The sequence below is a fragment of the Parambassis ranga genome, chromosome 14 (assembly GCF_900634625.1).
Source record: "Parambassis ranga chromosome 14, fParRan2.1, whole genome shotgun sequence".
In the NCBI taxonomy this organism is placed as follows: Eukaryota; Metazoa; Chordata; class Actinopteri; family Ambassidae; genus Parambassis; species Parambassis ranga.
In genome coordinates, this window is record NC_041034.1 from 9,288,783 (window position 1) to 9,415,851 (window position 127,069).

Below are 127,069 nucleotides of genomic sequence, written 5' to 3' on the forward strand. Positions count from 1 at the left end.
TGGTTAATTCACTGTAAAGATCATCTGTTCATGTGAAAGCAGCAGACAGTGTCAGTGACCTCCCACACTCCTGACTGGTGAACCTTAGCTGGTGAACTGTCTTTCCTCGCTGTCATTGTTTCCATAGATACCACTCGGCACCTCACTCCCACATGCTTACATAACCCTGTGTTTTTGCCAGATACACACAAATCTAGTCATATACAGCAGAGGCATCACCACACACACACACTTACATTCCTTACAGTCACCCTCCTGGCCTTACTTCAGTTGCTGTGCTAGTCTCCTGGATATTGTGTAGAGAATTCTCTGTTGACATAAAGATTAATTGTTATAGTGCTTAATTAATTTGATCTTATGTGTGTTAAGACTTCAAGTAGTGTGTTGTTTACTGCTGTTAGATTGGATTGAGCTCGGAGGCTGTTTGGTGATTCAGTTGTCTGCATGTTAGAGACCCCAGAGATAATGTTACATAACACAGCTCTGTATGTATGAAATGGCCAATGGGCATACTGTACTGTGAGTGTTTGCATGTACACATCAATGGCTAAAATTTGTGCATGAATGAAGGAATGTGATGACATACTTCTTTTCTTTGACTTTAAGTGACATAGTTTTAATGTGCTGGTGAGATCTTTCAGCTAAAGTCATTCAGTTTGTGTTTTATCTTTTCTGAGCTGTGTGCAGATTTTTTTCAAGGAACCTCTTAACACAAACAAAACTGAGCTCAGGCCCTTAGTGCTTCACATAGCATATTCAGAAGGGGGCGCTATTGCCGAGCTAGTGTGTGACCTTCTTGATAAGAGTTGTAAAACACCATTTGGGATTCTCTGACTGAACATCGCACATCTGCTATAGTAAATGATATGTTTTTATAATATCAGGTGGTTATTTCTAATGATGAGCACACAGCTTTAAATGGAGGTCAAATCTTTTACTTGTGGCCATTCATTTCTACATCACAATGTTGATACTTTCACTTAAATGAATGGTCTTCAAAATATTTAAACAGTAGCCTTGAAAAGTGAAAGAAAAGTGCAAAGGGAACATTTACTCTGAAGTTACCCTTATTGTACTGTCAATATAAATATGCAATAAAACTAAACTTATAAGAGTTACTGTGCCTGTTCAAATCAATTTTAGGAAGACATCCCAAACCAGCTTTATAAAGTGCAGTGTACCAAAGTACGAGTTACAGTTTTGATGGCTGACCTTCATATTTGAACCAGTATAGAAGTTCATCATACTTTGCTCTATGTCCATGCTCTCTGCTGTCATTGCTTTTGTTATATAAGCACTTACGGTTGTGAACACACAAAAACCCCACAGTGTTTTAATGTGCTTGATAGAATTATGGTTAAAAGTTGTGTAGCCTGTGGTGGCTGAAGCTTGTAAAAAGTGTGAACTATATTAACCAAAATGGTGAATAAAAGCAGCAGTTATTTCCAACATTAACTCATCTAAAGCATATAAATACTGAAGCTGTAGAGGTGGACATGTTCGTTAATGTGATTGCTGCCAAAAATGAATTCTTCATTTTTTCTTTTAACAATCTATCATGATTGGAGGATGTTAATTAAAATACTACCACTAACCAAGAAAGCCACAAAATGTTCTTCTAAAAGTAACACTATAAAATATGCACTTGATTATCCAGTATGTTCTTTAAACGTCAGCGTTGTATACGTCTGTTGCAGAGCTGCATTGTTTCTCACAAAGAGACTGATTGTTTTGGTGAGGCTCTGCTATCATTAATTTTATTTTTCATCCCAGTGAACCCCTGAACTGTAGTCCTGCCTCAGTGCATAAGCCAAAAGCAAACTTGTTTATCCCCTTAGTCCTCCTGTTAGACCGGGTTGTTGAGCGTCCGAGGCGGTCTGAGCAACTGTTAACTCGACAACATATTTGAGTGACAGGAGAAATAAACGGGTATCCTTTGTACAGAGGTCTCAGAGGGGGCAGTTTAAATGATCAGTGGAAGGCAGGATAATTAGAGATGAATTTGAGACACAAAGCAAAATAACCATAACCATTTTGATTGGAATTAATCCTGTCAACACAGACTAACAGATACTAGGTAATAACTTGGAAGTGTAAGGTCAATCAAGCAGAAAAGATGAAACAAGGAAGTAAAGAAGCTAAAGCAGATTATTAATGATTAAAAAAACAAAACTAAAAACAAAAGTGATCATGGCACATTCTTTGTGGCTTTGTTTGACCAAAACCATTTTTTCAAAGAAGAGAGGAGAGGAAATAGTTTTATATTTCACTCTGTATGTGAGACTGGATGGCACTTAGTCATAACAACTTGCAAGAACACACTTCTTTGTCAGGAACGTGACATGTGGTGACAAGTGATGGGGTAGGAGAGAAAAAGGACAAAATAAAATATAACTGACCGCAGAAGGGGTTCTGAGGCAGAGGGGAGGCCCATCAGGACACGCTGTAGTTGCTGTTTACTCTACATTTCAGGATTAAAACAGGCCGTCACCCTGTGGTTTGTGTGTGCATGTCTGTTTGGGTGTGTTTGGTTGTCCCAGCCAACCAAAGCATGTCTGTACAGTGGATAGAATGTGGTGCTTAGCTCATAATTCATTTTCAGTCAGATTTATATCTGCTCACCAACTCAGAGTTAAGATAATGCATAATTATAATCAGTGAGGAATGCGAATATGTATTTATGCAAGAGAAGGAATTTACAAGGGGTAGCTTCCTTTGTTTGTTAGAATGTGTATTTGATTTGTAGATGTCTACTAAACTGGTGTAAATCAAAGCAACTGATTTACATTCGAAGAGAGGAATATGAAAAGTGAGATTGGCTGTGTTTGACCTACTGAGTTTAACCTGACTAATCAGGTCAAGCGAACAAAAGAGTGCCACACCTGAGTAGCTTGTCAGAGAGTCACAGTGGAGTTCTATATCACCCATCAGCCACTGTGGAACAGTGAGTGTATCTAAAATATGACATTTCCTGCTACATGTAGATGTAAACACAACAAGCGTACCTTCTATTGCTGAACATGAGCCCTATGTTTTCTGGGATTGGATGGCCAGAGTGAATGAAAGGACAAAAACACTCTGTGTGTGTGCCTGTGTGTGTGTAAGAGTGAATGAGTCTGTCTTAACACTCGGCTGTTGTACTCCCCCAAGGATGACACGCCTCTTTAACTGACTTTGGCACTGTGCCTAATGTGCTTGTTTGTCAACCATAACCATTTCCTTGCCAGATGGATGATGATAAAACACATTAAACCAAATATCCTGTTAAACATTGCATATCTTAAAAGGCAGGTTTTAATAAAAAGTTTCGTTTTAGTGTGCAGAACTTGCCTTTTGAAGATGTGCAATTCATGTAGGAGTAACATTAGTAAAAGTGATCACTAGAGGTGTACAAATATGGAGAATATATAGGACATTACAGGTGATGAGTCAGAGTGCAGTGCTCATCATGCAATGTAGGTGTGAGACTAGAGAAAAGTGTCATATACTCTAACTCCTTATGAATTCCTTTTATTTAAAGAATGTTCAATCTTTAGTCCCTTTTAAAGAATACCAGCTATGATTGTGTTGTATTCTCGTCATAGTGGATGAGTTGTTTTTTACACCTACACACACAGGCTCTCGGGCGAGGCACTCATTGGAGCTGATGTCATGACAATAGTGGTGTAAACAGCAGCAGGAAGTCACCACAGGGTAGGTATCTCCTGGGAGATACTAACACCCCTACAGTACCTGTACCTGTCAAATACAGGGTGCACAAAGGTGATCCTGATGTTAAAGGACAATTATCTTGTACTGCCTGTTTGCTGAGTAAAATAGTTTCTCAAGTGCTCAGAGACACGTTTAGTTCAGTTCAGATTACATCATTACAGGAACACATGTAATTAAGGCTAGACCATGAACTTCCTGAGTGAGTGAGTTTGTGTTTTTTGTTGATAAGGGGTTGGAGGGTGATTTACATTTTGATTTCTGATCCCCCTTTCAGGATTATGCCCCTGATATCTAAAGCCACTTTAACCTTTTTAGAGCATTTCTGGACATACATTTGTCCTTCCTTTAAACCGTTGAGAAATAGATTTAAAAACTTTACTTGTTTACCTGTTTTCTTTTTTAATCTCTGAAAGGCATCTACTAATCAAAACTAACAGCTGACTTTCACAAATATTTTTTTTCTTTTCCCTGTGTTCATGATTCTTCCTGTTTGTGTTTGACTTTGTTTCCCCCTTCTGTAGATGGGTGTGTCTACTCTCAGTAATCCTACACCATTAACACATTGAGGTTATTGTAACTGGCTAAACAGCCTCGACCAGTGAGTACAGTGTCTCTGACTCTTACTCACAACCACATGGCACATATAGGCTGTCCTGACTACAGGCACATGCCTGCCATTCTGTGCTGCTTTACTTCTATATAACACAGAAAGGTTTAAATCATTTTCTCATTGCGAATCTGTCTGTGGTGAAGGGAGGAGGGGATAAGGAGACATTGCAAAAAAAAAAACATAATGAGAAAGAGAGGATAACACAACCACCCAAACCTCCCAAACCAACCAATCGAGCTCCAGTCTGGGAACTGGATCCCTCCCTCATTCACCACCTGAGAGCGAAGAAACACAGCTGTGGCTCAGAGGCTCGGAGGACTGAGAACAACAGAGAAAGAAAGAGCCAAAGAACAGGTGAGAGCAAAAGGCAGTGCTTGTAAAGTGAAGGCAGAGTAACTTCTACTGAAGACAAAATTGCCTCGCAACCAAAAGAAGACACTGAGACCGGTATTTTTCTACTTTAAACAACAGAAGCGAGAAAGAACTCAAGAGAGAACCTGAAATCTCAGGAGAGCAGAGTATCTGTAACAACAAAGCAATGAGCTCACTGTCTCTGGATTGAATGAACTCAACATAAAGAAGACAAACCCTGAGAGGAAACTGGATCCCAAAATGTGTACAAAAAGAAGAAAATGTTAAAAGGGATTTTTGGAGCTTGCGCTGCACAACTGTTCGTTTTTTATTTCTTATCTTTTTGAAGTTTTTAGTTGTTTTGGGTTTTTTTTTCGTGGACTAATGTTTTTTTACTGCTAAGTCTACAGTTAAATCAGCATGTAGCTTGAGTCTACAGTTAAATCAGCATGTAGCTTCGTCCAACTAGCGATGAGGAGGGCCACATTTTGACAACAAACTACCAGGAGTGGACTGAGCTCCTGCAGCTTGTGGGGGCTGATAGTGAAGACATGTCTCTAGAAGATGTAACTAGCACTGCCAGCGTTGGGGCTGAGAGCACCGATTCTGAAAAATCTAATGGCCACTGTCTAAGCCAAGGTCAGGACCAGGATCTGGAGAACCAGAGCCAAGGCCAGGATGGGATTGTTCTGGACCGTATTGCCTCCATTTCTTTGGACATGTTTGACCCCAGTGACTTCACTGGGAGGTTTACAAAGTTCCAGTCTAAGTCCAGAAAGAGGACACGGATCATCAGAGGTAGGTGGAGACATGTTGGGGATTTTTAGAAAACTGTCAATGCTAATTTGTTGTTTTTGACGCTAGGAATGGTTGAGTTGCTGGTTGGACATCAAGCTTTGAAATACTCTATACTACTGGAATGTGGATGTGCTGGGATTTTTATCCAGACTGCTATTTGAGAAAGCTCTCTTACTACCTGTTTAGACCCCCTTCTGTCTCTCCATGTATGCCCACAACAAGACTCTTCTTTGCTGTGACTTGAGCTCCTGGTTTGACAAGTGTCTTTGTTGTGGCTTTTGTAGACCCTGTGAAAAGTGATAGCTCCATGTGTCATGAGAAAACAGCACAAGATTACTCCACTAATCCTTATTGTAGAGAATTGGGAAAAGGGCATGCCTATGTGGGTTCTGGCCTCACTTGTTCTTTCTCAGCTTACCTTAACTTCTGGGAATTTCATGTCCAAACACTTCCAGCTGTGGGAGAATGCCAAGACCTTAAGTTGACAGTCAGTGCATAATAGAACTGGGAATATGGTAGAATAGAGTAGTAACATCACTGAGTTTACATTTTATCAGGTTTGCTGTTTAGTAAAGTGCTTGAATGTGGTGACAGTTTGATTGGAGAGAAGTGGAGAGTCACAGCCAGCTCATCTCTACCTAAACATGGTACTGCTGCCACTGCAGGCTGAAGTGTTTATCTGTTTGACTTGCCCTCAGTCCTTGTCTGTTAACAATTACAATAGTATCTGCTGATCTCTATAAGAACAGAGATCCAGCAGTGTCTGATTATTCTTGAAGAGTCATAATCAGGTCGTACACCCAAAGGCAAAGAGTAAACTTTAGAGTAAACTTGCAACATTAAAAGTATCATGTGAGAGAGGTGTGTAAGGAGAATGTAATTTGAAGATAGTGGCATTAAGTACAGCAGGAAGTTATGTCATGTGACTATACATTTTTTTTTCCATGGGATTCAGCTGAACTTCACAAGAAGAGACAGTGGTAGGTGTGCAGTGAGGATTGAAGGGGAAATCTGGGGTGAGGTAGTGCCTGTGTAATAAAGTGGCACCTGCACAAACATGTCTTTTAGGGGAAATAAACAGAACCTTCCCAATAAGTTAAAGTGCAGGTCACATTTTTCTAAGAAATGTCATGAAATTAAATGACTTCTCTGCTGTGATGATGTGCACAATTAGGCCTTTGATATTAGAGAGACAGGTATGCCTGGCATGAGAGTCACTGACACACACTCTCACACACACATTCTTCACAATAATCATCTATTTGATTAACCCAGCTGTGTCAAGGATACACTTCTGTGTGAACCCAGCACCTCAAACAGTCCCTCTGTGGTGTTGTGTAGTTGTTTATTTACAGAGCGTTTATATGTGTTGTGTGTGAGTTAACAGCCGCAAGCACTCATCAAATGGACACACCGAGAAAGACAGATGAGTGAGTCACGTTAGAAGTGCTTTTTACCGAATGATGCTTGTGATTGAGTCTGCAAAAGTTTGAGTTGGAACAACTACTAAATCCATGGATTATTGGACTAACAGAAATGCAATTAGTTTAATAATTGATTGCCTCTCCAAAATAGGGATTAGCAGCATTTTTGTTTGTCCCATGTGTGAATAAACTGACTCATTAGGGGTTTAGGATCAGCTGTCACTCGATGACATCACACTGAATTTTACAAAATTATGATAAGCACTTGATTAATCAATCAAATATGTAGTCAAATTTGCCTTATGTGTTTATTTATAAAGATGCCTTAGAACTGAGATTTGTGCATTTATGTGTTTTTTAAACATGTGCAAACCTGCTAAAAATGACAACTACTTTTAACATTGACAGGTTGTCCTTTTGTTTGAATGAACAATAGCCACAAGCTGCATGGAAAACTCACAAAAATTGACAAACTAGATCAGAAAAGAAAATCGGTAATTAGTTTGACACCTGCATGGCCACTTGACCCAGGAATGGGTAACATCTTTTCCTGTTGCAGACAAAAAGAATAATACCTGTGAGCATTTTGTCTGAGGCAAAGATTTAAAGCAAATGTTAACCACATCTTTAATTTGAGGTTAAATGGAAGGCAGTATGTATTAGTAGCTCATTTGTCAGCGTGCACAGACATATGTGCGTACGTGAGCATGTGTGTTTGCCTGTGTCTGTGTGGAGGAGTCACATTCCAACAGCTGGCATGCCCAGGCCCCTGCTCAGAATGTGAGGAATCCCAGCAGTTCCATAAGGGTGTGTGTGTGCTTTTATAGAAATTATTTCTTACTTGGAAGCTAAATTTTTGTGTGTCACTATTAATAGATATGCCTGTTTTCAAATTGAAGGTCATTAATTTGAATACATTTTCATAATTTGGACATGTGCTGCCCTCCCACCTTCCTCACACTCGCACTGTTCTCTGTCCAGTAGAACAGCTGCTCCCTCTTCTTAGAGAGAGCCTCTGATTTACATCCGGCAAAGCACATTATTTGCCAAAGAGACAAACTGCAGCTTGAAATGTTTTTATTAAAGTTTTTTTTCCTCATATGTTTAAGAATCTCTACCTCAGCTACAATCCTGTTGTTTTGTTTGCCCATAAATAACAACTATTGCTTTTCAAAGTTCCATAGCTGGCACATTTCCACACTCTCTAATGAAGCACTGACCAATGTCTTGCACAGGATGTCACAGAAATTGACTGGCTGAATTGTCATGTTAACACAGAGGCAGAACTTGCTGTTACTATCTGGCTCTGGACTGACATGGGAGTAAGCAGAAGTTGCGGACAGGAATAGGTTTTCAGTGCTTCCCTGTTATATTTCTGCTCCTTTGAGATTTGACTGTAATTGTCTTTTAATGTGAACCAGGCCATCCAGTGCTCAGTAGCTCTCCTGTGAGCTGCAGCGTTGCATGATACCATCATATCAAATGCACTTTCTACTCTCTCCCTCAACCGTTCACATGTCCTGTGGCACTTCCGTAGTTCACACAGGGAATTACATGATCACTCTAATTATCCACTTGTACCTCCACTTATACAATGTTCACCCAAGCATAGCATCATTGCCATACGTTCCTGCTTAAATAGACATTTTTCAGGGCAGCTGAGGGACAGTAAGTCTCTTTCAGGTTTAACCAAATTATAGATAGGAGGTATATATTAGCCTCAAGTTAACTGTGAGGGAATGTTGTTGGAGGAAGTTTTAGAGAAAGAAAGAAAACTCATTATACCCAATGATGTTAATGACTTTGAATAGATTTTCATAGCTGGACATGAGCTGCTTCCTCTTCCTTGAGAGAACATCTACATGTTTCTGCTATTGGCATAAATGTATACACAGGTTTAGAGGCAGATTGATACATTATTCAGGCTGATATTTTTCCTAGCAAGAGCTTGTACCATATAATTATTAGTAATATGTTGACAGATAATTATTTAATAATGAAATTATTATTATTAATTAATTATTACATTAAGGAATTGTGTCATATAACTTTGTCCACCAGAGACCACTAACAGGTTGAGTTTCCAGTGCTTTATATTGCTGCCTTGATTCCTGAAACTGCAGCTTCCAAAATGTTAACAAAAAAAACAGTAGTAACTGCTTTTTGTAATGTGTTTTATGACTATTATCAAATTACTACTTAGAAATCAATATACCGGCAGTATTATCTAACTAACTGATGGTGTGGACAGGTTGATCGTGCGTATTTGCTGACGCAGTCTGCCTGTCACTGCCTTTCTTGGCGCTCATTGGTCAGGGCATGCTCAGTCAGCATATTGCAAAAAAGAACAACATTGATCATGAAACATTACTGTTATTTGTCCTTCCATCTTATCCATCTCTTTTTCTCCTGCCTCTCAGTGGTCCCTCACTCAGTTTCCCCCATTACCTCCCTCTGTTTTAAATGACCCCCCCAATGCAGTATTTCCAGCGATATCTCTCTCTCTCTTTCTCTCTCTCTCTCTCTCTCTCCCTCTCTCCCTTTATCTTTCTTTCCTCTAAGAGGATTGGCTGCTTGCGTCTACCAACATCTGTGTATCACTGTCCTGAGAGAGCAAAACAGAGAGGGGATGGGGGGGTTGGGGGGTGTTTGCTAGCAAGATAGCGACACAGTGCTCACACACGCTGAGTGCAGCGCTCTCTCTCTCTCCGTCTCTCTCTCTCTTTCTCTGACACACACTCCTTCTTGCGCATGCACCCAAGCAAACATACATACATTCAGCAGCAGACAGCTGCAACATCCGCATCGTTCCCTGTCCTCTTGCACCCTTGTCTCCCCTCTCTTTCTCTCTCGCAGCCTTTCTATCTCTCTCTGAGCGCTCTCCTTTTTCTCTTACTTGCTCTGACCGCAACGCAACCTGCCGTCCTGTCCCCCCTCTGCTGTCTGTCACCGTGGCGACATAGCCTCTGCAGCCATGGCGACTAGCCAGCAGGATTCAGGCTTCTTTGACATCAGCATCAAGTCTCTACTCAAGTCCTTAGGAGGCAGTGAGTACAGCTAACATTGCTGTTGTTATTGCCGGTATGCCAAACAAATAGACGCTACAGTCTCATAACAGACTGACTAGTCTTTAATAGATCCTGCAGTGTACTGATGGAAAGTGGACAAGATGCGGGATACAGCCTGATCCACGCTGTCAATATTTTGCAATATTACGTAATGCCATCATGAAAGACAAGTAGTTGAGCAAGAGATAACTGCATCAGGGGTTGAGGGTAAATCTGGCTCGTCAGCAGTGTTCTGATTTAATTATACAACACATTACCCAGCAGGAGAACAAGTCGGTCTTTGTTATTATTTTTGTAAGTAGTTCTGCCTAAAAACACTCAAGCTTAAACAAAAAATAAGTAAATACAAAAAATATATGTTTACATGTGTTATCATGTCATGAAAGACTCAGACGTGTGTGTGTTTTTCGGTCAGTGTTTACCAAACAGAATGTAAAGCTACTGTACTGTGCTGTCACGCTGAGGCAGTCTGTGATGAATCCCCAGAAGCAAGATGCCCCAACTGTCTCCAGCTGGACGTACTGTACTTTTAGGAGCAGGCTCATGAATCTGAGACTTCACAGTAAGCAGAAAGAACCGCTGTCTCATTGCCCCACTGGGACTCAAGACCTTGCAGCCTGCAGTTTAGTGTTACATTACTTGCTTTCTCTTTGATAAAGAGGACACCAATGTTCTGTTGTTGTGCTGCAGGGATGTTTAGAATTGACTTTCATTGTGTGTGTGTGAATGTACATGTATTAGGTGGAGGCACGTTTCTTTAGGGAGTCATCAGATTTTCTGGCCTTTGTTGTGGTTTTTAAGGCAGCTGTATGGAGCGTGTGTTTTGAAGGTTACGGTCAGTAGGGGCTTATGTTATTGTAAAGATTGCAGCAGAGTCTCATGTGATTTGATGATGGCCGCCCCTCAGCCATTTATGATGATGTAATAAAAACAAAACACTGCGTCCAAGATGAGAGATGATTCCTTTTGTAGCTGGTTTCAGCTATAGCACCCAATTCAGACATGACGGTTTGTCTCCTCCAAGGTCAAGATATTTATGGCAGTCCTAAGACTTGAAAGCCAAGAAACAGTGTTTTTTCAAGACCAAGTTAGGCTAACATAACTGACTTATCGGGTGCTATTTATCGCTAGATAAATAGCTGACCTCATCAAGCCGAACTTGTTCCATCTCATGACACCCATTTGATGTAATCATGTGGAGGCTTGTACCAACACATGGTTACACTCTCACAAAGTTTAAATACATTCCATCTAAATCTAAGTTATATTTTTCTGGCGGTTTAAAGGTCATATGGATGCAGCAGGACAATATTTTGCATTTAATTAGCTGAAATATACCTTTTTAGCTACGTATATAACTACAAGTAGGCACATTCACTCTTTTTAGATGATAAAGTGTGACTGCTACAACTGCAGCCATAACAATGCCAGTATTTTTATTGTACACAACAGCCTGTCATCTGCCTCCTCTGACAAAGTACGGGCTGGGCTCTGTTGTTCAGGGCAATCAGGTGTGACTCATCACAGTACATTTCACAGTGCCAACACTGTCCTACCATGTACAGCATAAATTATATAAAAACCCAAATAAACTTTGCGCCCTCGGTTTCAATCTTAGTACGAGAATTTTATGTTGGATAGCCTCTCTCTCAGTGCGTCAGGGTGTGTGCTGTCAATGTCTCACTGAGCTCATGATTCATCACTTGAGTATGCTTTTCGGCTTGTATGACATGATGGATGAAAGTAAACTTGAATACAGATGTGAAATCTCTTTGTGACTATGATTAACGTTACGTTAATCCGCTGAATGTTTCATACATTGATTAATAGCTTTGTCTTTAAAATGCGTGAAAAATTACATTTTTATACCATCGCCAATGGGAAAAGGGTAGAACCTGCCATCGCGTCTGGATCAAAAGACATGCGGTAAACAGTCGCTCCAGCTCATCCACGCAGACATCACAGCATTCTTAAGGCTGAAGGGACTGAAGTACAGGATGTAAAAAAGTAATCACCGCCACATAGACACTAGAAGTCAGCAGAAAGCAATCATGCATAATACACATCTTCTTTGGCATCTTTTTTTTCTCGTTTACACTGTATGTTAAATAAGCTTTCACTTGTATTGACGAGATGGATTTCTGCTGAATCATCTCCTTAAAATGCTGACTCATGCAGAAAGGAACAGGAAGTGTTCTTCTGCTGTATTGGACATCGTTAACATCTTCATACTCTCTCTTACTCTCTCTTTGGTTGTCTTCTCCTCAATGAACTGCAAATGCATGCTTATACACATACACAGACACACAGTCACACAATCACTTTAAATTCATGTCACTTAAATGCTATAATAGATTGTGTCTCTTTAGAGTCAGCCTTGTATTGGCTGAATCTGATTAGTGGCATTTACTTTGTAGTTTAACTTCATTACTGAGTTTTCCTGCCGTCATGTGTGTGTGTGTGTGAGTGTACATGTATGCGCACTTGTGTATGAGTAGGGGTCAGTGGGAGTGGTGGGTATGTAAGAGAGTGACCGACAGTGGTCTATATATAGCGCCTCCCTCCTCCCCTTGGCTCTCTCTCAGAGCAGTGTTGAAATTCCAACCCAACTCTTCTGGTCAGATCTACACAAGGAGCAGACTTTACTTAACTGCTACTGACAACTTCAGGACAGCCACAGAACCACTTTCGAAGAAGCACTTCATTTCAGTGCTACTTTCCAATGGGCTTCAAGGATTCCAAGGTCACGGGAACTGCTGTACAGAGAAGTGATGGCAGGTCCGAGGCGGAGCAGAAGCTAAAGTAGAAACTGATAGTTGGCCTGCAGGCTCATATACCTCTCAAGCATGGGGCCCTACGCTGCCTCTGATCTATCCAAACTTCTGCTGGAGCAGGACAGTGGAATATTTCTCGAACCTTGTTGGTAGAGTTTACCCACGACTCTTCTGTTATTTTGAGAAAACACTTTAACACCATCTCTTCCTCTGTGATTGCAGCGCTCTCAGCTCTGAGGCGTCAAGTTGTCTACACTTGGGCAGTTTTCCTCTGGCTATGGCGGTTCCAGTCTGTGGAAATAGCATATCTACCTGTTTCATTTGGATTAAATGTGGGAAACAGCTCTAATACTGCTGTCATGACAGCTTTCTTTCTTGCCTCAGGCCTGTCAGTCATTTTCTGAGGGATGGAGCTTCACACTTTTAGATTCGGTTAAAACGGCCCAGTGCCAAAGACAGACTTTACTGTGACGTCTGTAGTTTCTGACATGGAGGAAGTGGAATAATTGGATTATAAAGACAAACTCCTCTGTGCCTCCAACCTCTTGCAAGGAATTAGTTTTATTTGTACATCATGGGAGCAGCATTTTACACCCTGTAAGATACCATTCCTCCTGCAGCCCACTATTTCTCCCCATTTTCCTCACTACATCTGTGTCTCTGTCTGGCTGTCTGCACTATGGAAGTGCCAACTAAATGGAGTAGGGCTAGTGTCATCAGCTTCATCAAGGGCCTTGGTAAGCGTGTTGCTTATTCACATGCACGCACGTTTGCATCGTATGCATGTGCTCAGGTTTCACAAAAATAGATAGCTGTGTATGAGGTAGAGGGGCCTGTCCTCTTCGGTAGTTAGTATGGACATGAAGTGAGCCTTGGTCTCGTGATCATTAAAGGTCAGTTTGAGCTGATGTTGTTTAACCACACACACACACACACACTAGACAAATCTGGAACAAGTTGTTTGCTTGTTTTATTAGGAAAGATGTGTTTACCTTGGTGTTCCCAGCATGACATGGCATCACACAAGCCTCTTTTGCTGACTAACAATCTGTTGGTAGTGGTGTGTGATTGGTGCGCATTTTTATAAAGTAATGGAAATGTTGTTTGTCTCTATGTCTCCATGTGACATTCGCTTGAGAAGTGCTTGCCAACATTCTTAGAGATGCATTACAAGTGCCCTCGCCCTGTACATCTGTCTGTCCATTTGTTGTCTGTCTCTTATTCATACCCCTCCTACACTACTTCTCTTTCTCTGTCAGTTTATCATTATCAGAATGCCCAGTCTCCCTAATGTTGTAATCAGGAGGGAGACATTAAAAACATTGACCTCCTCAGTAGAGTGTGCCTGGAGAGAGTTATCTGTCAAATTTAGACAACGTAATTTAGTGATGGCTTGGGAGGTTTAGCTTTGAGGAAATGGAATGACTTTAACATGTTTATCTATTATTTCCTTGAAAAACAAGAGCTTGACAAGTGAGCCTGAGGTCTGCATCTCCACTAACCCATGACTTGAAGATTATGTCTGATGAATAAATTAAGAAATTCACTCCCTCGATTTTTGCAAATCAGGTCCTGAGAATCATATTGTTTTCAGTAACTAACTTAGTGAAAGTGTACTGTTTCCTTGGTATCCCTGCAAATAAAAAGAGGCACTCGAGTTGTAGCAACATGGCTTGGTTTACTTGTTTACATTTCGTATACTCCCAGAAAGTTGTAGTTCTAAAAACATTTGATATATCACCACAAACTGTGTGGGGTATTAGGACAGAGTGTTCTCAGATTTTTCCACTGTCTTTAGACTAACTGGTCTGTGTTATCCCTTGCCAGCCTCTCCAGTGGGTCTGAAGCCACCCAACCCTCCAGTCAGTGGTACCCTGGGAGAGAGGAAGGGTCCCGTCGTCATGGCGCCCGTCAACGTAGACCCCGAGAGCAAGCCGGGCGAGTTCGTCCTTAAGAGCCTGTTTGCCAACTTCACCTTGCTCTCCGAGCGAAAGATCCGCATCATCATGGCTGAGCCACTGGTGAATGACTTTGCATTGATTTTTCTTATTGTGTTGTCTGTTTTTCTTATCCCCTTTCTCTCAGGTTACAACATCATTTGATAGTGTTCTTCAGAGTGACTTTTTATGAAAGTATATGCTGACTAATTGTTTGACTTGCAGAAAGCAACGTGTGTAGTGCAAACCTCAGCATTCTATATTTATTTATAATGTACAGAATAATTTAACTGAGCAAATTTGGAACAGCATTCACACCCAGTAGGATTTTACCTGAACCTATATTTTAACTCACAGAAATTTAGCAAAAATAAAAACATGATTCTGAAAGAAGCATATTTACACAGCACGTGTACAATCCAGTCTCATTACGTCACAGTTATGCACAACTATGCACCTAAACTAGACGGATGGATGGTGCACAGTGTGGGCATGATGGACTCACATGGGTGCATTTTTTCCGCCTGCACGAGTAACGTAATATGTCTGATGTGCCGTAACCTAACCATTAAGCCATACTTACAGCATTATCTTTTGACAAAGTAAACTGTCTCTTTGGGGTTAGAAGTTAAATCATGGCTTATTTGGTTCTACAAATAAGTCCAATCCATAATATATGGGTGGGTTTAAGAGATTTTGTGTTTTTGGCATTAAAGTATAATCTAACAAATTAAATCTTTTTGTTTTTCTGTATATTTGTTCATTGTGCTTAAATAAATCACCCTTTTATGTTACCTGTTTAGCAAATTCAGACAATGACGTCATTGGTTGCTTCGAAGTTGTGAGGAATTTAAAAACGTTTGCCTCTCTCTTCTGACATTAATGGTCTTCCTTCTGTCCGTTCCTGCCTCACAGGAGAAGCCGCTTAACAAGTCTCTGCAGAGAGGAGAAGACCCGCAGTTTGATCAGGTGTGTGGCCTATACATGGACACACCATGGACATCTTTTATTTGCTCTAATATCCAAATATTAAGATTAATGTCTCATTCTCCCTCATTTTTCTTTTGCTTCACTTTACCTGCTTGTCTTCCTTACTTCTGTGCAGTTGATCAGCTCCATGAGTTCTCTGGCAGAGTACTGTCTGCCGTCCATCGTGAAGACTCTGTTTGACTGGTACAAGAGGCAGAATGGCCTGGAAGACGAGTCCCATGAATATCGACCCAGAGCAAACACCAAGTCAAAAAAGTGAGAAAACGTGCACTCAGTTTAGAGCTATAAGCAGTTAGATAGATTAGTATGAACACAATGCTGCACAAATGGACAGAATACTGTGACAAGTAACGCCTGTGTGTTTCTGTCTTTCTCAGTGATGAACAACAGAAGGACTACTTACTGGAGCGGAGGGATCTGGCAATAGACTTCATCTTTTCTCTAGTGCTCATAGAGGTTTTGAAGCAGGTGAGGCTTCATTTACTGCATGCTTCTGTTGCAGACCTTTCACAGATGACCACATAATACTGTGAAAAGATTCAACAGATGCAGTATTTTTTACCTCACTCATGTGTACAGGGCTGTAAATAACTGTAACACTAATGAGTGTTTGTCCCATATATTTTATTTCTCCCCATCTAGATCCCTCTTCATCCTCTGATGGACGGATTAATCCAAGAAGTTATAAACCTGGCCTTCAAGCACTTCAAATATAAGGAAGGGTAAGAAGAAAATGTCTCTTAAACACACATTGTGTTTTACATTGGTTAGTAATGTGTAATGTATTTACACACAAGGCTAAATGATGTTTGTGTTTACTTTTTCCAGGTATCTGGGGCCTAACACGGGCAACATGCACATAGTGGCTGACCTCTATGCTGAAGTAGTGGGAGTTGTTGCTCAGTCAAGGTACTGTGTGTAAAACATATTTGCTTAAAATACATCAGACTCTCATGAGGAGTGGGATGTGTTTACCTTGTAAAGCAGCTCATCTCATTATAATACGGTTATGCATCTTAGAGGCTTAAAGCTTTGCGCTTGTGTCCAAACAACAGTGGTTCAGACCAGTCTGCTTATTGCAAGGAATGACCATACAAACCTGTAAAGCGCTGTTTTAATGGGTCTTGTTTTAACGAGTCAAATTCTTTGTTCTGTTTAGTTTCAAATCGTATCCAGGTCATGTTGCAGCTGCTGGGCTTTTTTGTTAGTGTGGAAAACATAATGTGTGGCTGCAGTAGCTACCTGTCCTCCTCTTGACCCCATTTTCAGAATTATTACAAATTACAAATGTTGTCTCTCTGACTTCGGTACAAGTGAGAAAAGTCATGTAGTAATAACTGTCATTCACTGTGTTCTGTTAGTCTGGGTGTGTGTTGGTAAATACATGTGTGTATTATAATAATGACACTAAATGATGGTCCTCCAGCTGTGTAATGTTGTGTTCGATGAAAGATGAACCCTGTTTCTATTTTCCAGGAAGTTATTACTGTGAGGTCTAGGTTCACAGACAGCTCAGTAACTTCTGTCATACACACACAACGTAATTTAACACAGTCATCAATCTAGTAATGGATCAAAGTCAATACTTGGAGATCTAGTTCAGCAAATGTAGGCTGTCGTCTGTGTGGATGATGGGTTTTCCACTTGATTAAGCTTCTTACACCCCTTTCAGTGTTATTTATTTGCAGTGCATTATTTACACACAGGGATATGAAATGGCTGAGTGCACACACTTAAACAATATGAGCGCTATCTGCATGTTTTTCCTGCTTGGTTTATGGATCACAGTGTTTATGTGAGTCTTGGCACCAAACAAAAGGCTGATTACTCTTCCACTTACTTAACTGCTACGGTAACCCCTGCGAAACATGCACGTGTACGCACCCACACACATATGCATATTCCCTCCACATCACCCCTCCAGATGCCATTCTAAATATAGCCCTGCAAAGCGCTGTTGGTAAAATCTGTCTGGATGGCGAGTATGTACACAACCACACACATGCAAAAAAAATGCTTGTTGTAGAAATTCCAACTGTATCACCAGCTGAGACCTGAAACATTTACTTAAATCCAAGAGAATAGAACAGCTGTTCACATCTGGTTACCATTTCTTTGGCAGGTTCCCAGCAGTGAGGAAGAAGTTCATCTCTGAGCTCAAGGAGCTGAAACAAAAGGAGCAAAGTCCATACGTCATCCAGTCCACAATCAGCCTCATCATGGGACTCAAGTTTTTCCGCATCAAAATGTACCCGGTGGAAGACTTTGAAGCTTCCTTCCAGTTCATGCAGGTAGCTACAGTGTCCAACGTACTCCTTCACTGCATACATGCATGTCTGGAAGCTGTTTAGTGCTATCACAGAGCAATCAGGCGTTAAGTACCTGGTTTATTGTCCCATTTGCGGTCGTGCAAGTGTTTCCAATTTCCTCTCCTCATAAAGAAACAGGGACATAAACTGGTGACCTTGCATTCAGGGTATTGTTTTTAAATTCTCTCTCTTTCTCTCTTTCTATAGGAGTGTGCACAGTATTTCTTGGAAGTGAAGGATAAAGACATTAAGCACTCATTAGCAGGACTCTTTGTGGAAATACTTGTACCTGTAGCAGCCGTAAGTGCGCTTCATCTCACTGCTCAGCAACAAATACACATTAAGCCAGAGTTAAATTGAAGTCTGTCTGTTTTGCTGATGTTCATTATGCAGTATTTATATCTTAAGAGCAATATTAATCCAAAGTTTGTCAGTTAGTAGTGTTTATCAGCATCAAGTGAAAGAAAGATTGGATTCAAGAAAACTCTCCATCTTCCCTCAGACTGTGAAGAATGAGGTGAATGTACCGTGTCTACGGAATTTTGTAGAGAGTTTGTACGACACCACTCTGGACCTGTCCTCTAGAAAGAAACACTCTTTGGTAAGTTTTCCCCATATTCTGTTTCATCACCGCTCATCTCTCTTCATTTCCTCTCCATTACTAGCAATTGGTGAAAGCACTTACTGTAACTCTCCAACATGTGGGCTTTTATCTCTCCATGGGAAGGAGACAGGAGTGCAGCACAGGCTAGTATTTGAAGCCATGCCAGGTGGCCAATATTTTCCCACAGTGTGAAGGGAGGCAGGCAGGGAAATCAGCACATTAGATGAAGTACATCTCCCTTATTAACAGTGGCGTCACACCAAAAAGCATGTATTAAGAAGATTGCATTCTTTTTGCCAAAGAGTTTTAACCACAGGTGTTAAAGCATGATTACCAAGAGTTAGCTAAATTCTGTTCTTGTGAGATCCTTACTAATTCCTACATTTTGTTTGTGATTTTCTGATCATGTCTAATTGATGGATGGATTAAAAAAAGGAGCTCAGACAGAATCTAACTAGATTAGAAAGAGATGTTTCTCTTTCTTTTGCCACACCTTTGGGATGTATTCCAGCCATTTGATAGGCATATCTGATAACAAAGCATGTCATCTAGCTGCTGTATTGTACTGGTTGTCGTTGATGCGCTATTTGTGATATGCACAGTGCTTTCTCCTTCTTCGGCTGAGACTTGTGTCCTCGGGGCTGCAGACCTGCTGCTCTGCTGGCATGCATGTTTGACGGATTCTCCAAATACTCCCAGCCACCCATTCTGTTCAAGACTTAAGACGCCTCTTTTTTTCACAAGCATTTTTGTTGACTTTTTTCCAAATGAACAGCACACTGGCATGCATGCAAACAAACAGTAACCTGCCATATCAGTGAGAGCAGAATGGACAGACATGACAGGAATGACGGCGATGCAGTGCATTGCCATAATTGTTAATCTTTTGTATTCTGGGAGACAGACACATAACACTTTGACAATGGTGTACCTGGACTGACAGTGATCATTAGCGAAGCATTCCTCATGAAGAATAATCTGCTAACTCAAGCGCAACAACATGACATAACATAAGTTACTAGATACCAAGTTCACATTCCTGCACATGTACTTAATGTTTATAGATACATATATTTGCCCCTCCATAAACCTATAAACTTGCCACCTCTGCAAATGAATATCTGAAAAAGCTGGAATGTTAAATGGTGAAGAAAGGCTCAGGCTCAGGTGGATGGCGTGATACTTGTCATGATAATTGACTAATGACTTTTCCCTTCTCATCAGGCTCTGTATCCACTGGTGACCTGTCTACTGTGTGTCAGTCAGAAGCAGTTCTTCCTCAGCCGCTGGCACATTTTCCTAAACAACTGCCTTTCAAACCTCAAGGTCAGCTTTTTTTCCTATAGTATGCAAATGCATATTCAGTATTGTAGCGTAGGTTTTTTGTATCCCAAAAACTGTATAGCAATAAATATGTGCCTATGGGGAACAGTGAAAGTAGACCACGCTTGATATTCTGCAGTAACCTAACCTAACACCTCTGACTATAAAATCAGTGTGTGTTGCCTCAAGAGAAACACACACACTGTGACTGATGGGGGCTCATAAAGTACTTATGTACTGTAAGTCTGGAGATTCCTGTGTATGTTGTTTATACAGTAAATGACTATATGCCTGCAAGATACAGCTTGGTACAAAATTCAGAGTACTGTTGCATGTTTTTTTTTAGCTGAGCTCATTTCAATTTATTTTTGTCTGCTTGTGGTTGAATGCAGAATAAAGACCCCAAGATGGCCCGTGTGGCTCTAGAATCACTCTACCGCCTTCTATGGGTGTACATGATCCGGATAAAGTGCGAGAGCAACACTGGAACACAGAGGTAAAAGTCAAATAAAACAAATGTGTAAAGATTTTATCATTACCTGTCACTGGTCATGCCATTGTGATAAGTGGTTTTATAAAAAGTGATTGTTAGGTTAAGTAAAAATTCATGTGAAGAGACAATCTGATCTAATATTCACAACAGTGTACTCACTCATGCCTCATTTTTTTACAACTGATGTGGAAAAGGATTTATTGTAATCAATGGAATATATAAAACATGTAATGACCATACTGAGGTATTGAACCTATAACTCTTCGTCCTGCAGCCGGTTGACATCCATCACCACCACTTTGTTCCCTAAAGGGAGTCGCAGTGTTGTGCCCAGAGACATGCCCCTCAACATTTTTGTCAAAATTATCCAGTTTATTGCTCAGGTATGTATGACAAACTCACATAAAATTCTACATGTTGGCTTAAACTTTGTTCTTGGAGAAAGGATGAGAAGCATGCAGTTGTGTTTTGTGTTTTATTTCATGTGATTCTGCAATTACCGTTTAAATATAACCAAAAACTGGTCATATCCAACCGACCTGTTCAGAGTAATGAAAAAACGGGATGACCAAGAATGTAGGCCATGAGATATTTTTGACATTTCTCCAGGATCCATTATCAAAATTGATTATATTTCAGCTAATGGCTGAATTAGAGACTGAGGATTTTAAACACATCCACTCAGCCTTTAATGCTTTGTACTGTCAGCAGCTGAATAGAATCCAGTGTTTTTATGATTTTCACATATTTACAGTCAGATGCATAAGTCGAAAAACTCTTGTTTTTTTGTCATCATACCTAGTTATACAATGCAAAATGTCCCACTGGTGACAACAGGCACACCTGCCGCCTCACACCACATTAACTGTGAAATGCTGTAACACCAGAATGTTTGTCCTCTGTTCAGGAGAGACTGGATTTCGCCATGAAGGAGATCATATTTGACCTGTTGAGTGTCGGGAAGCCTGCCAAGGCCTTCAGTCTCAACCCAGAGGTAAAGAGAGCAGATGCCTTCATTCAGTCATGTGCACTCAGTCACACACAGATCAACAGTGTATCTCCTCTGGCCATGCTACAAGATTGAGCATTCCAAATTTTATTTGTAGTCAGCAAGGAAGGTAAAGAGTGGTATGCTCTGTGTTGGAACAGCAATGTTCACCTTTTCTGATGTAGAGAGGAGATGCACTTGGTGTTATGTAATACTGCATTGGGAACAATAATCTCAAGCTTTTGTAATGTATTGTAACCATTTTGTTGTATCTTTTAGCATGCAAATTTAGCTGTTACTAAACATTTACCCAATCCCTGCTACAAATTTGGCATTGCTCTCTTTTCCGTCTTCCAGCGTATGAACATAGGTCTGCGGGCCTTCCTGGTGATAGCAGATGCTCTGCAACAGAAGGACGGAGAGCCTCCCATGCCCAACACAGGAGCCACTCTGCCCTCTGGAAACTCTCTGAAGAAGAAGAAAACATATCTCAGCAAGACACTAACTGAGGAGGAAGCCAAACTAATAGGTCTGTATGTGTCCCTGCAGACATTCAGGCTGCAGCAATTTAAAGTGTCATCTCTAATTCAGTTTCCCGCCTCTTATCTGTTGTGCACAGGCATGTCCTTGTACTACTCCCAGGTGCGTAAGGCTCTGGACAACATCCTGAGACATTTGGACAAAGAGGTGGGCCGTTGCATGATGCTCACCAGCGTCCAGATGCTTAACAAAGAACCGGAGGACATGATCACGTAAGTCACTACATACGGCAACTTCACATATTTTAGGCGTTTTGCAGCCAAAACACAGCTATTCACCCTTTACTTTACCATTATAATGCCATAATGAATGCTAAAAATGAGATATTTTGACCAATGTACCTCTTCATCTGTAATAGCGGTGAAAGAAAGCCTAAAATCGACCTGTTCAGGACATGCGTGGCTGCCATTCCTCGTATCCTTCCTGATGGCATGTCCAAATCAGAGCTTATTGACCTGCTCTCGAGGTACGTTCTGTTAATAAGTCATACGTTTATTCATACCTATTAAAGTGTACTTGTATATATTTCATTTTTGTATCTGTTCCTCAGGCTTACAGTGCACATGGACGATGAACTTCGTCTCATTTCCCAGAACTCTCTTCAGAGCCTGCTACTTGATTTCTCAGACTGGAGGGAAGATGTCCTCTTTGGTTACACCCATTTCCTGTTACGCGAGGTATAGTGGAACATCACAGAAATGTACACAAAACCCCCATGCAACCTTAGTCTGTTTATTCTGCTGGATGCTTTTTTAATTTTCTTAAATGAGTGTATAATCATATTTAGAAAAACAGTCACTGGCAGACTTTATAAGTGTTCTTGCCAAACTCTTCTAGGTCCAAGACACCCATCAGGGTCTGCAGGATGCATCTGTGAAGCTCCTTCTCCAGCTGCTCACTCAGTGGAGATTAGCTCTGCAGCTCCAGGGGAAGATGCGAGGTGGAGTTGAGGTTTGTTGATTAATCCTGCTGCTAAAATGACACTGATGAGCTAAAAGGGGGATAGGGATGACATTTGTTAAGCGCCATGACATTGACAGTGGGGCTTCTTTATTTACCTTCCTCCCTGTTTGTTCTCCCTGCGTATCAGGCCAGCCCCAGACTGCCAGATCGAAGCCCTCACTGCTCTGTGCTCCATGCGGTCGAGGGCCTGGCTCTTCTGCTCCTCTGCTCATGTCAAATCAGCACAAGGAAGCTGGCAGTCGGTGTCTTAAGAGAAATACGCTGCCTCTTCACAGCTCTGGGCCATGCTGAGGTACAGTACAGAAAACAATCAACAAATAATATTAACTGGCATAATGTATAAATACATCTACATTATGCAGCTGGTTTACTTGTCATTAAAGATGGAGAGAGTATGTGGAAGGAGAGCGATCTGATGCTAATAAGAGATGCAGTGAAAGCAACCTGTGAATTCTTTCACATTGTGTGACGCCATTATAAAAATAGCTGATTCTATTAATGACTCTCCCTACAGGACGATGACAAACCCATGATAGAGGTCATGGACCAACTGAGCCCAGCTGTAATGGACAGCTTTGTTCACGTGGCTGTTTCTGACTCAGTGAGTACATTACAGTGGAAGAGTGATCAGTAACAAATTAGGTCAATTATTTATATCACAGCCTTCTGTCATTCTCCTCTCCTTTCTTTTCAGTCCACCTTGCCCCTCAGCCACCACGTTGACCTGCAGTGGCTGGTGGAGTGGACGGCTCGACTGGTGAGCAGTTCTTACGATGTGAAGAGCCCCAGCCATGTGTGGATCTTTGCCCAGTGTGTGAAGGACCCATGGGTGCTGTGTTTGCACATCTTCTTGCGACAGGAGCACCTGCCCAAACACTGCCCCACCGCCCTGGGATATGCTTGGCCCTACGCTTTCACACGGCTGCAGCTGCTACTGCCACTTGTTGACCCCAAGTATAAAAACATATATCAATTATGTTTCTCTTTAGGCATTTATCAACCAAAATAACACCTAATGCTGTTAGCACATGCACATCTTATGCCTTCTCTCCCCTGTCTTTCTGCAGCAGTCCAGTGAATGCTAAGAAGACTAGCACAGTAGGATCCAGCGACAGCTACATCTCACTCTGGCGCAATTATCTGATCCTTTGTCTAGGTGTAGCTAAGCCAAGCATCATGTCACCAGGACATCTCAGAGCTTCTACGCCAGAGATTACCGCCACCACACCTGATGGGAGCGTCACATACGATAACAAGGTATGCATTTGTGCCAGGCATCCTAATAGATCTGGGCATTTTAGAGATTATTTATGGAGAAAGTAAATTAAATGTGATGCTTTACTTATTGTGATTGAATAGGTCAGTTAATTAACCCTATAGTAGCAGATTTATTACTTGAACTGATAGGATGTATTCTCAGATATTAATTTGTATTAGTTTATTGTGTTCTTGATGCCTGATCCATATGTCTGTGTGCATTTCCTATATAGGTGATCGGTACTCCCTCTGTGGCCTGGCTTTTGAAACAGCTTGTCCCTCTAATGAGAGCTGAGAGTCTGGAGATCACAGAGTCCTTGGTGCTGGGGTTTGGATGCACAAATGCTCTGGTCTTCAGGTACTGGAACAGAAACCTGTTGCACCAATATACACAGTACACCTGCAGTAAAACAAAAAAAACTTCCATTACATCACAGAGTTGGGTCAATTGCTAAATGCTGATTATCTCGGTTGATTTATTTCACTAAAACAAAATGTTTGATTTAATACAGCAATGTTCAGAAATCTGTTGCTGTGTTCAATCTGCTGTCAGAACACAAAATCTAAAAAGAGAGGATAGATTAGGATTACAGTACAAAATGTACACAATGGATGATGTGCTAGCTTTGATTTTATCTCTGCATAAGAAAAACATGATTCATCAGTGTTTTTATGCTCCCTTCATGTTTCACTCGCTCCCACCTGTCTGTAAAGTTGTTGTCATACTTTGGATAACCTGCATTCCTCTCTGACATTCAGAGAAGAAAAAATGCATCACTGATGTATAAAAAGAATTCTTAGAGGGACAGAGATGTATCACATTTTTCACACACAGAGGTTCCTTTGTGAGAGGGAGGTATTTCATTTTAAAGGAGATCATCTATTTTTAACCCTGAATGTTTTCTGAAAAGGCGGCCCTTGTTATTAAAGAGATTACTATCTGCATGAACAGATTTGTCTGTCATTACTGTGTTTGAGGATTAGTAGTTTTAGGGCATGTGGCATTTGACTTGCAATGCACAAGGTAAATGTCAGTTAGAAATCACTCTCATACTCACTAAAGAGAAAAAAGATTTCAGCGAACAGGCTGATTTTATTCTTATCCTGTGTGTTTACAGGGAGCTAGTCGAAGAACTCCATCCATTAATGAAGGAAGCCCTAGAACGTAGGCCTGAGGTAACACACACACACACAGAAGCAGCAAAATTGTTAATAGATGTGTATGTGCTAGTTAAGTTTTGATCAAAGTCCATAGGGTAGCACAAACTGACAACCTGTCTGCTTCCAGAACAAGAAGCGCAGAGAGAGGAGGGATCTTCTCAGACTACAGCTGCTGAGGATTTTTGAACTGCTGGCTAATGCGGGTGTCATCAGTGACAGGTAGCGCGCTTGCATGTCATGTACTCAGTTAGTTTTATGCAAATTAACCCGCCTCCCATAGATTACCAAAGTCAAACACTTCCTTTTCCTTCTCTATAGCACCAATGGAGCTCTGGAGCGGGATTCTCTGGCACTTGGCGCTTTGTTCCTTGAGTATGTGGACCTAACCCGGATGCTTCTGGAAGCAGAGAATGAGAAAGAGCTGGACGTACTTAAAGACATCCGAGCCCATTTCAGCGGGATGGTGGCAAATCTCATCCAGTGTGTTCCTGGTAGGTGGCTTTATTTTTTTATTTTTTTTAGTATTACAGTATACCATGGATTGGTCTTTCAGTTGTGTCACACGTGGTGGCTGTATGAATGGTCATATACAGAAGTCTATCTCATTATCACCCTCTGTTTCTCGCTCTCTCTGTGTACAGTCCACCACCGCCGCTTCCTTTTCCCTCAGCAGTCTCTGCGACATCATCTCTTCATTCTCTTCAGCCAATGGGCTGGACCTTTCAGTGTTATGTTTACTCCCCTTGACCGCTACAGTGACCGCAACCACCAGATTACCCGCTACCAGTACTGTGCTCTGAAGGTAGGTAAAATCTCCCTCCTACACAGCCAGAATCATTCTCCTATTATTCCTGAGCACCATGAACTCACTGAACTTTTGTCTTCTAGGCCATGTCAGCTGTTCTGTGTTGTGGTCCAGTTTTTGACAACGTGGGTTTATCTACAGATGGCTATCTGTACAAATGGCTTGACAACATCTTAGCCTGTCATGACTTACGGGTATTCAGCTTTCTATGTTCATTCTTTTAGAAATATACTTTGATTATTGTACCTCAAGTAGTGAGTATCTACTAATAATACTCTTCAGCTGTTCACCAAGAAGTTTTTAATTTTTGTGCTTCTACATAACAATATGTTTCCCATCAGGTCCACCGTCTGGGATGTGAAGTGGTCATCCTGCTTTTAGAACTGAACCCAGACCAAATCAATCTGTTCAACTGGGCTGTGGACCGCTGCTTCACTGGATCCTACCAGCTGGCATCTGGCTGCTTCAAGGCCATCGCCACAGTCTGTGGTAACAGGTAGGAAAACAGGAATAATCTGCTTTTTCATTCTGTGAGGACACAAATGTGCATGTCATATCTTTTTAACATTCACCTGGCTAGTAATCATTGTTATAAAGAGCTTCTCTTATTTTCTGCTAGGAATTACCCATGTGACCTGGTGACGTTGCTCAATCTGGTGTTATTCAAGGCCTCCGACACCAGCAGAGAAATATATGAAATCTCCATGCAACTGATGCAGGTACATACACATGTACAGCATACAGATGACAAAGCTAAATATGTATAAGCTGCACAAAAAGAAGCATGTAGTGAAAGTGTTGCAATTGTAAAACATAAATATTGTTTGCAGGTCCTGGAGTCTAAGCTGTGTGCTTACTCTAAGCGGATGGTAGAACAGAAGCCTGGTAATATTTTGTATGGAACTCATGGCCCCCTGCCACCATTGTACAGCGTCAACTTATCACAGCTCTCTATGCAGCTGGCCAGCATGTACCCAGAGCTCACCCTGCCTCTCTTTTCGGGTAGGTTTTTATCCTAATATATACACAAATGCCTTTGTTGACACCCCTGTATGTCACAGGATACAGTGACCTGTTTCATCACAAAGCGTGGAAAAGAACCCAAAACTAGAACTCTGTTTTAACTATTTACTGAAGAATGGCACATCCAAATTGCAGTCACATGTCTTGAATACCTGTTAGTGTGTTGTGTCTGCCAGTATGTGTTCTTGTTATTGAACACCCTAAAAGAATTCTTAGCTGCCTTAAGGCACTACAGACTTATAATTCCTGACATTCCTTTACCCATGCAGAGGTGAGCCAACGTTTTCCAACCACCCACCCCAATGGCAGACAGATCATGTTGTCCTACCTGCTACCCTGGCTTAGTAACATTGAACTAGTGGACACTGGGCTCCTACCACCTGCATCAAGCCCCTGCACTCCAGAAGAAGAACCTCATGCTCAGGGACAGGCTCTGCCCCCAAGTCTGAGAGGTAATGGCTGGGGCTCCTTGCAGGCAACTTCACTGGTGCTCAACAACCTCATGTTCATGACTGCTAAGGTAGGAAGTCTAGTTTTTCTAGGTATTTGTGAGATTAGCTTCTTGCCCTGACTGGTTTTGTTCCTTGACATTTTCAGTATGGGGATGAAGTTCCTGGACCAGAGATTGAGAATGCCTGGAATGCTCTGGTGTCCAATGAGAGGTGGAGCAACAACCTGCGAATCACCCTGCAGTTCCTTATCAGCCTATGTGGAGTCAGCAGTGACACCACACTGCTGCCTTATGTAAGTGTAGTCACCAGACATGATGAAAAAGCCCCTTTTAACAAATATGTTAAGACAATTCAAAATATACTGAGCCTCTAATAATGCATGTATCTGTTATAGATCAAGAAGGTGGTGATCTACTTGTGTCGCAACAACACTATCCAGACTATGGAGGAGCTCCTGTTTGAGCTGCAGCAGACTGACCCAGTCAACCCTGTGGTTCTTCACTGTGACAATCCACCTTTCTATCGCTTTGCTGCCAGTAACAAAGCCTCCACCTCGCAGACGGGTGAGAGGGAATATTCCTGTCATAATCCTGTCAATGTTTTGTTTGTACTTAACAGCTTCTTATGTGAGTGCATTGTGTTTCTGATAACTATCTCTGAAATGTTTTGTATGTCGGTAGGCACCACTTCCAGCAGTAACACTGTTGTGGCTGGTCAGGAAATGTCTCTGGGAGACACAGATGAGAACAAGCTGGTCAGAGAGAGTGAAGAGCGGTTAGTATTAATACCTATTTTATGTACTTGTATTGGCCATATGCTGCCACACTCCATTCAGAAATTCAAGGCGTTTAAGCAAGCAGATATGTCAGCATCATATCAGTAACGCAGCAGTATCAACCCACAATCTTCAGGCATTTTAGTCACTGAATAAGTGCAAAGAGCATCTCTGAATTTCACTTTAAATGTCACATATCTGTTTCAGAAGAGCCAGGGCTCACAATAGACTGGAGTCGCGCTATAGCAACAGCTCTGGAGGCTCCTACGAGGATGAAAAGAGTAAGTTGTCTCGGTTCTCAAAAGAATGAATGCACAGACTTGCTGGGTTTGCACAATGTGTACTCGCTCACACACACACACAGCCCACGAGTTTTCACAGCTGACTGTCATCTGCAAAGACCTGTAGGACATAGATTTTTTTCTGTCAGTCCAAATGTCACCATGTTTACTTAAGACTTCAATCCTTGCTTCTAATTTCCTTCTTACATATAGTTTTATGATAGTGGTTGTCGTTATGTCATGTATATCACACATTATATGCAGACATAAAATATAAGGCCTACCACTCTCAACCTCTGCAGCAAGCATGTGTGTTGGCAGGCTTCAGTCTTCCATGTTTTCATATTTCAAACAAAGCCTGTGTTTGATACAGCTATTTTAAACAAACCAACCATGATAAGAAGTGTTCTTACGTTGTCAAGTAGTTTCAAATATGTGATTATTCTTAAAAACATTTTTGGAAATATTTTAGTGGCTGTCCTGTAACTAATTAATTATTGTATTGATTTGACGTGTTTTTTGTAGCTGACCCACTCCCGCCTTATGCTGGATGGCTTCTGGGTGTTCTGGAAACTAACCATCCCCAGCCACTACCGATGCCTGTAAACGGAGGTTGCTGGGCACCTCTGGTTGACTACCTTCCAGAAACCATCACACCCAGAGGGCCACTGCACAGGTATACACACACACACACACACTGGGTAAACAGCCATCATACACACATCATACAAATACAACAGGCTCACAGATTGTTTTTCACACATCCTCATAGATCGTCTGATACACTCCAGCACAGAATGAAACCAAGCTGGCTTGCTTTGTCTCTGCTATGAAAAGAATGCATTTAAATGCATTAGGGATTCACTACTTTATGTTCTCTGTCTCTCAACACCTCAAAAACAATTACTCAAAATGAACTGAATGATGACATGTCCCTTGTGTTTAGATTTATGATACATGTACAACAAAATACAGTTTATGTATGTTCAGTTTGCTACTTTATAAATTATCATTTATTAGAAAGAGAAGCAGTAAGACATACACAAGCATTACTTAGACTGAGACATTGAAATATGATACATGTGCCTAAAACTACTTCCTCAAAATTACCCCTTTTCTTGCACAAACTCAATAGTTTTAGTGTTTCGGTTTTTAATTTCATTTATGAAGAGAATTCTTTCCTTTTTAATAATGATACCAATATTTTAGATTTTATTATGCTCTAATGAAAGCTGTGTGTGTCGTCCTCAGGTGCAACATTGCAGTGATCTTCATGACTGAAATGGTGGTGGACCACAGTGTGAGAGAGGACTGGGCTTTACACCTGCCCTTGCTACTACATGCCCTTTTCTTGGGTAGGTGTACATAACAAACACATACCATACCCATACCTTACATTTGATTCGCTTTGGAGAGTTACAAGAACAACACGTTTTTTTTTTAACTGAAGGAAATAAGAAAAAATAAAAAACACACCTTGGAAAAAAACAAGACTAGCTGGATGCCCAGCCATTAAAAACTTTCCTGTGACAGCATGTGGGGTAGATTTGGAGGAACTGAAAAGATAAGATCAAGCATCACAATTCAAAGAGGGTGTTAACATTGCAGCATGAAAATAATCACTGTGTAGGTATTTTCTGTGACGTCCACAGTGCTCATAGCGTGACTAAAATATTTTATCTCCGCTCTCACACACACGCATGACAGGACAGACAATGTCAAGACACTTTCCCAAAGACATACCTGCAGTGCAGAAATTTATTTTTTATTATGATGTGCTCGTCAAACACTAAATTCAGTTGTCATCGTCTAATCTGTTGCATGAGGTTGTCAAAGAATCCATATTGTATTGTTTTGTTAATACTTTACTGACAGTGTAAACATTTTATTTTATAGTAATATGTCGTGAACATTAAAAAGAACTTGGCTGGTTGTTGTCATAGCAACCACAGTATCAGTTCCCTTATCTATTTTATCTGTTCAGGAAATTTTAAAGTAGCATTTACAGAAGGACAAGTACCGTATGTAGAAAAGTGCCAATATGGCACTTTTTTCTGCTTTTTGTTCATCTACTCCTGTTGGTGTCTGATTGGATATGAATCTATGTTTAGGTCTGGACCACTACAGACCAGAGGTGTATGAGCACAGCAAACGTCTCCTTCTCCACCTCCTCATTGTTTTGTCCTGCAACAACAACTTCCAGGTCCGAATGAGATGTTAATACTTTGTAAAGGAGCAGTGAACATTGTATTCTTGTATCTTGTGATTTTCATTGTGCCACTAAGAACTTTTAATTTCTTTGTTTCCAGGTAATAGCTTCAGTTCTGATGCTGACAAGAGAGATCCGTGACAACAAGACGCTCACCATTAAGTCAAGCTACCACACAGAGTACCAGCAGTCATGTGAGTTACACAGTTCTCTGTTTTTTCACATAGGAGAGTGGGCTTTTTATTCATTGTGTACTCTTGGCTCCCTTTAGATGCACCTGACTTCCTCCGAGAGTGGCAGGCATCTCCTGTGGTGGACTCTGGACTCAGTTCAACGTCCAACTCATCCTCTGCCAGTCTGGGTGGCGGCAGCACTGCAGGCAGTGTTGGAAATCTTCCCGTTGTAACACCTGATGACCTGGAGGATCTGGAAGATACGCCCAATGAGACAGATGAGAAGACAAACAAACTCATTGAGTTTCTCTCTACCAGGTACACACAACTCCGCTGATCTATTTCCAGAGGCACCACTGTTGCATTTTGGTGCACAAATGTCAGAGGGTGTATTTGGTGTTCATTAAAACAATGTGCACTTTGCACATATAATAAGTTCTTGTGTAACATGTATGCGGTGTTACTGGTGGTGGGTATACAGTGCCTGGAGTACTGTGTTGTCATTGCTCAGAGCGTTCGGGCCACTGTGGGTGCATGAGGACATCACACCGAAGAACCCCAACTCCAAGAGCACAGAACAGCTCTCCAACTTCCTACGGCACGTCATGTCTGTCTTCAAGGAATCCAAGTCAGGTGAGAAATGCCACATATCACTCAATAGTAAAAATTAGAACAAACATAGATCCAAAATTGACTCATGAAACATCTTTGAATGTACAGTTTTGTAATATTGAACCATATGTCTAAATAGATTTCCACCTGGAGCAGCAGCTTAGTGACGTGGCCTTACAGACAGCTCTGTGCAGCTCCTCACGACACTATGCTGGGCGCTCCTTCCAAATCTTCAGAGCCCTCAAACAGCCAATCAACAATCACGCCGTCTCTGACCTTGTCTCACGTCTGGTTGAGGTTGTGGGAGAACATGGAGACGAAGTGCAGGTAAGAGTGAGAATACAACAACATCCAGCTAGAGACATTCAGACTTCAGACCCCTTTATTGTTGATGATGGTGCCTGTATGTATTATTGAGACATCTTTGTTTCAGGGATATGTGATGGAGGTGCTGTTGACACTGGAGTCAGTGGTGGTGAATCTCGCAGAGTGCCTGAAAAACAGCGACCTTATGGCCGCTCTTACCAGGTATGCCTCTGCTCATTTGTATTCCATACTTGTCTTTAAAAACATATTTTGGTGGAAATAAAAATGTAGTTTTAAATTTTTTATTTAATTAGAATAAATATATCCATTTGTTGAGCTTTCATTTTTCATACAAGGACAACATATACAACACACTGAACAATATGCAATGATGTTTCATTTATAGGACATCCTCGCCAGATTTTGTGACAAGTGATAAATTGATGAACAGAAAGAGCACAGGTCAGCTGAACTTTCCGGGCCCAGGATTCGTTGGTTTGTCATCACAACGCCACCAGCGCTCCTACTCAGTTCCCAAGAAGTTTGGTGAATGTGGAAACCAGCTGAGTGACCCCCCTCGCAGTGCAACACTGGATCGGATACAGGTAGGAATTTAAGATGCTTGTTTAGTTCATCACTTGAAAGAGATTCGTTGAGCATAGAACATCTCTCCAATTTTCACTTTACAGGCCTGCAACAGTCATGGTCTCGCTCGAATAGGAAGAACCCCAGGTTCCCGCACATCATCAACCAATCGTATTGATCCCAGCGTTCTGTCTGATCCTGCACATGTTTCCCATCCCTCAACAATACTAGCAACAGTATTCTGGGTGGCTGTGTCACTCATGGAGTCAGACTTTGAATTTGAATATCAGATGTCACTTCGCCTTGTTCACAAGCTGCTGTCAAAGGTAAATAAGAAGAAAGTCAATCTTAAAGGGAAAGTTGCTTTACTGTAGTCTAATAAGAGTAAAATGCAAGGACAATAAGTCTAAATCCTGTACTTCTTCATGATTCATGTGGATTTATTTCCCACCCTTTTAAAAGAAAATGTATACCTAAAATGTCAAGTAGTAGGATTAGCACCAACTTTCAGCTTCCATTATGGTAACAATTGTCTTTTTCCCCAGGTACCTCTTGACCGAGCAGAGAATCGTGAGCGTCTGGAGAAGCTGCAGGCACAGCTGGGATGGAGTGCGTTCTCTGGCATCCAGCAGCTTTTATTGAAGGGTTTTACCTCTCAGGCCACTTTTGACCTCACCTTACAGCTCTTTTGCCAACTCACGCCAGTGTCCCGCGTGCCTGTTGTTGACAGCTCGCAGTCTATAGGTGGGTACAGCAGATCACAGTCATTTAAGGGTCCTTTGTCTGTTCTTATTTATTTGTCTGAGTTAAACTGTTCCTCCCTCCTTGCAGGTTTCCCTCTGAATGTGTTGTGTCTGCTGCCTCACCTGGTGCAGCACTTTGGCCACCCAACGCAGTTTTGCAAGGAGAGTGCTGAGAGGATTGCGCAGGTACAGTCATACTACAAATTCTGTATTATTTGGTTTTTCAGACAGCCAGAAAAGATTAAAAGTAAATACATGCTGTTTTTCTCCCTTTCCTTATCTTCAGGTGTGTTTGGTGGAGAAGAACACAAAGCTGTCCCATTTGGCACATGTTATGACTCTCTATAAGACACGTTCCTACACACGGGACCCTTTTTCCTGGGTCAGTGTGGTTTGCCGCTACCTCCATGAGGCTTTCTCTGACATTACACTGAACATGGTCACTTATATGGCTGAGGTAAGTTGACAAGTATGTGTTACATACCTTATCTCTAGGTTTAGATTCAAGGATAAGAGCTCATGTCGATAGTTTGCTAAAAGCTGAAGGACAGGACAGTCATTCACAGTGTAGTGTTTTTCCTTTGCTGCATTGCATATTTGTCATGTACCAAATGTCACCCTCCGTCTTTCAGCTGCTGGATAAGGGTCTTCCCAGCATGCAGCAGTCTCTACTCCAGATCATCTACTGTCTGCTCAGCCACATGGATCTGACTGCTGTACAAGTCAAACAGTTCAATGGTGATGTCTTGAAGACCATTGAGAAATTTGTCCAGGTGTGTGTCTGTGTTTTTTTGTCATTGTGTAATATAAAGTATCTTCTTTTGTGTTTCTTATATGGTTTGACTTGTTATTTTATAGACGATACACTGGAAGGATGCTTTAAACATCTTAAAGCTGGTAGTATCACGCTCTGCCAGCCTAGTCCATCCAGTGTACGGCCACTCTCAGGGCGATCTCTCCAACCTTGAAGTCAGCAGAGTGTGGGATGGTTCAGCCAAGGCTCTGCCTGGGAAAACATTGGACTTTACATTTGACATCTCAGAGGTGAGGAAAGTGACACAGAAAGGGGGCATAGTTTTTTGTGATAATAAAACAACCAAAACCCTGCATGTGGAACTCCCTTTCCCACAGACACCAGTAATAGGGCGTCGGTTTGATGAGCTTCAGGGGTCAGGGGGCAGAGAGGGGAAGGCCAGAGCCATGGCTGTAACCCGCAGCACTTCCTCCACCTCTTCAGGATCTAATTCCAACACCATCCTGGTGCCTGTCAGCTGGAGGCGTCCACAATCATCTCAAGTAGGTTAAGCTTATAAAATGAATTGGTCTGTCAGTGTTCATAAGTCTTATTTATGGTATGCAGCTCTATCCATCCTTGTCATGACATATCTATTACTGTTATGTTAACACAGCAAATCAAAACTGTCACTCCATGATACATCTAGTAACATACTGGCATCCACCCACCCTTTGTTTTGACATTCAAATCTCTGTTGGTTTAATAGCACAAACAAAAACTGTTGTAGTGTGTATACTGTACACACACTATACAGAGAAAATAGCTGTATTGTAATATGTAATATATGTCTAGTCCCTGTTTAATTAATGCTTTTATTTCTTTTTGCCTTTCTCCTACATACAGAAAAGAACCAGAGAGAAGCTGGTGAATGTCTTGTCTCTTTGTGGACAGGAAGTAGGACTCACAAAGAATCCATCGGTAAGATACTTACCATCCCCTGTTCCCAATTCAATTTGAAAAATTCTACAAAAACAGAAGAGCAATGCTTCATGCCACCACTTCTAAGAAAGTTGCTTAAGATATAAAGACTGTTTTCTGCTTTCCTTTTATCAGGTGATCTTCTCATCTTGTGGTGACTTGGACATGATGGAGGTGCGGGAGAGTGGTGTGTCGTCTGAGGAGGGTGGTACCAGAGAGGACACTCTAGATGACACTGCCAGCGAGCAGCAGTTCAGGGTTTTCCGTGACTTTGACTTCTTGGACGTGGAGCTAGAAGATGGAGAGGTTAGATCCGTATGCTCATTTTATTTACAATGTCAGTGTTGAATTGTCTCTTGCTGTCCCCTTTACCTTATCCATCTGTTTGTCTTTAACATCAATATATTTAAAATGTATTTCTGTCCCTCCTCATCTCTCTCTCTCTATCTCTGTGTGTGTCTCTCTCCCCCTCGCTGCCTAGGAGCTCCAGGTAAGGTCTCTCACACTAAGCACTTAACATTAACTTTCATCAGCACTATGGTGTTTGCTGGCGCTCTTGATTCCAACTGAAAAAAGCAATGATTATGCTTCATTTTGCTCTCAGCTTGGTTGCAGAAATACATTTCTTTTTTCCATAATAGAACTAATGGTATTATAATTTCTTCAAGGGATAATCATGCTGAATGTGAACAGCCTTTCCAGCATAAATTCATGCCATGCATAACAGTTCATTTTGCATCTTGTGCTTGTAACTAAAGCAGCTATTCATCATTTTGAAAGTTCATTTTATTGCTTCTATTGCCTTTGCCCCCATCCTCCAACCTTGTGTGTGTGTGTGTTTTATATCTAGGGCGAAACTGTCGATAACTTTAACTGGGGTGTGCGCCGGCGATCTTTGGACAGCACAGAGCTGGGTGATCTATTGGAGGAGAGCCAGCATTCGGGCAGCACGCCAAGTCTGGGTCACGAAGACCCTCATGATTCAGACGAGTCCTCAGAGGAAGAGGAGTCTTCAACCAGCCAGAGCCTCTCTCATTCTCAGCTTGTGTGTAGCCTTGATTGTTGGACACTAACATTTACTGAAGCTTATAAAACCATATCTGTTATTGCAGTGACCCAGTTTAAAGAATCCAATCAATCAAAATGAATGATATTCCCGCTTGCCTTCCTGTTCCAGACAAACCCTTCTCCATCAGAGGAAACCAATCACACTGATTCTCTATCTACTTCTTATGACACATCGGCTGACCCCCAGTCCCTCAACGCCACAACCCCAGGCCAGGGAGTTCTCCATGATGGCCTGCATGTGAGTATCACTACACATATGCGGTTGGTTGTGCATTTGTATAGATACAATAGTTATAGTTAAACAAATTTTAACGGCTTTGCTTCCTCAGATAAGAGTGTGTGGTGAGGACGAGGACACGCAGGTCCAGGATGACGAGCTGTCACTGAGCGCCAACGAGCTCCCTCCCGGCTCTGACTGTGGGGAAAGCTTCACACTGGAGTTGCCAGGGCAACCACAGGATCAGTCGCTGAATCTGGATCGTGGCCTCAACTTGGACTACTGCCAACCCCCACTGGACTTTCTAGACCCAAACTGCCTGCCCAGGTGAATAGGAATAAAGGGTACTTTTTCATTGACTATATGACAATAATGGTCCGATTTAGTTAGATAATTAAGAATGCTATAAATGATTGAGACAAACGTTTATTTTGTCAAAACTTTTCTTTGTTGCTTAATAATATAAACTTTTGATTTGAATATTTATAAAGAATGTATTAAAAAACGTTTTTTTTCTTTTGCCCACATTTACATTGTGCCAGCTTACGTGATGATGTAGATGATTTGGAAGACCTTGGGTTTCCTCCTCCCCCTTCTCCATTTTTCTCTGCCATCTTGGCGGCATTCCAACCCACAGTGTGTGACGATGCTGAAGAGGCATGGCGCTGTCATATTAACCAGCTTGTAACTGACTCAGATGGGTCCTGTGCAGTCTACACCTTTCAAGTCTTCTCATCACTCTTTAAAGTAAATCACAGGAACACTTAGTTTTAATTATTTTAAAAATACAATTTTGGGATTGATGATTTTGTCTTCTCTTTAAGCAACGTCTCATATTAATATTGACATGTAATTCTTTCTTTCTTTCTTTTTTTTTCTTTTTTTTTTTCTTTTTTTTGTATTCTTTCTTTCCCAGAACATCCAAGGTAAATTCTGCACCTTGACAACCGATGTTGCCACCTACCTCGGCGAGGGCTTGAGGGGCATTGGATCAAAGTTCCTCAGGTCCTCACAGATGCTGGCCACATGCTCAGACTGTCCTACAATTTACATTGATGCCGACACAGTGAGTTCTGCATGCATATTTAGGTGATAGCATAGGGAATGTGATCAATCTGTCTAACGAAGTGAATTTACTTTTTCCAGATCATGTCCTATGGCCTCCTTGAAAAGATGAAGTTCAGTGCTCTGGAACTGCAGGAGTACCTAGATACCTACAATACTAAAGAGGAAGCTGCCGTATTGGTATCTCTTCCATCCTATTGACTAAAGTGTTGAGTTTTCTATTTTGCAAATGTTTGACTGAAATTAAAAACTAATTCTAGTGGCTGAGGAACTGCAAGGACACATTTCCTAGGTGCCCCGGTGACAGTGTAGTTACCTGCCAACCTGGAGACTCAGAGGAGAAGGTATGAAGAACTTCTTTTAAAGATATTTCAGTTGAAGGGCAAACAAGCTCCGTATCTAGGATCTGTGTGTTTATATTTCTGTCTCTCTGCCTCTCTGCTCCTCTAAAAAATGTGCTGTATTTGCATGTTTGCATTGACTTCTCTGTTTTACCCACCTATACTTTAACATATGAAGTTGGAGTTGTACACTGCTGACTAATTCTTAGTACACTGACTCTGAATACTCATGGTGTTGTGCATGTGTTTGATTGATGCTCTGTCTTCCTCTGACCTCAATCTGACGCCCTAACATGCTCTCTCGCTGTCTAGCAAATGGAATCTCTTGCAGTAAGTTTCTCTTACAAGTTTCTTTACTTTAACTGCTTAATTTACTCTGCACTAGATGATCAGCTACTTTTATTATTGTTCCTTTGCATCAGTGTGTGATCGGTGGGGTGAATGTGTGACTTTGTGTCTTCTCCACTCCTGATTAATCTGACATTAATTTCTTCACTAATGTCTTCTAGCAACTGGAGCTTTGTCAGAGGCTCTACAAGCTGCACTTCCAGCTCCTCCTATTGTTTCAGTCCTACTGCTCACTCATTGGTCAAGTCCATGCCATCAGCTCCGTGCCCGAGGTGAGCCAAGTCATACACCTTACACACATCACTCACAGCAATTTACAATTCAGTCCAAACAAAACAAAAGATGTTTTGACTGTTAAATGTGAAAAGATGTGTATCAATGTAAAATCTTCATCATCTGAACAAAGTTGATATAGAATAATTGACAATGTGATTAAACAGTGTTACGAAAATTCTGCCCTCCCAGTTCCTACTCTTGATATTTAGTCCACATTGTGGGACAAATAAAGGTTTTCTTAATCTTAATCTTAATCTTAATCTTCTTAGTATTGAATGAGAAATACTACTGTACTAATAATACATCCCTCCCTCTCAAACAATCACAATTATGTTCCTCCCCTCAGCTTCTGAACATGTCCAGAGAGCTCACTGACCTGAAGACCAGCCTGCAGGCTGCTGAGGCAGCTGTGGCCAGCGACTTGGAGCACAAACATTTGGCCCACACTCATGCACACGCCACCCAGGTGGCAGCCATGGTTGTGCCCAGCTTTCCCACATCTGAGGCGGCCGTGCAGGCCATACTAGAGTGCCTTAGGAACCATGAGTTCACCAAAGCTGTGCGGTACATCCAGGAGTGCAGGTAGCAATTCTCTCAGATGTCAACAACATTCAGATGCATACTGATGTGGGTATATTATGCCAATATCACTGTTTTCGTTTTTTTGACCTATCCTACCTTCTTTTTATCCATTTGTAGGAGGCAGTGGCCCAATGGAGTGTTCGGTGGCAGCTCAGAGAGCGAGGTCCAGACGCTGCTTAACGTCTACTTCCGTCACCAAACGCTGGGCCAGACGGGCACAATTGCCCTGGTTGGCTCTCGACAGGACCTCAGCCTGATCTGCTCCAAGCTACTGGAGCTCAACGGGGAAATCCGCGATATGATTCGCCGCGCCCAGGGGTACCGGGTTGTCACAACTTACCTCCCCGACTCCAGTGCCTCCGGGACCAGCCTCTGACAGGAACTCAGGAGCCCCCCACCCCCTCCTTCCCCACCTTTACCTCCTTCATCGCTGACACTTCCAAAACCACCTTCATATCCCTTGCTGCCATCCCAGACTGCTCTAACAGAGGGGGCTCAGCACCCACATACCTGGCCCCTGCCTCCTCCTGTGTGTCTGCTGCCCCGGCTGCACAGCTCCAGAGAACTACCTGCTTACTGCCCTGCCAAACATTAGAGCCAGAACCATATGTAGACACAAACTTTTCTCTGCTCTCCTCATCGTCATCCACTGTGAACTCTGAAAACTCGCTGCTTGATTTTCCGAAACCGCCAAATCTGTTCTCATCACATGCTTGCTCAAACATGCCAGGTCAACCTGATTTTACACTGCCACACACAAAAGAGCCAAAAAGGAGTTATGTAGATGAGAACACTAACCTCTACTGTCCTTTTAGAGGACATTCATCACACAGTTCACCACATTTACACAGCAACAAACACCTGACATGTAACGCTCTACCCACTGTAGCCTCTGAGCCCACCTTGCTCTCACACTCTTGCACAAACGTATCACCCAGTTCTTCTCGGGACTTACACCTTCCCCATTTTCCCCAAATTCCATACAAACATTCATCCTCATGCTCAACTTCACACCCGGGCCACTGCACGGTCTTAACTCACGGCCCTGCTCCATCCTCATCTCTCCTCCCTTCCCCTCCTCCCCCTCCTTGTCCCACCGGCCCAGGAGAGGCTGCAGCATGGAGTTGTTGTTGCTCCTTCGGGGGTGCTGCTATGCCCTTATCAAACTACCTGGGGAAGGTGGGGCATGCCGCCCTGCCCCTGTTGAAAGCAGGGGGGCTCCTGAATGCCAAACCATCAGATGTCCAGACCTAAGAGACAGCAGAGGATCACACCTCTGACTGAAAGTAACTCTTTCAGATTGATGACACCCCAGAGATACCTGGAAATTTTAAACTTGAAGGAATGAGAATCCCACCTGGTGTATAATGGGATGTATTTCTAAACCCACTGGATACTACAGATTGCTGCCTGCTGATAAAGATGACCTGATGTGTTTCTGAGAAAGCAGTGGATTAACTCCACAGCTAAATGTAAAAATGATGTGTTCCTAGTTTAAATCCTAATTGCTGGTCACCATTCAGCATCTACTCTGAGGACCTATCAAGACTTTTAGCCTGGATTTCTATCCGGGTTCCCGGATAAACTTAATACATGATTGAACCTGACTTGACAGTTGCTGCCTCCTTAAAGAAGGATGTATTTTGTTTGGTAGTATCACACAGAGACAGTGAGGAAACCACACGTGGCACTACATAAGAGCACTGGAAGATTTTCCTCTATTGCACTAAATGGAGTCTTGGTATTAGTTTTTTTAATGTTACAGAAAGGCGACTATTTTACTGTTTGTTGCTGTAAGAGAACAGGCTGTCACTTTCACTAAGAAGGAAAAGCCCAATGCTGGAGTAACTTCTCTCTCCTACTGTGTCTACTGTTCTGAAACCTCCTCTGGAGGAAACCGTGCAATGCATGACCCAGCTGAATGCTCTCTACTGTACACTAATGCCCCCATCACCCCCCAAACAGACTGACTGAAAGACTGGCCGACAGAGCAGACGCAGAACATTCAAGCGGAGTTCCTCATGCCGCTCTCTGTTTATGTTCTGTATCAGTGAACTAGCTTGTCCTCCTCCTCCTACTACTGTTGTAAACATTGGTAGAGTAATCTTGCCATTATCTGTGTGTGGCGTACACTCCTCTGTGGCTAGTGTATACACTATAATTCTCACTGTCACTGTAACACATGCCAAGACGACTGTGCATGTACACAAATATTTTTTGTCTGTCTGTTAATAGTCATACTCACACAACCATAGTAGCATATGTTTGTGTGTAGTTTGTAGTTACCTTACATGTTAAGGGAAATGCTGACATTCAGCACTCATTGTTGATGTTCGAAACAAAAGCTGTGCTACTACTGAACGCTTCCTGTCGTCAGCTCCTTTTGTGACTCTCCCTCAGTTTCCCCCTCTTTAACAGTCACCTGCTCTCTGCTGTACAAATGTCTTTTTTTCTCCCCCTTATTTATATCTGATCAGCTAGGAATCACTGATTTGAATTAGGTTTTATATTGATGTTCTTTCTCTCAAATCAAACTGCCATGCATGCATCTTCTGTTGTACTGTAGGGAGTGTTTGAAATATTGAAAAATCATTTTATCTGAAAGATGTGTTTGTATGAGATGCAAAAGGGAGCTTCAAGCTCACGTGTGTCTGTTTTTTTTCCATTCTTGTGTGCGGGAGAATGTGTGTTTGCATGCCAAACAAGAAGTTGCACATTTTTAGAGCTTTTTAGATGAAGACTGTAGTTGAGGTTTTTTTTCCACCTTGTAAATACTTTTACAGCCTTTGTGAAGTTTTGAGTTTATGCTCTGTACAAGTTGGTGTCAAAGTAAAGACATATCAAAAGTATATACTGTGCATTTGTTAAACCTTTAACAGCATGTCTTCCTTAGTATACACAAAGTGACAAATGTAGAATATTTAATGAACTTTTATTTTTTTATACAAAAATATTTTTCATGTGTACCAGGATCAAGGAAACTGTTGCACCAAACAAGTAAAGACAGAGATTCAGCTTCTTAATGGTGGCAGCATTAGCATGTGTGGAGGTCACACAGGGTAAAGCTCAGACAATGTATTTGAAGCTGTAGGTGGCATCGCAGGACAGCCTCATTCCCTTGCAGCGGCAGCACAGATCCTGACGGTGAGGCCTCTTCATGTTGATGTGCCTCTGCCTCTTCTCACAGCTGCAGCAGGTCTGAGAGCAACCCTGAGACACAGAGCCAGTTAAAGGTGGGTGCCCAGACTCAAAAAAATGAGTCATCCAATCTAGTTTAACCCAGAGACTCACACATAATGTGACAGCAGTATATACCTTGCAGAGGATGGACTCCACTCTGTAGGGGTTAAACCCCAACTGACACTTCCGGCAGAGCTGCTTGTAGTACACCTGTCAGGACAAGCATCACTCCGAATTAGATCAGCAGTTAATGAGTGTTAAATCACAATCCTACACCGAGTAACTGAGCCCTCACCTTGCTGGTTCCAGAGATGCACCACACATAAGCACTCTCCCACCGGATGTTGCACTTCTTACAGTGGAAAAAGCCATACCTCTGCTCCAGAAACTGAAAGTTAACACACACAAATATATTTCCAGACATTGTTTCGTATAATCCAGTTTTTGACCTTCTTGACTTTAGTTTTGAGTTTCTATATTGCAGGTTGTTTTACTTTATTGCACACAGTGGTGTTAAATGAGACCTAAAAGCTAATTTTTACAGAAAAAAATCTGGGTCTAGGTCTCCAGGGGGACATTTAACTCTAGTATGTGAGCAGTCATCACGAAGCAAATGTTCATGCAGGGAAACTGAATGTTTTTCAAAACCCACCTGAAAGCTGGAACCCTTTGAGGACTGGCGAAAAGCAGGCTTCGACTCCTTTTCTGGGTCGTCCACATATTGATCCGCGTCAGACTCGGCTCGTTCACTGGCCTCGGCAGATTTTCCTTCACTTCCACAGTCATCATGGAGCCACTTCTGGAAGAGCCTGCGGTCAAACACCGGCGAGTAGATGGATACTGGTCTGAAGAAGCGCAGGTTGCTCACCGGCGGAGTGTGGCACTGCGCTTTCCCGTCTGGTGTGAACAGATCCGGACTCTGTGGGGGCTTGAAGGAGGCAGGATGATCGTCGCAGAAAAGCGTCTTGGGACCCAGTGAGCATTGCACGACTTTATCCACTTTAGCGTTGACTTGCACGCCACACTCTTTGGTGATTGCCTTTTTCAGAGAAGGAAGAGGTAAAGTGGGGTTGACTTGCGAAAGGATTGCCTTGCAGAGCTCCAGGTAGTTGAGGCCCTGGGGGATCATGAAGCGGCCCTCTCTCTTTCCCCAGCTGCCGTCTGGAGCCGGTGGCGCGCCGACGGGGTTACCGTAGACATTGTATGGAGGAAACGTGGACAGGAACCCCTCCATCCTGGAGCCATGAAACCGGTCCAACTTGTTCCTGTTGGGATTTAAAAAGGCCTACAGTTCACGGCTTGTAGCCCTAATTGGTTAATTGGGAGCAGGGGTGCGCTGGCTCTAATGAAAGAGAAGTAAAAATAAAATAAAAGTCAATATCTGCATTTAATATCTGTGTGAAACACAAAAAATTCACATATAGTCTACATTAAGTAGCTTACAAAAAATTACATAATTTAAATATTAAATTTTACCAATAAAAATGTCAAATAATTTAGACTGGCAGTTTAAATAATTCATTTAAATATTTTATAATATTTACCCTATATGTTTTTTTCTGCAGCAGGTAGGGTACAATGCTTTAAGATTTGGGTTTTTAGATTATATTGGAGCTCCCCCTATAGCTCATGTTTGCCAGACCCCTCTGAGCAAGACAAAGCAGAGCGGCTGATTCACACCAGAATCTTTTTAGTTTGTTATTCAGTGATTCAGCTTCAATAATTGTAACAGTTTGGAGGATTTGTGCTGCAAAATTCATAAAAGCAACAACAGTTCCTATAACATGAAGAAGAACATAAAGAAACCAGATGTGTCAGAAGAGTCTAAATAGGAAATGAATGGGTTTGCACACAAAAGAACGGAAGAAACTAATGGCTCTATAGAAGCCTAAAATGTGTCTTAGAATAAATGGTGGCTCACTGACTCGACATAACACATTTTTTAATCGTCAAGGAATCCTTTAAAAAACATGAATGGCGCTATTCAGTGTAGCTAAATGGGTTTTAAATATAGTTTGAATGGCTCCCTAATTAGAACATTGTGTTTATTGTGATGCTGTCTCATTTGTGAGATCATTTTCTCACAAAAACCCTCTTCTGAATCACGGGATGTGGGTGCGTTCAGGTGCTGTCGGAATACCGGCCACGATGTGCTACAAGCCTTCAAAGAGAAAAATGGCGAGGTGCGTTTGATACATGTTTGACTATTATCGTGGGGTATACGCCATTAAGTCAGTATATATATGTATTCGGACTTTAATCAATCTTGGAAAATCAACTTGTATTCGCTCACATTAAAATAGCATGAACAACACTTGAAGGGCTCAGCTGTCCTAGCTGCTTTCGCTCCATAGGTGGCGCTACGCACTCATCCATGGTTTGTACTCATGGGCACTGAATCTATACATATTGGCGCCATTTTGGAGCTAGGAGGGGGAAGAGAGCTGCAGAGGAGGACACGATTTATCACAATTCACCGTAACAGGTAAGAAAATGCACACATTTACAAATCGTTTTTGATTGTAAACTCGTAGAATTGTCAGGTGCCGTTGCGAAAAAATAGGTATGACCCAGGATGTATTCGCAGAGTAGTCCGGTTTCCAGCACTTGAAAGGCGGATCGCAGCCCGCCTCGCTCGTCTGTGTTCACGGATGCCTTGTCCGATTCACAGCGCTGGTTAAACCTGGTGCTGCAACGCAAAAAAATGTTAGCTAGTGAAATACTAGCATACCCGCTTGGCTTAGTGTCCGGTAGCTTTAATAAAACAGTAACTCAATTTGGTTGTGTGACCGGGGTCGGGAGATTGAGCACAAAATAGCGGTAGTTCACCGGGGTGTTTTGTTCATTTACGATCTGTCCGCCCTCTGTCACTGAGATTGCTGCTGCTAACGTTAGCCGGGGCACGCTAGTCAGTGTAGTCGTTAGCATGCTTCGCAGCTAGCTAACTGTAGCTAGCTATATTAGCCACGGTTAACATTACAGCAACAAGGCTGTCTGGCTTTACTACAGTCTCTGGCCCTGACATGCTGCTGTACCATAACAATGCCATCTATTCATAAAGTCTTTTCTGCTTATTAACACGTATCAACTATGGAGTGGATATAAATTCAAACCCAGCGCTATATATAGTATAGTAAACTATTCCCGTTTCAGTATCATTGACTCGTACTATCAACTACCAGGTTTTATTTTTAATCAGAAAGACCGTTTTCGGACGGGGGGTGTATGGTTAGTGGCGCAAATGCACGAATACATGAGTAATATATACGCATTTGGCTTAAGAGCTATGCATGATTGAAAGTTTGCACACAACTATAATTGTTATTAGTACAACGTGGAGCAGCGAGTGCACGGATAACAAAGACTAGAAGACTCTTCAAATTAGGACTGTTATGTTATTTTGTGGGGTTATGTAGCACAGTCACTTCTGTGGTGCTGCAGTGTTTTTGTTGTGACAGCTGTCAGGACGTGGTTAAAATGTGTGAATCATAGGATTATATGGCCGTTTAACACTGTGTCTGATTTATATTCTTATATCCTTGTCCTGTAGCACTTATTTGGACTTTATTGATGTTTTTGTGCTTTTCATTTGACACCAAAGCAACTAATGATTCATAGGGCTTTTATGGTTGTTTTAAAATGTTAAAGCAGGCTGGGGAAAAAATAAGTAAAATTCTATTTGGTAATTTATTTTTTTACTTCATGTGAAGAGGCCCATTAATCAGTAGTGATTGAATGATGTTTGTTGATGGCTTTTCTTGCCTTTCTGCTGCTTTGGAGTTTCATCCTTCAACCTTTTTGTCTCATTCTCACCACCTTTGGACTGGTTTCAGTCCTCCTCTGCTTCATTCTTATTCTTGGAAAGCCGTCAGTGGTTTAGATGTGGCAGAGATGCTCTGCTCTGAAAATGTTTTCCATTTTATATCATCTGAGAAAACTAAACTTTTTGACAGGGCTTCCCTGTTGGGCCAGTTTCCCTCGCTTTGTGTTTGTGCCCATATGGAGGTCATTGAGTTCACCCTTGTAGCCAGGCCAGCTGGTGTCCAGTCCTCACTCTTGCTAGCAAACATTCACCCCCTTTACAGTGATCATCTGCAGGGTTAAAAATCAGGGACGTCTCTGGCAAGGTTCAGATTAGGTAACAAGAATTGTTTTTTGTATTTTTGGCCAGCAGCTGGGGAGCAAATGGATTGAAGGGAGGGATGTAAATGTGTTTGCCTGTGATAAATGTGTTTGCCTGTGATAAAACCAGACATAAATTCAAGTATCCTACGTTAAATGGGGTGAGTCTTGGGTAGAGCATGCCTCTTTGTGATTATTTACTGCAGCTTCCTCTGAAAGATTCAGCAGTGGATGGTACCCACTCAGGCACCCCAGGCCGAGAAATAACATGCTGTGATTGGCTGTTAGTGTGCTGCTCTGCGTGTCAGTGTGATAGAATGAGAGAGGGATGGACTGGAGTTTGGCAGCAGCTGTGGGGTAGAAAAGAAGGTCAGAATCAAGCAATTTGGCAGGCTGCCAGTGTCCAGTGTGTGTGTGTGTGTGTTTGTAAAAGTAGAGCTACAGAAAATTGTTTGGTTGTGATTCATACTCAATATTTTGGTCAGCCCTTGAAATGAAGCACCTTTTGTCAAACAGCAGACCTACTGACCTAGACGGCTTCATAATAATCAGTTATTCCTCCATGATAAAGCAGGTCTGGAGTTAAACTGCCTGTTTATATAATGCTTGTTGCTTGTCATCTTTGTTTAGTTGTTTAGTAGCCAAAATTCTGCTTTATTGCAACAATACAAGCAGTTCATTGCTAAACATTGAAATAAATTTAAATTGATATGTCAAGCTTCAATTTTTGACCATACTTGGAGAAATCCTGCATTTTGCTTTTTCCATTAACATCCACCAACACTTACTAATTGTTTTACTGAAGTTGTAGCACACAGTAGTCACATTTTGAGAAGATTAGAGTCCCTTTTTGCCACCGATTTAAAATACTCAGTTACTGAATGTGATATAGTTAAGCAAAAACAATGGAGCGATGCAAGGCTGTAACAATAATTTCCCTTATCGGCTGATCTGCTGCTTATTTCCTTGATTATGTTGTCTATAAACTGTGAGATAAAACGGAGATCTGAGGACATCTTATTGTCTTCAAACACCACTCTAAAATTGTTGTTTTAGAGTTATTTGCATATCACTTGTAAGCAACAGATTATTTTCTTTAGCACCTTCCACACAAACACCTGTGCTAAAAAAATTCAGACTGTGTGCGAAAATGCAAATAGCTAAGCTGACTTCATCCTGCTCTTTACTACAAAGTCTGTGTAAAATCAGATTGAGATGAAGTTTGACTAGAGCAGATAATTGTGCTGAGATTTCAGTGAGAAAGTGGGAGCTGTGATGGTGGAGATGCTGTTGCCTTGAGAGCAACTACTTCAAATTTCATTCCTGTTTTGTTAAAGCATTGTTAACACATATCAAAGAAGAAAATATCTGCAGCCTGCAGAGACAAACTGTTTGCAAGCTCTGTTTGCTCTCATAGCATTTGTTTCTTGCTTTCCACTAAGTTTTCCTCCAATTAGCATTGTAGTCGGTGCAGCAGGAGTCTTGCTGCTCTGGTTTAAATAAGCTTTTGTAACTAAGGAGGTATTTCTACTAGAGAGTGTTGCTATGCTGTTGAAACACCGTTATAGAGCAAAATCATTCAAAAAGTTCTCAAAACAAAGTTCCATCGAGTCCCTTGATCCAACTCTCTTGGCTGTTGACTCAAATAACAGATGAGTCTGTCTGTTAGGCAACCCAGGGATAGCTTCTTTGTCATCTAGCCAAGAGATTATGGACCACACTAGGATGTTGTTCCCTGATGCAGAACTTGCACCAAGTTGGTGTAATCAAATTGAGTGACCAAAACGCCAATGACTTAGACTATGACTGAGTGGAATAAATGCCTTGCCATCTCATAAGGCCCTTAGAGGGATCTCCATTTAGTCTGTTTGTGCTGCAGCAAGCTGCTTTCAGCATTTATTTTATCACTGTCTGGTAATCTGGGAGCTAATATTTCCCAGCGTGAGACAGAACAAATTCTCTCAAGGAGTACTTTGAGGTATTTACTTGGGCTATGTTCACATTACTAGCCACATGTTGTTGTTCTAAAGTAGGGGTGGGACGGTTCAGGAAAAAAAATCCGAACCGTTCGGTACACTTGTTTCGGTTCGGGGCGCATGTTCTGTTCGGTTCTGGACATGCGCATAAAATAATACAGGGACTTTTTTTAATCAAAAGCAACTAGTGACTCTCTCTGGTGACTTTTGGAGACTGACGTGAAAGCACGTATCATTCTGCAGTCAGGCTACTGTCCTCGACAAGCAGCGACCGTGAGCTCCTCCCCTGCATCAACGCACTCACAGCCGGTCAGTCTCTCTGTAGCTTCATGCAGCAGGTTCAGCTGCAGGCAGAGCAGAGAGACCCACAGCACTCTGCGTCCAATCGTGCACAAAGCTGCCGAAGGTCCTGTCAATTCTCACGGGCGGGATGTAAATAGCATATTTCAATGACAAAAATAAAAAGAAAACCACGGACATCAGTACCATTAGCATTGCATAGCTTAGTGTAGTCATAGAGTTCAGTCTATCCAACTAGCATGTCGTTCACTGTCCGATGGTTGGAGTATGTGCGCACGTGTCTGTGTTTGTGTGTCTGTGTCTGCGCATGTGTATGTGTGTGTACATGCATCATGCCTCTGTGCGCAGACAGCAGCGGTGAATTGTAAATGCACAACCATGCAGAGACAGAAATGACATGCTGCCATGTAAATAAGATAAATAACATGAGCTGTTTAGTTTGGTTAATAAAAGAACAAGTTGTAGACCTGTTATATAGGAAATGTTATCTTAAATGGCTTCTGTTATGATCTGGTGCTATATAGAAATTAAAAAAGAAATGAAATTGACTTAACCTGATATAATGGTGGGGAAACACTTGTAACAATCGGCCAGGATCACTAGCTGTTGACACCCCCAGTGTCACACACTGAACTGATTCTTAAATATGTTGAATGTTGGATAATTAGGATATATATTTTGTGCTCATCTATGGTATTTCCAGAGTGTTAAAAGTAGAAAAAACCTCAACATTGTGAACCGAACTAAACCAAAAACCATGACCTCAGAACCGTGATACGAACCGAACCGTGGATTTAGTGAACCGTTCTACCCCTATTCTAAAGACATATGAGATTTGTCCTCCTGACAGTTCATAATTATAAGTGTCTTTCATCAGACTTGCACTTGTGAACACCACTGTCCTCTGAAACACCCCACACCTGCACTTTAATTCTCTCGCACAGATGATCTGTTTCATCAGTAACAGAAAATGTAATGTTTGAGACTAAACCTGTCGAATGTGGCTCATGTTAGGAGAAATGGAAATGAGAGACTGCAGTGCATTTCTGGATGTTGCGCTTCAGGGGACAGCAAACAGGAAAAAGAAGGAGAAAGAAAAAGCGAAACTGTTTGCCTCTGCTGTTTGGGGTGCTGTTGTTGGCACTGCTGTGCTGCTTTCCTCCTCTGTTTACATGTGGTTTGATACCACATGTCGAGTGCAGATTAATAATGACAATGCATATTGGCAAAAAGCCTCATGGATTCCTGCTTGACTGTTCTCATTCATGTCACATGGCCACTAAGCAGATATATCAGATTTTGAAAAGCATTCTGAAGTGACTCAAGTCAGATTAAAAATCAGGATTGACAATCACATTTGTGTCCAGACAGAACTGGAGAAATCTGATTTGAGTCACATTACCCAAAAGAATCGAATTAAGTTGCTTCAGCCTGGTAGTCTGAATGTAGCCGTAGTTCTGAGCAGCTTTAGTGTGAGAAAGAGGTGAGCGGTGTAAATGACTCTCAGTGCAGTGAAAGTCCTATTTATAGTGGGAGGGCCTCTGCTCTCTGTGACACTGACACACTTTGCTCCAGCCAATCCTTACAGCCAAAATATAATAGTGGCTCCTGATGAGGTCACACTCAGGGTGTTTAGCTGCACTGATTTGTGTCAAAATGATAATAAACAAAAAAACAGTTTGGGTAGTGGTACAGGCACAGGCTTGTAGAGGGCTCATTAATCAGACAACAGACAAAACTTTCAGTTGATATAAATAATTTAACATACAACTGTTGATTAGAGTTGGTTTGTTGCAAATCACCAGAATCTTTTCTGTAAGTTTGCTTCCGACTCGGAGCTGCAGGTGATAGCGTTTTAAATATTTCATTGCACCACATGTTTAAAGGGCTTAGATATTCATAAAATCCTCTACTATCACTATGGCCTTGTATATAAGCTGAGTCAGGTTTGGTTTTCTTACAAAAGGAGATGTAGAGGAAGAATGAGGCCATGTTGCTGCTTCTAATACTATTAATGGACAGAAAGCAAGGTCTGTTTAGCAGGCTTTGGGAATGAGCAAAGAGCAAAGAAAATTACATAAACATTTGATTGCAAGTCATAGTACATTTTGCTTCATGTGAAAACCCCATACATGAAATGGGTGAAATGCTATATGCCATGGTAATAAAAGGAGCACAATGGTAGCAGCCACTCACAGCCCTCCTCTCTGAAAGCAGCAATTTCATCCTGGACTTGGCCTGTAGAAAGGTATTACTGTGCTCTGAATATTTCAGAGGTTGCACTGTTGCAGGTTTTTTTCAGAAGCTTTCAAGTATTAAAAAGGTTTTCCTCAGGTTCCAAATAGCTAGCGTTGTGCTTTTCCTGCTTTCTTTCATTGATACTCAGCAAGTTTCAAGGTACCGGTACTCTGTTTTCCCCCTTATGCTCTCTCTGTCACTTCTTCCTTGTTGGTCTTGTCTAAATGGAGATTTTCTCTCTGTCCTCAGGCAGTGAAGAGCTAAGAGGATGGCTCACTCTAAAGCTCGAGCCGCAGACGGGAAGGTGACCTACCCTCCTGGGGTCAAGGAGATCTCAGACAAAATCTCCAAAGAGGAAATGGTCCGCAGGCTCAAGGTCAGTGTCTACACCCAATCTGGTGCAGCCATGTCTCTCCCCTGTTTATTCTGTGGCTGCATACATTAGGAGGAATTTTTCAGCCTTCTCAGTATTACACCCTCACATTGCTGAAGGCTTAGATTAGATGGTCATCACTGCTTTACCGTTTAGTCTGAAATGTGTTCATTCATTATTGAAATTAAGGTTTTTTTCTTTGTAATGCTACCAAAAGACCTCATTAACCTCTGGCACACCATTCAATGCACTCCACCCCCTTGTTCCAGATGGTTGTAAAGACTTTCATGGACATGGACCAGGACTCTGAAGAAGAGAAGGAGCTGTACCTGAACCTGGCCCTCCATCTGGCCTCAGACTTTTTTCTCAAACATCCTGACAAAGACGTGCGTCTACTGGTGGCCTGCTGTCTGGCAGACATTTTCAGGATTTACGCCCCAGAGGCGCCCTACACATCCCCAGATAAACTCAAGGTGCGATGCTGTCTCATGAATTAAATACTATGTCTGTGTGTATTGCGTAGGTATTGTAACTTGTTAATCATTCAGAACATTTTCGCCTGCAAACATCCCTGTGTTTGTATTATGAACTCGCACTGGAGTTAGCTAATGGCTACATCTGTGCACATGCAGGCTTCACAGTGCGTGTTTGTTTCTTGTCTTTAGGACATTTTCATGTTCATCACACGACAGCTCAAAGGACTGGAGGACACTAAGAGCGCGCAGTTTAACAGATACTTCTATCTGCTGGAGGTATGTAACAGTGTTTGCATGGATTGAGTGAAGGTGTTATTTTATTGAATTTAAATCGGGTCCTACTTCTGAGTATTGTTTCTTGTCAAGTAGCGCTCTCTAGACACATTTTCATTTTTTAATAGAATAGGACCTTATTGTCATTGTACACAGTACAACAGAATTAAACGATTAAAATTAAGACTCAAATTTAAGGTATAATTGTGAGTCTTCATGGAAATGGTGAAAGCCGGTTCAATGACATGCTATAGTCAGTGAAATCTGTTTAAATAAGAAGTGGAAAGGGGGAAGTTGGACCAATACATATCCAGTATTCAACCATTATTAGTAGTGACTAACTAAAGAAGTAACTAAAGTAATTCCATTTCCATACCTGGAGCACAGTGTCGTAAAACACACTCAAGAAATCAGAACTTGTTATTAAAAGCTGCTCCAGTGCCCACGTTTATAATGAGGCAATAAAAAGACAGGAAAAAACATTGTTACTGCTTGACTGAATGAAGTCCTTGTTTAAACTTGCATGTACCTATTTTCACTTTAGTACATTGTTTGAGCAACACTGCAATGAAGGTGTATACATTCATCCTGTATCACCGTGCTCACCTTTAAATCAGCCAGATATGTAAGCACACTGAAAGCTAATGTGCACTAAAGCCACCTTAACATACATAGTGTGTCCAAGAAGTTTAATTTTGGAATGACTATTATTAGGCAGGAGAAGTGAATCTAATTTGAAAAAGGAGTCTGATGTGGGATTTTATTCTTAAAAAAAGTATTTGATCCAATGTAATTTTATATTTAGTTAAGCCAGAAATAAATCCAGGATAATTAACCTTCCTTTAATGAAGTCCCTGAAGACTTTCTCAGTTGGATAATCTTTAAAAATTACCACTTTACTCTTACTCTAGAAATAATTTGTACTTTAATATGTTTAGATCTCTTAATATTGCTTTTAATATTTACTCAGCTAATTTAAAAATGTCCATGTCAGGAAAGTGAGTGAGCCTGAAGTTGATTTTTCTCTGTAGTCTCTGGAATAATCTTTAATTTTACCTTTTATAAATGGCAACAGGGCCAACTGTGCTCTTCTGTTACGTGTCTATTTTTTTTGGGATTGTTGCCCATTTTCTGCAAATCAGCTTTAGTAATTTTATCTGTCTGAATATGAATTTTTGCACAATTTGACCTCTGATCTCTGAATAAGTTTACTAATGTATTCTAGGTCTTATGTAACTTCTACTGATGTAGAAGATTAGTGCAGAGATGGAAAGGAGGAAGCGGTGGTGACAGCATTGCATGTACTTTCTCACTTTGCGGCTGAACTCCTAGGAAACATGTTTATATCGACAGCAATCTGGCAGTTTGTTTTTAATCTCCCTCAGGTTTCAGTAGACTCTATCAAAAGTCTGTTTTAAAATAGACAGTAAGAATATTGTCTCACACTGTAGAAGGCTTTTTCCTTCATCCTGCATGTGTTTGGTTTTTGATTAATTTTTTAGCAGCTATTTCCAGAAGAAAGCAGGGGACACTTAAGTCATGCTGGAAGTCTTCTGTTTATAAATGAATGAATATTAAGTTGTAAATGAAAAGGAGCATTATATAGAGACTATAAATAGACAGTCTTGAATAGATGTGAGGTGGTGGAACCGTCGCAGTTTAATGCTGTTATTAGCCGTTAGGTTTTATTTAACATGGATTGGAAAACAAAGCAGGCAAAAGTTTTTTTTTGCAAAGAATTCACTCTGGTTTATTTAATTTATCTACATTTTTGTATGATATATGTAGTACATGTACATTAGGAGATTACTTATGCATAGTGCTAAACATACATTGAGTCATCTTCTGAATCTGTAGCTCCATCTGGCTGTCAGGCATTTAGCTTGACTGTTTCGATTCACCACTCCAATAGTGCTTGCAGCAGCTAGATGTTACCATTGCAAAGCATCTATATTAACACTAAGCTTATAAGTGCTAAGATATTTTGCTCAGGTTTTGGTGGAAGAGTGTAAAAACTGAGCTCAAAAAAACAAACATTGTTGTCATGTTGCACCTTTCTCTTCAGCATATATATATTGTAAATTATACCACCACCAATGTTACCAACCTACTTCCCTCCCTCTGCTTTTCAGAACATAGCTTGGGTGAAGTCCTACAATATCTGCTTTGAGCTTGAAGACAGTAATGAGATTTTCACCCAGCTTTACAGGACACTCTTCCAGGTTATCAAGTAAGTCCCTTTCTATCAAAGCCTATCTCCATATTCACCACACAGTGCTATGTGTGCCCAGATGTCATATCTCCCCACATGCATTGCTTTGTTTGTGCTGCAGCAGTCCTTAATGACAGAGCTGAGCTGCTGCGTCTCTAACGCCTCGATCTGTCATGAAAGCGCCCAGTAGCAGTCCAGTCGTTTTTCTTTGATTGCCCTCCCTCCTCTGCTCTTTTTTTCCACTCCTAACCCCCCTCTCTATTTCACTGTGCTGAAAACAACCTTGAGGGTTGAATTCTGCAGTACAGCAATTGGCTCTTTGCCATTTGTGTAAAAAAAAAAAGAAAAGTCTGGTTTGTGTGTGTCAAGGTTGTGCCAACACAGTGCTTTTTTACCACATAGGAAGAATCTAAAGAACTCTCCATAGGAAATATTTGCAGAAAGCCAGGAGGTGTATGTGATTGCAGCCTCTGCGTGTGTGCATGAGTGTGTGTGTGTGTAAGTGACATTTGTAGTGAATGTGAGGTAATGAGACTAGAAATGCCTAATAGTGTGGAGGGCAGCAGTCACCAAGATACAAATGTAGGTAATAAGCTGCACCTCCACATACACCCACCCCTCTTGTCTGATCAGCACATCTTCACAGTCACATGGTCTGTTTGTGTGAGGCTAGTCTGTTTTTTAAAATCAGACATCCAGCAAATGAAAACAACAAATGCGGTGACACAATTTGAGCCACAGTGCAGTAAGCTGTTACACACTCTCGAGCCAGATATCTGAAGTAAACACACTGCCAATAGCTGACATGTTTTATTTAAACCCATAATATTTTGAGTTGCTGCCTGAATAGGAACCAGTGTTGAATATCTTATTTACCAAACATCTTTGCCCTCCTTGATCTTTTACCTTTTGTGCCCCGTTTCCCTAGCAACGGCCACAACCAGAAAGTGCACATGCATATGGTAGACCTGATGAGCTCCATCATCTGTGAGGGAGACACTGTATCACAGGAGCTGTTGGACACAGTGTTGGTCAATCTGGTGCCAGCACACAAGGTATGTCCTCAGGCACACATAAAAACAGCACACTGTGTCTGTATATGTGTGTAAAGATCATTGGATTGGTGCTTTATAAATATAGCCATTTATATTCAGACACATGTATAGTATCAGTATGAAAGGTGATGCTCGGTGAGACAGCTCTAAGTGACTTGATATTGTCAGTAGACTGAGGGCAATATAATTTTCCATACCCCACAGTTCAGTGAGACCCCTGCAGGTGAGAAGAAGTAATGCTACTTAAGTTTGTGCACAATGTGTGAACATCTATAACTTAGACAAGAATCCTTATGGGATTGTACAGAGTAAAAGACAATGGAACAATGTGCTACACCCTTATTTCTATGTTTATTTCGCAGCTTTTCCCATCCTGACATCTATTTTCTGATATGTTGTTTTTTCCTCTGACTGTCTAGAATTTGAATAAACAAGCGTATGACCTGGCAAAAGCTCTGCTGAAGAGGACCGCTCAGGCTATCGAGCCTTACATTACCAATGTAAGATGATTTCTTTGCACTTTTTACCATTAAACATATATGTCATGTAGCATGTTCGGAGAAGCATGATGATAACACTGGCGGTATTTGAATCAGGGGCAGCCATGCTAGAAATGACTTGGCACTGCTCGAGGTTCATATCTGAGCAAATCATGAAGCTAAAAACCAATTTCATCGCAAATCCAGAAAAGTTGTCACATGCCTTTTTACCTGTAACCACAGAGAGCTCTTTCACATCAGTAAATAACTTGTGGTGGTCATCATTACTTTCTCCTGACAGACGATATTCTACACGTGTCTATATCATGGAAAGAAGGACCCATATGTCTAAAGGAAGGCAGTTTGTGTTGCAAGATGATCGAGGATTTTAGTAGTAACCCTTATTCCTTCAACTCTGTCAGTTTTTCAACCAGGTACTGATGCTGGGAAAGACCTCGGTCAGTGATCTGTCTGAACATGTCTTTGACCTCATCTTGGAGCTTTACAACATAGACAGTCACCTGCTGCTCTCAGTGCTGCCACAGCTGGAGTTTAAACTCAAGGTATGGAAATTTACACTTTAAGCCCTTCAGTGTGCTTAACTGTATCTTATCTTATCTTAAAATGGTCATAATGTGTGGATGGTTATAAGGTACACAGGAGTTTTTCAAAGCATGTAGTAAAACCTACAGTGGCCATCAGGCTTGAGTAGCTACCTCCAACTGATGCAACAGTACCACTAACTGTAGCTTGCTAGTTAAAGAGGCCCCCTTTGTTGCTGGCTTCTGGAAATGGCTTTCTGAAGGAGGACTCTATAGATACAGAATGTTCATTCTGAGCTCACAAAACAATTTGTAGTTACAGGTGATTATACACCAACGACTTTTGAATAATTATGAACACTAAATGTATTTTCTGTTAATAGACACCCCCTTAAAATTGACACACTGGTTCCTGTAGTATTGATATTACCCAGTTGTTTATGCAAACTACAAACCTGAGTCTTCTGACCCATTACCCACCCAACTGCACGTTTTCTCGTTCTCTGCAGGTTTGTTGATTCATATTAGAAAGATAAAGCAGTCAGCCAGTCAGCATAATGTTGCTTCTGCAGTGTCTCATAAAGGCATCCTGCTGATGGATAACGCTCATTAACTGTTCAGAGGGAGTGTAGATCACTGCTGTCTCCTCAAAATAATAGCTGCGATAAAATCTCTCTGCTACAGATTATACACTCTCTCTGTCTCTCTCATGCTCACTGATTTTTTTTTCTCTCTCTCTCTCTCTCTCTCTCTCTCTCTCTCTCTCTCTCTCTCTCTCTCTCTCTCTCTCTCTCTCTCTCACCCCCGCTCATTTCATCTTCATCTATCCTTGTTTCTTTTTTTTCTCTCCCTACTGCTTCTTTCATCTTTGCTTTTTCCCGTTTCCTACCTCGTCTCTGCTGTTGTTTCTATACCGTAGCTCATTCTAAAACAAGATTAATACCAGAGAAACTGCTGCCATTGTGTGTTATGAAAATGGTAATGTTTCTAATGTAGTCAATGTAAATGAGTTGGTGCAGCTGTCCAAATGGCACAGCTGAATTCGGTACATCATTTTTCTCTCTCTCTCTCTCTCTCTCTCTCTCCTGTGTCTGCAGAGTAATGATAATGATGAGAGGCTGCAGGTGGTGAAGCTGCTGGCTAAGATGTTTGGAGCCAAGGACTCCGAGTTGGCTGCGCAGAACAAACCACTCTGGCAATGTTACCTGGGAAGGTGCGTTCCAGTTTTGTGATGCTGACATCAACAGATCCTCAAAACCTGGAAATATGATGAAATAACCTTTTTTGAAACACTTTGTTTGATTCTTTCAGAGGGGTTAAAATCCGTATGGATTTTTTCCAACCTTTTTAGCCTGCTGACTCATTTGTGTTTGAGATGCTGACGTTAAGATCTCTTTTCCTCCAAAGGTTTAATGACATCCATGTGCCTATCAGACTGGAGTGTGTAAAGTTTGCCAGTCATTGTCTCATGAACCATCCAGACCTGGCCAAAGACCTCACAGGTACAATCCACTCACACTCAAGATGTGCTTTTGTGTGACCTAGCAACCATTGCTATTAATGTTGTAGTAGTGATTAATCCCTCCCTTTATTTTCTATCATGCTGAAGGTCACAAGTCGTCTAACATCCCTGGTTTCTTTTCCAGAATTCTTGAGGGTCAGATCACATGATCCAGAGGAGGCCATCCGCCATGATGTCATTGTCTCTATAGTAACTGCTGCCAAGAAAGACCTGTCTCTAGTCAACGATGCATTGCTCAATTTTGTGAAGGAGAGGACGCTGGACAAAAGGGTAAGTGGGGAAAAATACGTTTGTGTCTCACTTGCAAACTTATTTGTAATTGTAAAATATTTTTTTACATCAGTTCCCTGCACAGGCAAGGGATAGTGATCCACCAGTACGGTCTTGTTACTATACACTTCTGCAGGTCCTTATAAAATTCTCCTTTTAACTAGTTGTCATGTCTCTCCTATCTGCCAGTGGCGTGTACGTAAGGAGGCAATGATGGGCCTGGCATCGATCTACAGGAAGTATTCACTGCAGGGAGAGGGAGGGAGGGAGGCTTCCAAGCAGATTTCTTGGATCAAAGACAAGCTGCTCCATATCTATTACCAGAACAGCATCGATGACAGGTTTGTGTGCAACCATTACTTTGTGTTGTATTTAAAAATGTAAGAAATTCACTTCAGAAAAAAGCGGCTGTAAGAAAGGTAGTTAGGTAGTAGGTAATACAGTGTTTATGTTTGGTGAATTTGTTTTGTTCTTTTGTGAGATGGGAGTAAGATCGTGAGCTCATGAAGGTGTTTCACAGAAGAACCAGACATGAGAGAACAGATGTATTTTCGTCTGTAGAGAGGAATTGTCATTGTAGCTTCACCAATCTGGCTCAGGACATCATCATGTAATGCTGTCACAGCTGTTTTCCTGAGCAGTCTGTATGTAGGACATGTTTTTGGTCACTTGTTGAACAGCCAGACGGCACACTGCAGCATTGCTTACTTCACTAAAATTTGTTGTTGCTCAACATGGAGAGCCAACACTACCTCTCAGGGGGTTCTTTCAAATGTCACTAAAGGAAAAAAGACACACACCACGATGAAACACTGCGGTCTCAAATCAAACTGCAGAAGACTGACTGTGGTTATAGTTGTCCTTTAAATCACCATGCTGCAGTGGAGCTGCTCAGATGCCAACAGGAAAAGTCTGTTGTAGCAGGCAGTTCCTGAGTGATTGAATGTGTGTTATTGTGTGAAAGTTGAGCGGGGGGGACGCATCGAATTACTTGTGCTTGCTAAGCAAATCCTCTCTTTAAAAACTGACATTTCAGCTCGGAAAAAAGTGCTATTTTAATATGATATATTACCATTCAAGTTTATGCCGGCATTAGTCAAATTTACATGTTTGATCTATTTATGTAGACAAGAACCGTTTTCTTTTTTACTCAAATGAGTTTTTGACACATTACAAAACCAATAAAATGAGTTTTAACAAGTGATTTAGGAGAATAAATGATTTTTGTTCCTCTGGCATTCTAGAGTTTATGTGCCCTGACAGCAAAGGCACGTCCCCTCTAGCATTAAATCTTAACCCAGTAACAGCCAGCTGGTTCCTGGACATCAGGATGTACATGCAGTAAGTGTGGGAGAATTATGATCTGGCCATTAAGAAGACTTAAATGTAATCAATAAAATTGTGCAATAAATCCTCAAGCAGATTAGTAGGTAGTGTTCCTGGTTTTAAGTGTGCACATTGTGTTAAAGTAGATCAATGTTGGTCAGAAGTCTTCAGCTCAGACCCTTAAAGAGAAATGAACTGCTGCAGATGAAATGTTTTTTTTTACTCAGGTTGCTGGTGGAGCGAGTGTTCGCCCAGTACATGGTTCCTCACAACCTGGAAACCACAGAGAGAATGAAGTGTCTTTACTACCTGTATGCCACCCTGGACACAAATGCTGTCAAGTAAGTCTTTCATAGTCAACTTGAATAAAAAAAATATATGGTGTTCTAGAAGCCTGAGTTTAAACAAAAAAACTCCTGGTATTTTGGTTTCCTCGCAGAGCTTTGAATGAGATGTGGAAGTGTCAGAATATGTTGAGAAATCACGTGAAAGACCTGCTGGACCTTGTCAAAAAACCCAAGGTAACTTAAACTTGCCTGGACTTTAAATCTGTGTACAGCAAAAATAAACTTTTTGTCCACCGTTTTTTAACACATTTATTTTATTATTAACATATTTATTTTTTTTGTAGTCTGAAGCATCCAGCAGAGCAGTATTCGCCAAAGTCATGGTGATCACAAGTAAGGCATCTTTTTCAAATTTAATAATGTGTTTTTTTTTCCACTGAGCCCCCTCCAATTGTTTAAATTAAAACTATCTGTGTGTCAGCTGATGTAGCTTAAGTCTGGGGAAAAACTGAAAATTGACATACTTTATTGCGTGTCTAGGGAACCTGCCAGACCCGGGTAAGGCTCAGGACTTTGTGAAGAAGCTGGCTCAGGTCCTGGATGATGATGAGCGAATCAGAGATCAGTTGGAAACTTTGGTCAGCCCCACCTGCTCTTGCAAGCAGGCAGAAGTCTGTGTGGTGAGTATTGACATGTCAGAGATCAAAGACTAGTGCCCTCTAATTGAAATGCCGTCATCCCTTGTCTGGCCCGGCTTTGTTTAAAGTGATGCTAATAGAGTTATTTTGCAGAGTAAGGTTGTATAAAATGTTTTGTTTATCAAGTATGTTAGCAGCCTGAATTTATGACTGTAACGTAAGATATTAGTGACCTGCTGTTATTTACACATTAGCCTCACGGTTTGTTGGAATTTTAGTCCAAAAAATGTGTTTAAAGTCAAGAGGAGGTCGACAGAATATTTCAGAGGTCATTATTTTGGTTTGTCTTTTCAGCGAGACATCACTAAAAAGCTTGGCAGCCCCAAACAACCCAGCAATCCATTCCTGGAAATGGTAAAGTTCCTGCTGGAGAGGATTGCTCCTGTACACATCGACACAGAGTCCATCAGGTGTGTTGATACACAGACAACAGATACCTGTTATGATTTGATGCTGTTCAGAGGTGGCAGTGTACAATTTACAATCGCTCTCTTTTATCTCTGCCATCATCTATCAGTGCTTTGGTAAAACAGGTAAACAAATCTATAGACGGAACAGCTGATGATGAGGAGGAGGGCGTTCCCACTGAAGAGGCCATCAGGGCAGGACTGGAGCTGTTAAAGGTAAAACTATTTTAGCTTCTTCGACCCTTATCTGCACACTACTGTCGGTTTGTTGTGAGGTTTTCATGTGAATGTCTGCCTGCAGCTTGACCAATAAAATATAATGTGCCATGTTTTTCTATTCTTGTGGAGCTGAACTGTGAAATGACAAAAAGAAAAATGAACATGCAGTGATGGATAATAACCCTCCTGCAGTTCTGCCCTCAATGAGATGCTGGCAGCAGCAGTCATTACAGTGACACAACACATTCACAATGAGGGCTAATTATAAATGATGACTTTCTGGTTCTAAAGTTTGCTTAAAATATATTTAATTATGAATATATTTTTGATTATGATTGACACAAGGGTTCAGCATCAAGCAGCTGTTTGACCTATTTTTCATCCCACACAGGTGCTGTCGTTTACACACCCAGTGGCATTCCACTCTGCTGAGACATTCGAGTCTCTGCTGGGCTGTCTGAAAATGGATGATGAGAAGGTGGCTGAGGCTGCACTTCAGATCTTCAAGAACACAGGAAGCAAGATGGAAGAGAGTTTTCCTCACATTAAATCGTATGTTTTATCACTTGCTCTCCTTTGTGTCCTAGCTTAGCATTAGTCTGTAGTCGGTGCTTTTTCACTGGACTTTAACACTGACCAGGACAGACTCTTTTGATGATGTTCCCCTGTCTGCTCCCCCTAGTGTTTTACTGCCAGTACTGCAGGCCAAAGCCAAAAGAGGCCCTCCTCGTCAAGCCAAGTATGCCATCCACTGCATCAATGCCATGTTCAGCAACAGAGACACACACTTTGCCCAGATCTTTGAGGTCAGTCTGTCTTTTTCAGTCTATTATAATTTATTTCACATATTTTGGCACAGTTTAATCCGGCTTTAAAAAATGAACCTGAGCAACGTAGATTGAATGTTCAGCCCTGCATAAAACAGCCAATGAAATGTCTTTGTGTTTGTCCAGCCTCTGCACAAAGGCCTGGATCCTGCTAACCTGGAGCAGCTCATCACTCCTTTGACCACTCTGGGACACCTGGCACAGCTGGCCCCTGAACAGTTTGCTGCACCACTCAAATCACTCGTCGCCAACTTCATTGTGAAGGATCTGCTCATGAATGACAGGGTACACGGCTCATTCATGTCTCTGGGGAAAACTGTGGTCCTAAAATAAAGTAGGCTTACAGAAATATTTGTTGTTTGTAGATCCCAGGAAAGAAGACAACCAAACTCTGGGTTCCTGATGATGAAGTGTCTCCAGAGACTCAGGCCAAGGTCAGTGGTGACCACTTGTTTTTTTTTTTTTTTTTTAAGCTTACTCTGCCCCTCAGTGGACTGTTGTGTGTTTTTGTAATCTGGGGAATTTCAGACTTGCCACAATATTATTGTAATTTTATGTTATTTGTAGCATTAAGATGTAAAAGAGCAGAGCCTTGCAACTCATCGACCTTGCACCCTTGCACTCTCCTCCTTTCAGATCCAGGGCATAAAGCTGATGGTAAGGTGGTTACTGGGAGTCAAGAACAACCAGAGCAAATCGGGCAACTCCACCCTCAGGATGCTGACTGCTATTCTACACAGTGATGGAGACCTAACTGAGCAGGGCAGGATGGGGTAAATATAAAGCTTTTAATTTTTAGACAAACCTGAGGTCCTGTGTGTGTCAGCCACTGGAGCTGCTTAAGGACGGCTTTGCCTTCAGATTAGAATCATATTTCAGCGAAGCACTGAATTTTAATGGGCTTTAAGGACCCTTGGGGGAATGATGGGCTTTAATCGTAAACACTTTGGAGATTAATATGGAAGTCTTTACTCTGTGTTTACTCTCGTCTTGTCTGCCTCCTTGTGCTTAACCTCAGGAAACCAGACATGTCAAGGCTTCGGCTCGCAGCAGCGTGCGCCCTACTGAAGCTGGCACAGGAGCCATGTTACCATGAAATCATCACACTGGAGCAGTATCAGCTGTGTGCTCTCGTCATCAATGTAAGAACTGCCAGAGGTTCTATATACACGACTAACTATTTTTTTTTCTTTCTTCCAGTCATCATTACTATTCTTTGTGTGCTTTTTTTCCTTTAGGATGAATGCTACCAGGTGCGACAGTGCTTCTCTCAGAAGCTCCACAGAGGCTTGTGCCGCCTCCGTCTGCCACTGGAATACATGGGAATATTCGCTTTGTGTGCTAAGGACCCTGTTAAGGAGAGAAGGGCTCACGCTCGTCAGTGCCTGGTGAAAAACGTCAACTTGCGTCGAGAGTACCTCAAACAGCATGCTGCCATCAGCGGTAAGGGAACGAAATGAAATCTGACAAATGTTTTAATGAAGATTTTACTGACAAGCACCTGCAAAAAGGCAGCAGCATAAAAGAAGTCTTCCCGTAAATAATTTAAGGGATATGATATGCAAAGAGAGCCATTGTTCACACTGCTGCCATTAGGTACTGGTGTAATATCTACCTTGTGTACCACCAGACAAGCTGTTTTGTCTGCTGCCGGAGTATGTGGTTCCCTACACGATCCACCTGCTGGCTCACGACCCAGACTATGTCAAAGTACAGGACATTGAGCAGCTGAAAGAAATTAAAGAGTAAGTAGTATGTAGGAAAGACACTTTTTGCAGATAAAGTATTTGGTAAAAAGTTTTACCTCTTGGTCATAAATGCTGATCTCTTCCCTACCCCGTCAGGGCTCTGTGGTTTGTGCTTGAGATTATCATGGCCAAGAATGAGAACAACAGCCATGCCTTTATCAGAAAAATGGTGGAAAATATCAAACAGACAAAAGATGCCCAGGCCCCCAGTGATCCCAAAACTAATGAGGTACGCATTAAGTTGCAGCTATGTCCAGTATATGTTTATTCATTGTTGTCACTGCTAATCAGACATTTGTGTCTTCATTGTTTCACAGAAACTGTACACAGTGTGTGACGTAGCCATGCACATCATCATGTCAAAGAGCACCACCTACAGCCTGGAGTCTCCAAAAGACCCTGTGCTACCTACAAGCTTCTTCACAAAACCAGACAAGGTCAGTGTCGGCACTGCTAACCATTTTCCAAAATCTTGAAAGTTTTGTGATTTTAAATGTGCGACTAGTTGGGCCACAACTTACATCGATAGAACCTCTAACTTCTCTGACTGTGTAGATGTCAAGGATGTCCCTGCTGACATGAGATTATTTTGTTTCAGAATTTCAGCAACACAAAAAATTATCTCCCACCAGAGATGAAGGCGTTCTTTACACCAGGAAAGGTAAGATGAGACAAAGCTCTTAATGGCAATGCTGCCCTTCTCATCTCTACATAACCAACCTCACTCCTGTTTGTGCCTCTCTCTTCCTTCTTCAAGCCAAAGTCCGCTAACGTTTTGGGCGCAGTGAACAAGCCGCTATCGTCGGCAGGCAAACAGCTCCAGAGTAAAGCTTCACGCATGGAGACTACCAGTAACGATGACCCCTCCTCCAACCCAGGCTCCCCAACGCGCAGCAAGACCAGGTACAAATAAAATGCACACACATGCTCATAAATATACAAAAAACCATGTCAATAAAGATCCAGGCTGCCAACATGTTAAGATTTAGATTTATTTTGCATCCTGTCTCTTGTTGGTTGATTTAATTGAACAATGATTACTAATTTTCAGGCATGACAGCACAGAGATGGATCACAGTGAAAATGAGGACTTCAGCCGAAAGAGAGGAGACAGTGTTGACAAGGTAGTCAAACATCCTATATGCTAATCTACATCTGTGAAGTCAGTCATCATAAGTCGACAGCAGTGACACTATCTTTAGTGTAGAGTTTGAACCTATTGGAAAATCTGGAGAAGCTTAAGTGCTTAATAAGAAAAGCCTTTTCGCAGTCTGCAGTATGAAGGCTCATGTAAACAAAAACATCTGATGATAAGTAGTATAATGTATAATGTGGATGTGTTGCTGTGATCCAGTCGAGTGCTGCCAGTCATAAATCCTTGTGTCTCTGTTGTGACTTTACTGTGCAAACACAAGCTGGTTTGAAGTCATGTAGTCAAGTGTGTAAACTATCATTAATAACAGCTGCCAAACTGAACGTTCATACATTTATTTACTTCTGTTTTTATGTAGTCAGTATGGTCTCCATTTAAACTGCTTCCCCTGAAATGTTCTTGGAAAACTTCTTTACAGTCTGTCCAGTTACTTTAAAAATAGCTTTTTTTGCTACTTGTCTGTCAACATTTTTTGTGCTTCTATGGCTCAGTAGCCTAGTTTTCTGTCAGTCTTACAAAATGCTTAAACTGCGTTCCTTTTACAGGATATGGAAAAGCCTCGTGGTCGCAAACGGGGTGTGACATCCAGTGACGACCAAGAGAGCAAGCCAAAGCGTGGACGTAAAAAGGCGGCTGCCAACACCACTGCAGCAGCTGACTCCGAGGACCAGTGGGATGAGGACAATCGGCCGGAGGATGAACAGAACAGCCCGCCGAAAAAAGCCCGCAGAGGACGGCCGCCAAAATCTGCAACTCCCAGTCAGGACACGCCTGCCAAAGGGAGGAGGGGGCGAAAGAAGGCAGCTCCTCCGCCAGAGGATGATGAGGATGAAGAGGAAGAAGAGGAGAGAGGAGAGGAGGAGGCAGAGGACGACGACGATGAGGATGACAGAAGCAGTGAAAATATGGAGGTGAAACCCAAGGGAGGAAGGCAAGCCAGGGCGCCGCGGCGATCACAAGGGTGAGAGACGCAGAGAAGTTTCACGTTTGCATCCAGAGACTTTGGACCACCAAACAGGATTCATGTTTGAAAAATGTTTTTGTTTAACAGCTCTGAGTCATCAGAGTCAACACCACAGAAGAGGAGAGGACGTCCACCCAAATCAGCTCAGCCAGCTGCCAAGAAACCAGCGTAAGATGCACTCTGGCTTTATGATGTTTATGTCTCTAGTGTAGGTGATGTCACTCTAACCTGGTGAAGTAAACTGTATATAACTGGCCTGTGTGGTAAGTGCTGGTGATGCTGCGTTTGGGCCCTGGTGGGTGATCTATTTGAGACACTTTGTATTAAACCGGCAGCCTCTGTGGGTGGAAGTGCTGTGTAGTCAGACTTTCTCTGAATTGATTTTTCCTCTACATGTGGAGGCATCCTAATTCACTGTGTATCCTCCTCTGTGGTGTTCAGGCGCGGTGGGCGATCGAAGGCGGCTTCTGCTAAAGAGGACTCTGAAGATGAAGATGAAGAAGAGGAGGAGGATCAGGAAGATGAGCCAACACCGAAGGTGAGGATTCTTTAGTCATTTTTGATGAGTTGAAGTTGTTTAAAACGGTTTTTAACACGTTTTTGTCATCAGGGTCGCAAAAAGGCAGCTGGACGGAGAAGATGAGCTAAAAGTCAGAGGAGGATAAAAGAAGACGGCACGTCTCCTCTGAGATCATAGAGGAATGACACACAAAAGAAAATACGGACATTGAACTTTTTAAACTTTTCATATGCCGACGCTCCTACTGTTACACAAATTTACACACTTGCATATACCACATGCACACTACATCCGCATCATCAGCTGTGGGTTGTTGCTTTGTGTTGCATCGTGACGTTTGCCACATTAAGTAGAAAGAATTTTAACAGAAAAACAAACAAAAAAAAAGCATCACTTCTTGTAAATAGTCTCTTATGTCTGTTTCATGTTCTGTTGTTGTGTTTGATGCTGACTGGGCGGATGCTGTAAAGCCTTGACCCGCTGATATTATTAAAATGCTCCCATAAAGCAATATTGCTCATCAAACGTTCCTCTGTGTCCTACTTTTAAAAACCGAAAGAGATTAACCATCACCTTTTTCTGTGACGCTAATTGTGTAATTTTACTTTTTACAGCTCTGTATATTAATACCCTTTTTTTTTTTTTTTTTTTTTTTTTTTACCAAAAATTTAAAAAAAATGTCAGAAACCTGTCCAAATGTAGAGGTGCTTCTGGAAATGATTGTAGTGTCCATCTCATTTTTAGGTTTGTACGTACTGGTAGAAGGACGTCATGAACAGCTGTGGTTGTAGTGTTTGTCACTGCTGATGAACTTGGCTTCACATCCACCCAGTCAGACCTTCTGTTGTATCAATATAATTCTCTATAAAATCTGACATGTTTGATTTATTTTTTCTTTTGTTTCACTTCAAGTCTGTCTTGTCAGCATAATTGGATATGGTGCCTTCAAGTGCACTGTACAAAATAGGGTTGTGAACTTGCATATGCGTTCTATTAATGTCTTAATCCTTTATCATTCACGCAGAAACATGTGTTTGGCAATTTCCTGTAACAATTAGAAAAAGCAGATTTCCTTGTGTGTGTCTGTCAGGGAGTTAAACCCCACACAGTTCAGTGTTTTCCTCTAAACACTGCTCAGTTGTGTCCTTCCTGTGTCATATATGCGAGCACCTCACCTCTATGTTGTTTATGCACGTTCGTTTAAGTTTCCAGTGCTGCTTAGTGTGATGGGAAAAACACCCACACACCATGTTCTGCTCCTGGTTGTGATCCATGACCGGCTGTGATCACCTGCGGCACAAGTGGCAGGTGAGCCTGTTTTTGCATTTATTGGAGCCTTTCAAGTCACACTGTAAAGCAGCCAAGAGAAGTTTAAAGAAGTTTAATGTCTGATCATTATTTCAGGTGGGAGTAAGGTGTAAGTGAAGCCATTCTCTCTCAGCTTTGGTTGATTATTATTAATCCATAAAATATACAAATACAATATTAGATATGGAGTTCAAAGTGCATTTTTTACTTCATTGGCCTGAACTTAGCCTTTGATTTGTTGTCTGATTTTATTAATGTATTTAGGATGATTTTGCAGACTGTGTTTGGGGTGTAGGAAATGTCTTTTATGAGGAGTGTGTCTCTGAACCTGAGCGTTTTGTGCAGTACAAAAACGGGAGCAGACACATCTCCCCAGATATTTATGCTATATAGACAAAGTTGGCCAACAGTGAGAGAGGCCTGAGTTTCCAAGCAACCAAGCTGAAAGCAGGAAGATAAGGAAGTAATGTGAACATGGTGCAGCAGGGTACACTGACTCTGCTGTTTGCATATCCTGTCTGCCTTTATCTCCGGCTGAACTTAATCTAGTGAGACATGTAGATGAGATTTTGGTGCTCTTGACATGTGACATTTAAACTGAGGTATAAGATCATCCACCAGCTGAGGCTGTGTGGTGATGGCGCTGTTACTGGGAACACATTAGGCACCTGGGTCTCCTGCTCTGTCTGTGATTTGTTATCAAATTCAGGTAAAATCCTCCCTCTGCCCACAAAGATAAATAAATCTAATGTGATTCTAATGTATCCCCTCACTGATACTAATGTGTCCCTGCTTTGCAAAGGATTGATCATTTGGGGCTATTCACATCATGCTGCGCCTGGAGACCTTCGTGCGTCAGGTGCTCTGGCTAATAATTGACAGGTTTGAAGAGGCGGCGTGTGGTGGGTTCACAGCTGGCTGCACTCCGGTCCTCTGTTTAGTCCCTAAAACCCTCCAAGTATGGTTAGGTGAAGACCGCTTTATAATCTGGACATCTAATGCCGGCATCAGGCACCATGGGAGGTCTGCTCGTCCTCCTGACATTTCTCGCCATCACCTCTGCGAACGCAAAACCCAACGCTGGTCTAAAAACGTGGGGTCGTTTTAATAAACTGCCCTATCCCGGAGACAAGGCTTTCCTCCACGATACCTTCCCAAAAGACTTCATATGGGCTGTGGGCACGGCGGCGTACCAGGTGGAGGGCGCGTTTGAGAAGGATGGCAAGGGGCTCTCCATTTGGGACACTTTTACGCGCGGTGGGAACCGAATGGCCACCGGAGACGTGGGCAGCGACAGCTATCACAACATCCACGCCGACATCAGAGCCATCAGACAGCTCGGGGTCACCCACTACAGGTTCTCCCTGTCCTGGTCCAGGATATTCCCCAACGGGACGCGCGGGAGTTACAATGAAATCGGCACCCACTACTACCGGACGCTCATCAAGAAGCTGAAGGAGATCCGCGTGCAGCCGGTGGTCACGCTTTACCACTGGGACCTGCCTGATCACCTCCAGCAGACCCTGGGGGGCTGGAGTAACGCGGAGCTGGTGGGGATTTTCAAGGACTACGCTGATTTTTGCTTCCATACTTTCGGGGATGATGTGAAGTTCTGGATCACCATTGATAACCCGTTTGTGGTGGCGCAGCACGGTTATGGCACCGGGGTGGTGGCTCCCGGGATAAAGAATGACCCTGATCTGCCGTTCCGGGTCGGACACAACCTGCTCAAAGTGAGTGGACACTTCACTTTGCATTTAGCAAAAAGTGCATGTATATGATTAATTTTTAAGATAAAATCTTTTTGAAGTTGTTTTAAGAACCTTTAAACAACTAACTTAGGAGGAATAAACTGGATAATGAGAATTACTTTATTCTGTTTTTTAAACATATTTTTTCTTTTTAACCATTTTGTGCAATCTTCCTGCCCCCTCTCTTTTCTCCCTCTCTTCCTCCCCTTCCTCCTCTGTCTGTCCATTTCCACCAGGCTCATGCAGCTGCCTGGCATCTCTATGACCAGCACTACCGCCCCCGACAGCAGGGCAAGCTGTCCATGGCATTGGCTTCTCACTGGATCAAGCCCAGCCGCACCCGTCTGGAAAGCCTGCGAGCGTGCCAGTGCTCCCTGGACCACGTCCTGGGCTGGTTTGCCAGGCCTCTGTTCACAGATGGAGACTACCCACCCTGCATGAAGGAGAAGCTGGGGTCGCGCCTGCCCTCCTTCACTCAGGAGGAGAGAGAGCAGGTGCGAGGAACAGCAGACTTCTTCGCCCTCTCTCACGGTGCTACTCTCAGCTTCCAGCTCATCAACGACAGCCTGAAGTTTCGGCAGCAGGAGGATCTGGACCTCAGGATGCTGCTCTACTGGGTCAACGCAGAATATGATAAGCCGCCCATCTTTGTGCTGCAGAGTGGCTGGTAGGCCTGTTACTAAAATGTCGATGCTCAGGTGTTGGCTGTGTTGAACATCTTGTTCTGTTAAACAGGTACGTCCTCGGCAACACCAAGACAGAAGACCCAAAACACATGTACTACCTCAAGAGGTTCATCGCAGAGGCTCTGAAGTGTGAGTCCACCAGGAAAAGAAGTGCAGTCTGACATCTTCACAGTGAAACTGAACACCAACCTTCTGTCTGTGTCTGTAATGCAGCCATTGTCATAGATGGAGTCAATGTGATCGGATACACAGCCTGGTCTCTGATAGATGGCTTTGAGTGGCACAGGGAATATGGGATACGACGAGGACTCTACTACGTCGACTTCAACACTCCTGACATGAAGAGGGAGCCGAAAACCTCCGCCACCTTCTACAGGTACGTGATGTGATGCCTGGTCAGTCTAAGCACAGCTTGTCCTGAATTAAGTTCCTTCTTCTGTCATCATTTCTACAGAAATGTCATACAGAGGAATGGTTTCCCAGAATTTCCAGAGAACAGACCGGCACAGGGGGTCTTCCCGTGTGATTTCGCCTGGGGAGTATCTGCCAACTCTATACAGGTGTGTGAGGATGGAAGGTGTGTACCAGGTGTGTCAGTGAGACCCACACATGAGGTCTGATATTAAATGAAACTAGAACACTTGTGCAGAAATACCCTGAACTTGAGAACATATTAACTTTGGTCCGGGAGAATCTCACTAATATTAAGTGAAGGGTGACCTTTGGTTAAATCTGCAAAATATGTCTTATATAACATTAACTCTGTGTGGTGCTGCATAAAGAATAGACAGTTTAATAGGTATCAAAGATCTTGTCTAATGCGGCTCCCCTCATTATTTTGAATACAGTTTTTCATGGTCCATGGTCCATGGTCAAACACATAAACTCCCAACATCTGCCTGCCTGAACACAACAGCACAGGGGCCAGCTGTTATCATCGATTTGTCCCATTTGGCCTGTATTTGCAGTGAGCGTGTAGTCTGAGTGGGTTAGCAAACACATGCTTACACTGGTGTGTTTCTTCTCCTCATGTTGCAGGTAGAGACCACGCCCAGCCAGTTTGCAGACCCTAATGTTTACCTCTGGAACATCTCCAACAACGGAGAGCTGATGAGGCTGGAGGGCCTCAGCGCTCCACCTGTACGCAGAACGCCGCACTGCGCTGATTACGCCACCATCCGACAACAGGCCAGTCTACGGCAGTCTTCTAAGACCGCCATCAAAATACACTGAAAGTACTTTTTTCACAGATAAAATACAAATCATAGTAGTACTGCTCCAAAACCTCACAACTAATACATTTAGATCTAATTCATCTGTCAGTGTCACAACTGTGTGAGGAGAGGTGTAAACACACACACATACTTACCCTCCTCTGTCACTCATCATCAGGTGGATGAGATCACGCAGGTAGGGGTTACGCACTTCCACTTCTCCCTCAACTGGTCAGCTCTGGTACCCACAGGAGACGTGGCTCATCCTAACACCACCCTGCTCGGCTACTACCGCTGCTTCACCCGCCAGCTGCTGCAGGCTAACGTCACACCTGTGGTCACCCTGTGGCACCACACGCGCCAGCGCAGCAGCCTGCCAGCCCCGCTGGACAGGGCCAACAAGTGGCTGAACAGGTGATATCATAAAGATTACACAACCGTCAGAACTAACAAACATCTAAATGCCTTTTATTACAGTTTATCAGATCTGGTGTAAAGGTAAACATACAACCGTCTACCAGGGGACAGTGTGTGCTTGTTTACATAAGCACACATCACCTGCAGCCATATCCAAACAACAGCAATAACAGTATTTGAACTGTCTGATGTGTTTGCATGTCTCCATTTAATTGGACCTCACATAACATAACACTAGATGTTGATGAAGATTCTCAGCCATCCAGGTCATCATACGTAGAGAAGATTGAAGCAAGGCGTCTGGACTTGTAGAGTTTTCTTGAAGACGTTTCGCTGCTCATCCAAGCAGCTTCATCAGTTCTAACTGTTTGGTGGGGAAACATGGTTTATATGTGGTTACAGACTTATGTGGGTGGGTCTGGGAAAAAATTTAAAAAAACTTAAAAACAATAGCACTAAATGTTTCCATACTTACCTGTGATATTCTGGCTGACTTGGCCAGGTGTGTCTAACGACTGGCTAACGACTATGAAACTGCCGGAGGGGGACTGGTTGACAGCCCTTTGTTCTTACTGTGAGTATGTGCAAACTTCCTGGGAATGGATGGAATCACTGCATTGTATGTGGTAGAAAGATGATGTCTGAGGCGTGTTGGCCAAAGGACTCAACTTTGCCATCTCACCAGAGCAGATTCCAGTGGTGGACTTCATCACAGCCACAGAGTCAGCCATCAAGAATAACAACCTGACAGACACAGAAGCTGAGCAACTCCATTTGAAGGTCACAGCCACACTCTCCACTGCTAAAGCACCGCCATCCAACCTCTCCAGTGATGAAAGGAAGGCCCTGACTGCACTACAAAAGGACCGGGACATCACCATCCTATCAGCAGACAAAGGAAGATGTACAGTGGTGCTCAACACACAGGACTACCACTCCAAAGTGACAGATCTCCTCAGTGACACAGCCACATATGAGACACTGAAGAGGGACCCCACCGGAAACTACAAGAAGAAACTAGTCAGCTACCTACAAAAACTGGAGAAGGACCAAATCATCAACCGCAAGCTCTACTTTCGACTGTATCCTGGGGAAGCCACTCCACGCCTGTATGGACTCCCCAAGATACACAAGGAAGGAGTCCCCCTCAGACCCATCGTCAGCAGCACAAACTCAGTCACATACAACGTGGCTAAGCACTTGGCTGAACTCCTGACACCACTGGTAGGTGACACACCACATCACATCCACAACTCTCAGGACTTTGTGAACAAGGTGGAGAAGATCCAAATGGACCCAGATGACACCATGGTCTCATTTGATGTCACCTCCTTGTTCACCTGCATCCCTACATCAGATGGTAAGGACGTGCCTCACACAAGACAGCACGCTCAAGGAGAGAACCAACCTAACGCCAGACCACATCTGTGACCTGCTGGACCTCTGCCTGACCACCACTTATTTCCAGTACAATGGGAACTTTTACAGACAGAAGCACGGCTGTGCGATGGGATCACCTGTGTCTCCTATTGTGGCCAACCTCTACATGGAAGAAGTGTCGGGAGGACACCAAGGACAACAATCTAGCCTTCTTGGACTGCACAGTACATATTGAGGAGGACAGGAGCCTCAATGTGGAAGTGTACAGGAAACCCACACACACGGACCAGTACCTGCTGTTTGATTCACACCACCCACTGGAACTGGGAGTCATCAGGACCCTACAGCACAGAGCACAAACTGTACCAACCAGCTCAGAGGGGAAGAAGAAGGAGCAACACCACATCAGGAAGGCCCTGCAAACATGTGGCTACCCGAAGTGGGCACTCATCAAAGCCACAAGGACAACAACCAGCGGAGAAAGAACATCTCCATTCCATATGTGTCAGGAGTATCAGAGAAACTCCGCAGGATCTTCAACAACCATGACATCCCGGTCCATTTCAAACCTATGACAACACTGAGACAGAGACTGGTTCACCCGAAGGATAAGATTCCCAGGGAGAAACACAGCAATGTGATATATGCAGTCCAGTGCAGTGAGGAATGCTCTGATCTGTACATTGGAGAAACTAAACAACCACTCCACAGAAGAATGGCTCAGCACAGGAGAGCCACCTCCTCAGGACAAGACTCAGCTGTTCACCTCCACCTCAAAGACAAAGGACACTCCTTTGAGGACAACAATGTTCACATTTTAGACAGAGAGGAAAGGTGGTATGAAAGAGGAGTCAAGGAAGCCATCTATGTTAAGCTGGAAAAACCTTCCCTTAACAGAGGTGGTGGCCTCAGACATCATCTTTCTACCACATACAATGCAGTGATTCCATCCATTCCCAGGAAGTTTGCACATACTCACAGTAAGAACAAAGGGCTGTCAACCAGTCCCCCTCCGGCAGTTTCATAGTCGTTAGCCAGTCGTTAGACACACCTGGCCAAGTCAGCCAGAATATCACAGGTAAGTATGGAAACATTTAGTGCTATTGTTTGTAAGTTTTTTTAAGTTTTTTCCCAGACCCACCCACATAGGTCTGTAACCACATATAAACCATGTTTCCCCACCAAACAGTTAGAACTGATGAAGCTGCTTGGATGAGCAGCGAAACGTCTTCAAGAAAACTCTACAAGTCCAGACGCCTTGCTTCAATCTTCTCTACATAACACTAGATATCTTTATTTTTTTCTGTCAGGAAGACTCCAGAGGCCTTTGAAGAATATGCCAGACTTTGTTACAGAGAACTGGGAGCCCACGTGAAGGTGTGGATCACACTGAATGAGCCCAATGATGAGATGGTGAGCTATCAGGAGGGCCATCAGATGCTGCGGGCACACGCTCTGGCCTGGCGTGCATATGACCGCGACTTCAGGCGCACACAGGGAGGGAAGGTCAGTGATTTATAAAGATACATTTGTTGTCATGTTAGTTGACATATATTATTTCATTGCCAGCTGTTGCATCATCTGATCATCTGCTTCCTCAGGTGTCTCTGGCTCTGCACATGGACTGGGTAGAGCCGGCGTTCTCGTTCAGTCGGGAAGACGTGGAGCCGGCCAAAAGGGTTTTGGACTTCTGTATTGGCTGGTTTGCAGAGCCCATTTTTGGCAGCGGGGACTATCCTCAGGGAATGAGGAGCTGGCTGCGTCAGCTCAACTCACTCGAGTATGCTTCATTTATATTTCAGTACAGCTATAATAGAAGCATGTCTGTTTACAGTGAAGACATATTAACCAGCTTTGTGTATTGGAACTTTTTCCTTTTTCTTATTTCCTCTCTTAAGTTAATATTTTCTCAAGTTCAGGTTATTTCTGCAGAAGTGTTGTAGTTTGATTTATTGCCTTCTGTCTCATGTGCCTCAACATTACAAATACAGACATATTTATTTACTGCATATAAAACTGCACATTCAGTTTTTAAAGCAGCTTCTTAGTTCAGTTATCTGCTCCTCTGTTAAATCCTAAATGCTTATTTGTGCTTGTTACTTTACTTGTTAGAGTGGCACCTTTTCTCTGTGTTTCCACAGACTGCCGGTTTTCAATGAGGAGGACAGAAAGCTGGTCAAAGGGACATATGACTTCTTCGCCATCAGCCACTTCAGCACCAAACTGGTGACTCATGCCAAGGAAGACTCGTACGATCAATTATTGGCCAGGAACATCCTGTCGCCTGTTAGGAGACACTGTCTGTCTGCTCTTTTAGTGATAGATGCAGCATTTATTTTTTCTCTCTATCATTTCCATGTTTGCAGATACACCTACACAGCGATGCTCGAAGTCCAACACATGATAGACACAACATGGATCAAGTCCCTTAGATCGAGGCCTGTGGTGCCGTGGGGCCTGAGGAAAGCTCTTAACTGGGTAAGCCTGAAGAGATCTGATGCCAAGTGGTGGAAAGTTCGAGATAAAAAAAAATGACATTGCTCTTGTTGTGTAAGGTGAAAGAGCACTACAGTGATGTACCCATGTATGTGATGGCAAACGGCGTCCAGGAAGATCCAGCCCGCTTCAAAGACAGCCTGAGAGTTTACTACCTGTACAACTACATCAATGAGGCCCTGAAAGGTGAGACTGCATACATCTTGCTGATGAACATGGGCTCTGTTGGTGTGTTTGTGTCCTTAAGAGGTGGCCGAAGTTTTTCCCCGTGTTGGCCTCTTTTTGAGCTTAATTATTACACAGACGTTTAGGTGACTGACCCCTGAATAGTCAGCTGACTTTGCAAACATCAATATAGAAAAAGGGACACACACTCTACCATGAACTGTGGAGTCATGGTTACCAGCTGCCCTGTTACCTGTCCTTGTAAAGTTTAATGGGTTACACTCACTGACACTTTGAAACAGCACGGTGCTGCACTGTGATGTGTCATTGTGTTGTAGTAATGCTGTTTCACCACTAAGGGGCAGCCATACAGACTAGGGATGTCTGCACCAAACCTCTCTTCAATAATTTAAAACTAATATATAATAATGAAGGTGGGCTCTGAAATATGAAAATAAAATGTTCATAAACTCTCCACAGCGTACACTCTGGATGGTGTCAACCTAAAAGGTTACTTTGCCTACGCCTTGAGTGACCAGAGGGACCCGGGGTTTGGCTTGTACGGCCAAATCCACGAGGAGGTTATTGTCAAAGCTTCTCTCTCCAACTATCGCAACATTATCCAACACAACGGCTTCCCCATTCAAGGAGCTGCAGCCCAGCAGTGTCCCAGCTTGCCCCAGCCCTGCCCAGGCTGCCACGTTCTGGTGAAGAGGCCTGTTGTGGGCTTCTTGACTCTGGTTGGTTCAGGGGTGTTGATCACCCTGGGACTGATTATTTATTATACAGCCAAGCGACACAAGGAGTGTTACTGATAACAGGATTTATGACATTTTTTAAAAGGCTTATGTGTTCTTCTTTAGATTTCATGTTCAGTCAATCAATGGTGAAGACATGCTGCACACCATTTAGACAAACCTATAAAGACTACAATAGTGGAAAGAACTAATAACCAGGATCACCACAGTGTAACCACCACAAGGTATTATGGAGTACCAGATTTAGTTCATATGTTTAACTGTCATTATTGTAGTCTGTCAGTTCAGAAACCTTGTGACTGTAATAAACATTTATTTATCTAATACATAGACCTGAAAACAAGAAGTTTTTAACATGTGCTCAGTGAACTGGGTGCCAAAAAATGGCTGCTTTATACCAATAACATTTTATTCTTGTGTAGAACTCTTGGACATGACTGTCACCATGTTTGTTCTGTTTTACATTGCTAGAGTAACAGTTGGAAGTTTAAAGGCTGTGTTAAAGTCTTGTTGGGGCAAAAAATGATATGATAAATCAATATCAATAAGTGTTGAAATCTTAAGAAAAGTCTATTCAAAGTCAAAACATCATGGCATCCAGACCATCTTCCATGAACTTCTTGTAGATGGCCATAAACTTGGCAGTGAAGGCCTCTAGGTGGTAGATAGCTTTGCTGCCCAGCTGCAGTCTGTGTTCATAGTATGCTGCCATGTGGGCCACCTCTGTCTTCAGCTGACCATCGCAGTTACTCAACAGTTCCTGTACCAGGCCCTGTTGGAAGGGTAAATTTAAAACTCATTACTCTTCCTAGTAATGACTGCCATCACTTGGATAGAGGGTGAGATGTAGTGAACAGTACCTTCATGATAATGTCAGGAGGGATGCAGTGAGTCAGCAACTCATACAGCCTGGCTCGGACTTCCATCAATCTGGAAAAGAAAGAAAATTATGTATATCGCATCTTTAAATACCAGAACCCGCTGCTTGCTTATTGCCTCTCACATACCTTTGAGGACTCTGCTGGCTAACGATGGCATTTGCTGTTTCTCTGAGGTAAACCTCCCAGTCTGTCTCTGGGACGTTTTGGTCCACTGAGAATGGATACCTGGAAAGGATTAACACAGGCTCAATGAGCTAGCCGTTGTTTATGTTTTGCACTAATCCACCGATAATGCTGCGGAAGAATGCTAATAACTTTAGACATAGCTTACTGCTGCACTCTGCAGGCCTCGCACATCAACAGGGCTTTGCGGAGATTGCGACCTGCCTTGTCACTGATTTGCTTGGCCAGCTCAGGTGGGAGGAGCAGACCCTCCTTTTTACAGACTGATGTCAGAACACTACACACCTGGAAAAGGGAACAGCACAACAAACATGGGTTCAATAAGCAACAGTTTACAGATTAGAAACTGCAGTCTAACCCACACGATCTCCGTTTTACCTCCTCCGTGCTCGGCAGAGGAACTCTGATAGCCAAACATCGACTCCGAATTGGCCCAATGACTTTAGAGGTGGAGGTTGAGCAGAGGATGAGACGGCACGTGCCCATGTACTTCTCCATTGTCCGACGCAAAGCATGCTGGGCGTCCTTTGTGAGCCTGTCCACCTCTGTTAGCAGCACCACTGAGAAGACAAAATGTTTCAATTGTCAGAGGGCAGGACTTTCTTTATTCTGTTAGCACAGTTGCTCTAGAGGAGACAGCACTGTTCAATTTTGTTTGTCTTGTCTACCTTTAAACTCTCTCTGCGTGCTTGACTGGATTTGCTGGGACTGAGCCACAGTTTTAATCAGTTCTTGAATCACAACACGGTCCTGGTTTCCTGCATCACTGTACAACACAAAAGAGATATGCTTTTATGACATGAAACATTACCAATAACTAAAGTTGGGAAGTATAAAACTTACTAAATAAAATATAACATTATAAAGTTAATATTAGCATATATAAAGTTACCTTGCGTTGACTTCCAAGTGATAGTTGCTGGCAATTGTATTAATCTCAATTTTCTTCTTTGATGGAGCCTGTAGTAAAGACGGGAAAAAAACAACAACTCAGTGATGTGCCAAAAAATGTGTCTCTCAACTCAACAGACTGAAAGGTGCTGCAGGTGGATGGTGTGTTGGAAGACTGCCATTTTAATATCTCCCCTCTCACCACAACGGTCTGATGCTCTATGCGAAGCTTCTCCACCCCAGCTCCATACAGCTCCCTCAGCAGACACATGATGCGGGTCTTCTTCCCCGCACCTGAGGGACCGTACACCAACAAGTGTGGGAAGTCGCCACATTGAACCTGAAACAAACATTAGCAAACGTTTTAGGTCTTTGTATTAGGTTTGCATGGGTAGACGGCTACAGTGACTAAGAAACTTCAAAGTTTTTATCCACTAGCCGCACAAGCTAGTTGTGTATACACCCTCTGAGGAGGAATTATATCACCCTTGGGACATGGCGTATCCCCTTCACAACGATAACGTTACGTACCTACAGTAAACTTGTTTACATCAACAAATAAACAGTGCTAAGTATGATGCTACTGTTAGCATAACAGCCTGTCACTGGTTAGCGTACATAAGTTCGTTCTTCTTCTTACCAAGTTTTTCAGCTGAGCTGCTTGGTCTTTGTGATAGTCGAGTTTTCCAAGAGAACTCGGTCGATATTTGTCCACCCACAAACTCATCGTGTTGTGGATTTATTTAATGGTACTGCCTGTGTTGACAACGGACAGCCTGCTGCTAGTTATTATTCTCCCGCGAAATCTGTTCACACGCAAGCCGCGCTGCTGCTTCCTGTTCAGCTACGGACACTCGGAGGGGTCAAACTCCCTGCGAAAACCTCCCGAGCTGTAAGTAGCGGCCTTTCATGTTTAATGGTGAGACGAACGAAATACTTCAATATTTTATTTATGTTTTAAATATAACGCAGTTTTATTGCATTAAAGCTACATTATGATGCAGTTTACGGCTAGAAAAGAGCTAAATTAGGTGTTTATGTGACACCAGTAGCTAGTGCTGCCTCTGAATGACTTGATATGTCTAGATGTGTGTGTGTGTGTGTGTGTGTGTTCACAGGATAAGACACCTGTCTTGGTGGGTAGGAAGAGGGTTATAGAACATCATCTTGTCATTACAACAGTCTGATAACACAGAGGAATGTGAGACAGTTAATCCCATTCAGCAGAACTAAAGCCTTGCAGTGTCACAGCATGACTCTGTGCAAAATGTGTGTTCGTAGTTGTTTTATTGCAGAGAAAATCAGAGCATTGTCTGCTCAGTTTTTTTTAATTTGGAGAAAATAACAATTTTACACAGCATCTACTCAAACACAGCCTTTTTAAATTTACCAACAGGTAAGGAAGTGCAGGATTTTAATTCTCTGTTTTCTGTTATCCAGTGCACGTGAGAGTTTGTTGCCAAAATTAGGATGTGCAGATAATCACGCTTACATAATCCAGGAGGAATTTCTTCATTTTCATCAGTTAATCTTCTAAATGTGATGCTCCTTAAAGGAACTGATGTAGGAAAAGCCATGAAATACATACTAATTATTCTGTGTCATTATTGATCTGTCAAACATTCATTCATCATGTGTTCTCTTCATTTTTTCTCTCTCTATGATTTTCTCTGCTATTCTCCAACCTGACCCAGGCGACTACATGTCCATGACAGGAATGTTATACATGGAGCATGTCTCAGCAGGTTAGCGTAGCTTGTATTGAAATACATGCTTGAGCTTTATTAATATAGATCAATCATCACAGAAATGTATGGAGCATGTTTATCAAGTTCCTTCAAGCATGCTGGCTTTTATTAAGGTGACGTTCACTCAGGAGTATCAGGTGTATGAGTTTTATTATTAATGGTATATGCTGCTTATGAGTGGATAGGGATGCTTGGTTTGCTCAAAAACTCAGTAAAACACCATCAGTGGGTTTCCTTTGTATTTGAGTGATTTACAGCTAATGTAAGCACTCTAAACAACATTCAGTGTTTGTGACACTCTCTGCTTTGACCACATCTTAAAAAAACAGGTCTCAACAGGCAGGATTATCTTCAAGGTTAACGTACAAATTGTAGGTCTCCTCTCCTGACCAAAGGCATTCCTTCCAAAAATGTGAAACTCTGTGTTTTCTGGCAAACCTGATGAATTCCACAGTCCATCGACAGATCTGTGGGGACTATAAGTCATTTTAGTTGTCAATTTAAAAACGTATAGAAGGCTATACAGAATGTTATGGAGTAAGAGGTTGCAGATTGAGAACCATTTAAAGCATTAGCTCATGTGTTGTCGAGGAATGTGCTTCTAAGGTAAAAAAAATCCTTTGCCCTGAGCCACATTGTACAGCAGTGAGTGAAAAGGAGGAGGAGGGACGGGGGTGGAAGGTGGGGTGTGCAGGTTTTTCAATCTTAATGTTTTGTTTTAATGTGCATGCAGCATTTAATTTAACAACACCTTGTATTTCTTTCTTCTCTTTAAATAGGTCATTTATCTTTTTCCCGTGTTGCACACAGTTATAAATAATAGCCATGTTCCACACACACACACACACACACACACACACACAGGAAAAAGCACAAACACCTGCCTGTGTAACTCCCTGTCTTCTTGCTTAGGTAATGTAGGAGGGAAAAGCATTCCGATCCTCAGCCTTTTCTTCTTCTCTCCTCCCCTCTCAGCATTTTACATCTTTACCTTCTTAAAATAACGTCACTCTTTCTGCGTTGTTGCTGCCTGCAGCTCTGAGGCGCCTTGGATCAGTTTACCTCCCAGTTTTTTTTTAGACTTCTGTGTTGGAAATCATCTTGGATGCTACAACTTCTGTATAAAAAAAACAATGTTTGGTATGTTGAAATATGAATTTTATATGTTGTTAAGCAGTTTTAAGTGTAGTGACATTATGTTACTGGTACTATATACTAGTTTTCCACATCTCAATAGACACAATGGACATTTGTGTGTTATAGATTTTTCTATACATATCACTGAGTGTGTGAAAAGACATACCAGGCACGGAAGGGTGTGTTGGCAGCTGCCAAAAATAGCTTTCTACCAGGAAAAAACAATGTGTTTCAGAAAAATGCATTTGTCAAAAACAGACAGAAAAACATGGCTGGCAGCTGTCAAGTAAGTTATGAAGATACACTTTGTTGACATGCACGAGTCAGATTTGTAAATGCTTGTATCAGCTTTATTCAACTTAAACAAGGAGTTTTGATTTGTCCATATACACCTGTCTTCAGCACAAGCCTCATTTTAAAGTATTCTGGATGCAACATTTAAATCATCTCAGTGCCTGAAGGGAGACAGTAATGATTGATTGGCCATAACTGGATGGACCTCTGAGCATACTTTTCATCATCTACTGTATGTGTGTTAGCAAATCCAGACTTGAATCCAGACATACATTCACTTACAGAGATAAAATGGGACTGTATTATATATGCACATATTTAAAGTGTGCACATGTGTGAACATGAGTTAGTTTGTCCAAATTTACATTCTCTCCTCTCCTTCTCTGTCCTGTTTAGGAATCAAAAGGATTTGGTGGCAATCGAATTCATTCATCATCCATGTTTAGTTTCCTTTTAGTGACTTTATCTGTATGAGTTTATCAGACCTTTTTTTATGCCAGCTCTGTGGTCACTTGATGAGGACCGGATCCACAGTAATGCATAAATGTCCCCTTGCTGCATTGTCTTTGCTGGAGCACTCTAACGGGCATATTTACCACCAGGCTGTGGATGCCCCATTAGGTGACCTGCAAGGTCAAGTTGCCTTCCTGACTCAAAGCTCCACCATGTCTGAACCTGTCCCTCTGCTGCACTGTGCTCTGGATCCTGTGGGCAGTCATGTTAAAAAATGGAAGGAGCTGCAGATGGACAACAGCTTCCCCTGTGATGAATCTGATGTCAAGCAGAATGGACACTGTGAAGGCAGACAGAGTTCAGACACGTCTCCTGGAACAGGTCAGGACAAGGAGCTGTCTGACCTGTGCTGCAGCACTGCCGCTTCTCAGATGGAGGCAGAGAAGTTACCTCAGCAGCAAGTAGGGAGCCCCACAGAGACCTGGACCCTACCAGTTGTGGACAACTGCTGTGTCAATCATCTGCCTGTGCCTGTGAATGCATCAGACGACTTCTCAATGGATGTGCTAAGAATAGTCAAACACAAGCCGAGTGCTATTGTATTCTGTGATTATGACTGCAGCAATGACCACCCGCTGGTCACTGTCAGCCAGACCTCTGATGGCAGAGAGTTCTCTTCATCCACCTCTGAGGTGGGAGAGGATGATGATGACTTTCCTCAGACGTTACAATATAAGGAATTTCTGGTCAGTCGGAGGAGGAGGAACTTAAACAGGAACAGGAAGTGCTTGAGGAGGAGACAGGATGCCCACCCTGGCAGCACAGCATCTGACTGGCAAAAGTCCTCCAGCAAGGGCGACTGTGATTTTACAGGTAGCCAGGAGGAAGAGGAAACAGAGAAGAACAATGAGAAACAGGTAAGAAAAATAAGATATTAACTCAGACATAGATGTTTCTATTCACTGGCAGATAAAGTGTCCAATGCAGCTTCATATTTGTGCTGCAGATAGCAAAATATTTTCACAGCAGGTATTTGAATGTGAAGGTTTTAACCATAAATAAGTGTGTGTCTGTTTTACTTTCTATTAAATAAAGGCTAATGCAGTTTGACTGAAGCGCTCATGATGACCTTCAGTGAAGGCTTGAGCATGACAGCTCGCTGTCATAGGTTAGTGGGTCATGTCATGGAACAGTGCCATCAGTAATGGTGTGTCCACTGTAAGGTTCACCATGAAAGAGACCAAGTTTGAGAGTGATACCTACATGCACCAACAGAGGGCAGCAAATTCAAATGAGTCAATGCTCAGCATGAGCTGAATCTTCAGGAAGATTTTATACACAGGAATTTACTCACATGCAGTCTACATGCACTAAATTAGATAACTTCAATTTATTGTTTTGTTGGTAATAAAAGTAAAAAAAAAATCTATGATTGCTTTTTATTTATGTTAAATAAGATGATCTGAATAAAAAGGAATATCTTGGCAGGAGTTTCCCGCTACAATATATTCCTCTCACCCCCTCTCTCCTTACTCTGGCATCCCTTCTCTCCCAGCATGCACCACACCAGCAGGCATCCTTTAGTGTGAGCGCGCCCCTGACAGTGTTCTCACACCTGTCAGAACGGCCCTTCAGCTGCCTTCGCTGGCCTCTTCCCATACCAGCCCCTTGGCGTGCACCGTGCACTGCTCTCCCCTTCTCTTGGCTTGAAATGAAAGGATTTACTTGCCCTGTGCTCCTTTTGTGATGTGTTGTTCTCAGAATTTGACCAAGTAGCTTTTAAATTTACCTATTGACAAGCCTTTGCTCATTTGAATACCTGTTTAGTTCAGGAGGCCCCCGTTGCGGTCGAACATTCTTGGAATATCTTGGCTCGAGCAGTTTTTGTCACTTTGTCACAAATTAAATTACTCGAGGAGTAAAAGTATACTTGGAGGGAAAGGAGTCTTGCAAGCTTGGCAGTAATCTGCAAGTTATTTTTTCTGTCATTTGTAGTTGTAATATTATGAATATTTAAATTTTAATCTGACAACGATGCAACCGTCTGTCCATCTTTTTTTGGATTAAAAATCTCGAATTATATCCACCATTGAAGTTTTTCTGTGTCTAAAGTGAAAATCCTGTAGATTGTTGTGTTTGGGATTATTAAAGCAGAAAAAAATGCTACAATGTTCCCAATGTTCCTCAGGCCTTTTAGGTTTCAACCCGTTCGGACATGTGGAGTAAAATTCAGTTGTCATGAAAATACATCTTCTCACAAGAGAACATCAAGATGCAGAGTTTAAATTAATTAAATGCATGTAAAAATATGACAGAGGTTTACCTGAGGGGGAAGAAAATGATGGATACTCTAACCATTCTCTTGAGCTGTACATCACATTAGTGTCTTTCTAAGATGGATAATGAAATGGTGGGTGAGCAAAGACACTGTGATGCATTAAAAGCTGCCTTCTCTGCAAAGAAACACATTAACATTTCATGAGGTTTGAGAGCACTGCGCTGTCAAAGTGTGTGTGTGTGTGTTTACAGTATGTTCATGTTTGCAGTCACTCATGCCACTGAAAAGCCTCCACTGCCTCTTGTCCCCCTTGGTGAGGGTTAAAAATAGTACCCCAGTGCACATAGACGGGCTTCTGTGTTCCTGTATGTAGGAATCTGGAGATGTGGGGGCTGTAACACACAGGAAAGGGCTTTACTGCCAAAGCTGTTACTGCAGATATTTTTTAAGCTGGTCAACATGAAGTGTTTGGGAATGGGAGTGGGCAGAAGGGTGTGTTTGTGTGTGTGTATGCATGTATGTATGTATGTATGTGTGTGAGTGAGGGGGCTGTTTTTGGACCTCAGGCTCCTCAAAGAGGTCCTATGTGCTGCTATCAGCCTCTGGGACTCTGGGATTGGCAGCAGAGCTGAGAAACAAAGCAGTTTGTTCATTTCCTGGAAGGCCAGTGAACAAGTGTCTCAGTCAGAGTCTACAACCAATGGGTGGAGAGGGGAAAGGGAGGGGAAGGAGATATGTGCATAACACTACAACACACTTACATATTGTGCATCGGCTGTTTCTAAATGTTGAAAAGGCAGTTTATACACCACTGGCAGCCATCTTTAGCTTTAGCTTTAGTGTTTGTCTTCTATTAAAGGCTCCTGTCGTGCTCTACAATACCCTCATTGAGAAAGTGTCACCTTCTCAGCAGTGCTGGTCACAGTGTGTGCCCCTGTCCAGGCTTAATAAGCACGATGTTCATCTATGTGGAGTCCACGGGCAATGAAGGGTGGAGTGGTTGGATGAGGAGTGTGAGGCCTGAATGCAAAGTTAACCCCGCAGTTTTGCCCTTCAGCCATATTTACCTGCATATTTTTGTTTTTGGACCTGCAGGTTCAGGCTGCGGCGTCTGACTCCATGACCCTGCTGATGAAAAAGTTGGATCACCTCAACGACGGGAGCCAAAGCGCTAATTCCTCCCACTCAGATGCAGCCAGTGCCGATCAGGAGGAGCAGAGCACCTTGGTAAGTCATCTATGTCACATCTTGAGGTTGAGCCTGACTAAGAGCTTTAAATTATGATTTTATTTTATATAACTGGTGTAATGTCTCACTCATACATCATCAGTCATGGTCACACACACAGTGTACTCCATATGTTAAACAGTGAATGAGTTCCTCCCCTCATTAAGAACACTTAAAAATAACAAGCCTGTTGTTTTTCCACCATTAAAACCTTTCATATATATAAAGCCGCCTGTATGGCATCCATCTGGAAAAAATCCCTGTTCCACCAGAAAACCACAGATAATAAGAGCTGTGCTCCTCACAGCTTACTGTTATTTTTAAAGGTGTATTTAGCATATTTTCTGGAAGAGGAACACAGTCTGTGGACAGCTCCTGCTCTGTGCCGCTCTCCTCTCGCAGGGCATTCCAGCAGCCTCATTATGCTTACCCAGTGTAAATCTGGCAACCTCAAATAGCTCTTAAACCAACAGCACAGAACTTGAGGAATTCTTATAAAGTGGCTGCATTTAATCAAGCTAATCCTATTCAAATCAGGGAACAACAGCAGAACAAATTTATGTTCTTATTTGTTTTTTTGTTTTTTGTGTGTTTACCCCCAAAATTTTGCTAAGTAGATAATAAGAAAGCTTCCTTTTAGTACTTTTGTCCGAAAAAGCAGAAACACAACATACTACACAATGAACAATGAATGTTCCACTTTAATTAACAAATGGGAAGGTTAGTGACTTTCAGTTTGAAGTATTTTGTTTTGGGGACACAGTGTCCTCCTGCATGTTATTATGTAACTGTCATTTCACATGATGCCCTTTCTCCGATGAAAGTGCTCTGCAGGGTCAGAAAGCGGATATTTTCTGCACAGACAAGCATTGTGTGTCATAAGAAGAGATGCATTTATGTGTGGATAAGGAAAAAAACACTGTGCTGTGTATAGACATTAATGACATTCCTCCTCACACACACACACACACACTGACATTTGCACACACGTCCATGTTATCAGCTCCATGTTAGACCGCAGGGGAGAGAGAGAGAGAGCGGGAAGCTCTGCAGCGGGTCTTCCCACTCAAGTGGGTACAGTAGTCGAGTCACCGGGTCAAACTGGGATGGACTTTCCAGTGTTGTCACTGAGTGGAGATACAGAGGAGACAAGGATGGGGGGGATTTTTCAGAACGAGAGAAGGGCAGCCATGTCATCAGCAGTGTCTTTAATCACCAACTACTCACAACTAGAACAGTAGAGATAAAGAGAGCTGCTGAAGAGGCAGGTGACATGAAGACAGGCACCGGGGTGAGAGGCTGCGGAGACAGTTCTGAACTATAGACATCAGAAGGTGTGATGATATCAGAGTTTTACATTATTTGAAAAATAGATCAAATATTGATGCTGGATAATAATCTTTTAGGAGATGCATCTTATTCTAGATGCCTTGGATTTACAGCCTTTGAAAATGATTGTATCACATGAAAATTGTTATATCACATGGTCTGGATGGAAATGTTCAAGTTTTCCTTTTCTCTGAGCACTGCACACTTCTTTTGCATGCTAACATAAGCTGGATGGACTTTTTGAGGAGATTATATCCAACCTCGGTTCTTAAGGTAAAGGATCCAAATCCAGTCTCAACTTTTAAAAGAGCAGTTTGTGAACAAGTCGTTTCCTTTTATATAGCTCTGAGATGCTAAAGCTATTGTTGTTTCCGTGTGCTGTGCTATGATGCTGCACATTAGTGTTTACTGACGAAAATATATTGATGTCTCCATGCTGTTTTACCTCACTAGCTCGTGTAGTGGTTGTGTGTAGCTGTTTAGCATGCTAACCTCAGTAGATCTCACTCATAGAAGTACAAACTTTTTTCAGTTTACAAGCTGCTGCTTTAAGAAAACATGACATTTCATAACCACTGGGCAACTATATGTCTGCTGAGTATCATGTGGTGCTGTTAGCTTGTTAGCTTCATGTCAAGCTTTTGTGCTCCACCTGATCTTCTTCCTTTTTCTTCTCTGTCCTCCCAGACTGCCCCTGCTGTGAGCAGGATGGCCAACCGAGTGAGTCAGGATCAGGGATCCTCCAGATTTCCAGACAAACCTGAACCACTGACCAGGCGACGGTCACGACCTTTGACCCGCAGCAAACCCCTGACTCGCTCATCTCTCTCATCCCCCACACATCTCCAAGCTCGACGGGCCAGGGTGAGCCAGACTCTGTGTGTGTGTGTGTCAGTATGCTGTAGTTCATGCACTAACACTGAGCTTAATTGCAGCAGCTTGTGTTTGAATGTACGATAACAGGTTGTAATGCCATGATTTCTTTGTTTAATCACAAGTGGAACTCGGCTGCAGCTTCTCCCATGAGAACTTCACTCAGGGCTTCTGATTGTTACATCAGGTCACCACTCAACAACAACGTCTGATTTATCTCACTTAACTCATGCATCACTCACTTTTGGAGCCAAACCACATGAAACCCGCTGCAGCTGACCCTGCAGACAGACATGTCTGATTGATACAAGCTGATCAGTTTAACATCAGAGGAAATGTTTTGATGTCAACAAACTCGATTTGTGACGTGTAAGTGATTCCAGAGGCAGTGCTGTGTAAGTGCGGTCAGTGAATTGTTGTTTTGGATGAAGAGTGAAACAAACATGCAGGAGAAATATTCCTCATGTTGTTATAGCTGCTGTTTCTCTCTGAACATGCACATTGATTCCTGCTTACAGCTTAGGGCTGTCTTGTTTTTTTTTGTACATGTTAGAGTGGGAATTCATATCCGGAACTCCTTACAGGAAAGTCAGTGTTTTCCTCATTTTGTGTTGTGACTACTTCTTTACGATCTTCTCCCTCCCTTCCCTCTGTCATCCTCCTCCTTCTGTCTGGGCCTGTGTCCAGTCGACATGTCCCCTGCTGTTGTGTAAATAAGGTGAAAGTAAAAGGATGAGGCTGCGCTGCTCTGTCCAGCAGTTCTCAAGGTCATCTTTTTCTCTTGTCAGCACTGCGGCAATAACACAAACTAATACATACACTGCAATGCAAAAACAGATGATGGGAGAAGACTGATGTGAAGAACAACAGAAGTAGATGGGGCGGTGCTTCTCGTTGTTTGGTGAAGAAGTGGGCTGCCGAATTCAAAATAAAATGATAGAGAGAGCCTGGAAGATGAATCCCAGCAGGCCAGTGATCTTCCCACCAGTCACCCACTTCTCTGAGATAGACTGGGAGCTCATTGGTCCTCACTTTGACTGTTATGTTTTTGTTGCTGTGGAGAGTTTTCTGGAGGTCTTTCTCGGACTTCAACAAAGACAGGATTCATGTGCTTCATGATGCCTTGACTAAGTTTGTAAGACTAGGAGGGCCATGTTACCTTAGGCCACATTTGTATGCTGTTGACTTGCAGGTCAAAAGAGGATTTGTCATAAGAACGCATAGAGGGTGTAACATGTATCATATATCTGATCATATTCTTCATCTTCAATATAGGCACGATGCTGAAGGACACTCAGTCCTCCTCGTAGTGTTAGTTTTGTATGTTTGTGTGTGTGTGTGTGTGTCGGTAGGTAGAGGGAGCAGCAGGGGCCGTGGGATCAGACCGATGCTTAGGAGCGGGTTTATTTTCCCCTGACCGTGACTGATAAAGCACAGCTGTCCAAACTCTCACTCTCATTCTCTTTCACTTAAACACACACTGATACACACATGTTGTTGTAATCCCAGATTAAAGTAGCATTTTGTTTCAAAGTTATTTGTAGAAATGTTTCTGGAATAAATTGTCATTGTTTTTGTTCTTTAAACAGATTAAACTAGTATTCATGTCTGTAACTTTAGGACATTCAGAGCAAAGACTGGTCCTGATAGGGGACCTGGACTGAGAATTAACATCTAGCATGCTAACATAAGCATTAAAACAAAGCCCAGTGTGTATTTTCAGCTCTACTTAAAGGTGAGATATGCATCTTAGTGATGTAGCATGATGATGCTCCATGATGTTAGTCTTCAAGTTGTGTGCTTGTGGCTCTGAGTGACTGAATATGGGTCTGATCAGGGCCCTATCGGCCGGTACTGGTGTGTCTGTGGTGCTGCTAATCAAACTGTTGACCTCTCTCATTTCACAATTTAAAGTGATGGTGAAGTGAGGCTCAGATTAACAGTGTACAGTACAGTATGACCTTTAGGAAAAACCCCACAGAGGACAGCAGTGTTTCCTGTGGAAGAAGGAGATTGCAGGTGCATCATTTGGTGAATCCCAGCTTGTTTAAATGGATGTGGGTTTTTCCTGTGACACAGGCAGCATTCATGACGCACTGTGTGTGCTGAGGTAATGTTTCACACACCGATTAGGAAATAAATCTGGGCCATTAGGTTTCCTGGTCTTAAGATTTGTCCGTCCCTGTGGATGTTGGTGTGAATGTGTCTGTCGAGGAGGATTTGATGTTTTAACATCATGTTTTCATGTCCTCTTTTTTTCTTCTCTACTTTTCAGCTCACTGTCTCTCTCTCTCTCTCTCTCTCACACACACAGACACACACATCTGCAATATCCTTTCCAATTTCCTTCGACTTAATTGCATCATTTATTATGATTTAAGGAGCTTTTCCTTCAAGCAGTTTTAGTCTCCATCAAACAGATGTCAGCAATTAAACAACACGGTCTTCATGTGACCATTTTTTCTTTTAATTCCAATAAATCATGGTTAATATTAACAAATAAGCTGTTAGGGCTTGGTGGGTTTTGATACGATCGTATGGCATAAACAGTCAGGAAATCTGTTTCTCTTGGTTTGAACCAGATTTGGAATTTGGGTTATTTTCCCAGCACTGCTGGACTGAACAAGAGTGTGTGTCAAAGCAAAGAGCCTTTGGCCAGCGTTTAGTTTACATTTCTCTGCTGAGTGGATCCTCTAAGTGCTTGTATATTTTCTTATGTCTGTTTTGGTGCTTATCTTGTCTTTCTTTCTCTTTCTTGTCATGTCAGGCTGCTGCTGCAAAGATGACCAGTGCATCAGCAGGTACGATAACCTTTTGTGTGTGTGTGTGTGTGTGTGTGTGTGTGTGTGTGTGTGTGTGTAGGGGGTGTTGTGATCTTTTGCTGTCCGTTCTGTTGGATTGTTTGCATTCTCCCTTTGGGATAAAACTGGACTTCTGGGAATGTCTCCCACAAGATTCCCAGCCAGAATGCCAAACCCCAGCCACACAGAAGTAATGATACAGTGTTTTCACTATGACACACACACACACACACACACACACACACACACAGTCTTGCCTGCGCACATGTACACATACATATTACATATCGATGTTTGTGTACAAAGGCCACCTCCTCTATGTTGTTGGATGTGGTCATGTGATAACACTTATCTAACTTGACATGAATAGATGTTTTGTAATGTCGTTTTCTCTGGCACTCATGTCCCCGTGTGTGATACAAGGGTCTGAAGAGTTGATTAATGAGTCCAGCTCTGACCCCGTCCATATCCCTTATCCTCCGAGAGTGTCTCCTTTGATTGACAAGCACAGCCGTCATGGCGACTGCAGTTTAGTGCAGCGCAGGGATATGTCTTGGCGACAGGGTCACATTCGCTGCGCTGCGGGATTGTTTACTTTCGTGTGTTTTGTCTATGTGTGTGTGTGTGTGTGTGTGTGTCGTAACAGTAGAGGTGTCTCCGACATGACATTACCACCACACCAGGGTCACATTACTGTTAATGATAGGAGGAGAGGTGTAGTGTGGGTAATGAGGCCCCAGAGGCTGCTGGGAGGTCAGTGGCAATGCTGCCAGTGGCATGCAACAACGCCAAGAGTGTGTGTTTGTGTATTTGTAAGAGGAACATTCATACAAAGACAGCAGTGCTGAGGGTTGAGTGTAGATTATAGTCATTGTTTTTGCTTTCATGCTGCCGGTTTGTTTTCTCACCCCACACTGTTTGTTTTCTCCTCTGATATCAGGAAGTGCTTTGGCTGTTTGACAAAAATCCATTCTAATCAATCAGTGTGGGTCGGCCTGTGTGGTCCTGTGTCTTTGCTGCAAAGGATATGATATGGTCATATCTCTGCCCACATAGCTGACATTCACTCTGCTCTCTGCCAGATAAACAGGGAATTCCTGCCAGGAGGTTGTACCAGAACTACTGCTGGGTGTCTCCTTATCTGACTGCAGATTACTGTAATTACCGCCAGCATGCATCTTTGATGTTTGCATTCACTGTGACAGTTTAACTGAATAACTGTGGCTATGTATGAGAGGGGAATTCATGGCATGGTGATTTGTGGCTTAAAGAAAAATGAAGAAAAACTGTTTTAATCCCTGAATTTCTTTCTGGAACATTAATATACAGCAACAGAGAAGTAATTCTGTACAGATGTTTAAGGGATTTATTTGGAGTCATTTGCATTTGAATGAATCCCTTAATCTTTAGGGACTTGTTGTCGTACTGCATATTGAAGAAAACTGATGTACCAGCATCTTAGCCTGCTTGGATTAAGGATTATAAATTTATAATATGTCTGTTTAATATGTCTGTCAGAACAAAAAGTTCCTTCTTGAGTCAGACCTTCATTTTTAAGCTCCAAATTATTGTTGTTCAGCTGTGGTGAAGGAAAAATGTCTTCTTCTATCTTTAAGTCAAAGAACATCAAGAGGATTTTTATTAGTATTTTTGTAATATATGCAGGTATGCAGTAGGAACATTGTGTGATCACAGGTTAAAGCTTCGCCATGATTTTGTGCAGAACCTTTCAAAGAGGTAGAGCATGAGTGGATGTGTAGTGGACACGTGAAGCTACAGCACCCACCTGTCTCTAAAAGTAGCCACACCATTATCTATGCAGTCATTCACACACCCACCAGTGTATTACTGCACAGAGGCTGACTCTGATTCTTCATTTGTTGCCGTAAACCCTCAAGATATATTGCTAGTTCTTTAGTGAAGGTGTTTTAGGAGAGAGCAGCTGATAAGCTACAGACGACCTTGGTCTAAAAAACACACCCTGACACACATTCTCCATATTTTCACTGCCATCTGGGATTAAAAAGAAAACATATAATCCATTAAAGCTCAGGGAGACTGTGTGTAATCTCAACCTATGGCCCGTGAATCCTTTCTGTGCGTCTTCTGCACATCAGTAATATGTTTGTAATATTTCTGACTGCAGGGATTGATCTGATCTGCAGTTCCAGCCGCTCTCTGACACACATTTCATGCAGCATCAAGCTGATGTTTAACAAAAATGTCACTTTTTAATTTAAAGTCACAAACTTATTCTTTCAAGTTGTGTAAGTTGTGTTTCAGTGTCACTGCTCAGAATGTGTCATGCTAATGTTGCGCATTAGATACATCGCACAGAAAAAAAGTCGGCTCAGCAGTAAGCTTGCAATAAACCTTTATAACTTAATGATGGTGGGTTGCTGTGGTGTTATGTGAGTGCACCTTCATGTATGTCTGTTAGCTGGGATGTGCAGACCCACCAGGCTGCAGACATTTAAAAGTTGGTACAGAGCTAGGAGGTCCCTTATTAAGTCAGTGCTTAGTCAGTGTGTGTGTGTGTGTGTGTGTGTGGTAAATATTGCAGCAGTGTGCAGCAGAGCTTTAACAAGTCTGGAAGTGGATTTGGCTGTCATCCCGGTCTTGCCTCCCATTTCTTTCCTCACCTCTGCCTTTTCATGTTTCCTCCGACTCTCTGCCCTCTGCTGTCTCCTCTGACCAATCAGACTGTAGACTGATGCCAGTAGGGATTTCCACATTTTGTTTTCATTTATATTATCTTGATTTATTTCACCGTAATAGTTGCCTTCTGCCTGATATGAAATATATAAAATAAACACACAATTACTTCACAGCCATATTGTAATATTGCCACGAAGTTATCAGCTGTCAGCAGTGTTTGACTTCAGAGTGTGTGTCATGTCTTCCAGTTTGTCTTTTATTTTATTTTTAATTTGAACTCTATCTGATGTTTTGAATCTATGGTTACATCTTTACGATACCTGTGATAATGTAATCGGTGTATTACAGTTGTACAATTATACATTTGGTAGCTTTAAGCACAAGTAAAGCAGATGTTGCTTGTCTATTTGTGTCTGTGTGTTTTGGTGTGTGACGGGACACATATTTGTGTATAGAGTGAACACATTTGTGTGTTTGTGTGTGGTCCTGCAACCCTATACCAACACGGAGAGAAGGGCTTGCGGAAGGAAGTAGGTCCTTGAGGATTTTTGGGGTAAAATGCTTATTTGAACAGCTCAAAATGTCACTATATGTGTACAGCTCTTAAGTGCCTTAAAAATGAGACACTCAGCAGCAAGACGCTGCTATCAGCATGTGATCTGCACTCCCATGACCTGTGGAGTTTCCTTCGTGTCCATTAGCTATTGTTTCCCCTGCTGCTGCTGCCCCAGGTCCTGCTACTTCCATACCACAGTCTGCACCCCATAGTCCTGTGCACTCAGCTTTCAGGGCCCTCCCGCTGTCTCCTAATACATTGTCCACCTTTTCAGAGACTTTATACCTGCCCTATTTCCCATCTGTATCGTGTCTCCTCTTTGGCCTGTAGGGTGAGACCTTTGCTTTGTGTCACTTGGCCTCAACTGGGCCACAGTGATAGCCATCTTCTGCTTTAGGTGAGCTAGTTTTCAGAATGGGGGGGCGAACGATGTCAACAGACTTATCTCTGCAGGCTGGACAAGGGAAGAAGTTGTTGTTGTTTCTGGAGAGAGTGTGTGGACAGACACTCTGAATTAGCTTCTGACCCACTTTTCCCCACTGACCAGAGTAGCATTCCTCATCGGCTGGTGCAGAAATATTGACTGAGACACACTGATACTGTTGATTCAAGCCAATGTGAACAGATGTTGGCTTTCTGTGATGCAGTTTTAGTCCAGATCCTCTAGTGGTGCCTAAAATTTCTCATTCCACCGTTGTCCACTTCTGTCTTCAAGTTCAAATATGAGGCAGAACAATTTTAATTGTTTCCATTCATTTCCATTCATTTCTCCTCCTTTCACTAGAAAATCAAATGCTCCAATCCTAATGAAGCTTTCACAGCTTCACATCTTCGTTTGATCTTTGCGCTGCCTGTCTTCCCCTTCACTGTCACTCCTGCTGAGTCTTGTCTTTTGTCAATCACAGTATCCTCTGCTGTATAAACAGTCAGAGGTCATGTTAGCATTGTCTGATGAGAATACTAGACATAGTATAGCAGTCCACATCAGAGATGGTTTTTAATTCTGCGTTCAAAGGAGCAAATTTTAAACCATGGGAAAATGGTGTTTTACCTTTGCTAAAGCTATTACTTGTGTATGTCAGTCAGTGTAGAAGAAGGCTGCTGTAATGAGCAGTTTATGCTGTCATATAACCCTGGCTTCACTGCACAAAGCTGCATTTCTGTCAAACAAATTAAGACAAGTGAACCCTGTCTCTGAGCTTCAAGCCAGTAATTACAAAGATGCTAAAGTCTCTAAACTCTGGAGCGAGTCCAATTTACTGTCCAGGGAGCAGATATTTGAAGGCCAGATAGATGGCTGTTGTTTGTTTTTAGCCCAGCCTACACCCCTGGCCTTGGTGTAGCTCGATTCCTGGCACACTGCTTTAGACTTCCTTGCTCTGGTAACCAGTCTCTAGTGACGCTGAGTACTTGCTGGCCAAACTTAATGTGCATTAGAAATCTTTTTTTTGTGCATCACTACTTCTTCTTCCTCTCCTGTTGGGCAGAGTAGACCTAACTGTAGCACCCTACATCAAATTACTCGAATGTGTGTAACTGAGTGCAGGCACAAGAGGTATAAACATTCTTTTATCCCCCTGTCAGTAAAATGTTAAAATCAACCAAATGTGAAAGTACTCTCTGGGAGTGGGGAGGACATGGGAAGAGGGGGGTGGGAGTGATGTGTGGGGAGGATGTTTGGCACAAATTGCAATTTGCACAAGACATATCAGTTGTGCTGTAATGCACTTTTAGATTATTCACATTTTTAGGTACTTTCATGTAACCTATTCTATGTGTTTTGTGTCTAGTCTAGTTTGTCTGTCGTTTCTCTATCAGCATCAAAGTTGACTTTAACTCATCTAAAGCCTGAAAGGAGGCCCATACATCCTCTGTATATTTAGGCTGAGGATGCTTTTGCAAGAGTAACTGTAGGTTCTTCAGTCCACATTCGGTTGCTGTTAAATTCCTTTTTTGGGGGGATGTGAATAACACATATGGAATTATTTGTTTCATCATAAGATGATTGGATGAGTCTGTCTGTGCGCTCTCATAACTAAAAACACTTAGTTTGAGGCAGGAATGTAGGTCAAGGTCACACAGTGCCATCTGTTCACTGGTTTCATTTAATCTGGAGGATTTCCACTTCAAACAGGCAGGCAGTGGTGTTCGCTGCAGGTGACATGCTGCTAACAAATGCAGTTTAACTCTTCTGTTGAATGAAAGTCTCATTTGTTTGGTTTTGATTGCAAGCTTTAGAGCTTGTCTGTGCATGTTAGTCCAGTGAGCTGAGCCGACTGTCCTGAATGACTGAGTGTTGCTGAAAATAGACGACCAGGGAGAGAGACGAAGAGGAGAAACGATGAGCTACTGGAGGAGGAAGAGGAGGGATGGAAAGAGTTTGCATGTTAGCAGAGAAGACATATAAATTTCAGGAAGCTTGAAGAGAGGAGCGGGTTGGACGAGGTGGTTTTGTCACAGTCCTTGATCATGTGGTCTGCTGAATCATTGATTAGACTGAACTCTCTCACCCAGATTCTGTGAGCATATGCAGCAATTGACTTCTTACAGTGATTCTATTACAGTGAAGAAGAGTCTCTGTGACAGAAAAAAAACTGAAAGGGTTTTTGGTAGAGTTAAAGAATAGTTTATGAATTAATTCACATCATCATATAATTTGAAATAACGCTGAGTTAAAATCATGTTGAGGCCTTTAAAGATAGGTTTGTAAAATCATAAAAACATTAGCGGGGAGACAGAAAATATACACACTGTCAGCATCTTAGCAGGCATTACACATTTCTTAACCTTAAATGACCTGACAGGGATTAAGGGAAGAGAACCTCGACCTCTCTGACTCGCTCCACCTTCTCCTCTGCCTTTAGAAGACAGAAGCCTTCTCCAAACAGGCCCTTTCACCACAGCGAGATCTGATTGCTCCCCCGGTGGAGACGCCCATGCTCTGCTGTGTATTTGTTTAGAAAATCAGACCCTGGGTCTGTCCAGAACATGTCCATTGTGCTGCTTTGATTGGCTGTTTGCACCCTGGAATGTGTTAGGTTAGTGTTTTGATTGGCTGTTGCAGTTAGACAGTGTTCCTGTGGTGCTCTCGTTCTCTGCCCAGGGTAGAGGTTGACCACAAGGTCCAGCTTACTATACACATATCATAGCCTTCCACATCACAGGGGAAAGATACTATATTATTGCAATGACTACAGCAGTCTGTTAGTATTTTGTTTGCATCCTGTCATGCTAGATTGCGGTAATAAGACTCCAGTCACCGGCCTGACCAAATCTTGCAGTGCATGGCACAGCAGCCACTAGAGGTCCACCAAATGCTGCCTTTGGAAGTGAAAGACTACATTCAGCTTAGCAAAACAAACCCTCACCTGGAAGCCACAGGGCAAAAAAGGAAAAAGAGGCTGATCAAAGAACACCTGGCGCTGCTACCTGGAGGCAGATATCAAGAGAAGCCGGAGCATCTGGCACAGGATTTGAGGTGCTTGGAAAGACCTCGTGAGCAGCCTTTGCCCTGATAGAAGCCGTGATGATGATGACGGCTTAATCCCTGCTCTCCAGAGTTCTGTCGGTGTGTGTGTTCTGATTATAAGCCAGTTGTGCCTGTAGTTGACTGTGTTAATGTGCTAAAATCCTTAAATCCTGCAGCCCACACATGACAGCAGAGGGAACACAGGCCACAAGGATTATTTCTTTGCTATTCAATCGGTAGCTAAAGTAGTACTTCTGGCTCTTTAAGTGTTGAGAAAGCTTGTCATCATACCATCATCCTGTCTGGAACTTCGATATCAAATGTGCTCTATTTAAAGCAAAATTATGTCATGCTACTTGTTTTTTAGAACATAAAGAGACAGAGAGGTGCTCAAACGTTTGTTAGCATCCTGCTCTCTACAAAATGACCACCATTTACCCCGCTACGTGCCGTCCTGTAGCCTGCCTGTATAAAGTCAGTTGGAAAATGTTTACATTTTTATGTTGGAGCAGGAGTTTGTGTATTTTTTTTTAAAAAACTTTATGATGCTAATAGTGTTTTTGGGAGTGCTCGAGTCTTCAGTTCCATGGGATGACACACATCCAGTGTTTTCATGCCTCTCTCTCCACATGATTCATTGTCTCTACCTGCACACCAGCATTCAACAGCTGAATTTTCTTCCCTGGCATCAACACCCACACATGTCCTTGTAGTCTCCTGCCAGTTTGAGCTCTCTACCCACAACTGTACTGTCACGGTGTTGGCGTGCATATGCAAGCCTTTCACTGGGGCAAATATAAAAATATAACATTTAGGCACAAAGCAGAAGTCTCCTCAATGTGACTGTCACCAAAAATACCACCCAGTTATAGCCAGTCTTCTCCTTTTTTTACTATTTAACTGCGATTAAATGCGAAAAATGCATCGGACATGTGACTCTGATATTCGTCTCATCCTCTGTTTGCTCGTGAATTTCATTACACTGTTTGATTAACAGCAATTAAAGGGAAATTTCATCAGTTGTTTTTATCCTCTGAAGTTAGTGATTTAGCATGTTTTCTGCAGATTTAACTGTGTTGGTGGTCTTGTCAGTTGGCTCGTCTTTTTTGTCTCCCATATTTTCTTCCTGCTTTCGTTCCGCCACCTTTTGAGCTATTCACTTTCCCTCTCATCACCAGTGTCAGTCACATGTCTTAACCTGGCCTCAGCAGTAAAGCACAAGCACATAAATTACTGAGGGACTCTGCAGCTATACTGTCATCATAAACTAGGCTGTGGACAGTTGGACCAAGAAGCCCAGACAAAATTTACAGTATGTTTGATGGAGAACAAGTCATTTTTAGGTGAAAATAAAAACCTAAACTGAATATGCAGCGTTTATATATATGACAGCCGTGTGTACCAATACAATGGTGTTTGGTGTCCACATAACATCAGGATTCTGCTGAGGACTTGGGATGGCGAGCATGCTTCGGCATGCCGAAATGTCGAATCAGGTCTCCTGCTCATGGATCCATGCTGACCTGCAACTCAACACCTCTAACAGGACATCCGATGTTGTCAGGCAGACGGCAGCTGAAAAGCATCCCGGCCGGTCTGATCACTACGTCTGGCATTCCTGGAATAACACGGGAACAACTCGGAGCTCAGAAAGAAATGCCCAAAACTCTCAACCTGTCAGAGGGCTGAATGTGGCTCTCTCAGAGAGAAGGCTCGGAGGGTTGAGCACTTTTACTTCTGAGTGGAGCATTTATTACCTTTATTACCTCAAGCAAGAGTAACACTTACACTTACTAGGAAGGAAAACTCCACAGAAGCACTCAAAATGTGCCACAGACAGCCATCTGTATAGTGCTGTGTTTTTCTTAGTTTAAAAGACACACGATTTTTCATATTTTCATTAAATGCAGCTTCTTATATTTGCTGTGTTATGATCACACTTGGTCTCTAACCATGCATATGACTTCAAAGAGAACAACTTGTAACCAGATTATATCAGAGAATGGGGGTCAAATATACATTTTTAGAACGTTTTTTTCAGCTTTATTATTAGAGTAATGCATTTTTATCAATTTATTTAATTTTAAGAATATCTGTGAGGGGAAAAAGGGTAAAGATTATCACTTAAGGCACTAATGAAACCCAACCGCTTGTACAGCTGCCCTATACAGTCGGATTATTTATACTGAACAAAGGTTTTCCAAGTCAGTTACAAGTTGTGTGCATGTATGCGTGGTACGTGTTATTAGTATGTATCAGGGGGATTGAAAGAGATCCTTGTTTGGGTGAGTGGGTGGGAGAAGGTTTGTGTGTGTGTGTGAGAGAGAGAGGGAGAGAGAGAGAGAGAGAGAGAGACTGGGTCTTACACTTGGGGAGGGGGAAGCCGCCTCTCACATCTGGCTCGCCTTGTCAGAGCTTCACATGCAGAAGTTATGTTGAAACATTTCTGCACCTTCGCCCTATAAAGTGCTGTGTGAGTCAGACGGGGGGCAGCGGAGGGCAGAAATGCTGGATCAGTTAAATCAGAGTATCTTTTGCGGGTAGGACCTCATCCGCCTCCGCTGGTGCAGGAAGGTGACGCAGCGCGGAGAGGAGCAGTGTTACCAGGTGGAGCGGTGACGACTATTGCGGCAGCTATCTAGACGCAGAAGCCGGGGCGCGCTGTATCCCAGCCGGGGCAGTGTGTGGAATAAACTGGAGACTGGAGAGAAGAATAATCTCAGTGTTGGTGACCGAGCGCCGGTTTTACTCGGCGGGAGGAATATGCGTCCGGCGGCACCGCAATGACAACCCAGCGAAAGTCTGCCAAGCTACAGCTGCGGCGGTCGATCAGTGAGCAGCTGCGGGACTCCACGTCCAAAGCTTGGGATCTGCTGTGGAGAAATGTCCGGGAGAGACGGTTAGCAGGTCAGAGCGCCAACAATGTCTTTCAATATGTGGACTGCAGTATATACTTATAGGCTGTGTGGCAACACACTGCTGCCTGAAAGCACCAAACTCAAACTGATTTCTTGGTGAATATTTCAATATTTCCCGCAATTTAAGATCATTATTTTCCCACATTTTACTAATTTATTTTTTTAAAAAAAGGGCAAAAGTTTTATCTTCTGCCTGTGATCTGCATATAGCCCCCTATGACTGTAGCGTCATGCGCAGCGAGCCTGATATTTTGGGAAGGTCATTGTCAAATTTAGTGCTCAAAACAGCGCAGGCATGTGCTGCGGACAGGAGTGCAGCGGGGGCTTCAGATGCCAGTCATTCAGCATTTGTTGTTCTAAACTGAACATAGCTTCACTTGTCTTCATTTTCTTGATGCAGCCTATTCTAATATTTTGGATGGGGCCTAATGCACCACAACCCACCAAGTTTAGGGGGGTCAGAGTGTATACAGGGGCCTGATGCGCACCCAGTTTAGACGTCTCCCTCAACTGTGCATCAGAGAGGCAGGAAAAAGTGGAGGAGAGAGAGAGAGAGAGAGAGAGAGCTGCAGCTGTCTCCTCAGTTTAATGTAATTACCGAAATGTGCGCCTCTTAAGCAAATTAAACGATGAACATTCCCACATTCACCACCACAGATATGTGCCTGTCAGGTGTTCAAGTGCGCAGCAGTGATAGATGACCTGCATAACAGGCAAAAGGGACCAGTCAATGATCTTTGTTTTTTTGCATGAAGGATACAGATGATGAGTAACACACAGGAACATATAAGTCAAACAGGGCATCAGAGAACACCTGCTGTCCCAGTAATCCTCTTCCCCTTTTATTTTTCACCCCATCCATCCCAAAAGCTCCCCAAACCCCACACAGCCCCTCCCTCAACCATGCTGCTTAACCCATCAGCTCAGAGGCACACAGTTCACATCTGTCTGGATCAGATTTGGAGATGGGGAATCCTTAAAATGTGCACATCTGGCCTTCCAGTTATGCTGGTGTTCAGCGGTGCATTTTCCACTCTATGAATTAGTCAGGGCAGTGGCATGTTGTCAGAGTCCTTGTCCGTTAGACGTTTTGAACGTGTTTTAAGTTCGGACAGCAGAAATATTTTAAAGCAGTGTTCCTAGCTGTTTGTTAAAATGTTGTGTTTACGGTTCCATTCAATCATCTGTGTGTTTGTGTCAGTACATAATAACACCTGGATTTAGTTGTAATTCCACAGATTTTTGGGTTTAGTGGTGGGGGTAGGGTCTTCCTGTGCATGAGGGATTTGTGGGTCTCAATTGTGAGTGTTTGGGGGGAGGTTGTTGGACAACAGATGCAGATAAAGAGATTTACCCAAACATAAAGCTCTATCAGGACTCCTGATCTCACTCCAGCTGGACATTACTGTATACTGCCTCACTTCCTGCTGTTTAATTTGACTATCCATGGCCTATAGAGTGCATAAAGACAATCAGCTACTACACAATAAATCCTCACAAAGGTCTTTGTTAGTTGAAGCACTTCTTCCTATACATCTTCAGAAAGGATGCTGCTGCTTGTGTTTTACATTAGATTAGGAGATGTACATTTATTATAACATATATTTTAAGATAGTTTTGATATTTATCATAAGTTTACTCTCAGATCTTTGTCTCTTCTGAGGTCATGGAGCCTTAAATGTTCACACTGAAGTCCTCTGAATCAAAAAATCTTCATGCTCACCTTATGTACCTTTGTTCTTTTTAAAGCTAAAAACAGGTGAAGTAAATAAATGTTCTGTTTCAATGGCATCTGTGGCGTTCTTAAATGGTATAACTTGGACAAGAGTCAAAAAGTGAGGACTGGATCAGAGTATTTTCTGGTGTATTTTTACATATGGAGCTGCACAGTGACATATTGCCCATATTCAACAACAAAAAATGTGTCCACTGAACATGTGAGCGTGGCCTGGGTTGTTGATTCCCTTTTTCATCATGTGGACGGCTGGCTGCATGTGTTTTGTTTCCTTGGGGCAGAGATGGAGGCAGTGTGATGCTCTAGAGTTTTTTCTGCAGGGAAGCTCTTCTCCTCTCCTTGTATTCATGTTGACATTACTTTGACACACAACATGTTGTTGTACACCATGAACACCTCGTCATTAGTTGAGAATGGGAGGGTTACTTGCAAAATTAATGGCCACAATGATGCAGAGTAAGAACTAAGGATACAGTAAAGTCTCACGTGCTGCTGTGCTGACGTTGACTAATGAATTTACGTTTTATATCCTGCAATGAGAAGCAAAAGTTGAGTCATAAATAAATATGACGTGAATGATTTCTGCACATGCAAAAAGAAATTCAGTCTCTTCTTCAGCCTGTTAATCCTCTAGTGTTGGGCTGCTGTAACTGAGAGAGAATGATGGATATTATATTACTGGCTGCTTACTACAGCCCTGCCCTTTGCCACTCCAGTTACACTTTAGCTCGCTGGAACATTACTATTCCAGCCTGCTGCACCCTGAATCAAATGGGTAGCTTAGCCCTGTGTTTTTTTTTATTTTTTGGTTTATATTCTTTTACTCTTTTTGCAGTTGGAAGTTGTGTCCCAGATTTCCTCAAGAGGGCACTGTAATCAAATCAAATCCCAGATTTAATGTGTGATAGCTTCACTGACTTTGTTTGACTGCTTCTTCATGCACATTTCTAAGATTTCAGAGAGACTAAAAACAACCTGCAGACTAAGAAGCTGCGGGGTAATGCTCCTCTGCAGTGTGTGTGTGTTGTGCGACTGCTGACCTGAAATTGACTTTGCTATGACCTACTTTTCACGTGCGCCCCCGTCCAGCTCTTTACCCCCTGCCTATTACCTCCTGAAAATGAATTCAAGTGGCCGCCTATATCCTCAAGACCTGCTAAATCACTATTCTGCAAAACTGGGTCAAAGTACGACTTCCCTCCTCCTTTCTCCTCTCACTGCATTCCATACTTTTATCCAATAACTTGGTCACTGTATGGCAACTTCCAGTCACACATATCATTGCTTACTACCACTGACATACATTACAGATCTGTTATCTGAGGAGCCTGACAGGGAGGGTATGTAGGTGATGAACATATGCTGGGTCAGTTATGGTAGCTGTCATGTGGTATAAACTTCAGATTCAGAGCACATTTCTCAATGGCATTATGATCCTACTCAGCATTAGAAACAATAGCATTGCTCCTACATACATTCCTTAGCGCAGTCTCACACACCCTCATACTCTCTATTGTTTTGCCCCTTCCCAGGATGTGGCTGTTGTTGTTCCAAGCCCATCCCCACGCTGATCACATCTTCCCACCGAAATATGCCCTTTTCCCTCTCTTTCTCATATACACACATATCAACAATAGCCTGAGGCATGTACCAAATAGTTTCTTTGGTAAAGGTTCAGGAAGCGGGCCAGCGGTCCCTAAGTGCCCAGGCCATTGGCTGCTGGTCATGTGACCAAAGGAAAGACCTTGTGGAAGCAACAACTTGTGAGTTTGTCTTCCTCCCATCTCAATCTCAGCTGAGCAGTGTGTGTGTGTATGTTTGTGTAGAGAGAGAACAAGGTCTGTCATCTGAGTCAGGTGGTGTGATGTGTGTTTGTGGTGAGCTTGAGGGAGGAGTGAGGTGGGCGGGATGATTTGGCTTCCAGTGAGGGCATGTTAGAGACAGGAATTCATAAGAAGAGCTCTCACAACAGCTCATCAGAGAGAGAGAGAGGCTGAAGAAGGCACAGAGGTTAACAAAGATTCACTGTTCTGTTATGGCGACTGTAGACAGCAGTGTGACCGTTATGGATCATGTTGATGCTGCATTGACTGAGGACAGTGTGGCTACATCAGCACACAGTGAAGGTGCAGACAGAGCAAATTCTGCAGGGGGTGGAGAGACAGTAAAGGACGATGTGGACTGTATGGACAGTGCAAATGCAACAGAAAGTTCCAAAGACGAGGATGTTACCAGTGGTATAGTTACTGGAGTATTTACACACTCTGTGGGGCTTACCATTGCTGACTGTGTGGATGATGTGAGGGATGAGAATGCTGACACTACCTGCGCTGAGGACAGCATGGACAGTGCTGACCTTACAGACATGGAAGTCAATGACATTATGGACAGTGTGGATCAAAGTGAGAGTGACTGTGACAGCACCTGCGAGGGCAGTTGTCTGGAGGCCATGACCTCTGATGGGCAGGAGTACTACCTGAGGCTAGGAGACACCCCTCGGCGGCGCTCCGCTCTGCGCCTGTCACGCATCATCGCCCGCCAGCAGCTGCTGCGAAGGCTGGTGCAAGGTAGATACAGTGAGAAAAATGAAATTCTAAATGTGATTGCTTGTAATTTTGTTTCGAAGAGGCAATAGAGCCTGAATGGGTTACCGGTCCGTCTCTTTTCTTGCTTACTTTTCTCCTGTGGAAGAACTCCTCGTCTGTTCTGTTCATTTAAGAACAGAGAAGAACACGAGTACAGATAATTGTGTCGATTTTAAAACATGGTAAGGAAGGCTGTGAATGTGGCCACAAATTACAAATACTTCTCTCTGGATGTACTCAGTTGGACATATGGAGGCACTTCTTCTCCAAAGATGCCTTTCATAAATCTGAAAGAAGTCATAACAAACCCTAGAGGGCTGTAGTGTTATTGTTTTTGTCTGTGTTCCACCTACCCAACTGGTTACTTCCCCAACTTCCTGTCACATGATGCATATTTCCCAGGGAGTAAACACAGCATTCAATGGAACAATATTGTCATAGCATAGCCACTATTATTAGGGATCACTGCAGAGGATGAGCTAATAAGTACATTGTTGTTCAGGGAGTTTGTAATGTGTATACTTTTTTTGGTATGATGCATCATAGAGGGAACAGAAATGTGTCAAGTCTTGCGTTAGGTGTTACCCTGCCCGTGTGATGATGTATTTTGCTCAAATCATGTTTGAAGGTGAGCAAAGAGAGAAATGACAGGAATGTAGATGGAGAAGCAAGTCTATGCCTGTGCTGGATGATAGAGTGACGTTTGCTCCTCACACTAAAACACACTTTTCTCCTCTGACACTCCACTAAACACAAAAGCACACTTGCACACACACACTCCCTTGTTGCATTCCAGTTCTCAGCAGCTGCTTCGAGTGAGACAGCCTAAAAAAAAATAGAGAGAACTCTGTGACCTGAACTAACTGACATCTGAATCTGATCCTATCTTGTCACATATCATGCCATGATCCATGATATGTATGACAGTAATAGCCATGGCTAAATATTTCCTAAAAAAAAACAATACACACTAATATTGATTCATGCTGAACTCTGGGTGTAAAATTTCATTCAGATATCGGTCTGAACTTGTGTGGCCATGCTTGATGAGTGTTATCATGATTGTTGTCTTTCTCACTTTCACGCCTGTTTGAGTTGTTGTCTGATTTGTTGGATAAAATCCAGCCACAAATGTGGTTGTGACAACAGAGCACAACCTATGAAATGAGTTAGCTTCATGTGAATGGTGGGTGATGCTAACATCACAGAGGACTTGTATATGGGAGGAGGATTTTTTTTAAAGAAAACAAATAAAAAGAAACTTTAACCGCAGCTGATTTTAATTCAATTTAATTTAATTTCTGAGTACATTTTGAAATGTGAATAGCTTATAAACAGGTTGTAATAACAAAATTTAAGTAGATTTTTTTTTTTAGTAGCAATGACTCAAATGACTACACACACACATATATATATTTATATATATATGTGTGTGTTTCAGCTCAAATATGGTAACTGTGAGATACATAATGTAGGACTCACAGCATCTGTGTAGGTTAAGTAAACCCCTGCAAAAACTCCCCATGCTAATTTATGTAGCTTGATGACAGTAAATGATTTAAACGGAAATGTGCAAACACCTTTCATCACCCGTATCTATCCATAGCCATAGAAGAACTTGATTTAAATGCATTGCTTCTAAAATGTTTCTTTTACGCCCTCTGCTGGAGAAAAGTGCAACAACTTGATGACCTTCAGTCTTCTTGTGTCATTCTAGTAATCCAGCATGTTTACATAACGCCCACTACTTGTATCCAGCAGTCCCTGTGTTTCTGCCATATTGTATAGCCACTGTCTGTCTAAACTCTGCAGTCCTGTTGGGTCCTGTCGAGGCTGTGTGCCTCAACCTGCGCGGGTTTCATGCCAGTATTGATTCTTTTTTACAGTAACATTCCTGTGAGCTCGACATCATCGCAGATGCACCACACGAGACCCAGCAGACATCTTCCTCCTCAGGGTCCCTCCCTTCCTTCCTCTCTGCCATCACTCCTCCTCTGTCTTCTTCACTGCTTTTGTTTGACCTTTAAACATGAAGGACTAAGTGATTTAGCATATGTGGGAATGTGGCTGCTTTCCAGACATCCTGTGTGTTTGTGTGTGTTTTTCTTCGTCCTGTATGTGTGCTGTTGATCCATCTACAGTTATCAGGTTGACTTTGTCCTCTTTTAATGAAGAGTGTTTAAAATGTCATTGTTACATATGCTCTTTAGGTCTTTTCCCTCTTGCTTCTCATTCTCGCCAACAATTATCCCACTTATATGTTCAACCCAGCAACTTCCTGCTGCTGTTCTTAGCTCACATGCCGCTCATGGGAAATTCAGGGCAGGAAATGATGTCATGCGAGGCACTTCAGGGCCCTTGAGACTCTGTACAAGTAGGCAGACATAACAGCAAGAAAATGCACTATGAAAGTGCAGGTTGCTGCCGTCATGGATAAAAGGCAGGAAATGAAAAGTAGAGGAAAGAGAAGAAAATGTAAACTTCAGGGGGCCTGCATTGTGTGTATTATGTAATATTGCTGGCACCCTTGTTATGTAAGGAACCACCTTAGAACCCCTTTGTCCCACACATGGAAGCTTAAATTCACATGCCAACACACACTCATGCATCTGTCTACCTTCTCGGCTGCAGTTCCAGCAGCTCGCCACCTGTTGTCATGGATTATCCGCAGCAGGAATTCAGGGATGTGGAATAGACTGAGGGAAAAGCGCGGTGGGCAGTTTGGATTAGCTTTGTCTGACTGTGCGTGTTGGGCTGTTTGGTGGCCTACTAATAACATGTTTGTGTACTAATTAATCTCTTGATTAAATTCTGCACAGATGAATAGTAGCTCTTTGTTCCCACACTGGCAGCAGCTTTGCTGCTTTGTCTGTAAGCACAAACAAAGAGGCGCATTGCCAGTTACACAAACAAGCTCTTTTGTGCTTTTTTTAAGCTATGGCTTGAAACAACAGAGATTAAATTACCTTTTTTATGTATGTGCAGTTTGTCGATTTAAGTACCATGTGCTACTGAGTGTAATTGTGTGCCAGGTGGAGGAGTCAACAACCAGATGAAGCACTCAACCTTAGCAGCTAAAATTATAATGGGAGATTTTGTATTTATCTTAAATATTGTGCTACAAAAGTTTTGCTTGTGCACATGAAACAGCTGTTACAGCCACACTTTTACAGCCCAAAGACAGGTGTTGGCATTATTTATTGTATCACCCCAAACCCCCTATACCAACCCTGTGAAGTGGACTATGAGTTTATCAGTGTATCTCACTTTTTGAATGAAAAACACAAACTGGACACTACTATCACTACTATCTACTATGCATCATTTTCTATACAGCCAACTAAATAAATATTGAGTGCAATGAAGTACATATATGCTACCTTTCATGATAGTGATCACTTTTCATCTATCTCCATATGATGTGTCATCTAAACGAGTTCACCGGCACACACACATCATGTTAGTGTAGGAGAGGAGACAGAAGTTTTGCCTCTTTACATTCAAAAAGAGCTCATCTACAGTCAAAGGTAAAAAACGCACCCCATGCATTTTTTTAGCCTTCTATAAAAAGGATGAATCATTCTTAAAATGTTACATCCAGTAAATAAAACGTCTGGTGTGGTATATCTTCCTTCCTGCGGTTTTCCCACAGGGGTCTGTCCATCTCAGCCGCCCTCCCCACCCCAGCTGTCTGAGCGCCTCATCCTTTCTGCATTCTCTGACTCACTAGGGGCAACATCTGGACTGCTGGTGTGGTGTAACCAGTAGATAACAGCCGAGGTCAGAGTCTCCTTGTTAAGGAGCCAGTAGGTTTCCAGTTGACATGTGAGGTTAGTGTCCACGGGCTGTGTTCCTGCGACCTCGCGGGTCCTTTAGCTGATGCAAACGGTAGCTGAAATTTCTCCTCCATGGATGTGATGGGGTATGGTAATGATGAAGATGAAGGTTTTGTTGGAACCAGAGGAAGGATGAAGGGGGATCAGTGAGAGGAGGCAACGGGATGAAGGGTAATGTATTGAGATTGTAAGAGGAATAGATGCAGAGAATAGAGAGTGGTAGGTGTGAAGCAGATTTTGTAAGAAACTAAACAATTGTGTTAAGAAGAAAAGAGTCAGTGTAACAGAGAGACGGAGCAGTAAAACATAGAGAGATATTGTATGTGGATCCCAGGAAAGATGAAAGTGTGAGAGAGGAGAAAATTAGAGGGAAGAGAAAACCTGCATGGGGCAGGCTGGAAGAGGGAGGCAGAGTTGTAAACAGAAGGGCTGGAAAGGCAGCGAGAAGGAAGAAGAAGAAGTAAGTACAGAAGCGTTGATGGAAAGCTGCAAAGTAGCAGAATGGATGTACCGCAGGATGGAGAGGAACCTTCAGTCTGAGCAAAGAAATAGAGACATGTCATCGCCGGCACCATGAGGGCTTCGAGTAAGTTTTCTCTCTGCTCTATTCACAGTGAAACATATTTTTCATGATGTACCATTTGCTTTGCTTTATATGTGATTTGGAGTGAGGAGTTATGCTGAGAATGTTGGACGAGGGATGTAATTGCTGGATTGTGGTGACAGGATCATTTCCTCTGACCGTTCGCATCTCTGATGGTGAAGACGGAGGCTTTTTATTGCACTGCTGAACTTTGTCCTCTGTGGTTCTGTGGTGTCTTTTCTATTCAGCACCACCACCTCTAAATGACAGCTGAGACAAGTGACAGTGGATGAGTGAAGCCTTGATAAAGATTATAGTGACAGCGTGTGGAAATTTAAATTAATTTTAATGCTTGTCATTCTATTGTTGCTGGTTTTGTGTGTGTGTGTGTGGGTGTAATTAATGTTCCGTCACATGTACCTTTGTCAGCACAAATAGTGGCTGCAGAGTGGTTTAATTTAAGTGAGCTCTCATAAAACACACACACACACACTTTCACGCATGCACATTTTAGAACTGCCACTGTAGCAGTGTGTGCGATACATATGCTAGCGGAAAAAAGTAGTAAAACAAAATGCCTGTAAAACGTCTCCTGGTGCTGTCAGCAGCACCTAATGGGGTGTGGTGCCATGTGTTGCAGTTGTGCAGTAACAGCTAATCTCTGACTGCTGGTGTATCTGAGGGTAACGTTTGCATTATTATAATAATAATATCATATAATATAAGGTTCTCATCATTCCTGTGAACTCCCAGAGGAGAAATAAATTCTCTGAGCTCCTCAAAGAAGGATGTGTGATGTTTCTGTTTTTGGAGTTATTTATTTGTGTTTAGCTGATATTTTTGGACTCAACTAAAACTATTTGATAATTTGGGGATTTTCCTCCACAGAATATTTATTTGTATGATCAATGCGTTGATGTGTTTTTTTTCTTTTCACAGAGATTGAGGCTAAGGAGGCTTGTGATTGGCTCAGAGCAGCGGGATTTCCACAATACGCCCAGCTCTATGAAGGTAACACACACACACAAATGCAAAGAGTAGCCAACTTCCAGCTGCCTTCTTTCACACAAAGACCTCCTTCAAATCTCTCCTTGTGTTTAGTTGTCTCCCTCTCTGCCTTATGTTTCCATCATCTCTCTCTCTCTCTGTCTCTTTCTCTTCTCTCTTTTTTCTGCCATCTCTTTGTCATCATATCCTCATCTTCTGGGCCACTGCGTTCTATTTCCAGGCATCAGTTCCTGTCCAGAGGGAGGGGTCATGGGAAAGGCCTTGTTATCACTGCTGGGACTCTCATAGCTTCTTTTTCTCTCTTCTTCCTTCCACCTTTTAACTTGCCCGCCACACTTTTTCCCTGTAAATTACTCTTACTCTGTTTCTTTTTCTTTTTTTATTCGATTCTATCCAACCACCCTGACCTCCATCTCCACCCACCTATCTGGAAAACCTACAGGCGTTTATTCATGTGATGATCACCGGGTCTCATACAGTTCAAGCACAAACAGGAAATTGCCCCAGTAATCTAAGAAGTAGCTCTTAAAATCCAGCAGTCCTTCTTTAGCTGCACACACACAGCTTCTCTTAGAAATGCTGTGAGCTCCAGTAATGTCGGGTTATGGATGCCGGGCGGCTGTGGCTGCACATGATGCCACCACACACAGAGAAATGACCAAAATAAAACACTTGAGTCATTTTAGCTTTGGCATTGTGTTGGGACTGGGAAGCTATTTTGGGTGTGTGTTCACAAAACTTCAAATGACAAATGCTAACACAGGCAGCAGCAGCTGTGAGAGACTTCACGGACTTCATTAACAGTTAACCGGCAGAGGAAGCTGCTGTCTCCTGTCATCTGTCAGTCATTAACTCACAAAACTCATTTTCTTCTTTCTCTCTGTCATTTTTTTTCAGATTCCCAGTTTCCAATTGATATTTCCTCTGTGAAAAGGGACCATGACTTTTTGGACCGGGACCTGGTGGAGCCTCTGTGTCGGTACGTCACCATTGTAGACGAACACATCCACGTGCTCTACACTTACACACTCATTGGTGCACACACATATCTTCATTTCACATTCAACACCAGGGAAATCACAGATCACTTTTCTACTTCACTCCTCCTCTTCCTCCCTCTTCAGTACTCCTGACTTGTCCCTGCGGTGTGGCACTAACCGCTACTCATTAGATGTCTGACCCCAACCTTTAATGAACTCCCCATCCATGACTCCTGCCCAGACACCCAGGCTTTGATCTGGTCACCTCCCCTCCCTTCTGCCACACTCTGATCTCCCATTCAAAGAGGAGAGACCCTCAGGGGGCGAAATAGAAGTGGGGGTAAAAGGGGGGAAGGAATGAGGGGATGCTAGTACATCCCAGCAGATGGCTTTGAGTGTGTTTTAAGTCTCTTTGCATACCTCTATGATCCTTCTTTCTCACATCTCCTGTTTCTATCTCATTGAAGTGTTCCGGCATATTTCACCTCCTCTTACATTTTTGTCTTTCTTTGCTCTTCACCCCCTCCTCACCATCTGTATATGGTAGGGGAGGAGTAGTAATTATACCGTTAGTGATTCCTGACAGCTACATTGTCAGGGAATACACATCAGGCCCCCTGTAAACTGCCTCAAGAGCTATAAAACACACTCCCTGTGAGTTAATTTTAAATTATACACTCATGCTTGCAGTGGTATTGTTGTGCCTCATATGCTGCAACAAGCCATTTTTATCTGCCTATTTGTATGAGTACAAAGAAAGTGAACAGTAAACACAAGAGGATTTCCTGCTGTGTTTTAGTGGCTGAAAACCTTCAAATGGCAAAGCCATGAGCCCTAAAACATGTTTTTAATGATCCTATCTTGAAAGCCAACCACACAGACACCCCCACGTTAACAAGCTGCTCTGCACACCCCCGAGCTGCAGAATGCACAAGGTGGAGACAGTAGTTGTATAAGCATACTTTCTTTACCCAAGGAACGAGTGGCAGATGAAGGGAGGAGGAAGGAAAAGTGGAAAGGGAGGAGCTCATGGGTGGGGAGATGCTTTCCTCAAGAGTGAGGATCAGTTCCAGTGGAGTGGAGTGTCCAAGTAAGAGAGGGTGGAGAAAGTGGAAGAAGAGATGAGTGCGAACAGAAGGAGACGATGAAGCGGTCTAAAAGTAACTGATCAGACTCAGGAGGAAAGGAGGGAGGTAGAGGGAAGAGATGATAAGGAAAGAAATATACAACTGACACAACATATTCAGTCATCTGCTTTTAGCTTTAGCATGTGACTGTCTGTCTGTGTGTGTATGTGTGTGTGTGTTGCAGACGTCTAAATACACTGAACAAGTGTGCCTCCATGAAACTGGATGTCAGCCACCCGAAGAAGAAAGTAAGTTCAAACTTTTCTTTGCTAATCATTCACAAGAACATTTGTCAAACAAACTGTGACCTCTTCATAGCTGTTTCTGTCCATCTGTCCATAAATTACTCTGGATGTCTTTTTTTTTACTTAAAACAAATCCTCTTTTCTTAAAATAAATCCTCAAATGACTCAAAGTACAAAACAGATGACTGTTCTTCTTACAAACATAACCTTTTTGTCTTTCTTCCTCCCATAGGGTGATGACTCTGATGAAGATGACCCACTGGCTATTAGCAAAAGGTGGACGTTCGAGTGGAGCAGCCGGCGCTGGTCTCGCCTTCAGGACTTCCTGTTGGACAGCACCAATGACAGCAGCCCAACAGGTCAGGGGGAGGGTCTGCACAGCACAGTGAGCAGTGAGAGCGTGCTGACAGACCTGAGCGAGCAGGAGATCACAGAAATCTCCTCGCTCCACAGCGAAGACTCAGCCTCCGCCATGCCAGACTCTATATCTATGGCGTCCCTATCTGCTTCCTATCAACCGCCAAGGGAGCTTCCACACTACAATTCCCTGCCAATCAAGAGCAGCCGCCATGGAGGGCGGAGTAAAGCCAAAGAGTTTTTGCGCCGAATGGAAATAATGCGCACGTGGGGGCCGTCGACAAGGCGGAAAAGTTCAAATCGCAGGCCGCCACTGGTAATCAGTGGACCGGTGTTACAGGGGGAGGAGCCTCAGGCACTGCAGATGCTCAACTGTACTCCCATTAGCCAATTAGAATACAGCCCTAAATATAACCACCAAACTGATGGTGATGCTTCCTCTGTTTCCCCTACCAGGGATTCTAAAGACCAGTCCACATTGAGTGTGAGCCCCAGCACTGGGACCACTGAAACCACTGAGATGGTGGTGCCCAGTGTGAAGCAGCCTGTGTGTACAAAGCCCCGCACTGCCAGCAAGAGAAGCAGCATGTATCTGGAAGATATGGAGCTGCCTTCTCAGGGTAAGAGGACTGAAGGCCAGAGCCAGTTTGGCAGAAACCAGTTTCACTCATATGAAAACCTCCTTATTCACATCCCCAAAGACCATAAACCAGGCACCTTTCCAAAAGCTCTGTCCATAGAAAGCCTGGCGCCTTCCCCCAGTGACAGGAACAATGGCCCCCAGATACATGCACAAACCTCTCCACCTGACAATGGTCTGGGTGAGCCTTGGTCTGGTAAACCTTTGTCTAAACCACCCTGTCCTGGAGCTCCACGCGGCAGCAGGGTGAGTGTTTATGACAACGTGCCTGGCTCCCACCTGTATGCCAGCACAGGGGATCTGCTGGACTTAGAGAAAGAAGACAACCTGTTCCCTCACCTGGATGACATTATCCAACACGTCAGCGGTTTGCAGCAAATAGTGGACCACTGGAGCCGCAGTGTGCTGCCAGAGGGGGACACCGGGGAGGGGGACACTGGAGAGGGCGAGGGTGAGGAAGAAGGGGAGGGCAGGACCACTCCCAGCGAAGGTGAGAGAGATGGAGTTTCCTTAAATGACACGGATTCGACAGGGACCAGTCGGGAGAGGCGGGACTCTGGAGTCGGTGCCTCCCTAACAAGACCACGGTGAGTAGCTGTTCAGGCATTTAAAGCATAATTATGGTTTATTACAACTTGAGTCTTGTTTTTATAGTTTTGGCCTTAATTTTTATTGGTTATTATAACACTGCACACACCACAGTCAGAGCTGAGAGCTCAGAACCGACCAAAGGCCAACAATGTACAACACAAGCAGTCAGACACACAGTGCTATTATTGTATATTTTATTTATATATTTACTGTATATTTACATCTGAATCACTCTTTCTCATTGTTGACGGGTATTTTTTTTTCCTATCCCAGTCTACGATGGCCCAGTTTCAGAACTTCTGATCATCTCAACCAGCCGGCATCTTCTTTGCAGATCAGTAGCCAATCAGCAGGCCAGCTGAGCCTGCTGCAGAAGTTTTCTCTGCTCCGTCTCACCGCCATCATGGAGAAATACTCAATGTCTAACAAACATGGCTGGACATGGTGAGGACATAAATGATATTTAATATGATCCTGTTTAATTCCATCATGTGTGTGAGCCTTTGAAGTGGGCCGCCTTACGTCTTTGAAACAGCAGGACCGTATGCACAATCAACACCTTTATGCATGTTTTAAAAACCCCCGACATCAGTGGGTTTGTGCTTGCGCCAGTCTTGAACAAAAACTGGGTTTAGATTCTCAGCCACTCACCACACGCCATCAGTCTCCATGACCCGCAAACACAAGCATAGCCTTGTGTTGTTAGCAGCCAGTTCTGTTCATTTTTATTATGCCCAGGAGGAAAACCCTGTTGACCAGCATCTACATGAGAGGAGCAAGATAATGAAAGCACAGACCGCTCTTTCTCCCACACACTTCCCTAATTGTTTTCTGTCTATCGCTCCCAGGTCTGTGCCCAAGTTTATGAAGCGCATGAAGGTGCCAGACTACAAAGAGAAGAGTGTGTTTGGTGTTCCCCTCATCATCCATGTCCAGCGCTGTGGTTTTCCACTCCCTCTGTGTTTACAACAGGCCCTCAGCCACCTCAGGACTCACTGTCTGGACCAGGTTAGAAAACAGCTTTAACAAGAGTCTGTTCCTCCCACACTGCTAATGCTGGTTGTTTCAGATTTTTAACCATAACGCACCTTCTCCTCAGGTGGGACTGTTCCGCAAGTCCGGCGTTAAGTCTCGTATTCAGGCTCTGAGGCAGCAGTGTGAGCTGACCCCAGACTGCGTGAGCTACGAGGACCAGTCGGCCTATGACGTGGCCGACATGGTCAAACAGTTCTTCAGAGACTTGCCCGAGCCTCTGCTAACAAACAAGCTGGGGGAGACCTTCCTGCATATTTACCAGTGTAAGTGGCTGCAGTCACAGATGAAGTAATTTGCCTTGGAGGACGTGGCTGTAAATGGGTTCAACTTTTTCTAGCCTCAGTGAAAATAATAATTTATTCTTTGATTAAGAGTTTTAAATGATCTCACATTTTCCCAAGCGCTCCTGCCAAGGAGATAATTTGAGTGAGCACCATAACCATCGTACTGACTTACAATAACTTATTGTTGAATCATGTTCAAAATAAAAAATAAAAATATCAGGACAAATTCACATAAACAGAACTGCACATATTTTTTCTTTAGATGTCCCAAAGGAGCAGAGGTTACAGGCCGTCAGGGCAGCCATTTTGTTGATGCCAGATGAAAACAGAGAAGTTCTGCAGACATTGCTCTGCTTCCTGGGTGATGTCACTTCCTTGGTGGAGGAGAATCAGATGACGCCGATGAACCTGGCTGTGTGTCTGGGTCCATCGCTCTTCCACCTCAGCATACTGAAGAACGAGGCACTGTCCCCAAGGTGCACACACGACCCTGCTGCATTTCTCTGTGACTACTAGTGTATTGATCTCTTTTTCTATGTAACTGATCACATGATTTATAACATGTTCTGCATGTTATTCTTAAAGGTCCATCCAGAGGAAGTACACTACAGGCCGTCCAGACCAGAAAGACCTGAGTGAGAACCTGGCTGCCACTCAGGGCCTGGCGCACATGATCACAGAGTGCCAGCGTCTATTTCAGGTCAGGATCAGATACATGACACTAACAAGCATGAAGCTAACTGGTGATTTACCTGCTGTTATAATTCACAGCCACTTTTGCACCTTTGAGTTTAACGCCTTAATGGTGGGCTTGAGATAGTGGGATCCTTCTAACACATAAAAAAATAAATCCAGTCTATTCCTGGTCGTTTCAAGTGTTGTTACATTCTCTGGCTGTTCCCCAGATCCCAGAGGAAATGGTGACCCAGTCTCGTAACTCCTACATGGAGGCTGAGCTGATGGTGCCCCCTCTGGAGGAGCTCTGCAAGGCACATGAGGAGGAAGTGGATGAAGATGAGGAAGAAGAAGATGAGGAAGGATCCTATCATGCACACCTAGAAAGGCTGATCCAGAACCTTCTGAAAGAGGCCAAAGATAAGAGTAAAGGCTGGGTGTCCCGCCCAACTAATGACCACACAGAGCTGGCATTTAAAAAGGTGGGTCATCATTTAATTTCTAGCCTGTTGTGGAATTTGATTGGATTTGACTGTTATACTTTATTTTGAACATATGTTTTTGTTTCAGGTAGGGGATGGAAACCCTCTGAGGCGGTGGCGAGTGTCTGTTGAGGTGTCAGCAGCTCCCACTGAGGTGCTGCAGCGGCTGCTGAGAGAGCGTCCGCTGTGGCAGACTGAACTGCAGCATGAGAAGATTCTGGAGACACTTGACAAACAGACAGACGTGTACCAGTACTCCTGCCGCAACATGGCACCTCAACCTAGCTGTGACTATGTGGTACTAAGGTATGACTGCTACATTTTTATGTTTTATTGTGTTACTTGTCTAAAGGAAAACTTACATTGACCACGCGGCTTTTCTCTCTCTCTCAGATCATGGCGCACAGACCTTTGTAAGGGCTCTTGTGCGCTGGTGTGTGTGTCTATCGAACATGATGACAGCCCCCGTCTGGGAGCAGTGAGGGGCGTTGTGCTGGAGTCACACTACCTCCTCGAGCCCTGTGGGGCAGGAAGGACCAGGCTCACACACATCTGCAGAGTGGACTTCAGGTGTGGGCAAGCTTCAAGTGTAATTATAACTGAAGTTTTGATTGATTGTAATCATTAATGTTGTTCTTCTTGTTTTAGGGGAAGATCCCCAGAATGGTACAACAAGGCATTCGGTCACCTGTGTGTTAATGAAGCCCAGAGGATCCGCTCCTCTTTTCTCCCTTTAGATCAGACGAGCCCTGAGGCCAAGATCTAAAACCCCAGAAGTTTAAGCTTTACCTTGTGTCACACTGTCGCAGCAGCTGGTAGTGAGGACCAGTGAACCAGGACATTTATCATCCAGGCAGTGGACTTTAGTGTCTTTTCACAGTCCTAAATAATAGGAAGCTTTACTGTACCACACTTTACTGAGTTCACACACACACACACAGAAGGACAGTGTATGCTTGTCAGGTGCCAATATTTATTTATATCATAAATGATGATTTTTCTAACGTGCTCAGAGTGATTTTACTTTGAATGCTCTTTTATCAGAAGCAGATTATTTTCATTATTTATTGGTCAGGTTTATCCTTTATTAATCCTTATTTTTTAGTCTGATAGCTTGCAAAAATCGAGAGGTAGATGCTAAATTACTGGGTTATTGATTAAAATTTCCAGATAAGTCAAAGTGGACTGATGAGACATCACCTGACTCCACAACATGAACTACTCACAATTTCTCACCCCAACTGTTTTCTTATTTACATATATTTGTATATACATACAGATTATTTTAGAGAATGTTATTTTTTTGCCCTTTCTGCAAAGCCTCTCTTAGTGTTTACCAATAATAAACATGCACAGTCCAGTACAATATGGATACATGTCAGCGCTGTGCTGTGAAAAGTGCTTCAGTTTCAGGAAAAATTAGTACATGAGGGATCTGAATCACATCAAGGAGAAACAATCATCGGGTCGATCCATGTGCTTTGGATACATTGTGTTGTGTTTAGTTCTCACTGTCACTATTTTCAGTGTTAATCTTATCTAAATGAATGAAACGTCATTTTAAAGTTATTATTGTCAGTATATCTCTGTATATGGTATCACCGTTGCTTTTTTTGCTGTCATGTTATACTATGTCTAAGACATGTGACCATTTCACTGCTTCTGGGAAGCATGTTTGAAATTTTTGCGTGTGTGTGTGCGTGCATGGTCGTGCCCGTGTACCTGCATTTTAAATACATGTACAGCCTGTAGTGTAAATATCTGCAATGCTTTCTGTGCCAGCAGATCTTCGGTCGTCTTAGATTTTCAGGGTCTTCCTATCATATTGATATGCTGAAATGTGAACTTTCCATGCACCATCCTACAAAGAAAGCAATAGCAGACTCAAGCTTGCTCTGCCACAGCTCCGCCTTGGCTTTTTCTGTATTAGCTGTAGGCAGTGTTGCTATGCTGTTGCTATGATATAATATCTCAACAGTGCCACCATAATCCTGCGTGGATGCTGGGGAACAGTGCGTGTGTGTGGAAATATGTGTGTGTGTGTGAGAGTATGACAGAGACAAAAAGACATAAGAGTGACTGACTCCCGACGTGAGCCCTTGACTGTGTGTGGTGAGGCTCAAAATCTAGTATTTGAGACCAGGGTGACTTCAGCTTGGTTATATCTGACAGAAAACAGAATCTTTGTTTCTAAAAATGAGAATAAAAAAATCTGAAACCAACATAATTGTTGTCACCTTCTCTGCATGTTTTTAGGTCTTTGAGGCCAAGAAGAAATATTTAATATTTTCCGTGCAATATATTCTGTGTCCATTGAGGGGTGCTGTTGCCCCTCTGTAGTCTGAATTCAGAAAGTATGCCATGGAAAATATTTTTAGATAACTGATTGAATGAAGAGTCATCAGGGCATCATGGGGTTCTCCTGGATTACTTTTTCCTCTCTCCTCTCCTTGTGTCCTTTCAAGTAATGGATGGAAACTAAACCACAAATACTCAGATCAATACTCAATCACATTTACCTACTTAGGCATGCTTAGAGTGGGACTCTGAGCTGAGGAAGGTGTCTGACTGCAGCCACTGCTCTCCCATCCTTCCTGTGAGTCTGATAATCTTGTGACGACACAGAAACACAACTTCTACCTCATTAAACATGTCAGTGGTTTTTATCTAGAAAGTAGGACACACAGTTACAGCTCCTGAATGTCAATGATCCTCGGCACTGTGGGTGTACTTCAGCTCTACAGGCTGCTGACAAATGAAGAACATCATGTTGCAAATTACACTGTGCAATGATATTCTCACTGACAAGGTGAAGCAAGCATTGATTTTGTCATGAATCCAATTTATACCAGGCATGTCTTTTTTTCTTGGAGACACACAGTTGTAAGACTAAAGGTGGGGGGTCCTAGTAAAATAAAATGACTGAATGCTAAAGATAAAAAGCAGAGGGGTGCATATCTTAAATCTGCTCTCACACAGAAAATGGTTTTCAGGGTGGCCTCTACTGGAGGAAAAGGGGAGTGCATGCCACAGTTATAAGGTGGTGGTGACCTTTAAATGGAGGGTGTTTGGTGTTTGGGGCAATTACCTTTCCACACCACAAGGGGGCAGTAACGTCATTTAGCGACTTCACAACTAGGTATTAAATTACAGGTGTGTGTGATTTGTTGAGTCTGGGTCATAGAACGTGTGACCATTGGTCTGTCTGGCCCAATCACCTTTTGCCCCGCCTCCTCCTCTGGCCCAATCACCATTTGCCCCGCCTCCTCCACTGGACCAATCAGCGTCCATTCTTAACACCGACACCTCTGCAGCGTTTCTGTCGTGGCTTTTCGGCGCGGGATTCCCTCCTTCTCAGCCGCTCCAGGTGTTCAACCTCCATGTTGTCCGACCTCTACAACTACTAAGACTACTATAGCCAGCTACAACAGATCTCCTGCCACGAAGATACATTTTAAATCTGACAAGGTAAGCGGCTATGTTGTAGTCAAATGTAACCTGAAAATTAGTTCATAGTTTGTCACATTAGCTGCAAAAACATTGAAACAAAAAGGTTTTTATTTACCACGATCAAAATATTCATTGCTCGTGGATTGAAGATTAATTCTGCTACAGTCCTAATGAGACTAAAGGTTTATATTCTTGCAGAATATGTTCAAGGATTGATTTCCAGTTGCATGTTGTTAGCTAGCTTGTGGTTCATCCACTCCTTCATGGAATCTGTATCACCATCCACCTGCATTGCAACTGCATTTGTACGATTACAGGAGACTTTAATCTTGTTCAGTGTCTTCATTACAACTGCAGTGATTTTAACAGTTTTGTTACCTATGCAGAAGATGCATGTATTATAGAATAGGAGTAATGGATAAAGAATAGAAAAAATAAAATAACACTGAAGCAGGATTAAAATAACCCCAATTTTATTTACACATTTCCCAACATGTCCAGGACACGCATGTTGGGAAACATGTCGGGTGACATTGGTACTGCCACTGCCTGTAGTCAGGAGATGATCAACTTTCATTTTGCCTCTCTTAAGTAGCTGGTAGTTCATTGGCTATCAGTACTGTAATTTGAAGAACACTGACTCATCATACTAACAAGTCCGTTGTGGCGCGCTTTGTTTGACTTTCCGTATGATCAGGCTGTCCAACTTAATAAGCTGTTGGTTAATCAGCAGGCTTTTCTGTCAACAGGTATAATCATCAGAAGCTCGATCAGCTTTGATCATGGATGAATAGAAATGAGAGAAATTAAATCATTAATTAAACAGACATTAGTGTGTGCCACTGACCAGATTCTTTAAGATGCTGAAAGAAAGATTCTGCTGGAAAGAAAATGTATATCGGGAAAGATGATGTCAACGGGGTAATGTAAATTACATGTCATACCTCATTTTCAGAAATGGGGTGCTAACTTTTCATATACACGAGGGCCCAGAAACCTTTCATTAATATGTGGTATGTACCTTCAAATGCATACAGTATAAATAGGAATAACGTCAACAAAACGTTTTTGTGGTTACAAATACTGCCATCTATTGTTTAGTCCTTATATTGACCATTGCAGCAAAAGAAGCTGTGGTCAGCCACTGAAGATAGTGTGAAAATGTAAAACTATACTAAGTACCAACACACGGGGTTTATTAAAAAATGATCTTGCTGTGTAAATGTGATAGACACATTGTGATTTTCAGCCTCAGAAAGTAACGCCACCACGAATGTGGATCACTCCAACAACTGTGTGTTTGAGACAGGACAAGGTGTGAATGCAATTTCACTGATCAATACTGTCGTTCTCTCACCGTTTTAATATCCTTCTGTTATCACTTACCATCATAAACTCTGCCTCTCACTTTGTAAAAGAATTAGTTCAAAACTCAGCGTGAAGGACATAACATAATGTTTTAATGCAGTTTAAAAGTCTTGAAGGTGGTGTGCAGTACTTCTACCACACCAAGCTTATAATAGGTGATTTATTTCCATTTTTAAATGTCAGTTAAGCATTGTTGAGATTAGATTGTTGTACAATGAAAAATATTAAGTGTCTGATATAACATGTATTGGCCAGTCTGCTTCTATAAATACTGTGATACTGAGCTGTAAGACTCCAGGCTATCTGTGTATAGTCGCTGGTGTGTCCTTGAGGTAAGCTGTCTTTAAACTAAGACAGGCTTTGAATAAAGTAAAGTTAAAGATATTGAACCAGCTTTGTGTGTTTTTAAGGAGTGGAGGAGTTTTACTGACTGTGTTTTTGTCTGTGGTTTCATCTTTCCTGCAACTGTGTGTCCTGAGCATCAGTCTATGTTATCAATAAGTAAGATAAAAACCATAAAGTAAGATAAAAACCATGCTGATACAAAAGTATCAGTTGCGGGTCAAAATCTAAATATTTGCTGTATGTGGATACAGCAAATATTTAGATTTATCCTATTTTCTCATATCCTACTTTTGCTCTCATCCTAACTCTTTGCTCTTTTATCTGTGAGGAAGTGGAAACTGAGTGACTCCTGAATGAACCGGTGCCAGCAGAAGACCAGAAAGCAGCACATTCAGAGAAAAAGAGGGGAGAGGAGAAGGGAGACTGCATGGACAGTGCACCATTCATGATTCTGAAATGATGGTACAAAAAAAACACTTTAAATTCAGCTTTATCTGGTGAAAGGACAGACCAGCATCTTATCCTTCTGTTGGTTCTCCTCTCCTTGTAGGATTCAGTGGTTTAGTTTCCTGCCTATGACTTTTTATTCATAAACATGTTCATAACTACAGTAAATATTTTCGTCTTTAATGTGCCTGTGTAATTTGTACATTTTCATAGGTATAGGTGTAAGTGAGCAGGTATGTGGTCCTCGTCCTCTCAGTCAAATCCACCCCTTTGCTGCTTCTCAAGCTCCGCCCGCTTGTTCCTAATATGGTCATGTCTGGCTCCAAAAATATCAAGATGGCACTTAGTAAGTAAAGAAACTGATGCTTTAAAATGGGAGTTTACAAACTAATGGGTGATGTCACAATGAGTATATGTATACTTTCCTATACAGTCTTGGTCTGGACTGAAAGTAAAGTCAGGATTCCAGCTCACCTTATCACCGGGAACACATATAATCAAGTCAACTTAAAGGTAGGGTAGGAGATTTTGAAATCTCTGTGAACCTCTGTAAACCTCTCAGGATTGTAATATTCTTCGTTTTTAAAGTGAAACTGCCGAACTAACCGGTTGCTATCGGATTGTAAATAGAAGTTACACTTATTAACAAAAAGTGCATCAGAAGGAAATCTCCTACCCTACCTTTAACTTACAAAAGCAAAAAGTTCCACAACAAACAAAAAATCATCCACTTGTGTGTCTTCTAGTTCTAGTAAAGTCACAACAAATGTTTATTAGCGCAGAAAGTAGAGGTATGTTGTGACCGTTTTGAGTTTCAGTTTGGGTACATTTCCTGCTGCCCTGCTTTGCTCAGTTTACTTTTTATTACTTTCAGTATTAACACATCTTAGTCTGAATATATAATCCACAGTGATGATGCCCTCAGTATGTGTAAAAATCTAAAAATGTACGCTTATATTCAGATAGCGGAGTTGTGACTGCATGCTGTTGGGTCTTTTGGAACCCCTACAGCTAATTCAGTGCAATAATGGGTGAAGATTGGGACAGAGAATTAAATGTGTTTATATGTTTATACATATATATATATATATATATATACATATATACATATATATATATACATATATACACATATATATATATATATATACATATATATATATATATATATATATACATATATATATATATATATATATATATATATATATATATATATATATATATATATATATATATATATATATATATATATATATATATAAACATATAAACACATTTAATTCTCTGTCCCAATCTTCACCCATCATCACTCAGCTCATGTCAACAACAGTCTTAAATATCAGGATTTGGATAATTCCCTTATCTTTTCAGACCAACGTTATTCACAGCGGCTGAAGGACTCAGTTTGCAGTGCTGAACTTTTTGGATGTTGTTAAATGTTGTTGCTCTTCATCTGCACCATTATGTGCTCTGAACAGGGAGAGAGAAAGGACAACAGGGGGAAACAGATGTATGTCCTCTAAGACTGGCTAATCCACTGTCTTCCCCGATAAGGTCATTAATGAATAAATGATCCAAGGAATGAATTGTTAATGAGACCATGTTTGCGGATGTGTGTACAATATCTTTGAGTACATGGTATTGGCATAGTATATAACCCAAGTTACGCACAATTTAAGGCCAGTGTGTATTGTTTAGACTGATCTATTATTAGAAATTTCATCAATGAATGACCTACACATTATGGTGTTTGTGTTTGATTGGCCTTTTCATGATCATTTATGCTGGAATGTTAGCCATGGGGCCTAAGTATCCATACGTTGTTCATCGCCTAGATATGAAAACATACATACACAGTCCTTTCTTCAAAAATCTAGTCATAAAGTTATTTATTAAAGCTTCTGAGAATCACAGTCATTTATTACAGTAATAATAGCTGACATTTTGACTGGTTGTGGCAAGAAAAAAGTGCAACTAATAACATCAGTGATGGTTTCACTGCAATTGGACATGCTGGTGAACCACTGCAGTCATTTAGCATAGCAATATGGGGACCCTGCTAATAGAAAACCAACCTCTGTGAAATGCTCCACAATCTTCACCAGCTTTTCTCCAATCTGGGAATCTATTGACTGCCATCTGGTAACTAACAGCCAGTGTATCAGGGCTTCTGCTGTGGTCAGGAGATGTATAGATATAATAGATAAGAGACATGACAATGAAGTTCAGAGACAAGGTCTAGGATCTGACAGCTTAGAACCAGCCCGGTCTCTTTTTTTTTTTTTTTTTTTTCTTACTCTCTTAGCGGTACTTTCTGTCAAGGGGTGACAGTGCCTGCTTCTTTTGCTTTCCACATTCTCACTGTGAATCAGATAATAAATGTACACCACAGACCTTGCAGACACAATATGTTATCCCTTAGAGAGTGTATTGGTACAGTATACAGTTAACTGTTTTAACTGCTTATTTTGCAGTGCTGCTATGCCATGAGGGTGGTGAGACTCGGCCTAGATAGCTTAAATAAACCTTGTCATGACAGAGAGCAGCAGCAGATTCAGGTGAATGTGGTTTTATGTTGCTATTTCTAACATAAATTGTGACTGGAAGGTCACATCGGAAAACTGATTGCATTGGCTGTAACAGTAATGTTGACTGAAGTTTCACCTTGTGCTTTCCACAGTGTGAACTTGGTTACTGTGTCCTTAAATGAGGTCTGTTCAGGCCATAGGTGAAACCTAGAAGTCCTGGTGTGCTCTGAATATGTGTTTTATGTCAGTTTAATTTGCTGCTTTTCTCTGTGCTGCTGGTATATTTTTCCGCTCCATTGCCTCCAAAGCTCTACATTTTAAACGTTTTATTGTAAGGCTGTATCATGAGTTGATCAGGGCTGCACTGCACGTTCACCAGTAATTCATCATAATGGGATATCTTGAGTAGAATGTTTAATAAAGTTCTGAGCATTGCTTGGCTGCATATCATAACTGACTTATCAGGGGGACCGACTGTGGGGTGTGTAGATTGTGCCACACTCGATCATTGTCACGTGTATGGAAGACAAACGTGTAGATGCTGCTAGCAAGCAGATGTGTGTGTGTTCACTAATCGCCAGGAGTGGCGATGCATACTCAACAGCTTTTAATGGCAAAAGAACACAAGCCACATGTTCCAACCCAGTCACAGAGACATGTTCTTGATCCCATGTAGTGAAGAATGGGCTCCAGAGGGTGTGTTACCACAGTCTGGTGCCGCTCACCACTTACATAATGAAAATGAGCTTACAGGAGAATGTATGTTTTAAAAGAAAATAGTTCCTTGACTAAAACCTTCATCATGCTGCACACTGCTGAGTTCATGTAGACAGTTTTTGAAAGAGATTTATAAGTACAAAGATGGTTTAATCTTCTTATCCCACAGAGGAGTGTGTAATCCTTAAAACATGACAATGACCAGGTTTTTTTGTCTTTTATTTCCTTTAGACAGATTCAAAGGCATACTCTTTTTATCTTGCAAACTTTGATAAGCCAAGCTTTATGGTGTCCTCGGAGGATTGTCTTCTCCAATTCCAGCTGAATTAAACTGAGTGAACGCATCAGAGAACTTAACCTGCGAGGTTAAAGTATTTAGTCCCAGGATCGCAGAGGATCTAAGTAAAGAAGCCATTAGGAAAATCCCAGAGTGTGAGAGTTTTAGCCAATGTGCCCTTTTCACCACAGACGTCGTAGCAGGAAAAATACAGCTGTAATTGATCACACTGAAAATGACATTCCATTAAGGTGAGCTAGTTTCAGGGGCCTTATATTTTTGCAGTCTGCTTAGTAGAACATTGAGATAACAGAGTACGTGAAGAAATAACAGCTAATATAGAGATCTATGTGTTATGTTAAATAGGTAACAAGGGAGGAAGGGATTCTCAGAAATCAAAATTGCCTAATGGACAAAAAAGACAGAAGGTTGGTAAGTCGTGACACCTTGGTAATCAGTTTCTTTCCATCTCGCACTCTCTCTTTTGCACACACACCAGTATTAGGTACATTGATGCACACCCACGCACAGTTATCTTGATGGTGACTCACATCTGTCTGTAAAAACAGGAAGTTATTACCTGTGTTTCTGACTAAGGTCATCCCTGTATCACCAACTCTGTGTTTCAGTCGCCTCGAATAACCTAGAGAGAGGGAAGCAAGGCCAACAATGTAACATCTTAAATTTGTACTATGTTTTACATGGAACACCTGCATTGTTTGTTTTGTGCAGGTCTTATCTGAATTGTCTTTTAAATGACAAACAGCTGATAGTACTGTAAGTTCTTGTCAAATTAAATCCAATCCCAAGTACACGACAGGAAAGAATATCCATAAGAATGAAACTGTATTCTCTCCAGTACGCACTGATCAAACCCTTTCTGACAGACTTCACCTCAGCTGCTCTCTCACTCCGGCTGATCCTTGCTGAGTCCCAGTACCCTCTGAAGCTCCAGCACTCTGATCATCAGCCCACACAGGATGCTGCCAGTACCTCAACCATATCTCTACAAAGAGGCACAGAGAGGAAAATAACTGCCCTGCACCTTCACTAGGGGAAAGGCATGAGGTGGAGGAAAGATGTGAGAGGAGGAAAGAGAACAATGTTAATGCTTTTACCCAATCACCAACCAGACCCCGGTTAAGACCTCTCTTTCTCCTGAAGAAGTCTTTTGTGGAATCATGACAAAGCTGCAGAGGCAAGCCTTTGTCTGAAAACAAAGAGGAGTGTGTTTGTGAGTGAGAGAGCCTGCCATTGTGGTTGTGTGTGTGTGTGAAGCCAAGTGTGTGCACATCCAAGAGCTAGATAGCATGTGCTAATCTGAGAAATTACTTCTCTTTAATGTGAGTGAAGTATGTACCAGATGTATGTGTGTGAGTGTGGATGGTATGTGGGATTGTCTCCTTTCGCTTTCTTTGTGCTGAAGTTACACAAAGAAAACAAATATGTACTGAGAAAAAAAAAGATGTCCTCTGCTGAGGGGAAAAGAGAGAGAGAGAGAGGGCCTGTCACCCCTGTCAACAATCAGCATATCAAAAAAGTGAGGAGTGAGACATCCAAGAGACACCACTGTCAAGTATGAAAATACACTCAGACACGCACAGACAGAGTAACGAATCAGCTTCTAAAGCTGCTGCGTTAATGGAAATCCTACCCAGCAGATGCACCCAGTTAGAAGAACACATGGAGTGTGAAACAGGCTTATGCAGTGTATACAGGTAACCAGTAGTCATGGTTTGGAAAGCCACCAGAGGATACTGCACGAGTGTGTGTGTTTGTGTGAGACTGTTGCTGGACCTATAAGTCAAAAAACTAAATTGAGAAGTAAAACAGCCACAGAGAGTGAAGTGTGCAGGA

The 127,069-nt window shown here is 42.4% G+C and overlaps 6 protein-coding genes across 11 annotated transcripts; 4 read left to right on the plus strand and 2 right to left on the minus strand.

Annotated features, from left to right (window-relative positions):
* Window positions 1-5,118: 5,118 nt before the first annotated feature.
* fryb (furry homolog b (Drosophila)) lies at window positions 5,119-41,614 on the plus strand. Of its 4 annotated transcripts, none has more exons than XM_028422382.1 (66): window positions 5,119-5,470; window positions 14,564-14,757; window positions 15,589-15,642; window positions 15,779-15,918; window positions 16,041-16,131; window positions 16,306-16,385; window positions 16,492-16,572; window positions 17,786-17,954; window positions 18,180-18,272; window positions 18,475-18,573; window positions 19,801-19,902; window positions 20,292-20,395; window positions 20,667-20,775; window positions 21,300-21,386; window positions 21,738-21,909; window positions 22,000-22,132; window positions 22,279-22,386; window positions 22,471-22,597; window positions 22,758-22,871; window positions 23,011-23,175; window positions 23,398-23,484; window positions 23,578-23,837; window positions 23,951-24,140; window positions 24,374-24,498; window positions 25,259-25,316; window positions 25,429-25,520; window positions 25,620-25,792; window positions 25,943-26,103; window positions 26,190-26,300; window positions 26,448-26,602; window positions 26,726-26,825; window positions 26,937-27,108; window positions 27,399-27,649; window positions 27,727-27,873; window positions 27,976-28,144; window positions 28,262-28,355; window positions 28,564-28,637; window positions 29,163-29,313; window positions 29,889-29,992; window positions 30,749-30,840; window positions 30,947-31,040; window positions 31,118-31,337; window positions 31,501-31,652; window positions 31,771-31,958; window positions 32,065-32,159; window positions 32,344-32,542; window positions 32,627-32,848; window positions 33,068-33,266; window positions 33,354-33,451; window positions 33,552-33,722; window positions 33,898-34,038; window positions 34,124-34,309; window positions 34,397-34,561; window positions 34,905-34,979; window positions 35,115-35,285; window positions 35,461-35,469; window positions 35,830-36,024; window positions 36,157-36,285; window positions 36,377-36,591; window positions 36,807-37,011; window positions 37,181-37,330; window positions 37,411-37,509; window positions 37,590-37,673; window positions 38,180-38,290; window positions 38,641-38,876; window positions 38,994-41,614. In XM_028422382.1, exons 1-66 carry the CDS (start codon window positions 5,224-5,226, stop codon window positions 39,250-39,252), a joined length of 9,303 nt encoding a protein of 3,100 aa, XP_028278183.1. In that variant the 5' UTR covers window positions 5,119-5,223; the 3' UTR covers window positions 39,253-41,614. The 4 variants fall into 4 exon arrangements, with proteins under 4 accessions (XP_028278183.1, XP_028278184.1, XP_028278185.1 ...); XM_028422383.1 differs by having other exon boundaries at window positions 31,531-31,652; XM_028422384.1 differs by lacking the exon at window positions 5,119-5,470 and adding an exon at window positions 12,560-13,473.
* A 233-nt stretch (window positions 41,615-41,847) lies between these two features.
* On the minus strand, window positions 41,848-43,320 carry zar1l (zygote arrest 1-like). The gene is made up of 4 exons (XM_028421869.1): window positions 42,709-43,320; window positions 42,352-42,444; window positions 42,192-42,266; window positions 41,848-42,086 (listed from the first exon to the last, which is right to left on the minus strand). The coding sequence occupies exons 1-4, from the start codon at window positions 43,288-43,290 to the stop codon at window positions 41,943-41,945; spliced, it is 894 nt and encodes a 297-aa protein (XP_028277670.1). The 5' UTR covers window positions 43,291-43,320; the 3' UTR covers window positions 41,848-41,942.
* Window positions 43,321-44,472: 1,152 nt separating this feature from the next.
* pds5b (PDS5 cohesin associated factor B) lies at window positions 44,473-66,800 on the plus strand. The gene is made up of 35 exons (XM_028421636.1): window positions 44,473-44,541; window positions 50,942-51,068; window positions 51,335-51,538; window positions 51,731-51,817; window positions 53,947-54,044; window positions 54,955-55,081; window positions 55,501-55,581; window positions 55,983-56,123; window positions 57,200-57,315; window positions 57,510-57,604; window positions 57,749-57,894; window positions 58,084-58,235; window positions 59,448-59,561; window positions 59,660-59,741; window positions 59,852-59,900; window positions 60,048-60,187; window positions 60,500-60,615; window positions 60,723-60,828; window positions 61,223-61,383; window positions 61,514-61,637; window positions 61,785-61,943; window positions 62,024-62,092; window positions 62,295-62,431; window positions 62,677-62,800; window positions 62,897-63,101; window positions 63,289-63,403; window positions 63,503-63,635; window positions 63,724-63,843; window positions 64,005-64,067; window positions 64,164-64,309; window positions 64,458-64,530; window positions 65,105-65,520; window positions 65,611-65,691; window positions 65,965-66,061; window positions 66,134-66,800. Exons 2-35 carry the CDS (start codon window positions 50,961-50,963, stop codon window positions 66,164-66,166), a joined length of 4,218 nt encoding a protein of 1,405 aa, XP_028277437.1. The 5' UTR covers window positions 44,473-44,541; window positions 50,942-50,960; the 3' UTR covers window positions 66,167-66,800.
* Window positions 66,801-68,254: 1,454 nt separating this feature from the next.
* On the plus strand, window positions 68,255-76,619 carry kl (klotho). Its single transcript, XM_028422046.1, has 13 exons — window positions 68,255-69,084; window positions 69,339-69,769; window positions 69,838-69,917; window positions 70,002-70,164; window positions 70,243-70,348; window positions 70,827-70,976; window positions 71,181-71,416; window positions 74,110-74,305; window positions 74,401-74,579; window positions 74,941-75,048; window positions 75,166-75,277; window positions 75,355-75,481; window positions 75,941-76,619. The coding sequence occupies exons 1-13, from the start codon at window positions 68,350-68,352 to the stop codon at window positions 76,273-76,275; spliced, it is 2,958 nt and encodes a 985-aa protein (XP_028277847.1). The 5' UTR covers window positions 68,255-68,349; the 3' UTR covers window positions 76,276-76,619.
* Window positions 76,620-76,763: 144 nt separating this feature from the next.
* Window positions 76,764-79,009, minus strand: rfc3 (replication factor C (activator 1) 3). The gene is made up of 9 exons (XM_028422048.1): window positions 78,814-79,009; window positions 78,376-78,513; window positions 78,175-78,242; window positions 77,951-78,048; window positions 77,661-77,842; window positions 77,431-77,567; window positions 77,226-77,324; window positions 77,079-77,148; window positions 76,764-76,990 (listed from the first exon to the last, which is right to left on the minus strand). Exons 1-9 carry the CDS (start codon window positions 78,898-78,900, stop codon window positions 76,799-76,801), a joined length of 1,071 nt encoding a protein of 356 aa, XP_028277849.1. The 5' UTR covers window positions 78,901-79,009; the 3' UTR covers window positions 76,764-76,798.
* Window positions 79,010-99,378: 20,369 nt separating this feature from the next.
* Window positions 99,379-118,299, plus strand: stard13a (StAR related lipid transfer domain containing 13a). 3 transcript variants are annotated; one of them, XM_028421105.1, is made up of 15 exons: window positions 99,804-99,903; window positions 107,887-108,656; window positions 109,593-109,664; window positions 110,559-110,640; window positions 111,953-112,016; window positions 112,246-113,597; window positions 113,875-114,045; window positions 114,450-114,609; window positions 114,701-114,899; window positions 115,183-115,396; window positions 115,506-115,620; window positions 115,826-116,077; window positions 116,166-116,383; window positions 116,471-116,647; window positions 116,726-118,299. In XM_028421105.1, exons 2-15 carry the CDS (start codon window positions 108,644-108,646, stop codon window positions 116,841-116,843), a joined length of 3,207 nt encoding a protein of 1,068 aa, XP_028276906.1. In that variant the 5' UTR covers window positions 99,804-99,903; window positions 107,887-108,643; the 3' UTR covers window positions 116,844-118,299. The 3 variants fall into 3 exon arrangements, with proteins under 3 accessions (XP_028276905.1, XP_028276906.1, XP_028276904.1); XM_028421104.1 differs by lacking the exon at window positions 107,887-108,656 and having other exon boundaries at window positions 99,379-99,903; XM_028421103.1 differs by lacking the exons at window positions 99,804-99,903; window positions 107,887-108,656 and adding an exon at window positions 103,585-104,216.
* Window positions 118,300-127,069: the final 8,770 nt, after the last annotated feature.

Coding starts and splice junctions, on each gene's coding strand:
- zar1l (XM_028421869.1), bottom strand. CDS start 43,290: ATGGAGGGGTTCCTGTCCACGTTTCCTCCATACAATGTCTACGGTAAC. Junction 42,445..42,708: donor CAAAGGGTTCCAGCTTTCAG/GTGGGTTTTGAA, acceptor GTTAACTTTCAG/TTTCTGGAGCAGAGGTATGG. Junction 42,087..42,191: donor TGGAGTCCATCCTCTGCAAG/GTATATACTGCT, acceptor TCTGTGTCTCAG/GGTTGCTCTCAGACCTGCTG.
- pds5b (XM_028421636.1), top strand. CDS start 50,961: ATGGCTCACTCTAAAGCTCGAGCCGCAGACGGGAAGGTGACCTACCCT. Junction 57,605..57,748: donor CCTGGCCAAAGACCTCACAG/GTACAATCCACT, acceptor TTTCTTTTCCAG/AATTCTTGAGGGTCAGATCA. Junction 59,562..59,659: donor CTGGACACAAATGCTGTCAA/GTAAGTCTTTCA, acceptor GTTTCCTCGCAG/AGCTTTGAATGAGATGTGGA.
- rfc3 (XM_028422048.1), bottom strand. CDS start 78,900: ATGAGTTTGTGGGTGGACAAATATCGACCGAGTTCTCTTGGAAAACTC. Junction 78,049..78,174: donor CACTTGGAAGTCAACGCAAG/GTAACTTTATAT, acceptor TGTGTTGTACAG/TGATGCAGGAAACCAGGACC. Junction 77,843..77,950: donor CACGCAGAGAGAGTTTAAAG/GTAGACAAGACA, acceptor TTGTCTTCTCAG/TGGTGCTGCTAACAGAGGTG.
- fryb (XM_028422382.1), top strand. CDS start 5,224: ATGTCTCTAGAAGATGTAACTAGCACTGCCAGCGTTGGGGCTGAGAGC. Junction 25,521..25,619: donor GCGGGTGTCATCAGTGACAG/GTAGCGCGCTTG, acceptor CCTTCTCTATAG/CACCAATGGAGCTCTGGAGC. Junction 27,109..27,398: donor CACCCTGCCTCTCTTTTCGG/GTAGGTTTTTAT, acceptor TTACCCATGCAG/AGGTGAGCCAACGTTTTCCA.
- kl (XM_028422046.1), top strand. CDS start 68,350: ATGCCGGCATCAGGCACCATGGGAGGTCTGCTCGTCCTCCTGACATTT. Junction 70,977..71,180: donor ACGCCACCATCCGACAACAG/GCCAGTCTACGG, acceptor ACTCATCATCAG/GTGGATGAGATCACGCAGGT. Junction 75,049..75,165: donor ACTCATGCCAAGGAAGACTC/GTACGATCAATT, acceptor CCATGTTTGCAG/ATACACCTACACAGCGATGC.
- stard13a (XM_028421103.1), top strand. CDS start 103,685: ATGGCGACTGTAGACAGCAGTGTGACCGTTATGGATCATGTTGATGCT. Junction 113,598..113,874: donor GCCTCCCTAACAAGACCACG/GTGAGTAGCTGT, acceptor TTCCTATCCCAG/TCTACGATGGCCCAGTTTCA. Junction 115,397..115,505: donor AACGAGGCACTGTCCCCAAG/GTGCACACACGA, acceptor TTATTCTTAAAG/GTCCATCCAGAGGAAGTACA.